The sequence below is a fragment of the Jaculus jaculus genome, chromosome 1 (genome assembly GCF_020740685.1).
Source record: "Jaculus jaculus isolate mJacJac1 chromosome 1, mJacJac1.mat.Y.cur, whole genome shotgun sequence".
Taxonomy (NCBI): domain Eukaryota; kingdom Metazoa; phylum Chordata; class Mammalia; order Rodentia; family Dipodidae; genus Jaculus; species Jaculus jaculus.
The window spans coordinates 20,053,753-20,197,931 of NC_059102.1; the positions used below are offsets into that span (position 1 = coordinate 20,053,753).

At 43.6% G+C, this 144,179-nt stretch overlaps 2 protein-coding genes and 1 pseudogene across 4 annotated transcripts; 2 read left to right on the forward strand and 1 right to left on the reverse strand.

Annotated features, from left to right (window-relative positions):
* Window positions 1-2,259: 2,259 nt before the first annotated feature.
* On the forward strand, window positions 2,260-48,059 carry Ccdc186 (coiled-coil domain containing 186). Of its 3 annotated transcripts, none has more exons than XM_045138810.1 (17): window positions 2,260-2,457; window positions 14,555-15,438; window positions 15,619-16,207; window positions 22,977-23,103; window positions 25,834-25,962; window positions 27,688-27,900; window positions 28,815-28,934; window positions 33,800-33,904; window positions 34,310-34,408; window positions 35,173-35,259; window positions 36,031-36,173; window positions 39,997-40,252; window positions 41,569-41,758; window positions 42,522-42,602; window positions 43,556-43,766; window positions 46,036-46,255; window positions 47,558-48,059. In XM_045138810.1, the coding sequence occupies exons 2-17, from the start codon at window positions 14,616-14,618 to the stop codon at window positions 47,660-47,662; spliced, it is 3,498 nt and encodes a 1,165-aa protein (XP_044994745.1). In that variant the 5' UTR covers window positions 2,260-2,457; window positions 14,555-14,615; the 3' UTR covers window positions 47,663-48,059. The 3 variants fall into 3 exon arrangements, with proteins under 3 accessions (XP_044994745.1, XP_044994742.1, XP_044994736.1); XM_045138807.1 differs by having other exon boundaries at window positions 14,555-14,658; window positions 14,719-16,207; XM_045138801.1 differs by having other exon boundaries at window positions 14,555-16,207.
* A 30,585-nt stretch (window positions 48,060-78,644) lies between these two features.
* Window positions 78,645-78,978, forward strand: LOC105944070 (annotated as a pseudogene).
* Window positions 78,979-132,400: 53,422 nt separating this feature from the next.
* Window positions 132,401-133,831, reverse strand: Adrb1 (adrenoceptor beta 1). The gene has a single exon (XM_004659316.2). The coding sequence runs from the start codon at window positions 133,829-133,831 to the stop codon at window positions 132,401-132,403; it is 1,431 nt and encodes a 476-aa protein (XP_004659373.2).
* Window positions 133,832-144,179: the final 10,348 nt, after the last annotated feature.

Here is a 144,179-nt window from a genome sequence, read left to right on the forward strand (position 1 = left end):
CTACAGCTTTGGGATTAGATTTAAATCCTAGGAAAGGCCTCCATCCCAAGAGGGGGCCAAGTTTTCTGTGGAAAAATGGTTCTAGGGAACTAGACAAGAGATAAGAAGTCAGATCATCTTTTTTTTAAAAAATTTTATTTATTTATTTATTTGAGAGCGACAGACACAGAGAGAAAGACAGATAGAGGGCTTCCAGCCTCTACAAACGAACTCCAGACGCGTGTGCCCCCTTGTGCATCTGGCTAACGTGGGACCTGGGGAACCGAGCCTCGAACCGGGGTCCTTAGGCTTCACAGGCAAGTGCTTAACCGCTAAGCCATCTCTCCAGCCCCAAGAAGTCAGATCATCTTTGTGCAGACTTTCCTGTCTTTACTTTTAGGGGCCGAGTCACCCTAACTGCCTACTCCCCTCTCACTCTTGCCAGAACTGGGCTCATAGTCCTGCTGTGGTGTAGTGATGTCCACCCTCTGCTCATGCCATGTTGTCCTCTGCCATCATGAAACTTCCTCTTTAGACTGTAAGCCAAAATAAACCTTTCCCTCATCACCTGCTCCTGGTCCAGTGCTTTGTGCCAGCAAGAATTTTTAATAATTGATGTTGGATTTGATCATCTTGCTGAGGCAGTGGTCACTAGATTTCTATAGTTTCCCCATGTTTCATACTCAATACGATGAAAGACAGCCATTAGGCCAAGCCCACATGTGAATAGAATATGTCCTAGATTAACAAATTTCTTATCCCAAACTTGGAATCAGACCTTGTTACTTTTCAGCCCAGTTAACTTTTAGTGGAAATATGTAGAGATACAGTCTGGAGAGTAGGAGTGTTTTGCAGTGGGCACTCATCTACCCAAGTATTGAACCTAAGGCCTTGCCCATTTTGAGTAAATGCTTTACCACTGAACTATATCCCCAGCTCCACACTTAATGAAAACAACAACAAAAACACCACAGTCTCACTGTGATATTTTCAAGTTAAAATATATTCTATTTAAATTATTTGATTTATATTTGTATTTCTTTTTTAGTTAAAAACCTGATTCCCACAGGCATATTTAATATACTTTATATTAATCACATGTGAGGAGATAAATTTCAGAAATAATTTCTGATAAGTACTGAAACACAGTGTCTTTGATTTTTTTTTTCTTTACCCCTTGGTCATTTTGTGTAATAATATGCCTCACTACGAAGGTTTGTTAAAGTCAAGTCCACTTTCTCTTTTTTTTTTGACAGGGTCCTATAGAGTCCAGCGTGGATCTTCCTTTCTCAGGTGAGCACCACCACATCCAGCTCAGATGTTTTTTAACTGTCATATTTAAATTGCAAAGTACCCCAAGACAAGGGAGGTACCATTTCCTGCTCAAAGTGCTAGAGGGGTCGAGGTATATACAGCACTGTATCTCCCCACCCCAACATACAAGCAATTATGCAAAAAACAGAATAGAGGTTAAGTCTCATTTCACAAACTTGCGTAGAAGAGTCGTCTGAGTGAACTATTTGTAGAGTTTTGTCTACATGCTCTTAAACATGGTTTCACGGGACAGTGATTTGCAAAAACCTCCACAGAGGGATATTGCAATCATTCCTTCTTTGCACCGGGCTGGGCAAATGTAGCCCCACCCTTCTTGCAGCGGCGCTGCCCTGGAGAGGCTAACTCCTCGCCCACGAGACGCACCCACATTTTATTATTCAACAATGGCACCCAGGCCTCAGAAGATTCGAACTCTGAACGCCGCCCGCCCAGAGAGGTCTCTTCCAGGATGATGGTCGCTGGGGCACCTTGGACGCTCCTGCCCACCCCGCCCACGCGCGACAGGTACAAAGTCTGCCCATCGGGGCCGGGAAGCCACTATTCCGCATCGTCTTTTATTGCTTGATGTCAGTGACTCACACGATGATCGGACAAAGGGTGGATAATGCTCTCCTTCCTAAAGAAACCACCCGCTTGGGTCAAACCACCGGGGGGGTAGGGGGAGAGAGAGCGGTCGGACAGCACCGAGCGCTGAAAAGCCGGCTTGCCATCCAATCCTCCCAGGCTAGTCTTCCGCAGGGCGGGCGGCCGAGTCGGCGGAGGATACTGGGCGGGGCCAGCAGGAGCCTCGCGGCCGGAGGCGGCGCGGTGCGGGCCCCGCCCACCGCAGGCAGGTTACTGCGGCCCTCTAGGTGCGTCGCGTCACGCCGTTCGCGCAGCGGTGATTGGTCCCCACGAGAAGCCACGCCCCCTCAGCTGTAGCCGGGCCGGCTTCGGCGCGGCGGCCATCTTTGTTGATGTGTCAGCTCCGCGGGGCTTTAGGGGAAGCAGGGCGGAGAGCGAGCGATCGGCCGGCCCTGGTCTCCAGCGTTGACTCTCCCGCGCGCTCCGAGTCTGCGGGGATCCCGCCATGGAGAAGCTGGTCCTCTGAGCCGCAGCTCTAGCGGCCTCGTTGGGTTGCGACCTGGGGCTGGGAGAAGTATGGTGAGTGACCCCGGGGCGTCCGGGGAAGTGCTGGGCCGGGGAGAGCCTCCTCCTCGTCGCCTGCTTTCCGAAAGGAGGGCGGTGAAGGTAGGCGCCGGGGACGCGGTTCCCGGCCCCGCTGCCCGCCGGCCTTAGGAGCCCCGACACCCGGGAAGGAGGCGCCGGGCCGGGCCGGCGTGGCCCTGGGGCTGTGCCCGGGCCGCCGCGGGGAGCTCCCCGCCCCTGCAGATCGGCTCGGCTGCGCTTGGTAGTGACTTTGAACCTCCTCCTCTCCCAACGCTGTCGCTGACTGTGATGTGAGGTCGCTGCGAAGTGACTCTCCGAGGTTAGAGACAGCAGAGGCTTTATTCTTTGTTTTTATGACAAAGACATCAAGGCTTTATTATTATTATTATTAACCTAAGTTCCAACTTGTAAAATGGTGCTTCCCACACACGTTCCTAAGGAGCAGTCCCGGGGCAGCAGCATTGATCATCTCTTAAGAATTTTACAACTTTGGCCGAGAGTCACGTCTTGATGGGTTTGTTTGTTGGTTGCCTTAGAGGAAAAAGACGTGGATTTGCAGCCAGACCCCCCCTGGTCACAACCCCACTGCTCTCACCTGGTAGCTAGTTTTGTTAAGCTCCCTTAGTAGATTGTCTCCCGTTCCTTTTCATCTTTCTGAAGATTTAGGCGGAGTGTTTCTCCAAGGAAAATAGGTAGGTTCAGAGGGGATGCCGATGCCAGTGGTCAAACGTGTGTGGCCTTCCCAACCATTAACTACACCTTTATGTTTGCAGAGCATTGATCATGTGGCAAAGATGAAGGTTCTAGAGGCATTGATAGGGAAAGAGTACAATTCTGGTGCAGCTTTCTCGGGTCTTTCCTTATCCATGATTGATTACCCCAAACAGCAGTGATAATTGGCCTGCTGCTTTTCTGTTTCTTTTTGCTCGTTTCATGTTAAAATTCTTTGAAGAACCTGGGTAGTTCACAAACCTGGCAGTATTTAAGAGTTAGCACTCCTTACACTACAGTAGACAAGTAAGTATAATTTTGGAAAAATCCCGAAGAAGGTGCATGGGTTATGTTTATCTTTTTGTTAAGGTCTAGTCTTATTCAGGATAACTGCACATAAAGTTGATGGGTGGGTGTGTGGTCGTTCATGCACACACATGTATTGCCTATGTGGGCACTTGTGCGTGTGCATAGGGAGGCAAGAAGTCTACTAAGATGTCTTCCACAATCACTTTCTACCTTATTATTATTTTTTAAACAAAGTCTCTCACTGTACCTGATGTTCACCAGTTGGGCTCGATAACCTAGCCATCAAGATAGCAATCTTGCCACACCTTCCCAGCACTGGTGTTACAGGAACTGGCTGCCTTTGACAGCCTTGCTGGAAATCGTACTCAGGTCCTCATGCTTGTGTGACAAACACTTACTGACCAAGCCTCTCCTCAGTCTCAACTTGAAGCCTTTTTAACCAGTAGAGACTCCATGGAATGTCACTGATACTTCATGTATGTTTTCCTTAGCTGGAAGGAATACCTGTGGTGTAGGAACAGTGACCACTTTTAATTCATGTAGCATTTAATTAAATCTTAATTTAATGTTAATTTTAATTAATACCCATCCATTAATGTGATGCATTACAGCATAACTGATGATTTGATTTATATTTGATTTAAAAATCCTGTTTGTAGCTACATGTTGAGATTGTAAACAGTGCACACTGCTCACCTCTTTAGGGAAGAGATGATGGATTGAAGGATGTCTAATATAAACTCCCTGGTTCACCAAAGTCACCTGGCAGTTTCAAGTTAAAGAATCTTTCACTTGTTTTGTGGTGTTTTCTGTTTAGTAAAATTTAGGTGTTTTTTTTTTAAATCTTTACCTTTAAATAACTAAAGCCAATTCTTAAATTTCTCATAAACATGTCACTTGCCTTACACTATTTGTGTTAAATTTATTATCATTTTAGGAGCAGCAGTGAGATGGATCATTTAACCTACATATGATCCTCCAATTGTAGACATGTTTCAAACTTTGAAGTTCTCAACTGAGATTTTAAATTTTGCTTGGGTAAAGCAGTAAATAAAAGGAAGATATTGGGGTAAAGGAGCAATAAATATTAAGGGAAAATGAACCTCCCATGTTGACTGTTAGGAGTGTATTTCTCAATGTTTTAGTGTTACTAAATGCGTGAGCTAGCTTATAGTTTGCTGTATAATTATGTAGTAAGTGCTAATGAATTATTTATTTCTGTGAGCAATATAATAATAAGTTATAAAACACTGGCCAAAAATTGCTTTAAAATTTAAGCATTAATTTAACCAAAACTCTTTTCATTGGAAGGGAGTTGTCAAAATGTTTTAGTATTTTTAGTTTTCAGATTTGGAAGAAAAAAAAAACTTTTAATATATCCTTGGACTCATTGAAGTGAGAATGGTGAGATCTATGCAAATAGCTTCAAATTAAGATTTCTACATTAATTTCTGCCTTGAGATTTTATAAAGATAATTAGATGTAAGTAAAATTGCATGGACTCCAGATACTAAAGTGATAATAATGCGATAGATGGCATGGCCTTGTAGATGGTGGGCACTTCCCCTGGGCAGTTTCACCCCAGCGCTTCAGAAACTGGTAGACCGTAGTTTGTTTTTTCTGTTACCTTGGGTCCATTCTGTTTGAGGGAGGGTTTTGCCCTGAGCCTTTTCAAAACTTGTGTACATAGGTGGGGCCAGAGAGGCTTCGGACTTGGAGAGCTGTGACACAGGGAGAAGGCACATGACTGTATAGGATCTTGCTTAGAATTTTGTGTGCAGAGTTAAACCAACCCCCACGGGGGTAAGTGACCCTGGTCTTCTCTAACACTTCACAGAGGATTAAAGGAAAGGCAGCTGTTTATTTTAGTTTTCACTTTCAGGAAACTCAATATGTTAAAATTTACTCAAAAGCTTAATTAGGTTGTGATTACTGTACTTTAAAAATCACTTCTCCCTTTTCGCAGAACTTATCTAGAGATCTTGGAAATAGCTACCACGGCTTTATAGCTTTATCTTTTTCAAAGTAGAATTTGATCTGCATAAATTCACCTTTGTGGAACTTAAGTGTCAGATATTTTTATCATGGGAAGCGAGGTATTCTCACACAGGTTCTTTTGTTCCATTACTGTATTATTTAGAAGCTTTTCCTAGGATAGCTTATCTTTTAACATTTGAATTTGTATTTGAAAAGCATGTATGTGGGGGTTATGAGCAGATCCTGGACTGTGGGCTACTTTATAGTTTTTTTCTGACTTTAGATTTATTAAAGACAGGGTAGGGGGGAAGATTGGGTGCGCCAGGACCTCAAGCCATGCTAGGCGAACTCCAGACGCATGCATCACCTTGTGCATCTGGCTGACATGGGACTTGGAGAATTGGACCTGGATCCTTAGGCTTCGCAGGCAAGCACCTTAACCACTAAGTCATCTGTCTCCCCAGCATTTTTTTTTTTCTGACTTCAATTGCCATATCAGAATCTTACTAGAACTGAACTGATCACAAAGATATTTTATTTTTTTCATTTGTGCTACTTTAGAACTGTATTTGGGGAAGATGTTTAAAAATTAAGCCCTTCATATATGATGGACTTTTCTGCAATGAATAGTAAACCATTAGATTGAAGACTGAAGAACAGCAGTGGCCTAGCAGGCTCAATTTGCGCGTGCACATGTGTGTGTGTGTATGTGTGTGTAATTTTTTTTTTTTTTTTTCAGGTAGGGTCTCTGTAGCCCAGGCTGACTTGGAATTCACTATGTAGTCTCAGGGTGACCTCAAACTCTCATCCATCCTCCTACCTCTGCCTTCCTAGTGATGCCTCCTGAGTATACCACCATACCAGGTTCAGTTTGCATATCTTAATGGATATTCCTTACAAAATATATAGTACATATTTGGGACTGGGATGAAGTGGAACATAATTAAAAATTTATAGTTTGTTTTTAAAAGTAATTTACAATGAGCTAAGTTTTCGGCTGGATTTAAAACACATTTTTTTGTATAGCTCTGGGAGACTTAAGATTCTGAAATGATACAATGAATACTTGGATCTGTAATGCTTTGGCATTGGCCGCAAAACAAGAGGCTAAGGGTTCAGTATAGTCTTTCTGTATTGGTCCACAGCAGGAGGGATGATTTACTCATCACTTTGTTTACCTACCATAATACCTTCATGTAACGCATGCTCAGTGTGTATTTGTTGAAGTACATTGGAAATGATTTCTGAGTTGATACCTTTGTAGAAAGCTAGTCTCATTGATAACCTGTTAGCAGATCTCTAGCAATTGGATTCATTTGTATTTGCTATTTATTGAGTAAGCCTAAGAGATTTTGTTTTTTGTTTTGTTTATAGTACCAATCAGTGGAAAAATAGGAAATGGAACCAAAGGCTGTTAAAAGGTATTTCTATTTGTATAGGTTTCAAACAGGAAAGATTTTGTAGAAATATGAGTTCCTTCATTAAGAAAAATAAAACAGAGGTGGGGATAATGTTTTAAGGCAAATTAAAAAAAAAATGTTTCTTGACCAGTTACCTACAGCTGATGAGCTCCAGTAAGAGCGAAACCAGTTCTCACCTTTGGAAAGAAGTTTGAAGTGGGAATTGGTCCTGTAGTACTGTGTCAGAAACAGGGAAAGCTGTAAACAATAATGGCTTAAGAGGAATTTTTTTTAATTCATTTTTATTTATTTATTTGAGAGCAGCAGACGGGGGGGTGGGGGAGCACGTCAGGGCCTCCAGCCACTGCAAACGAACTCCAGACGTGTGCACCCCCTTGTGCATCTGGCTAACATGGGTCCTGGGGAATGGAGCCTTGAACCGGGGTCCTTAGGCTTCACAGGCAAGTGCTTAACCGCTAAGCCATCTCTCCAGCTCTTAAGAGGAATTTTTTTTTTAATTTTATTTATTTATTTGAGAGCGACAGACACAGAGAGAAAGACAGATAGAGGGAGAGAGAGAGAATGGGCGCGCCACGGCTTCCAGCCTCTGCAAACGAACTCCAGACGCGTGCGCCCCCTTGTGCATCTGGCTAACGTGGGACGTGGGGAACTGAGCATCAAACCGGGGTCCTTAGGCTTCACAGGCAAGCGCTTAACCGCTAAGCCATCTCTCCAGCCCAAGAGGAATTTTTTGATTGCAGTGTTTGAAATACAGTATTTACCCTATTGAGTGTTATTAAATTGTCAAAATATCTTGTTTTTACTTCAAAATAGCAACTTGTGTTTAATCTATAATTGTAATTACATGCATCTGTGAATATGAATTCGCTTTGTAAAGGCCCTTAATCCTGTAAGCAAATGTCTCACTTTACAATCCTCCTGCATTCGTTTACTACAAGAGTATTCTATCCTCAGTAACGATGGCAGCTTTCCTTCCAAAAGAAAAAAAAAAAAAAACACTTGGACATCATCCAAATTGATCTCCTGCAGGCCTGAGGGAGAACTCAGCTGACTCCTTTCCCCTTAGTTAGCTGTGGATATAATGGCACTTGTCATGTGGTTTGCTTGTTTTGTCTGTTGCCATTCTTGTGCAGTTTACTCTTCAGTAATGTCCTTGTTTCACACACGGCATAGATCTTCTTAAGCCCTCTTCTCTGGGGCCTCCAAGGCAGTTTTTTGGGACATCCCTCTGAGTGGTTAGCAGATGCCAATTTGCATGGTGACTTTTTCAGAGGTCATGGACATAATGAGAGAAGGTATTAGAAAATACTCATTAAAAAATTATTTATTTATTGGACACAGAGAGAGCGAGAGAGAAGGAAAGAGACAGATGGAGGGAATGGGCGCACCAGGACCTCCAGCCGCTGCAAATGAACTCCAGATGCATGTACCACCTTGTTCATCTGGCTTACATGGGAACTGGAGAATGGAGCCTGAGTCCTCTGGCTTCTCGGGCAAGTGCCTTAGCTGCTAAGCCATCTCTCCAGCCCTAGAAAATACTCATTCTTTGAGGTTAAATTTAGTTGTCTTCAATTTATAGAGTATAAAAATAGACTGCAAGCTGTAAGCACTTACAAAAATAGGGTCTATTTATTTACCTAGATGAATATCCTACAGGATGTAAGATAAACTTTTGTTTTTGTGCACTATCTTACACTCTAGAAGCCTACCCATGACAGGCTGCTTGGCCCCAGATGAAGAAGAAACCGTTAAGAAATACCGAGCAGCATTTGCAAAAATGAGTGTAAATGTCCTATAGAATGTATCTGTTAGGTTTATCTATTATGATTGTACTGTTGTTTGAAATTTTAGGGGTTTGATTCAGAGTGAGGCTCCTCCTTAGAAAAACAATTCCTGCCTGATCAAAAGTATGGTAAGGAAGGCTATCTGCTTGATGACTATAAACACAGTATGTTTTGGTTTCCAAGAGAGGTTATTTTTATACTTGTGATAAGAGAAAACGTGTCGATGTGGCATTAAAATCAGTCTTTAGTCTGTAGATACACTGAAGAAGGTAAGAGCATTGTAGATGGAGACCAAACCATGGAGATGTTAGTGTGCAGAGTGAGTGAAGATCAAGTGTACTGTTGGGAATATTAAAGTACAGTCATAATGTGCTAGGATTTGAGGACTGGTTGGAAGATAAGTAAAGTAGTATAACTGGTTACTAAGGAATCTCAATTCTGGGTAGAAACATGAAAAAGTTTTATGTTTTTGTGGGTCTCCAATTAATCGTACTGCTTAGAACAGCTAGCCAGCCAATTTCCCTCTGCAGTGCAGTCTCTTTAATCTGCCACTTTTTGTTATTCCAGAAATTAAGACGGGTCCCAGCCCAAAAAACAAACAACAGCAACAAAAATGAAAGCACAACATTTTCTCCTTAAACAGTTCCTAGCTGCTTGGCTTAAAGAGAAATAACGATTCCAGATAGGCTCTCTCTCCTCTAGCCCTTTGGCAGTTAGGGACGAGTACACCCCCCTCCCCTCCAGGGGAGACTGAACTTTCATTGCCTGAACCTGGCGGGGAGAGATGGTCTGGTCCTGCCTTCACTGCTTCAGGCTGCATTTGCTTGTGGCCTCTGAGGATATATGTTCAACTTTTGTTAGAGAATTTTAGCTTCTTGCATCCCCCCTATTTTTGCATAGAATAGTTTCTGTTCCTCTTGGCAGAGCCAGTACACACACACACACACACACATCAACGCTTTCTCTAGATTTGCTCGTGGGCTCACCCACAAGGCCTGCCCTTCTGTGACTGTCCTTGATCTTTCACGGGGGTTGCAGGAAGCAGAGCAAGACAGGAGGAATGGGACGGAATTGAGAAACAAGTGGCTGAGCTACAGGTGTGAGTCTCAGAAGCGTGGGTTGGGTTGCAAGATAGACAGTGATAAAAAATACAGGGGAGCAGAAATTGTTTGAGAGTATGAGAGCACCAAAGAAAGGAGTCATCTGATTAAGTACAGTGATACCATTGACTGGGAAGGTACTCAGTTACAGGAACTACAGTTAGGATTTTGGATTTGTTTAAGGTTTCAAAAATAACTCCATTGGGTATACCTTTATTCAGAATTTAATACAGATGCAGACATAGTGTGAAGAATTATGGTGCAGGATTTTTGGATCCAGGGAGGAATTAAATTTCATGAAGAAGTGGTAGATCTGAGGCCTATGGATCCCAACTTTTGATCTTTATTAATTAGCAATGAATTAATTAATTAGCAATGAATTGAAAAAACAGACTCTGAAAAGAGTAAGTTATGAATTATGAAATTTATTTTCGAGAGAATTAGGATCCAGGGAGAAGGCTAGCTGAAAGACTCAAGCCAGAAGGGAATTTCCCCCCTTGCCCATCTGGAAAGGGAGAGGGGAGATGGGGAGGATCTTCTTCACAGAGCGTGTGCACACACACGAGAGCCCCAGATCCCAGATCCCCTTCACTTTCACACTCACATAGGAGTGAGAAAGGACTAAAATAAAGGAAGGACTTAGGGCTTAAAGAGAGATCACACAATACTACAGAAACAAAATAACTGTAGAAAGCGCGCACAAAAATGCCCAAATCAGAAATGTCTCCTCCTCCCCACCCTGGCTGGGAAAGGACAGGCAGAGACTTAGACATTTGTGTTCATGTGGAGCCACAGGACAAAGGGGCCAAGATGGAAAAAGAAGAAAGTTATCCATGTGGTTAGGCTCCTTTTATGTGGATCAAACATCTAATCCGGATGAGCCTTTTCAACAGACTCAGGTGTGTAAGGGAGAGACCTTATTGGTTGATGGACCCAAGAGGCTGACTCAAGAGGGGCCAGCCCATCCAGCTGTGCTAAGCTGAGGAAGTAGCAGGAAGTTGCTGCTGGCGACTGTTGCTGGAAGCCATCTTGGATGAGACTGGATGATGCAGGTTCTAGTCTTGCCAGGGCAGGCAAGGTGGCATCCATGTTCTCTTTGGGCCTCTGTCTCTGGCTGACTGTTTGTAAAAAGCTTCCTTGCTCTTGTTCCTCCTTCAATTTGGCATTTGGAACTCAGGTACAGGCCTCAGTAATCATGTAGACTTCAATTATGAGTTGTTGCCACAAGCTAAGTGGGCAAATTGTAGAATAGGAAAAGGTTTGAAGACCAAACTCTGGGGACTGTAAAGCTCAATAAAAGAATGTAAACCAGTATTTACTTAGTGTTAGTATTGACAAGTCATGGCACACAGTTAAGGACCCTGAAGTTGTTGATCAAATTTCTTTTCACTTGCTAGGGAGTCATAATGTCTTTATAGTCCTCTTCTGAAATAGATTCTTTATCTGTTGCCTGTTACATGGTGGTATGCTTTGGGTTCCATTTCTGTTGCTATAACATTAACTAGTAATGATGTTTAAAACCACTTCATTTTAAATTATTTCTAAATTGGCAAGTTCAACAGCAACATGTTTAATAAAAGTCCTATCTTAAAATGAGTTACATTGAGTATGTTAACATGTCTCCAGTGTCATTATGAAATTCATTTATTTTGTCCAAGATTTTGGAATGTAACATAGTTACTGAGGTTTTTCACTTGTTTACTGCATTTATTTGTATTTTCTAAAGCTAAATCAAGCCTTAAATACCACTAAGTACTTTGGCTTCGTTATAAATACATGGCATGGTGTGTTAATTTCTCTGCGGCTGTTTGGGTTAGATGTTACCCAGATAAGTAGCTGAGAATCCAAGACTAGAGGAATTGATGCACCGAAGGACAATCTGAAGTAGCAGGCAAGGTATCCACAGACAAGCTGGCTTCCCTTTCCTTCCATATAACTAACTATCCCCTCAAGTTTCTATATTCCAAGCAAAGTTCCTCAAATACAGTTTTATCTTAAAATTTCTGTACTTTGTTCAGCAACTATTTGAGAATTTACTATGTGCTAGAAACTCTACAGTGTAATCAAATATACAAGTTATGTAATTTTATTATAATTTGTCACCTTAACAAAATTCACTTCTTCTTACTATTCTGAGGAGTTACCTGGCTAGGCTCCTCTATCCCAGTGTCTCCCCTCCTCCCACCATTGTCTCCATCACAGCTTGATGTCTGTGTGCATGTGTCTCCTATGCAGAAGTTAATCTTTTATTTTCCATCAGTGTACTGCTCATCTGGCATTACTTCTTTGTAGTTGCTATCAAAGCTGTAAGCTAAAGGCCAGGCGTGCTGGCACATGCCTTTAGTCCCAGCACTTGGGAGGCAGAGGTAGGAGGATTGTCACAAATTCGAGGCTACCCTGAGACTACATAGTAGATTCCAGATCAGTCTGGGCTAGAGTGAAACTCTACCTCGAAAAAGCAAACAAACAAACAAAAAACCCCTCCAATCTGGCTTTGATAATGTCTCTACTCTGTACATGCAGTGTCAAACTAATCAAAAAAAATTGACAATTATTTTCATAAAAATAGAAGACTTTATTTATTTTTATCAGTGTTGGGTATTTTTGAAGTTCAGTATTTTTCCATAAAGTGAACATAAAAGTAGTACCTTTGTCAGTAATATCAAAGTGTATTCTATTATTGTCAAATAAAATCTTCATGTATTTATCTAGGCAAGAAATGTAGGCTCTGCTTGATTCACACTGATGAGACTGAGAATTGCTATGGAACTTCCCGGACCCTGCCTAGGTGAAAAACTGCTTCCTGTTAGAAATCTGTAAGCTTTGGGCTGGAGAGATGGCTTAATGGTTAAGCGCTTGCCTGTGAAGCCTAAGGACCCCGGTTCGAGGCTCAGTTCCCCAGGTTCCACGTTAGCCAGATGCACAAGGGGGCGCACGCGTCTGGAGTTCATTTGCAGAGGCTGGAAGCCCTGGCGTGCCCATTCTCTCTCCCTCTATCTGTCTTTCTCTCTGTGTCTGTCACTCTCAAATAAATAAATAAAAAAAATGAACCCAAAAAAAAATTAAAAAAAAAAAGGAAATCTGTAAGCTTTGAGTTCAGAGCCAGGTCTCTGGGCTGCGTCCTGTTAGCTCCCTCCTCTGTATTTGTATCTCAGGTGAGCGCGTTATTACCTAGTCAGCGGTCATCCTAGCGTTTGCAGCCCTGCATGCCTTCTCCGGGCCTAATACTCTCCCAGTAGGCCTTTCCCCGCAACAGAAGGAATTGCTAGACTTTAAAAATTAATTGTGCGGTTACATATATGACTGCTTGTCTTATGTCTTGTGGGGATTATGGGGAATGCCAGACTGCAATAGAAATTAGTGAAGTTGGATAACTGAATAGATCAGGAAAGACAGTGAGATTTTGCAATGGCCCTATTGATTGTAGCCAACTTGGGGTAGCTGTCTTCATTCTTGTCAAGGGAAGGCCTTTCTTTTTTTTTAATTTATTTTTATTGACAACTTCTATGATTGTAAACAATATCCCATGGTAATGCCCTCCCTCCCCCCACTTTCCATTTGAAACTCCATTCTCCATTCATATCCCCTCTCCCTCTCAATCAGTCTCTCTTCTATTTTGCTGTCATGATCTTTTCCTCCTATTATGATGGTCTTGTGTAGGTAGTGTCAGGCACTGTGAGGTCATGGATATTCAGGCCATTGTGTGTCTGGAGGAGCCCATTGTAAGGAGTCCTGCCCTTCCTTTGGCTCTTACATTCCACAGTGGACCCTGAGCCTTGGAAGGTGTGATAGAGATATTTCAGTGCTGAGCACTCCTCTGTCACTTCTTTTCAGCACCGTGGTACCTTCTGAGTCATCCCAAGGTCACTGCCATCTGAAAAGAGAAGCTTCTCTAACCAAAAGTGAGAGTAGCATTAATATATGGGTATGAGCATTAAGAGAAGTGCTTACTGGGCCGTTTGGTGAGCACAGTATGTACATTTAGCCAGACAGCAGCAGATGTTACACCTCTAGGGCTCATGACAATCCCTGTCTTAAGTTTTCAGTATCAGGGATGTATGCCCTCACATGCCATGGGCCTCCAGTCAAATTAGAGGGCAGTTGGTTTTCCCTATAACAGATGTGCCGCTTTTGGACCTGTTGGCTCATTTGGCCTGGCTGGCCAAATATAACGCTTGCAGTGTCTACTGTTGACTATCTTCACTGGTGTTTTCTCTCTCTCCCATTGAACTGCATATAGTGTGGCTTTTTTCAGCTTTCTGTCAGTTGGTCTACATGGAGGAGGTTTTCAGTTCAGCTCCAGCAGGATTTCTTAGTGTCCTTGCAGCCCAATATGTGGAGTCTTCAGCAGCAGGGTCTTACCACCTATTCCTGGTGGGAAACTAAGGGCCTCAGCAATGGCCTGTAATGTTTTGGGGGCATTAGGGTCCTCTCTGGCCAACAACTCACTGGCACTGAAAATTTTCTAGTAACAATCTATGGCTCCTGTGTGTTCCATTGTCCAAAAACATAGGTTTCCATATGACTTATTTATATCCTCTTAGATTTTGATTAGCCCTCCCCCACATCTTTCCTTTACTCAGTCTCTCCCCTGACCTCATTTAGGCCTTTTCACCCCCATTATTCTGTTCCACTTACATATATACAATACCAGCCCCTGTTGGGGGAAGGCCTTTATTAAAGGAATGATTAGTTATGAAATGTAAGTCTTAGTTATTGTGTGTCAGTGTGTACAAAGATCTATAGAGTCTTGGATTAATTTTTTTTCTTCTGATATTTGATTTGTTAGATGTAAAACGAAGATCAAGAGCAGACTGGAAGAAACACAGAGTGAAGTGGTGCCAGTCAGCATGTCAGAGAGAGAGCCCAGAGCCCTGACGTGCTCCGGTGCAGGTCCTGGGCAAACACCTGAACTGAAGGCAGAGCCCAGAGTCCCCGCGTGCTCTGGTGCAGGTCCTGGGCAAACATCTGAACTGAAGGCAGAGCCCAGAGTCCCCGCGTGCTCTGGTGCAGGTCCTGAGCAAACACCTGAACTGAAGGCAGAGCCCAGAGTCCCTGCATGCTCTGGTGCAGGTTCTGGGCAAACACCTGAACTGAAGGCAGAGCCCAGAGTCCCCGCGTGCTCTGGTGTAGGTCCTGAGCAAACACCTGAACTGAAGGCAGAGCCCAGAGTCCCCGCGTGCTCTGGTGCAGGTCCTGAGCAAACACCTGAATTAAAGACAGAGCCCAGAGTCCCCGCGTGCTCTGGTGCAGGTTCTGGGCAAACACCTGAACTGAAGGCAGAGCCCAGAGTCCCCGCGTGCTCTGGTGCAGGTTCTGAGCAGACATCTGAACTGAAGGCAGAGCCCAGAGTCCCCGCGTGCTCTGGTGCAGGTCCTGAGCAAACACCTGAATTAAAGACAGAGCCCAGAGTCCCCGCGTGCTCTGGTGCAGGTTCTGGGCAAACACCTGAACTGAAGGCAGAGCCCAGAGTCCCCGCGTGCTCTGGTGCAGGTCCTGAGCAGACATCTGAACTGAAGGCAGAGCCCAGAGTCCCCACGTGCTCTGGTGCAGGTCCTGGGCAAACACCTGAACTGAAGGCAGAGCCCAGAGTCCCCGCGTGCTCTGGTGCAGGTTCTGGGCAAACACCTGAACTGAAGGCAGAGCCCAGAGTCCCCGCGTGCTCTGGTGCAGGTTCTGAGCAGACATCTGAACTGAAGGCAGAGCCCAGAGTCCCCACGTGCTCTGGTGCAGGTCCTGGGCAAACACCTGAACTGAAGGCAGAGCCCAGAGTCCCCGCGTGCTCTGGTGCAGGTTCTGGGCAAACACCTGAACTGAAGGCAGAGCCCATAGTCCCCGCGTGCTCTGGTGCAGGTCCTGAGCAAACATCTGAACTAAAGGAAGACTTATGCAACTCATTTCTTGGTGACAAAGGCAGCAGAGTAGAAACCGAATCTAAATTATTGTCATTAAACTGTGACAAAATCTTGTTTGCACCTAATGAGCACAGTAGCCCAAGTGAGGTACAGGAAGACCGTCTTCCAGACCATGGAGGAGGAGGGGGTTCTTGTGCTGAGACAGACATATGCCCAGGAAATGGTGGACAAATTGCTAACTCTCCTAGTGGAGATTTTGCAAAGCAAGTATCAAAGACAAATGAAACAGAACAGTCAGTCACACAGATACTAGCAGAATTAAGGTCATCTACTTTTACGGAAGCTGCTAATCAAAAGACTTACTCAGCAAGTCCCTATGATACAGAGTGCACCAAGAAACTTATTTCAAAAATAAAGAATGTTTCAGCATCAGAGGATTTGTTGGGAGAGATAGAATCTGAGCTCTTATCTGCGGAGTTTGCAGAACACCGAGTGCCAAATGGAATGAATAAAGGAGAACACGCATTAGTTTTGTTTGAAAAGTGTGTGCAAGATAAGTATTTGCAGCAGGAACATACTATAAAAAAGTAAGTCTTTCACTCCTTAAGGAAATGTTCTTCTGTGTAGAGATAAGAGATTGAAATTTAAAAATATTTCATCTTTATTTATTCATTTGAGAGAGAGAGAGAGAAAAAGCAGCAGAGATAGAGAGGCAAATAGAGAATGGATGCACCAGGGCCTCCAGCTGCTGCAAGTGAACTCCAGACGCATGTGCCACCTTGTGCATCTGGCTTGCATGTGTCCTGGAGAATCAAACTTGGGTCCTTTGGCTTTGCAGGCAAATGCCTTAACTGATAAGCCATCTCTCCAACCCAGTGATTGAAATTTTTAAGGAAAATATATTGCCTCCTTTTCATTTCATAGTTTTACCTAATTGATCGAAAAAAAAGGACATTTACTGAATGGCTAAACATGTTTCATGTTTCTGGTTACTTAAGATTATATCTAAATCTAACAGAAGAACATTGGAAATAGTATATGTTTATTGAAGAATTAGCACTTAATTTCTTTTCTAAAAATAATGGTTCTATTTTGAGCTGTAGCAGACCCTTAACATTTTATTCACCTTTATTACTGCATATTAGTTATACAAAATAATGAGTTTCATGGTATATTCTTAATATATGCATATCACATACTTTGATCATATTTCACCATCCCTGTTTTATCTCTCTCTCCTGCTAGCTGTCTTCCTCATACCTAATAGTCTTCCTTCTGCGTTCATTTTTTTTTGTAATTAAGATTCCATATATGAGAACACATGATAATTGTCTATAAATCTGGCTTATTTTGCTTAAAATAATGATCTCCAGTTCCACTTATTTTCTTGTAATTGTCATAGATTTGTTTGTTGTGGATAAACAAAGCTGCATTCTATACTTTACTACATTTTCTTTATCCATTCATCTGTTGATGGACACCTAGGATGATTGTATCACTTCATCACTTCACTGTTGTGAAAAATGCTGGGAAAATCATAGTTGTGCATGTATCTTTGGTAATACTGACTTAGATTCCTTCCATTGTGTACTAAGGAGTGGTCTATCACAATGGTAGCTGTTAGATTTTGTTTTATTATTATGTAGAAACATTGTCTGGATGCATCATGTGTTGGTACCACCATTCCCCTCCTCCTTGCCCCCATTCCACTTAGGGCCCTTCTCAGTGGGACCATGTGGTTGTACCATAGGAGCTGTGAGAGCCACAGTCAGTCACGGGGGCGGGGGGACAATGTCTCTGGATATTCTGTCCTATCCTGTGGCTCTTACAGTTTTGCAGCCCCTCTTTCACAAATTCCCTGAGCTATGGTGGGTGTGTTACAAGTCTACTTGAGTGTTATGCTCTCAGCAACTTCTGGATTTCTGCCTTGGTATGTTTTGAGTATCTTCAGTGTCTGTCTCCATCACCCTGGTGCAGGTTGTCAGGCTTGCCATGGAAGCAGCACCCTTGCTCATCTTGCCAGTTCCTCTGTGGTTTGACCTGGGCCCTAACTGATGTGCAAGGGGTGGTTCATTTCCTACCAGGGAATCAGATATCTTTTCTTGTCTTATTGATAGATTTTGGTTGTCCTTAGGGTTCTTGCTGCCTTCTGCACAAGTAAAACAGATTCTCCAACAGAGAGTGAGATCAGCATAGGTTAAAGGGGATTAACAATGTTAATTTAGAAAGATTTTGATGGGTATATAGCCTCTCTTTTGGCCACATACTAGTGGAAACTTCTTATTGGAGATCATAATCTTGGTCTCTATAAGATGCTAACTCAGTTCTCCATTCCAGCTATGAGTTCCATTCTACTGAGTGGATCTCTTAGCTAGTCAGAAAGCCATAGGTTACCCTTCTAGGCTAGGTGCCACCATTGCATAGGTGTGTACATCTTGTCAGGCTGGTGGCTTTTGTATAGCAGTGTCCCCTGCTTTCTTATGGCATTGGCCATTTTCCCCCAGCAGCTTACGTTGCACATTCCAGCTCTATACAGGCTAACCATCTGGGAACTGGCTTCCTGCCAGACTCCAGCTCCAGCTCTCGATGTTCTGTATCAGCAGCATGTGATGGCTTCAGCAATAGGGTCTTACCTGCTTGCCTTAGTTGGGTAATCAAGTGCTTTGACGGAGTCTGTCTTGTTTTGGAGACCTTATAGATCTCTCTGGTCAACAGTTCAGTGTGGCTTGCAATAGATTTCTGGTACTGGGAGTTGCAAACCAGAGGAAAATGTTCTATGGTTACGCTTCATCCTGCCCTCTCCAAAGCCCTTCTTACCTGATAATCTCCCCCCCAATACTCCTACTGCTATGAATTTTCCCATGAGGGCTGCCTTAATTGTGCCCCATAAGTTTTGGAACGTTGTGTTTTCATTATCATTCATTTCTAAAAATTTTACAATTTCCTTTTTTATTTCTTCCACTACCCACTCATTATTTAATATCATATTGTTCTGTCTACAGAAGCTGGTATAATTTCTGTTGTTTCTCTTCTGAATTTCTAGCTTTAACACATTGTGGTCCAATATGATGTAGGAAGTTATGCCAATATTCCTGAATTTATGGAGTCATGCTTTATGCCCTAGTGTATGATCTATTTTAGAGAAGGTTCTATGGCTGCTGAGAAGAATATGTGTTCTGTAGAAATGGGGTAGAATGTTCTGTAGATGTCTATTAGGTCTAGTTGAACTATGGTGTTGCCAGGCTCTATTATTTCCTGTTGATTTTCTGCTTAAGTGATCTGTCTATTGGTGATAGTGCAGTATTGAAGTCCCCTACTATGATGGTACTGAGATTTATTTCTGATTTGTTGTTGAGTAGGTTTTGTTTTATAAAATGTGGTGCACTTGTGTTTGGTGTGTATAAATTTATGATTGTGATGTTCTCTTGTTGGATTGTTCCATTGATGAATAAAAAGTGGCCTTCTTTGTCCTTTTTGATTATTTTTGGTTTGAAGTTTATTTTGTCAGATATTAGTAACACCTGCTTGTTTCTTATTTCCCTTTGATTGGAAAATTATTTTTCATCCTTTCACCCTGAAGTGATGTCTATCCTTAGTGGTGAGGTGGGTTTCTTGAAGACAGCAGATATATAGGATGCATTTTTCTAATCCACCCTGTTAACTTGTATCTTTTGATGGTGAGTTAAGATCATTAATATGTAAGGTTATAACTGTGAGGTTTGATTTAATCACTGCCATGTTGGTGGCTTTATGGAGTTTGTGCTTTCTTGGACTTTGTACATTTTTGTGCCTACTGTAGTTGTTTTTTTTTTTTTTTGAATCAAGCCCAACAGACTTACCCCCCCCCCTTTTTATGTGAGAAAGTGAGAGTGAGAGCGATAGCAAGAGAGAGAGAATTGGCATGCCAGGGCCTCCAGATACTACAATAAAACTCCAGATGCATATGCCACCTTGGTGACCTTACACACTTGCATCAACTTTTGGATCTGTCTTACATAGGATCTGGAAAGTCAGACATGGGTCCTTAGGCTTCACAGACAAGCACCTTAACCAATAAGTCATCTCTCCAGTTCCCTGCTCTAGTTTTGGTTGTTGTGTTCTTTCTCTTGAGGCCCTTGAAGGCTGGTTGTTCAACTTTTGTGTGTAGAGTATTGCCTGGAGTGTTTTCTGTATGTTTGACTGCATTCATGTAATCACAGCTTTTATCATGGAAAGTTTTCCTTTCACCATCTATTATAAGGGACACTTTTGCTGGGTACAATAGTTTAGGTTGGAAACTATAGTTTTTTAGACTTTGAAGTACTCCATTCTAAGCCCTTCTGGCTTTCAGGGTTTCCATTGAAAAGTCTGTGGTAATTCTGATGGAATTGCCTTTGTATGTAATGAGTTGTTTCTGTCTTACTGCTTTTAGCACTCACTTTTTGTTTTTGTTGTTTAGAGTTTTAATTGTGATGTGACTTGGTGTGTTTCTTCTTTGGTCTTGACTGTTTGGTGTTCTCTGGGCTTCTTGTATCTGGATCGGCCTCTCTTTTGAGAGGGTGGGAAAGTTTTCATCCATAATTTTGTTGAATGTGTTTACCATGCCCTTGGCCAGAATTTCTTCCTCTTCTGGTATACTCATGATACAGATGTTTGGTTGTTTTAGGGTATCCACCATTCCTTCATATTCTGTTCACATGATCTTTTTGAACTTATCATGGTTTTTGGACTCCTAATCAATTTCTTATGTCTTATCTTCCAGGTCTGAGGTCCTGTCCTCCACATGATTAACTCTGCTAATGAAGGTTTCTAGAGAGGCTTTACAAGCTATTTGAGTTTCGTTTACTCTTGGGTTTTTCTATATTGTACCCATCCCTTTGATGTGTTCCAGTTTCAAGTTGTAGTTTTGTCTTCTTGATGCTTATTGGAATTAATTATTGCATTTAATCATGTCATCATTAAGTTTAATCAACTGGTGATTGAGATCCTGTATTTGTTGAGTCACCTTCAATTCATCTATCTGTCTTTTGATGTCTGGTTTTCCTCAGTTAAGTTAAGCCTAGAGGCTAACATTGTGTGCCATAAGAGATGATTCCATTGCATTTCATTTATGTGATTGTGGCTTTGTTGGCTTGCTTCCAGTACAGCAATTCACTTGGTCAGTTTATTGCACTTATATTTTAGGATTCTATTGAATTAGAACTTTTTATAAAGACAACTCAAATTTTCATTTTTGTTACAACATAAAGTATTTGGCAAATACTAGGTAAATTTTGTAATACATAAGAGAGGAAAATAAAATACAATAGGCTTCACTAAAGTCAGACTGATTTCTTTTTCAAGGTAGGGCCTCACTGTAATTCAGGCTGACTTGGCACTCACTCTGAAGTCCAAGGCTAGCCTTGAACTCATGGAGATCCTTCTATGTAACTATTCTTTCAAACCTTTGTCTTGAGATTCTCAGATGTCTCTTCCTACTTGATATTGTTGTTGAGTCTTAACAGCATTGTACATCTCTTGTAAATCATAAGATGTTGCACATTTAATAATAAACATATATGTTATTAGAAGTATTATCTCAGTTCCTTCACAAGTACATGGTATGTATTATCATTATCGATATTTGAGTATCAAAAAAATATAGCCTCAGAAACTTATTCAGGGTCACATTCAGGTTATTGAGGGTTACAATACATGGTCAAGCACCACGTCTTGTTAGTTTGCCTGCAGAGGTTAGAAAAATGGGATTAGTGAAAATCAGCTAGTTATAAACCATCCAGTTTGTCTAAAAATAATAGGAACACAGTAAAGAAAAAGTTATTCTTTTCCTGTGTTCCATCCTAGCGGAGCAGTGGCAGCATGGTCGGGGGTGAACATAATTCCAGTCAGAAGCTTGGAGCTGGAAGGTTCCATTAGCACTTTTAAGCTCTGTTATTATGTTGGGCAAGTCAAACTCTTTAAATCAGATTGCTTATCCCTGTGAGAGATTACCTACTTGATGGGACATTTGTGGCCATTAAGGCATTATGTAAATGTCAGATATGATTTTAAAGCTAGGTTGATCTTTTGCTTAACCATAGCATTTTTAATTACAAACAAAACACTGTAAAACAACTAAATGTCTCTTCAGTTAACTTTTGTCTTCACTTAATTTTTCAATGAAAATTAATTTCCTTTGAAAATTTCATAAATGCATCTTTCCCCAAATGTCTTAATTAACATGTCCCTTCCATTATTATCCCAGCGTAATTGATACAATTAACAGAATTGTATAGATTGAAGGTGCATATACTATGTGACAATTTGATAGACATTATGAAGTTATTACTATAATCATATTAGTTATTTTCCATCTATGTGTAAAATGTTGTTGCTTTCCCCTCTTTATCTGTCTCTTGTGTGTGTCCTCTCCCTCTCCCTGCATTGGGCTATAGATCAAGCCCATAGCTTTATGCATGCTTGGTTTGTGTTCTACCCCTGAGTCTCACCCCACAAATGGTAATAACTATCATCAACGTGGTGTATGTTACATCGCCAGAACTTATTCATCCTTAATTAAAAATTTGTACTCTTTGAGGGCTGGAGAGATGGCTTAGCGGTTAAACGCTTGCCTGTGAAGCCTAAGGACCCCGGTTCGAGGCTCGGTTCCCCAGGTCCCACGTTAGCCAGATGCACAAGGGGGCGCACGCGTCTGGAGTTCGTTTGCAGAGGCTGGAAGCCCTGGCGCGCCCATTCTCTCTCTCTCCCTCTATCTGTCTTTCTCTGTGTCTGTCGCTCTCAAATAAATAAATAAATAATTGAAAAAAAATTTGTACTCTTTGAGCAACACATCCCTTTTCCTTTACCCATGGGTCCCTGGTAACCACCACTTCACTATTTCTGTTCCCCTATTATCCAGCACATCAACATTATTGTCCAGTGTCCCACCCAGAATTTAAGAACAATTATCTGTGTGAAGGATGTAAACTTGTCATGTAATAGTAGTGTAGGGCTGTGGGTGTGACTTAATGGTAAAACCCTTGCCCAATAGGGCTTGACTGAGCAGAGGATATTTTGCAAGCTACTTGATATAAAAGAATCAACAACACAAATATATAGACTTGATAGCAAGCTGAGCTTCTTGTCGTTTTTCCCACCTGCCTTGTCTACAGATAGGAGTAGAATCATTCTCACTGCAACAGGATATTCACTTAAGATGAGGCATGTTCTGTTCTCAGAATTACCTCAGTAGGTGGTTTTTGTCTGCATGTGGACATGGTATTTATCATAAACGATTAGTTGGGAATGGTAACTTATGTTATCTACATCTAATCTGTAAGTAGATTATATTTCACATCTTATTTTAGTAGTTTACTTCTATTACCCTTTTATATTTAGGTTAATTAAAGAAACTAAGAAGCATCAGGAGCTCATCTTAGACATTTGTTCAGAAAAAGACAATTTAAGAGAAGAGCTGAAGAAAAGAACAGAAACAGAGAAGCAGCATATGAGCACAATTCAACAGGTGAAACACAACTCTCCAAAGACCATACTTAGTGAATAATACATTCCTGAAGAAATACGTATAAGACGTTGTGTAAGTTAATCATTGGGCTGGATGTGATGGCTTACGCCCTTAATCCCAGTACTTGGTCAGCTGAGGTAGGAGGATTGCTATGAGTTTGAGGCCAGCCTGGAGCTACAGAGTGAGTTCATGTCAGCCTGGGCTACAGTGAGATCCTGTCTCAAAAATGACAAAAAAAAAAAATGTTCTACAAGTTAATCGTCATAAATGCAGAAATTTGCTTGATATTTAAAGTGTTCTTTTATGAAGTATGAAATGGGAATCATAGCCTGACATATTTTTTCTTTATTTATTTATTTGAGAGTGACAGACAGAGAGAGAAAGAGGCAGATAGATAGAGAAAATGGGCACACCAGGGCCTCCAGCCACTGCAAACGAACTCCCTTGTGCATCTGGCTTACATGGGTCCTGGGGAATCGAGCCTTGAACTGGGGTCCTTAGGCTTCACAGGCAAATGCTTAACCACTAAGCTATTTCTCCATCCCAGCCTGACATATTTTATGTAAATTCAGTATTTATGATATATGTGGCTGTTATAAAGGGTGAAACATTCTTCTGTGTTCAAAATAAAAGGGATCTGATTTGATAGTCTCACAGACTCTGTTTACCCATTAAGGTAAGATGTAATAAATACCTCATAGTCTATATCTGGCATTGGGGTATTTTCACACTCATAGTGTACTATGGTTCCATACTTGGTCTTTTTTTTTTGGCGGGGGGGGTGGTGGTGGTTCAAGGTAGGGTCTTACTCTAGCTCAGGCTGACCTGGAATTCACTATATAGTCTCAGGGTGGCCTTGAACTCACGGCGATCCTCCTACCTCTGCCTCCCGAATGTTGGCATTAAAGGCCTGCGCTACCACACCCAGCTCATGCCCGATATTTTTGTAAACTGCTGTGAAGGTTGGCTCTCCTACTTTCAGCTGGTTAACTGGCTTCCTCAGTGTATCCTTCTCTTCTGTTTTTTTTTTTTTTTTTTTAAAGAATTCCTCTGTTTCATAGATCAGACAGGGAAATATTTAGGCTTTATAACAAAGTGCTCTTTATTTTTCTGAGCTGCTTTTTCTTCTGTGGACGGGATTTGGTGTGAAGTATCCTTCCCTTAGATGCTCAGTCACTTAGTGACAAGAGTGTTTCCTGAAGAATGTATCATTAGTGATTTCCTCCTTGTGTGAACATTGCAGGGTGGGCTTTAGCTAAGAGCACTCTGACAGTACTGGGTGACACAGTCCTAGAGTGTACACGCAGTCCACCATTGACACCCTAGCTATTACAATCTGGAGTGTACACGCAGTCCACCATTGACGACCATACAAGCATGCACCACCATGCCAGTGCCACCAATGCTTGTATTTCCAGCTCTGGTGAGGCAAAGAAAGGGGCTCCCCCGGGGCTTGCTGGCTAGCCAGTCTAGCCTAATTAGTGAGCTACAGGCCAGTGAGAGATGCTGTCTCAAAAAAAAGGTGAGTGATTCTCCTGAAGAACAACACCTGAAGTTGTCTTCGGCTTTTATGTATAACACGTATGCATATGCGCATGTACGCACACATACACTCAAAAATATAAAACAAAAAATGGCTACTAGAAAATGTAAGGTACACACATGGTTTATGCTTCTATTTGACAATGTTACCCTAGAGAATTTTATTATAAGGGAAAATAGTACATGTGCTATAAGCTAAGGTTAATGTCTTTGTTTTTAATAGTTTTTTAAAGTTAGACTTCACATATTATAAAGTCACGCTTTGCAGCCCAGCCTGGTCTGTAACACATGATCCTCCAGCCTCAGCCTCTCCGAGTGCTAGGATTAAGGTAGGAACACCATGCAGTGTTATGTGTGTTAGAGCTTCCTGATAGATTAATCTCTCAGCACTGTGAAATGGCCTGTGTCTCTCATAACTTTTTTTTACCATCCACGAATCTATTTGTATCCTTATCTCATAATATAACTCAGGCTGGCCTGGAACTTGCTAGATAACCCAGTTTGACCTCAAACCCATAATCCTCCTGTCTCCACCTCCCAGCTCCTGGCTATTTGTGTCCTTGAACCTAAAGTATCTCCTATAAATAGCACATGGTTGGGTTCTATTCTTTATTTTAATCTGTTAGTCACTGATTTTGATATTATTTAATCTGGTTTCCTTATGTTATTGTTGACAGGTTTATATATGGTTACTGTTTTCTAAGTCTTATTCCTTTTTGGATCTAATATTCTTTCTCTGCTTTTCTTTTTTTGCACTAAACAAATATTTTCTAGTGAAATATTTAAGATAAATATATTTGTTGTTGTTGTTTTGTTTTGTATTGTTTTTCAAGGCAGGGTCTCATTCTAGCTCAAGCTGACCTGGAATTCACCATGTAGTCTCAGGGTGGCTTCAAACTCACTGTGATCCTACCTCTGCCTCCCAAGTGCTAGGATTGATTAAAGGCATGCACCACCATACCCAGCTTTTCACTTTATGTTTTGAGGGTTCTTTCTTTCTTTCTTTCTTTCTTTCTTTCTTTCTTTCTTTCTTTCTTTTTTTTTTTGTAGATGCTGTAGAGGTTACCATATGTGTATCTTAATGTTTGATTTCTGTGATTAAAGTATATTCATTACATTTGTATTGTGGCTTGGTGGTCTGTTAGGTAGAACTATAAATATATAACTTGGCAGTAATTTTCTTTACAGTTAGAAGCCAGAATAGAGGAACTTAATAAAGAAGTGAAAGCTTCCAGAGAGAAGCTAGCAGCTCAAGACCTTGCAGCTAAAAACACGATTCAGCAGTTACACAAAGAGATGGCCCAGCGGATGGAGCAGGTATTTCTCACTTCATTAGCAACTTAATATGCTGGATTTTTTTTCTTATTTTATTAAAGTATCTCTGTTGGTCTATCCTGATATCTGCACTATATTAGGAATAGATGATCTGGGCTGGAGAAATGGCTCCGTGGCTGAGGTACTTCTTGCCAAGCCTGACAGCCCAAGGTTTCGTTTATCTAGGACCTACGTAAAGCCAGATGTCCAAGGTGGCACATGCATTTGGAGTTCACTTATAGTGGCAGGAGGCCCTGGTGTGCCCATACTCACTCTTTGCCTATTTGTCTCTCTCTCAAATCAATAAAAACATTTTTTAACAACAATAGATAATTTTATTTATATAAAAGCTGTTGAAATAACCTTAAAGCAGTACATAAATGCAAACTAATTATAAGAAACTATTATTAAGGAAGTATATACAATAAGGAATGGACGTTGTCTTCCAGCTATACTTCTTCCCCTGCTTCTAGTCCCTTGGTGTGTCATCCCTTGTCCCACAGCTAATTATTGACATCATGTAATGCACCTGCCACATGGGCCTATGTGTCCCTATTCTTTGTCCAAATGATTTATAACAATCTAGTTGCAGAGTGCAGCCTATAGGCCAGCTAGGGTTGAGCCTGGTCCTTTCCCAGCCAACACTCAGGCCCGTCATCCAAACAGTGTTCCTCTTTTGTCACTATAACAAAACTATTTTAGGCTAGGTCCCTAAAGGAAAGTTTATTAATCTTATAGTTCATGAGGTCCAAGAACAGGGCAGCCTGGACAAAATGTCCTCTCTGGTGACTCTAGAGGGCCTCAGTTTGCCTTTCTTTCTGAGTTTCTGCCTAGACTTCCTACTGATGAAACAACTGGAAGGGTGAGGATGACAGAATGTGTTCATATGGCCCATGGCCCTCTTCCTGGGAGACAGAAAGTGGAGGAGCAAAGGGAAAATAGCCACCAGCTGTGGTGGTTTGATTCAGGTGTCCCCCATAAACCTAGGTGTTCTGAATGCTAGGTTCCCAGCCGATGGCAAATGGAAATTAAAGCCTCCTGGAGGCAGTGTACTGTCAGGAGTGGGCTTATGGATTTTATAGCCAGTTTCCCCTTGCCAGTGTTTGGCACACTGTCCTGTTGCTATTGTCCACCTGATGTTGGTCAGGGGCTGATGTTCATCCTCTGTTCATGCCATCATTTTCCCCTGTCATCATGGAGCTTCCCCCTTGAGTCTATAAGCCACAAGCTGCTCTTGGTTGGTTGATTTCTACCAGCAATGTGAACCTGACTGCAATACCACAGCAGCCAACATAAAGGAATAGAAAGGTGTAAAGAAAAAATACAAGTGCAGTATTGCTTTTCTATAGTTTTGTAATATTCATATTATCCCAATTTTATGCCATAAGTTCTAAGATTGCTATACACCCCTCTCCCAAAAACTACATTAGTAATTTTATAGGAAAATATTACTCATTTTAATGTATTTTTTAAAATATTTTTATTTATTTGGGAGAGAAAGAGGCAAATAGAAAGAGAATGGCTGTGCCAGGGCCTCTGACCACTGCAAACAAACTCCAGACACATGTGTCACGTTGTGCATCTGGCTTACGTGGGTACTGGAGAATTGAACCTGGGTCCTTGGGCTTTGCAGGCTTGCGCCTTAATTACTAAGCCATCTCTCCTGCCCCATTTTAATATGCTTTTATTGGAAAAAGACTTATTAATGCTGGTGATATTTTTTCGAAGGCCAATAAGAAATGTGAAGAGGCACGCCAGGAAAAAGAAGCGATGGTAATGAAGTATGTAAGAGGTGAGAAGGAATCTTTAGACCTTCGAAAGGAAAAAGAGATACTTGAGAGGAAACTTAGAGATGCAAATAAGGAATTTGAGAAAAGCACTAACAAAATTAAGCAGCTTTCTCAGGAGAAAGGACGATTGCAGCAACTGTATGAAACAAAGGTATAACTTGTGCCATTGTGCCTTATTTAAAGTTCATTCTCTTTTCTTTCCCCTAATCAAATGATAACATGATTTAAGCACTCAAAATGAAAGTTCTTTTTTATTACTTTGATTCTTAAAAGCATGACTGTTTGAGGTATCTTATTACCTGCTGGCAGAAAGGTTTGCTGGTAAAAAAAAAAAAAAAAAATGAAGTATTGGCACATTTGTTAATGGGTAACAATATCTTGTTAAATCATTTTAAAACTTTCTTTTAAGATCTCCATATTGGAAAAAAATAATTTGTACTTCAAGGAAAGGCTGCATTTTGGTAAAGTGTGCATGTAGTATCAATTATAACTAGTTTTAGAGTTGATAATACAATTTGCCAGAAACTTAATGCTTCATTTATTTACAGTGCTAGGGGTTGAATTCAGGACCTCACAAATGCTAGGCAAGTTCTGTATTACTGAACTCTGTCCGGCCTGATCAGAATCTCAATGCAATGCATAGACAAGAATTTATATTTTTCTTACAGGAAAGCATTCTCAGATGCTATTTTAAAGACACAAGAGAGTTGTAGCAATTCAGAACTCCACTGCTAACTTAGTTCAGAAACCCCCTGTGTCCTTAGAGGCACCAGCAAACCACTTGTTCATGTTTACCTCACTGCCACTGCTGCCACTTTGGAGAATCAGAAATGTGTGTGTGTGTCCTTACCTCACATCACGTGGCTGTACCATGTGACTCTCATCCTCAGGTCTATCAATTTGATTAGGGCTTTTATTGTCCTCTCCATTTCTACCTTACACGAGTTTTGTGGCCATAGTGTACCAGTCCTTGAATGATAGTGTCATTGTATTGATTACTTTGAGGGGATAAAAGACAAACAGGTGCTTATGTAAAAAAAATATGACTTACTGATATTCTTTTAGGAAGGTGAAACTACTAGACTCACCAGAGAAATAGACAAATTAAAGGAGGATATCAGCTCTCACATAATTAAAGTCAAGTGGGCACAGAACAAACTAAAGGCTGAGATGGACTCACACAAGGTGAGCACGGTGACGCGGTGGGGTGAGGACGCGAGCGGGAGGCACTTACAGGAGCAGTTCAGCAAAAGGCATGTCGCTGCTCCTAGCGACGCCCGCGTGCTGAGTGACTCTGCAAAATAAATGTTCTTGCATGGTTAGCATGTTAAGTTTGTCCATTCATAGTTTGCAACACCTGAATTTGCCATGTTCCTTAAGTGCTTTTTCTGGTGTACAAAAGTTTAGGGGAGGAGAAATGTATTGGTCATATAAATTATTAAAAATGGACTGAAATATATAAAGTATAAATTATCAATGATACTTAGATTCTTATTAAGATAAGCAGATGCTTATTTAAATATGAATATAGTACAAATAGGTTCTCTTGACTTTATTTTTTTTATTAATTAGTTTTGTATTCAGCAAATACAGGCAGTTTGGTACCATTATTAGGCTCATCCGTGACCTACCCCCTCCCCATTAGCCCCTCCTTGTTGAGGTATATGGGTTGTGCATTGTGGAGTGAGCCCACAGTTATGGGTAAGATGAATGTCTCTGCATATCATGACCCAACATGTGGCTCTGACATTCTTTCCGCCCCCTCTTCTGCAAAATTTCCCTGAGCCATGTTGGGTTCAGTTTTGGTCTGCTTCTGTGATGAGGTGTTGGGGGCCTCTGGGGCTCTGGCTCTCTGATTTGGTAGGAGTTGATTTTTCTCTGTGTTGGTCTCCTACCCCCTTGTGCTGGTATCTGGTTCATCAGGAAAACAGCATCCTTGCTTGTTTTGCCAATTTTTCTTAGTTTCAGCCGGGGCCCTTTAGAGGTATGATGGGGTGGCTCTCTTCTTAGGATCTACATCTATCTTTCTTTCCCCAGGATTTGCAGCTGCTAGGCAGTCACCATCTTGGCCGGAAGGCTCTCTTGACTTTTTATAAATGTAACTCCATTGATACTGTGCTATCAAATATTTTTTAATGTTCTTTTTTTGTGGGATTAAAGGATTATACCCAGGTACTCAATGCATGCTAAGCAAACAACCCTACTACTAAGCTCCCTTAAATATAACTTTAATAAAAAATTAATGTAAAGTAATTATAAAGTCTGTTAACTAATGCCATAATTTCATACAGAGCTGATAGTAGAGGAAATGGAAATCTGCAGTTGGTGAAATGGAGAAAGAAAGATATGAAGTATGGCTTAAGCAGAAAGTTAAGGAAATATGTCAAGTTCCAAGTGCTTAAAATAGGCTTATTGCCTCAAATGATAATCCTGAACTACCTCATTAAGCAATTCCAAATCAATAGAACTGTTAATAGAACTGTTGGCCATTTGTATATAAGCATGATAGCAACATAGGTAGAATAGCAAATGTTGACAGTGGCCAAAGGTAGGCTAGGGGACTAGTCTCTTGTTATCAAGTCTGAAGCTAACTGCTCAGGAGCCATGGGTGTGTGAGAAAACTGCCCCCACAGATAGAGAACCACAGAAAAGGGCAGGCCAGTAGTCCCCAGAGCCCAGCAGGGCAGAACCATTCAAAATTTTCCTGTTAGTCTGGATTATACAAGAATCAAATTCCAAATCTTTAAGGACAGTCATTTCTAACTAGCAGAGTTGTTTTATGATCTTGACATAATATTTGGCCTAATACCTAATGGCCATGGCACTTTGCTTATCTGCATCTATAGTCTGAAGGAAAGGGATCCAGAAACCTGGTAGAACACTTGCATTAAGAGTGGCAGATGCAGACCTGTGAGTCCTTGTGTTTAAAGATTGGTGGTAAGAAACTTCATGGCAACTTTGACGGATGAAACCAGGCACCTAAGTGAGTTAAAGACGCATTCTGAGGCAGATGTGTGTCAGGTTACTTGGTGTGGACTAGTGAACCAGGCTGCAGGGTAAGGAAAGGAACTGAAAGCAAGCCCAGCAGTCTCCCTGAATTGAGGAGCAAGAGTCCCAGCATGGGGAAGAGTAGGGCCAGAGAATAATAAGCTCACTCAGGCTTCCCACCAGCCAAAGAAAGACCTCTTAATATGGGGAGCGGGACATCAACTGTCCTCAGCAGCATATTGCTTTAGTGCGGAAACCAGTCAGCCTTAGACTAAAGACTGTTAAGGACCATGTTACACACCTTTACAAAGCAAGCTTATTTCAAGTAAGGTAAATATTTTTAAAATTCCAAAAACTATTCAAGTGAATAGCGAAACTTCACACAAAATTCACTGCATTTGACATCTAATGAAAAATTATCACCACACAAGAAGCAGGAAGATATATTCCACAGAAAGAAGAAAGGCATCCATAGGAACAGATCAGAAATGAATAGCAGACAAGGCTGGTAAAATGGAGATTGTAAATGCACTCACGTTAACAGAGATAAACAAAAATTGAGTCCAGTAAGGGACGTGGGAGAAATACAAAAAGGTCATATTGAAACCATGTCTGAGATGAACACTGCATTGCTTAGAAGTAATGGAAGATTAAATACTGCAGAAGACAGCATCAGTTTGAAAACAGCAGTGGAAAGCGATGCGAGTGCTTCCCAGCTTTGTACCTTGTACCCAGCATGCCGGATCCATAGATTCAACTGCCTACTTTAGAGCTGACATCCTGAGTAACTTACAGGCATCTTAAACTTATATGCCTAAAGTGAACTAATAATGTGTCCCTTTCCTCCTTTGGTTCCCTAACTAGTAAATGACCGCCCACTCTTTAGTGGTTTGGGCCCTAAACCTTAGATTTATCTTTGATTCTCTCAGTCATCAATCCAGCCTTTAAACTCCCATCTTTTTCCATCACCTTAATGAAATGGCCCCCGACTACTATGTCTAAGCTCTCAACACCTCCTCCCTAACTTCCTCATGTCCTTTATTTTTACTCCTTATCACTTGTCCCAGTATAGTAAACATGCCTTTTACTGATGTATTTTATTTATTGTTAACTCCACCATTAGACTATAAGCTTCATGAAGGTAGAAACTGTTTCTTTGCACAGCTGTTTCCCTTCAGCGTAGCATAGCATCTGTAAGTGTATTTAACAGTGAGGGAACAGCTGGGCATGGTGGTGCACACCTTTAATCCCAGCACTCGGGTGGCAGGGGTAGGAGGATCCCTGAGTTGGAGGCCAGCCTGAGACTACAGAGTGAGTTCCAGGTCAGCCCAGGCTAGAATGAGACCTACCTCAAACAAAAAGCCAACAACAGTGAGTAAACAGATAAAATACAGTCTATTCCTTAACCCTAAATACATTCAATGTGATTCTTATTTTTCATTTATTCAATTTTTTAAAAAATTTTTTTTAAAAATCTACTTGGCATATAAGAATCTCTCAACTACTGAGTTTAAAAAAATTGTTCATTTATTTAGTGACGTATGTGTGTGTGTGTGTATGTGTGCGCATGCATGCAGGGTCTCTTGCCACTGCACATGAACTCTGGATGTATGAGCCACTTTGTATTTTGCTTTATGTGGGTGTTGGGAATTGAACTCTGGCCAGCATGCTTTGCAAGCAAGTGCCTTTAACCACTGAGCCATTTCTCCAGCCCAAATTTAAACGTTTTAAGAGATAAAAGGAAAACTCTTCTAAGTAGTGGAGCAAAGGAGAGGAAGTATTTGGTGTTTGGGAAAACCAACCCAATGAGAGCGAAGGGTTTGTAGCGGGTATTCCTTCATTAATTCAACAAGTGTATTTGCTACTTGTTGCTGTGGCAGAATACCTGACAAAATGCACCTCAATGAAGGGCAGGATTATTTTGGATCACCGGTTTCATCGTAGGGAAGGAATACGATGGGAATGTGAGGGGGCTGGCAGTCAGAGAGAAATGAACGCTAATGCTCAGCTCACTTTCTTCTGTTTATTCATTCTGAGACCCTGGCTCGTGGGACGGCATCACTGTCATTCACAGTGGATCTTCCTCCTCATTCATGTAAACCATCTGAACACACCCTCACAGACACACTCAGAAATGTGCTTCACAGGTGATTCCAAGTCCTTTCAAGTTAGCAGTGAAGATGGATCAGCCAGGTTTTCAGACATGTGACAAGTTAGAAGCTAGTTGTCCAGAAAGTAGGTACTCCACTGTGGAAACATGGAAGCCCCAGTAATGTCTGTTGTTAGACTCTGGGGGTTGCATGTAGCTGCATCTGTGTCTTCTGAAAAGAAAGGACTAGAAATCAACCTATCAACTCTCACTTGAAATTCATGCCCCTGTATTAATGCTCCAAAGGCGAGTTAAAGGGAAAGGGAGCATCTTTGGGGCGAGAGAGAAGAATACCGCCTTTCAGCGGAGACAGGAAGGCTGCTTAGCTCAGGACTGTCAGGTAAAGAACAAGAGTGAGAAAACGATTATTGGATTATTGTGAGGGTGATCCCTGAAAATCCTTCAGAATTACCATTTTAGGAGAGTGGTTAGAAACAAACCAAATTCTAGCATCTGTCAGTCAGAAGGCAGATTCAGCTGGGTGTGGTGGCGCACGCATTTAAGCCTTTAATCCCAGCACTCAGGAGACAGAGGTAGGAGGATCATGGTGAGTTTGAGGCCATCCTGAGGCTACTTAGTGAATTCCAGATCAGCCTGGGCTAAAGCAAGACCATACCTTGGAACCCCCTTTCCCCTCCCTCGCTCCCCGCCAAAGAAAAGAGCAGATTCAGATAGATAACCAGCCATAAACCAACAAATTATGTCATGTGGGCGTGCAAAAGAATTAACACTTATTTACTGTGTAGCAGTTGACTATGCAGAGCCCTTTAAGTCTGTAGGAACACGCAGTGTTACTGCTAGACTAGTGGCTGACCCCTTCTGTAGTATCAGAACAACACTGCCTGCTGTGTCATCAGTTCTCCCATTCTTCCTATCTGTGTCTTATTTTGTCTCTGTTATGTTGTCAATGCAGGAAACCAAAGATAAACTCAAAGAAACAGCAACAAAGTTAACCCAAGCAAAGGAAGAAGCAGACCAGATAAGACAGAACTGTCAGGACATGATCAAAACCTACCAGGTTCGCTTCCTTTGCCTTTCCATGTGCTCATGACCCAGTGCTAAGTCTCCGTACTCTTTCCATTTGCTGACTTTGAAATGTAGAACAATCTGGTTAAGCAAAAGCCAACTGTTTCCTGTGTTAAAGTACCGGAACTCAAATGTATCTTAATAGAGAACTTTCCAGACCAAATAAAGTTGCTAGACGATATCAGAAGAATGAAGCCTGAAGAGCACTGCATGGGTCTTCTGTATTAAATAATATCCCTTCAGTGTACTCTGTTTCTGCAAAATTCACGTTGGATGTTTTCTTCAATTTTAGATACATAAGCTATTTCTTTCACAATTAGTAATTTCAAAGCTTTGTTCAGTTTTCAGAGTATAAAACTTCAACATCTTGTATTACTTTCCATTTTCTTTCCATCAGGAATCAGAAGAAATTAAGTCAAATGAGCTTGATGCAAAGCTTAGAGTCACTAAAGGAGAACTTGAAAAACAAATGCAAGAAAAATCTGACCAGCTAGAAGTGAGTGGTTCTGTCTTTGGTATTGCATAGTAAATACACACTAGCCTAGATGGTGTGATGAATGCAGGAAGAGAAAGAGGACTTGTTGCCATCTGTGTTTAAGGTCCTTTGGGAGAGGGAGTAGGCACCAAATCTTAGATTATGCTTAGTGCATTGTGATGTGTGTGTGTTTGTGTGTGTGTGTGTGTGTGTTGTGCATGAATGCATGTATGTTTGTATGTGGTGGGCACACGTGTGTGAAGGCCAGAGGTCAACATCAGGTATCTTCCTCTCTCACTATCCACATTATTTTTTTGTGTTTTTATTTTTATTTATTACAGACAAGGAGAAAAAGAGCAAGAAAGAAAGGGGGCAGAGAGAATGGCTGTGCCAGGGCCTCTAGCCACTGCAGACAAACTCCAGACACATGCACTGCCTTGTGCATGTGGCTTAGGTGGGACCTGGAGAATCACACCTGGGTCCTTAGGCTGCACAGGCACTCCACTGTTAAGTCATCTCTCCAGCCCTGTCTCCAGTATTTTTTGAGACAGCCTTTCACTGAAATTGTAGGTTACCAATTCAGCTAGCCAGCAAGATAAACTAGCCAGCAGGCCTGGGCATCCCCCCGTCTCCACGTCCCCAGTGCTGGGATTACAGGCGCATGCCACCGCACCTAGCAATTTTACCTGCATGCCGGGAATCCAGACTCAGAATCTCATGCTTGTGCAGTGAGCACGTTACCAACGGGGCATCTCCCCACCCCCACTTATGTTTGTTTTAAACAGATGCATCATGCCAAAATAAAGGAACTGGAAGATCTGAAGAGGACGTTTAAGGAAGGGATGGATGAGCTGCGGACACTGAGAACAAAGGTGATCAAATCTTACCAATCTATGGAAAGAGTAAATATCGTTAATGTAGAATTTACTCTTGATTTTTAAAGTGGTGGGGAAAGGATATTTAGAAAATTTTCAGATTAAAAGTAGACTATCACAGTAGAATAACAGCATTCCTTAGTAACAAAGCTGACTTGTTGAAATGAATGTTGCCACGTTAGTATCTTTGAAGTGCTTCTGAACATTCCTATTTCTTTGTACACTTAATTTATCCTTGGGCTTTTGAACTAAAAACATCTTTTCACCAAATCAATTGGAAGGCTCCGAGGCCCTTAAAACTGTGTCAGAAAGCAATAAGGCATTCTCTACATTATTCCTGATGTATTTAATACTTTACATGCATTTTGTATTCTAAATCTTAGAAAATCCTTCCCCATGTTTATAGTCTGTCAGTGTAATTTCCCTTTTAATATTGATATATATTATCTATATGTCATTTACTTGGAAATAGAGTTTTAAGTAACCACCTTGAAGTTGAGATCACCTAAAAATATGAAAGTGCTTTTTGTATATGCCATTTCTTCATGTCAGTTTTCTTAAGGCGGGTAGGGAAGATGGAGTTCAGTAAAAGCAAAGTGGTGATATGCTGCCACTGTGAGACTGACGTCCAGGATTTAACACAGTGTTTTCCTCACACTGATGCTGCCCTAGGGTTCATCTTGGCTTACTTGCAGGAATGCCATCTGTAATAGCTTCAAAGGAGCAATCAAAAACCTGTAGCTTAACCTGGTTATGATCATCTCATAGGCAAAATGTCTAGAAGATGAGCGATTAAGAACAGAAGACGAATTATCAAAGTACAAGGAAATCATTAATCGTCAAAAAGCCGAAATTCAGAATCTGTTGGATGAAGTGAAGAGCGCAGCCCGGCTGCAGGAGCAGCTTCAGAGGTGGGAGCCAGGCAGCTTGGTGCGCCGCAGGCTTTTCTTTTTAAACTTCATTTATTTATTATTTGAGACAGCGAGAGAGGGAAAGAGGCAGACAGAGAGAGAGAGAATGGGCGCGCCAGGGCCTTCAGCCACTGCAAACGAACTCCAGACACGTGCACCCCCTTGTGCATCTGGCTTACTTGGGTCCTGGGGAATCGAACCAAGGTTCTTATTAGGCTTTGCAGGCAAGCGCCTTAACCGCTAAGCCATCTATCCAGCCCCACACCGCAGGCTTTTCTATTCTGCCGCTGGGGCTGCAGTTACTGCACGACACCAGAACACTTGGAATTTGATTTGCAAATTTTAAAATTTCTTTCTTCATTGAAAGGTTTTAGATTATCTTTGAGCTCTTATCATTACTTCTAAAAAATCAAAGTTTCTATTCCCTAAACATTGAAGGTATCAATTTTTAAGACAGGATGAAGTTCTTTAGTTCCTTTACTGATTCTTTAGCTTTCAAATGATAACTTGGATTCTGGGTAACTTTCTTCTGCAAGGTAAATGTGGGTCCGGATCTAGTTCTCCATATTCCGCATATGTAATTTGAGGTCCAGAGCTGGCATTCATATGACTTCCCATGAAACCATTTAACTGAACTTCATGACGTTTGTGGCATGACCAGGATTCAGGTTGAATTCAGGCAGTGTCTGTCTGTGCATCACACATACGTAAGCAGCCAAGTGCTGCTAAAGAACTCGGGGTCAGCATCGAGACTGGGGTTGTTGGAGATTCCCGTCTGCCCACCTCAGCTTGGTGTGTGGGGATACCTGCAGTTCTGGCACGTGTCCCGCCAGAGCCTTCTACCCATTGTCGCGCCACTTTTCCCTCCCGTGCAGTTTACCATTATTTATTCCTGGCAAGGGATTAATTACAGGAAAGAAAATGGGAGTTGTTCGTGACTATGCTTTCCACTCCTTGCGCTCCATCTTTTTTTTTTTTTGAGGTAGGGTCTCACTCTAGCCCAGGCTGACCTGGAATTCACTATGCAGTCTCAGGCTGGCCTCAAACTCACAGTGATCCTCCTACCTCTGCCTCCCGAGTGCTGGGATTAAAGGCGTGCGCCACCACGCCTGGCTTTGCTCCCCATCTTTGAACTGTCTTATCTCACCGCCCTTTCCTTTGCTTCTGTTCTCATGGGAGGAGTGTCCCTCTCCTGCCAATTTGCTGATGTCTGCCCCTGCTGTGCATCATGTGCTCTTTTACCTTCTCGAGGTCTCTCTTGATGCCTCCTTCCTTATTCTCTTTTACATTTAAATATGAATACACAGTGCATTCAACTGTTTGACTAGGATCAAATGTAAACATGAGTGTATTTTTTTAAAAATACCAAAATTTATGACCTTCCTCCATCAGCTTTTCTTTCTTTCCAGAATTTTGCATACTCATTCTCTACTTACTCACTTCCTGTATTCTGCTTATCTCCACATCACTGTAACTTTTACCTCAGCATTTTATTAAAAATGAATGACAACTTTGGTAAGATAGATGCAGCTTAGATATAGCCTTTTGTGAACTTCTGGTGTCTTCTATACCACTGGAGTCATCTTTCTTGGTGTGGCTGTTTTCCTTTGGTTTCATTTACATGATATTTTCCTGGGTTCTCCTACTTTCTTGTCACTACTTTTTTGATGTCCTTATGGGTCTTCCTTTTCTGTCAGAAATCCTTCTGTTGCAGTTTTTAAATTTTTTTTGTTCATTTTTATTTTATTTATTTATTTGAAAGTGACAGACAGAGAAAGAGGCAGAGAGACTGAGAGAGAGAGAGAGAGAATGGGCGCGCCAGGGCCTCCAGCCATTGCAAATGAACTCCAGATATGTGCGCCCCCTTATGCATCTGGCTAATGTGGGTCCTGGGGAATCAAGCCTCGAACCGGGGTCCTTAGGCTTCACAGGCAAGTGCTTAACCACTAAGCCATCTCTCCAGCCCTGTTGCAGTTTTATTACACCATTGAGTGATTTCAGTCATTCTTCTACTGTATTGAAGGGCCTTTGACTCATTATCTTCAGTCTTCTGCATAGCTTTATGTACCTAAGTATGAAAAACACCTCAAGTGTTGATATGTCCAAAGCTGATTCCTTTCTCATGCTCTCAAGTACAGTTCTCGCACGTGCCTGGGATGGATGCTGAGCTTGGATCCATATGGCTGTCCAGCCCAAGAATCTGCAGGCCATCTTTGACTCTTCCTTCCCTCCCTTCATACACCCAACCAGTCTCTTTAAGCCCATTTACCTTTAAAAAATTTTTAAATTTATTTTAGAGAAAGAGAGGGAGAGAGAGAGTTGACATGCCAGGGCCTCAGCCACTGCAGTATGTTAATGGGCTTATGCAACCTTGCGCACCTTTGTTCATCTGGCTTATGTGGGATCTGGAGAGTCCACCATGGGTCCTTAGGCTTTGCAGACAAGTGCCTTAACTGCTAAGCTATCTTTTCCAGCTCTACATTTTTTTTTGCGGGGGGGGGGCAAGCCTAATAGACTGTCCTCCTCTTTTAATGAGAAAGGGAGGGGGGCAGGAATTGGCATGCCAGGGCCTCTAGCCATTGTAATCACACTCTGGATACACATGCCACCTAGTGCACGTAGGTGACCTTGCGTGCACCACCTTGTGTCCCTGGCTTACATGGGCTCTGGAACGTGGGTTCTCAGGCTTTGCAGGCAAGCACGCTTTAACCACTAAGCCATCTCTCCAGCCCAGTTCATTTACTTTTTATCTCTCCACTGCTATTACCATAGTTAGTATAAGCCACTGTCCGTTCTCATCTGGAAAGCTACTATAGCTAATAAACTTTTTGTTCTTGTATATTTCAAGCCATTTCTTACATTCTCATTAACATTGAGTTGTTTTGTTTTGTTGGGGGGAAGGATTTTTCTGTTTGTTGAAATACTGGTCATTGAACTTAGGGCCTTGTGTTTGCTAGGCAAGCAATCTACCACTCTACCATAGCTGGCAAACTATATCCACCGCTTATGTCTGGTTTCCTGTTGATTCAGATTGCAAAGCTCTGATGTCTTAGCATGGCTTTTACCATGAATGACCTAGCCCTTGCTTTTGCATGTCCTTCCTTCCTATGCTCTTACCTTGCAGATAAAATCAGTTAACTAGTGTTTACATACTGTGCCAAGCTTTATGTGCTGGGTGCTAGGAATAAGACACAGTCCTTATCCTCATCAGCAGTGGACAACAGGAAGTCTCCTCTCATTCCTTCCCAAGCCCTGTCACAGTCTCCTTTTCTACTTAGAACCTGTTTTGTTCTACACAAGCCCCAGCCTTTCCTTAGGCCAGGGATTGACAAACTATGGCCCATAAGCCAAACTGAGTCCGTTGCCTCTTTCTGCAAGTGAAGAGTGCTTGGGAACACAGCCACATCGATTCGTTGGTGCTTTGACTGTGGTTGCTTTCACACTGCAGTGGCAAAGTGGAACTGTTGTAAAAAAAAAATCCATATGGCCCAGAAACCTAGCTTCTGCGGGAGAAGCTGTGACAGTGTGCTCATTTGAGCATCACTCATACAAGTTTGGGCAACCTGTTCTGGGTTTTCATCACCAAAGATGTTTATCACACTTGTATTCCTTGATTACAAGCTCTGTGAAAGCAGGGGCCCTGTTAACCTTGCTCATTAGGTTCCTAGCTCTTACTTCCTGTGACTTAGTAGGCATTCATAAGTATTTGGATGAATTAAATAAAATAACCTTTATAAATCATTTCATTGAGTGAAAATTCCCAAACCATTAATTTAATGTTTAATAGTTTAATTTTTCTTAACTATAAACTTTGTTTTTTTAGAGGTAAACAAGAAATTGAAACTTTGAAGGAAGAAGTGGAAAGTCTTAATACCTTGATTAATGATCTACAGAAGGACATTGAAGGCAGTAGGAAAAGAGAATCTGAGCTCCTACTGTTTACAGAAAAGCTCTCTAGTAAGAATGCTCAGCTGCAGTCTGAATCCAATTCTTTGCAGTCACAGTTTGATAAACTGTCCTGTAGTGAAAGTCAGTTACAAAGCCAATGTGAGCACATGAAACAGACAAATGTTAATTTGGTAAGTATCAATGTGCTTTTACTTGTCAGAGCAACATTGCAAGGAACCCAGATTAAATACCCCTTACAGCAAAGAAGTGTGCTGGTAGTTCATTTAAGCTCTTTCACTGACATTGTGCTATTTTAAATGCTGTAAAAATGTGTTTTCCCTTTTTTAATCAATGTAGTTTATAGTAAAATTTCTCCCTAAATGCTAAAGAACATAATGCTTTTGAAATTAAGAAAACGATTATTCCTGTAATCCCCAATTTATTTATTTATTTATTTTTGGTTTTTCGAGGCAGGGTCTCACTCTTCTAGCCTAGGCTGACCTGGAATTCACTATGTAGCCTCAGGGTGGTCTCGAACTCACAGCAATCCTACCTCTGCCTCCCAAGTTTTGGGATTAAAAGTGTGCGCCACCACACCCATTTTATAATCCCCAGTGTATATTACCATTTTTAAAAAGATAATGCTTTATATTTCTGGATGTTTTCACACTTAAAAATGGTTTAATATTTCTAAGAAATTAGTGTCTTCAAGTTGCTCATAAAAATAAAATGAGTCGGATGGCTCAGTGGTTAAAGGCAGTTGTTTACAAAGCCTCCTGGCCCAGGTTCGATTCTCTAGCAGTCACATAAAGCCAGATGTAAGGACGCAAAGTGATACAAGTGTCTTGTGATCCCAGTATGCCTAGACAATGGGAGGTAGAGTCAGGAAAATGCAGAGCTCATTGGCCATCTAGTCTGGTGTTAGCAGTGGCAGGAGATCCTGTCTCAAAGAGGGTGGAGCAGACACCATGAGGTTGTCCTCTGATCTGCACATATTGCTCTGTGTTTCATACTTGCCCCCTCACAAATTAATTTTTTAATTCAAAAATAATTTAAATCTTTAAAATTCCAAAGTTCAGAGATCTGTATTTCATTTATATGTAAAGTGGCATACCCAATACTATATCCTTGTGCCTTGCTATGTGAAAATTTAGAGGTGATCAGTCATGAATCTCTTCTCCCATGGATTATATCTTTAAGGTTTAAATTTTTTTATTTTTATTTTTATTTGTTTGAGAGTGACAGACAGAGAAAGAGGCAGAGAGAGAGAATGGGCACTCCAGGGCCTCCAGCCACTGCGAATGAACTCCAGATGCGTGTGCCACCTTGTGCATCTGGCTTATGTGGGTCCTGGGGAATCAAGCCTCGAATCGGGGTCCATAGGCTTCACAGCAAGCACTTAACCACTAAGCCACCTCTCCAGCCCTTTTTAAGGTTTTAAACCGCAAGCAATACTAGAAACATACAAAAATCAGTGCTTTTTCATTTTACCTTATTTGACTTTCAGGAAAGTAGATTGCTAAAAGAAGAAGAACTAAGGAAAGAGGAAGTCCGGGCTCTGCAAGCTGAACTGACTTGTACACGGGCAGAAATTAAAGCTTTGAGTACCCAGGTTGAGGAACTGAAAGATGAATTAGTGACCCAGAGGCGTAAGCATGCCTCTAATACCAAGGATCTTACCAAACAACTCCAACAAGGTATAGATTCTTCCATGTGCAACCTGGAATATATTTCTTTTAGTCATCCTTTTTACAGAAAACACATCGTGGCATGTGCACAGCCATACACACATACATGTACATACTCATGTAAAATTTTTTAAAAAGGTGAGAGCCATTGAGGAAGACCCCAACCCATGTCAACCTCTGGCCGCTGCATGCACACATAGTGCACCTCTACATACACAAACATGCTTACACACATACATACACAAACATGCTTACACACTTAACAAATGCAACATAAGTACAAATTCATACCAGGTTTTGGGAATCTGTGCCATGTGTTTGGGATACAACAAGTAAGATGTATTCCAGCTTAATACTTTCTATTATCACTCACTACTTTGGGTTCTAAAATAAGTATTGTGAGAGGAGACTTAGCATTTACTTAATATGAATATATTTTAGATATATATCAAAAGAATTTAGTTTGTTTTTATACATGTAATTGAAAGGAAATTTATGGTACTGAGAAATATAAGATTTGAAGACTGAAAGTTCACTGGGATGATGTGATGCAGGTATCATTTGTCAAAATGTTGTTCCTGTGCATTTTGTAATTTACCTATACATTTGCCATTGGTATTTTTACATGAATAACACAGCATTCTCTCTGACATTGTATTGAACTTTCTGTGGCCCATACTATTTTTACTTAAGAGACTTTAGCAACTAAAATTGGACAGTGGGGCAAATGGTCATTTGGACTGTCAGAAGTAACCCTTTCCTTTTCCCATAGCGCGAAGAAAATTAGATCAGGTTGAGAATGGAGGCTGTGACAAAGAAGTTAGCAGCATGGGGAGTCGCTCTAGCTCATCAGGTAAAATATAATGATTTTAGCTGTTATCTAGTAGTGGGTTAAAAAATAGCATTTTTGCTTTTGAAAATATTGCTATGCTTTGCTTCATTTTGAAGTTTATAAAATAGAAGCGATATGTAATGATATTGTGAAAAATGTTTCTGATTCTTCCTCAACATTTCAGATTTGTCTTGGGCTTATTCATGTGTGTGTGTGTTTGTGTGTATGTGCATGCATGTGTTTGTCTTGCCTCTTTTTTCCCCTCCCCTGTTGCTTTTTCATTTTATGCAACAACTTTCTCTAAGTTCTAAAATTTAGACTAATATCCATCTGTAGAGAGACTTGGTATGTGGACTCTCTCTTGTTTTTTAACACCTAAGAAATATTAAAATAACTACTGTTACAAAGTATTAGATTTGTATATGCAGTTTCCTTTGTTATCTGGAAAGGATTGGTTCCAGGACCCCTCTTAGGATCCCAGGTGCTTTAGATCTCTGGTAAAATGGTGTAGTATTTGTACATAACCAGTGTTCATCCTCCTGTAGTCTGAAGTCATCGCTAGACCATGTATGATTCCTAATGCAGCGCCAATCCTATGGAGATACTGTTATACATTGTTTGGTTTAGGGCAGAAAAGTGTGCATGTTCAGTATAGATAATTTTTAAAAATATTCCCAGTCTGAGGTTGTTTGAGCCTGTGGATGGGTGACTCACACAGATGGAGGGCAAAACCATGTGTCTGTAAACACACACTCACACACTCTTTATCTTGAGATTTTGTTTCTCTGTTTCCACTTCTTCACCCTGTTCCTGAGTGATAGTCATTGGGTTTGGTAGAAGTAAGAATTTGCATCACAGGTGACCTGTGATATGTTCTTTGCCCAGTTCATTTAGAGTGAATATTTTGAGTAAATGACTTGTGATGGGGATGACTAAACTCCACTGTGCATCTGAACGAATGTCTGTGTCTGCAGGGTCCCTTAATGCTCGCAGCAGTGCTGAAGATCGATCTCCTGAAAATACCGGATCATCAGTAGCTGTGGACAGCTTTCCAGAAGTGGACAAGGCCATGCTGATCGAGAGGATAGTTAGGTTGCAAAAAGCACATGCCAGGAAAAATGAAAAGATTGAATTTATGGAAGACCACATCAAACAATTGGTAGAAGAAATAAGAAAAAAAACAAAGTATGTGTTACTGTGGTAGCAGAACCAATGCCAAGAGCCCATCATTGACAAAACAAGTTTTAATTACATTCAATAATTGTTTATGTGTATATATAATTTGTTTTTCAAGGTAGGGTTTCACTCTAGCCCAGGCTGACCTGGAATTCCCTATGTAGTCTCAGGGTGGCCTCGAACTCAATCCTACCTCTGCCTCCCAAATGCTGGGACCAAGGGTGTGTGCCACCACAACCAGTTTTATTTATGTTTGTAGTGAGGTTTCATCATGTTGCCCAGGCTGGCCTTGAACTCTAGGGCTTCAGTGATCTGGTGACTTGGTGTCTCCAGTAGCTGTGACTGTAACCAGGCACCACCACGCCTAACTTGATCTTACACTTATGTAGCCCTTCGCCTTTTTTTGGGGGGGGGGGTTGTTTTTATTTATTTATTTGAGAGCAACAAACAGAGAAAGAGAGAGAGAATGGGCGTGCCAGGGCTTCCAGCCTCTGCAAACGAACTCCAGACGCGTGCGCCCCCTTGTGCATCTGGCTAATGTGGGTCCTGGTGAATCGAGCCTTGAACCAGGGTCCTTAGGCTTCACATGCAAGCACTTAACTTCTAAGCCATCTCTCCAGCCCGCCCTTCACCTTTTATGATCACCTGTTGTGTAGGTTTGGGGAATATAAATATTAAAGAAAAGTAGGTCTTTAAGGTGTTAAAGAGTTGGCTAGTGTTAGATATTTTGTTATTGTTTGCATACTAAAATAACTTTGGATTTTCGAAAGATAATACTTAGCTTTTGAGCCATGAAGTAGGTAGGGATACCTTGAGACACAGTTTCCCCCCTCCCCACTCCATAGGGATTAACTGGGGTCTTCATCCCCGCAGTGGATACCATGACACCATGGGGGAGGGCTCTCCAGGTTGGTGTGGGCGTGAGCAAGGGGATGGACAAGTTTAACCTATTATATTGTATATAAAATAAAATGTAAAAAATGACTATGACTCTGAGCTAGATGGAGCTTTGGGTTTTTTCCCTGTTGGGCAGACCTTCATGGCGTAGTTGATTGGCACCTCCTGGTATGAATCACTGCCTAAGGCTTACCATTGTCTCACTCATTCCTTCTTCCACCCAGGGAGAGTGAGTTCTTTGTTTAAGTGAGTTACTAAATCCACCAGCATTGGCACTTGTCCTGTAAGGGACAGGCTCAGCTGAAGAATCAAGCCCAGCTACCTAATTTGTACTTACTGTACCAAATTCTTCTCACAAACGCCATATCCATGTATATGAAAGTTGCTGTTTTTATATGTAGGTCTTTTTTCACATGTGCAGTTGGAAGCTAGAGGGCAACCTCAAGTGTTTCTTGGGAACACTGTTCACCCTTTTCCTTTTTGAGATGGTCTCTCAGTGGCCTTAAGCTAGGCTAGACTGGCTGGCGTGTGAGCACAGGGATCTTCCCTCCCAGTGCTGGGATGATGACCAATGTCTGATATGCTTACATGGCTCTAGGGATTGAATTCAGGTCCTTAGCTCTCCCCCGTGCCTTTGGAGGCCTTTCTGTTTTTCTTTTCCTTTTTATTGACAGCTTCCATACTTAAAGACAATAAACCATGATAATTCCCTCCTCTCCTTCACTTTCCCCTTTACAAATCCGCACTCCATCATATCTCCTCCTTCTTTCCATTAGTCTCTCTTTTATTTTCATGTCGTCATCTTTTCCTCCTGTTATGAGGGTCTTGTGAAGATAGTGCTAGGTGCTGTGAGTTCATGAATATCAAGGCCAATTTCTGTCCAGTCAATTGTGCTGTAAGCAGTTCTACCCTTCCTTCAGCCCTTACATACTTTCTGCCACTTCTGCAATGGCAGGCCCTTAGCTTTTAAAGCAAGCACTTTACTGACTGAGCTGTCTCTTTAGCCCATGAATGGTTACTTTGAAATACTTACAGACCTACAGAAAAGTTAACCTATGACTTTTCAAAGAAAAAATATATGGAGGCTTTAAGTTTAATCATAATATAAAAATGTTGTCAAATCAACAAAGTAATATTTACAGTTAAGTAAAGGAAAACTAGAAAAGCTGTGTTTATATATCTTTAAGTCCCATCATAGAACAAATACAGAACAGGTAAAAAATCTAATAGGATAGACAATTCTTTTCTAGCATAGGTTATGAGCCCTGTGGGTATTATTAGGCTAATGATTCTTGTGCTAGGTTTTGGTGACTTTCACAGACTCCAATGCTTTTATTCTGCAAGTACACAATTGTGGTATGTTTCGTTTTGTTTTTCACAGAATCATTCAGAGTTACATTTTACGAGAAGAAGCAGGCACCCTTTCCTCAGAAGCCTCTGACTTTAACAAGGTCCACTTGAGCAGACGTGGTGGTATCATGGCATCTTTATACACATCCCACCCTGCTGACAGTGGGCTAACACTGGAACTCTCTTTAGAAATCAACAGAAAATTACAGGCTGTTTTGGAGGATACATTACTAAAAAACATTACTTTGAAGGTATTTGTGTTTCTTATCTACTCACCAATCAGTAAAATGGCAAAATGGTGTCTGGATCTTAGTCTCATGTAGCTCTTAGGCTGTTTCCATAATGGGGCATACCATGTCATGCAGATCTGAAAGGTTAGTGTTTTGTTTCGTTTTGTTTTATTTTCCTATTTGGAAAAGTACAAATCATTTCTTTATTTATTTGAGAGGGGCATATAGAGAGAATAGGCACTCTAGAACCCTCTAGCCACTGCAAATGAACGCCAGACACTTGTGCCACCTTGTGCATCTGGCTTACGTTGGTACTGGGGAATTGAACCTGGTTCCTTTGGCTTTGCGGGCAAGCACTTTAATTGCTAAGCAATCTCTCCAGTTGAAGATGTACAAGTTTTTAAACTAAGTCAGTTTAATTACTGAAAAATAAGATGTATTATTTACTTCATAGTGGATGACCTATAATTTAATTAGTTATAATTTCTGAAATAAAACTTTTTAATGTTACAGTATTCTAATGTACTTTGTGGCTTAATTTTTTTTGCAGCTGTTATCTGACCCAGCTATTCTGTCTTTGCTGTGTATGGGCCTTAATAGTTAGCAATGGTTTTGAAAAAGTTTTTAGATCTAAGTGATCATTTTGTGCACTGAAACTTGCTGCATTTGTAGTGGAGAGATGAAGTATAACGGAAATGTTCAGCCCTGCCCCACTGGAACGTCTGTGTGTCTCATTTATCTCACTTAGCATTTAAGGCTTGTGGTGGTTTGCATGTGTATATATCACCCATAGATTCAGGGGTTTTATTAAGCTTGTAACTTGGATCTCCAGGGGCTTTGCTGGAGGTGTCACTGGGGGAGGATCCTGGGGCCCAACCCAAAAGTGTGTTTGGGGGCGGATCTGATTCTGCCCCAGAGGTGAGGGAGTGTCTGAACTCTCACTGGTTCGTGCGCTGGCGCTGGCGTTTGCCTGCTTCAGTGTTTCTCTCTGCTTGGGCCCATGGAAGCAAGTGGCTCTTCCTCCCTTGATGGAACTTCCCTGGATTTGTAAGCTAAAATAAATCCTGTTCCTCTCATAAGCCATGTCTGGTTGGATGTTTACCCCAGCAAAGTGGCGCTGACTATGAAAGGGCTGATTGTCATCCAGTTTCAGAATGTAGGCAAAAATAGTTCCAACTAAATCTTCTTCTTATACTTAATACCACAGTTACTCCCTTCCGGTTTTTTAAGGAAAGTTTCAAAATTTAGGCTAAAATAGTTTGAACTAAAACTTTTTATTGTACTTAATACTTCTGTTTTCTCCTCCCACCTCCATTGTTAAAGGAAAATCTACAAACACTTGGAACAGAAATAGAACGACTTACTAAACACCAGCATGAACTGGAGCAGAGGACAAGGAGAACCGAGCACAAAGCGCTTGCTCAGTAAATGGACGGGAGGCACAGAGCGGCACGTGCCACTGACCAGTGTCATTGGGAAATGTTCCCTGCTTTGTGTGTCAGTCAGTCAACAATTTGTTTTGCTTCACTGCATAAAAATGTGTGGGTGCATTGCTTTTGTGAGTGGGTGCATTGCTGAGTATGCAGTAGAAATGTAAGTGTGATGACCTGTTCTATATATTTCAGTCAGTTCCGTTGCCTGAGACTGAATCTAAACATCTTAACTTCTTATAGTAGGACAAGGCTTTAAAATAAAACCACCCTTTGCCACACTTCTTCCCTTTAAATATATATAATGGCAAAAATGATTCAGTCTTTTAAAATTATGCATGAAAAGAAAGGTGTTGATCATTCAGCAATTCACTATTTCTGCCCCCCCCCAAAATCTTATTATTATTATTTTTTTTTTTTTCCTGTTTTGGCTTGGGATAACTGGAAGGTTGAAACAGGAGGATCCCTTGAGCTTACAAGTTCAAAGCCAGTATGGGCAACCTCACAAGACCCTATCTCAAAACTAAAAAACAACAACAAAAAAACCTATGTTTTAATACTTCAAAATAGCATTTAGTTGTGTTTTAAGGATGCATTTGAGTATTTAAATCTTCCAGTTTAAATTTTAATGAAAACTAAACTTATAAGGAAAACCAGCTCTTGGTAACTGGCAGCAATCAGGCATTGTATATTTCTGTCAGTTCTCTTTACCTGTCTTAGGGGCATTTTTTTCATACTTGAATTTGAGTTAATAGTTGAATTTTCAAAAATCTTTAGTTCCTTGAAATATGGTTTTTAAACAGCATTTTACTTATAAATTTCCTGTGGGCTTCAGTTATTTTTAAAATATGAAATGAATCCAATCATTAGAAGAGAAAAAAATGGATACTTTAAAACTGACATGCTTTGAGTTTACTGCCATTGTCTGAAGGTTAATGTCATGACTCATGGTGTCCTTGAAGAGCCACTTTACCCAGAGCACTGGTACATGCAGTAGCACTGTGAGTCATTTATTTTGATCACCATTGATACAACTAATGGTTACAATCGTACTGTACCCCCAATGTGGTATTTCTGTGATTTATTTAAAACACAAAGTATATCTCTATGACCAAAGGAACTTGAGAGCCAAATTGTTGTATCTTGCTGGATTTTTACACTATTTATTTCAAAATACACTTAAATATTGCTGGGTCATAATGTCAATATTTCTGCCACTGATTTTTGTTTTCCTCAGCTCTTATACCTGCTCAGCTGCTCTTTTTTCTTAAATCTATGCTGTGTTCAGCTCACTTTAAGTCATATGCAGCAAGCCTTATTTTTGTTTTGGGTTTTAGCATTTTTCCTCTTTAAAGGAAGCGAGTTTTAGGGTGATGTGATACCCTTAAAAATTTAATGAACTGCAGCTGGGTCTGGGTGGGCGCACACTGATAATCTTTGCACTTTGGAGGTGAAGGCAGGAAGATGAGGAGTGAAAAGCTAGCCTGGGCTACGTGAAGCCTAGTCTTAAACGTACAAAAAGGAATTGTATGGGTTCTAAATGTTTGGATCATGGTGGCAATGTCCTTTTAATGTGTTTTAGCATTTAAAAAAAAATCAACATTGTTTTAAAAGATACTTTACTGAATATTTGGTAATTTAGCATAGTCTCAGCTTTTCCTAAATAACTAAGTTATGTTATCACTCCAAAAACTTTTTAACTTAAATGTGAAAATACATATTCAAAGATGTTTTATTTTTAAGTAGTTGTAAAAATTATTAGTTTTACCTTAATGTGTCTTGTTCTTTGTATTAATAATTTACCAGAATAAAAACCTAAGAGAATAGTGCAATAAATCTCCATTAATTTTTCATGTATTCCTAGATATATTTGTAATACTCAAGTCAGTCTCCAGTAAGCAACACAATTTATCTTTCCTGTGGCCTGAATTCATAAGGTAGAATAGCTGGAGTTTTTTTCTCCAAGACACAAAATGTATAATGGAGGTCAGATACTGGTCAGTCATAGTGTGCTGTGGCTCTGTGTTTGTAAAAGGAATGTGCATTTGTTACAGACAAAAATGGAGCATGTTAATAGATTATTTGTGCCACCAGAGACTTGGAGAAGCTTAATAATAAAACAATTTAAAAAGTTAATAAAAAGCCATACTTCATCTATATTACTACCTTCTCCTATGAATTGAGGCAACTAGGTTTTGAAGGAAATGCTGGATTTTCTCTGTCCTCCAGGGTCCACTGCATCCTTTGAACCTGATCAGAACCGAGTAAAGCAGTTTACAGATGCTGTAGATCACAGATCGTGCTCTCTGCTGGAGGGTGGAGAGTTTGAGGATCTTCTGCCTATTACAGTTTAATGAGTGGAGAAAGAATCAGGTATCTGGAAAGGGTAAATCAGAGACCCGAGAGAAATTTTGTTTTATGTCATCATTAGTTGTAAACATCAAAGGTTGGTTTAGTTATTTAACAATGATTTGGTGTCTTTGAGCAGGAAATTTTGTGTGGTTATTTGCTACCTAGGTTTTAATTGGAAATAATCCTGGCTGTGGATCCCTTTTTTCCACACAATTTCAAACTTTTAGTCTATTACCATTTCAAGAGCTAGGCATGGTGTCACATGCTTTTTAATCCCAGCACTTGAGAGGCAGAGGTAGGAGGATTTTTGTGAATTTGAGGCTAGCCTGGGACTACAGAGTGAGTTCTAGGTCATCCTGGGTTAGAGTGAGACATTGCATCCAAAAAACCAACCAAACAAACAAAAAAAAAAAACCCCACTGTTTCAAGGATTGAAGTTATGCTGAATTTAGACAAAAAAAAAAAAAGTTTGAACTTTGGTGGTGTTTTTCTTGTTGTTATTTGTTTTATTTTGTTTTGTTTTGTTCTCTGAGAGAAAGAGAGAGAGAGAGGATGGGCATGTCAGGGCCTTTCAGCCACTATGAATGAACTGCAGACGTGTGCACCCCCTTGTACGCATGTGCGACATTGCATGCTTGTGTCACTTTTTCCTCTGGCTATACTAGGACCTGGAGATTTGAACAAGCATTCTTAAGCTTTGTAGGCAAGTGCCTTAACCCCTAAGCCATCTCTCCAACCCTTGTTTGTTTTTTTGGTTTTGATTTCTAAATACTCATTTAATTTGGGCTAACCATGTTATCTGTTTATTGACAGCCACCTTGCTGGGTACCCTACAGGTATTGTGATCATGGTGAACACACCAGAGAGCCATTTCCCATCCTGTCAGGACTTGTAATATAATGAAAATAGCCGGGCAGGTCTTTGGGCCTGAACAGCTCATGCCAGCCCCTTATTACTGGTTTGAGAAGAGGATTCATCACCTTGGGCAAGGAGGTGGTCTAGAAATCAGAACCTAGCATGAAGCTCTGACGCCAAGTCCTTGCCAGGGTGCTCAGAGCAAATTGCTGTGGTCATGCCACTTGTACACATTTCCTAATTTGTCCCAGCTAAATACTTAGTTATTCCTGAAGACAAGGGGACAGAGCCAGGAACCACAAAGCGATATTAGATTCTTACCATGTAGTGACTGACTGATGCTTACTTTGTGCTCCTAAAGGTGCGTCCATCATGTCAGGTGTCCACATTTTGTTTGGAAGTATATGGTTTTCTAAAGATTTTTTTTACATGCAAAATTAAGCCAAGATTTACTAGAAGAAAAAAAATTACAGAGCATTAGTTTGTAAGTGGGATATATGCTGCCCTAGTGATGTTACTTTTATAAACCATATCATTCATACCTTGGAAATGTCAACTCTGTTAATCCGTTTTGCTCTCACTTTTTTTCCCTTTTGTAGACAATTTTTTTTCATCACTGTTAATTTTTAACACCAGTTGGTGGCACTAGAAACCTAAAATTGTCAGGGTGAAAAACAGATTGAAAAAGGAAAATAAATGAAAACTGAAATTGCATATGAAAGCGTACTTCTAAGAATTGTTTTTAAATGCACATGGCTATATCCATTTGACTGTGATGATGGCACCTGTGTGTCTTCTGTAGTACATATGTGTTCATTGTATAGATATTCTTTCATTTGATTACACTCTTCATTCTGTAAATATGCTTCTGTAAAAAATGACGCTTCCCAGGAGGACTTTGTATATATTGTACTTATTAAACAGGAAACAGCTGTTTCCCAAGTTGTGTCTTACTGGCCTCTGTAATTATTTGTTACATGTCTGTGGGTAAATAGTCTGACTCTCCAGTCTGTCAACAGTGCGGATTAGAATAGCTTGGATTTATTTTTAAACTGAGTAGCCTGTTTCTGTCTTTGATGTTTATCTTGATCTTACCAATATGATTAACCAAAGTGCTGCATTGTATTGTAAACTTTTGTTTAAACTGGTTAGCAAAATGTGGCACTGGATGGAAGACCCCAGGTTGATGGGTACCTGGAAAGCTGACTATAGAGATACCAACAGACCCAGTTATTCCCTTACTGGGCATCTATACCCTTACTGGGTACCTAAAACCTTCAAATCACAGGCCAGAGAGATTTGTTCTTCCTGAACTTGATAACCCAGTGATATAATTTTAAAATTTTCCACAAAATTGTGGTCTGCTCCTGCCCATATTGTTCAGCTTCATTTTAATAATATAACTGTGTGCTAAGATGACATTAATTGAATAAAGTTAATGTGTGATGGGCCTTTCACACCACAAGGTGGTTAAGTTGCATTTATCTAATTATTCTGGAAGATTTTAGTTAGGCTACAGTGTTTTTGGAAAACAGCCCCTGAAATTGAGATGCATGGAATACAGGTAACAGCAACCGTGGGGGAAGCTTTCTGACATCCTTATCCATGATCTTTGAGGAGCCAGTGGATATGTTTATGAGAGAGAAGAATCTATATGGAAAGAGGGGGCCAGTCGGGAAGACATACTGACTGGTTCCTCATTTAGGTTGATCTAGCAGGAGGAGAGCTAGCTGACCTGGAGGTGTGCTTAGGAAAGAAGGCTTTTTAGAGGCTCTAGGATCAGCTGAGGTCTACACTCACCGCCTGCTTCCCCCTGTTTACATGAGGCAGCCACGTCAGGAAGATCAGAAAGGGAGCAATTCAAATTCCAGCTCACATGGTATAATGGTTTGAATCCAGAGTATCCCCCACACCCCCACAAAGACTCAGGTGCTGAGGGCTTGGTGGGCCTAGGCATCAAGAGGTGTATTGGGCCAGGCGTGGAGGCGCCCGCCTTTAATCCCAGCACTCAGGAGGCGGAGGTAGGAGGGTCACCATGAATTCGAGGCCACCCTGAGACTATATAGTGAATTCCAGGTCAGCCTGGGCTAGAGTGAGACCCTACTTCGAAAAACAAAAATCAAACAAACAAATAAAAAAGGTGTATTGCTTAACCTTGCTGCTGACAGGAAATTAGTTTGGGGAAGGGTTTATTGCAGCTTGCACTTCCGGGTTGGCAGGGAAAGTATGGCTGCTGGCGGGAGCCTGAGACGGGGCTGGTCGTATGCAGCCCACAGGAAGCAGAGGGACAAGTGCTGGTTCTCGGCCAGCTCTCTCCCTGTGATACAGTCCAGAAATCCTGCCCGTTGAATGGTGCTGCCCACAGCTGAGGTGGGTCTTCCTACCTCAACCTCATCAAGAATAGCCCTCACGGGCTGGAGAGATGGCTTAGCGGTTAAGCGCCTGCCTGTGAAGCCTAAGGATCGCGGTTCGAGGCTCGGTTCCCCAGGTCCCACGTTAGCCAGATGCACAAGGGGGCGCACGCGTCTGGAGTTCGTTTGCAGAGGCTGGAAGCCCTGGCGCGCCCATTCTCTCTCTCTCCCTCTATCTGCCTTTCTGTCTGTGTCTGTCGCTCTTAAATAAAAAAATTAAAAAAAATTAAAAAAAAAAAAAAGAATAGCCCTCGCAGGCTACATAACCCTTCACAGGTGATTCAGTGTAAACCATTACAAGAGGTGACTGAATTGTGAGGCCTTTGACCTCATTAGTGGATTAGCCCACTGATGAACTCATGAGATGGCATTATGGGGTGCGGCAGAATGAGGTAGAGCATGGTTGGAGGAAGTAGGTCATGGGTAAAGTGGAAGTCCTGCCTTGGAAAGGCACCTTGGCTCTTAGCCCTTTCTTCTCTCTCTGCTTACTGGAAGCTCTTTCCCCCTTCATGTCCTGCCACCATGATGTTGGGCCACACTACTTCAACCAGGGCAATGGAGAGAGCACACTGGTGGAAGTCCTCCGTCCTAGACATGGTAAGTGTATGCCACACGAAGTCTAGCCCGTGGCCTGGAGGCTGAGAGCATGGTTTCACAGGGGACGTTCCATGGTGGTCCCTCGTGTTTCTTTGAATCTTTTTATAATTCTGTCAAGCTAGAAATGTACTAGTTTAACACTTATATATATGGATATATTTATTTTATTTTATTTATTTGCGAGAAAGACAGAATGGGTACACCGGGGCCTTCAGCTGCTGCAAACAAACTCCAAACACGTTCTCCCCCTTTGTGTGCGTGTGTGATGTTGCATGCTCAGATCACTACGTCTGGCTTACGTGGGACCTGGACATTTGAACATGAGTTTTTGGGCTTCACAGGCAAGCGCCTTAACTGCTAAGCTAGCTCTCCAGCCCTATGAATCTTTTTTTTTTTTTTAAAGAATAAACTATAGTAAGATGTTCCCAAATCATAGCAATTTTTATGTGTATGGTGTGTGGGGTAAGAGGGACAGGTCTTTATGGTGTAGTTAGTTGAAAGACTGCTCTAATTTTAAAATAGCGTATTCACATATCATCTAGCATTGACTTTTTGTGGTACTGGGGATCGAACCTAGGGCTTATTGCATGCTAGGCAAGTGTCTGGTACCGAGTTTCATATCCCCTGCCCTCTTTTTGTTTTTCATTTTGAGACAGGGTCTCATTAAATTGCCCAGGCTTGGGCTGGAGAGATGGCTTAGCGGTTAAGCGCTTGCCTGTGAAGCCTAAGAACCCCGGTTCGAGGCTCGGTTCCCCAGGTCCCACGTTAGCCAGATGCACAAGGGGGCGCACGCATCTGGAGTTCATTTGCAGAGGCTGGAAGCCCTGGCGTGCCCATTCTCTCTCTCTCCCTCTATCTGTCTTTCTCTCGGTGTCTGTCGCTCTCAAATAAATAAATTTAAAAAAATAAATAAATAAATAAATAAAATAAATTGCCCAGGCTGGCCTTGAAGTAACTCAGTAGCCCAGGCAAGCCTTAAAAATCACAAGCCTGCTTCAGCCTCTCCGGGCCACCAGGCCTGGCTTCAGTTAGGTGACCCTATCAAAATGTTTGGGTTTTCCCTTAAAGCCATTCCATCTTAGGAAATCATTAGAATATACTGAGACTTTTTGTTTTTTCAAATTAGCCTCAGCTTTTCAGATTCATAGCAGATAAGAGTCATGGCACAGAGGGATCGTAGCCTCTGGATATAAGCAGCAGAAATGGTACAACTTTGCAGGGTGGGGAGGCAGCAAGGGATGGAGCGGGCAGTAAGGACCCAGCTCATGTACAGGGAGATCCAAAGAGCTTCGGCTCTTGGTCCCAGAGTCAGCTGTCTCATAGTGAAGTTACACAGCACTGGGGGTGATTCTGGGTGCTTGTTCTCAGCACAAGGAAAGTAGCTCTATGTACAGGGACATGGTTTGTCCTTAGAGGTGCCATTATGTGTTTTATAAGTTTACTCAATGCCGTGTTTACTTAGAAAGCCAAGTGGCACTTAGGAGCTATTCTGGTCAAAAATTAAGTGCAGCAGACTGTATTGCTTTTGTATTTTAAGAACGTTTTATTTTCCTTTTGTGGTGATAAGGAACAATTAAATTAAAGTCAAGCATGACAAGAAGGACAGGAAACTCCTAATTAACTACTTTGAGTGGGGCCCAGACCACCGCTATGAGAAAAGAGGAACATTCGAAATCATTTTCCCAGGACAATGCTAGAGATCTGTGGAGGTGGGACTTGAACTCAGTCCAGGAGTGCCCTTAGTAATCCTCTGCTGTCTCCCCCAAGGGAAAAGGTCTACTGGTTCAGTAAGAGGGTAAAAGTCCTGTTTAGATTTCTTTGCCTTCATGTGCTTGAACAAGATCTGTCCATCAGTTTAAAGAAGCGCGCCCCTTGAGCGTGTGCGATTTGCCAGCGCTTAGCTGGGAACCTGGGGCTTCTCTTCATTCTCCTTCTGATGTCTAAGTGCAGTCAGAGAAATGCAATAAAACTCAGTGGTTGCGTCCCCTGTAAAACTCAGTAAAGGTCTGGAGAGGAGGAGAGATGACATGAGTTGATAGATCACTGTGTAATTTTCTTGACAGCCTGGACAATGAACACGTGTTCCTTCAGCCTTGAAATTTGCCATGGGTGCAGCGGTCTTCATCTCTGTTCAGTGCCCCAGCAGAGACTCCCTAACTATCTACCCTCCTCCATCTGAGGCTGCCAGGGAGCAGAGAGCCGTGAAAGGCTCTGGTCTAGACTTGGAAGATGAGCTCCTCCACAACAAAAGGGTGAAACCCTGCCTGGGGGAGTAGTTCTCTGAGCTAAACAGGATAGTGAGTGGCAGAGAACTTTGAAAACTGCAGAGCTCTGCAACATGGACGGGTTATTAAGCTAAATCTTCAGAAAGTCCAATTTGTTTTTAAGAAATTGTTTAAGTCTGGCGTGGTGGTGCACGCCTTTAATCCCAGCACTCAGGAGACAGAGGTAGGAGGATTGCCATGAGTTCGAGGCCACCCTGTGACACCATACTAAATTCCAGGTCAGCCTGGACCAGAGTAAGACACTACTTTGAAAAAAAAAAAAAAAAGAAAGAAGAAGAAAAAAAAAATTTATTTAAGGGACTGGGGAGATGGCTCAGCAGTTAAAAGCACTTACTTGCAAAGCCTTGTAGCCCAATTTGAGTCCCCAGTACCCAGATAAAGCCAGGTGCACAAAATGACACGTGTCTGGAGTTCGTTTGAAGTGCCAAGAAGCCTTGAAACTCCCATGCCTTCTCCCTCTCACCTAAATAATAAATATTAATAATGATTTAAGGGCCGGGAGTGGTGGTGCATGCCTTTAATCCCAGCACTCGGGAGGCAGAAGTAGGAGGATCACCATGAGTTCGAGGCCGCCCTGAGACTCCATAGTGAATTCCAGGTCAGCCTGGGCTAGACTGAGACCCTACCTCGAAAAACCACACACAAAAAAAGATTTAATAATCTAAATTGTTGCTTTAATAGCATGACCTTTATAACAACAACAACAACAAAAATCCTGTGACAGGTACATCCATGTGAGTTTGTAACAACAAAATTGTGGGTGCAGGTGTGCCAGGCTCTACAGTGATTTCCCCGAGGAGTTGTGGCCTTTCCTATTTTACTTTTATATTCTTCTATTTTAAAGACCACTTTAGGGGCTGGAGAGGTGGCTTAGCGGTTAAGGCGCATGCCTGTGAAGCCTAAGAACCCAGGTTCAATTCTCCAGGTCCCACATAAGCCAGATGCACACCATCTGGAGTTTGTTTGCAGTGACTAGAGGTCCTGGTGCACCCATTCTCACTCTCTTTCTCTCTCTCCCTCTCTCTGTCTCTAATAAATAAATAACTAAAAGTACAGCCTTAAAAAAATTAAAAAATAAATAAAGTGAGTACTTTATTTTATTTTGTTTTTCTTACTGTAGCCCAGGCTGACTTGGAACTCACTGTGTATTCCCAGGCTAGTCTTGAGCTCACAGTGATCTTCCTACCTCTGCCTCCCGAGTGTTGGGATCAAAGGCGTGTGGCTACCACAGCCGGCTCAATGAATATTTTTGTTACAATCAACTGTTAAAAACTTAGTGTAATGATTCCATCCCCTTCCCAGCACTGTCCAAGCACATGGTAAAAGAAAGGACAGGACCCTGGGGAGACAGCTCCGTGGAAGGAGAGGCCCAGTACTGCGATAATGTCTGACTCCTACACGGGTACCATAGTGTACTCACGTCCACTTCCACACCCACATCCACACACACATTATACACATCAGACACAGCATACACACATATCACACACACATCATACATCACACAAATCATACACACACATCTTGCACACACATCATACACACGTCATACACACATACGTCATACATACAGCACACACATATCACACTCACATACACACGCATCACACACAAGATTAAGTGATTGTCTTCTCATTCTACTATTTCACAGATTCACATAACATCATTTGTGTGCAAAGCCTCTGTGTGCAAAGCACTAGGGTGTTAATACGTGCAAAAAAGTGGCACGGTGGTAGACTCTCAGAGCACTGATGAGGGCGCATGGGGACCAGTAGTGGCTGGAAGAGAGCTTCTGGGAAGTAGAAGGACTTCTATAGATAGGAAGGAACTAAACACATAGAGGGAAGGTCTAGATAGAAGACATCTCCACCCCCCCTCTAAAATTAAAAAAAGATTAAAGTATAGCCATTTCAATGACTATATTACAACAGGGCTCATAGAATATGCTCAAAGATTCCTGTGGGAACACAATTTCAGTGGTATTGATTATTGCCTTGAAAAGAGATTTTTTTTTAAGACCAGAAAGTGTGCGGCTGGAGAAATACCTCAAAGGTACAGGGTGTCGTCTGCGCAGCATGAATGCTTGAGGGGACCCGAGTTTGATTTCCCAGCACCCAGGTGTACAGCTGGGCATGGCCATGATGTCTGTAACCCCAGCCCTGTGCGGAGCACGGGTCAGCAGTCACTGGGGCTCATGAAAACGGCGAGATAAGTGAGAGAGTGTGTCTCAAGGAAGCACAGCGATGAACAACACAGGGGTGGGGGTGACTCAATGTTCTCTTGCAGCCTCCACATATGCGTGCATGGGGTGCTGCATCTGTACATACATGTGCATGTGCCACACACATGCTTGCTCTACTACATATTTACACATGCAAAAAAAAAAAAAAGGGTGAAAACTGGGCATGATGGTGCACACCTTTAATCCCAGCACTTGGGAGGCAGAGGCAGGAGGATCATTGTGAGTCTGAGGCCACCCTGAGACTACATAGTGAATTTCAAGTCAGCCTGGGCTAGAGTGAGACCCTACCTTGAAAAAAACAAAACAAAACAACAACATCAACAACAACAAAAAAAGGTGTGGCAATACTAGCTAATGATGCCCCGCCCCTGGTGATAGACTAGGAGAAGTTTCCCAGTTTCCTGTTGCTTTTGATGACATATCAGGACAGCAACAGTGTCTCCTCTTGACCCTGGCCATAGTAAAAGACAGCCAGGCGTAAGAGTGAGAATGGCGGGTGCCTGTGATAAATCAGGAACTTTTTTGATGAGCTATGCTCATTTAATTAGTGTGTGTAAAACAGACAAAAACCCATGTCGGGCATGAGCAAGCCAGGCCAGGTTCAGCAGCGTGCATGCCATCATCCAGCCTAGTATGCCGCCTGGTGACTAACCAGAGTCAGAATTTGAACCCAGACCATCTGACTCAAGCTCTTGCCCTCAAAGTATGACCCAAATTTCCAGTCACCAGTGTCCTCTGCCCTAACACAGCACCGAGTCCTAGACGGTGGCCAGCCACCAATTCCTGCACAAGTGAATGAGTGTTTCTTTACTCAGTGGCCACCTAAGCACTGTTTGTTGTGACAGTTACAAGACCAAATTATACAGTGCCAGAGAAAAAATTAATGCAGACATTGAGACAACGTTACAATAGATCTCTTTTTGGTCACATTGTGCCTGGGTGGTTCGATTAATTTGTATGGACCAAGGTACAATTTACTCTGCAAGTCATTGCAAAAGAATTTGGGGGCTGGAGAGATGGCTTAGCGGTTAAGCGCTCGCCTGTGAAGCCTAAGGACCCCGGTTCGAGGCTCGGTTCCCCAGGTGCCACGTTAGCCAGATGCACAAGGGGGCGCACGCATCTGGAGTTCGTTTGCAGAGGCTGGAAGCCCTGGCGCGCCCATTCTCTCTCTCTCCCCCTCTATCTAGCTTTCTCTCTGTCTCTGTCGCTCTCAAATAAATAAATAAAATATTAAAAAAAAAAAGAATTTGGGGAGCCTGAATTACTGTGACATGCCACAAATAGCCTGCATTTCTTGCTGGAGCATCAGGAGAGCTATCTGCTCCTTGTTAGTTTTTTTTAGCAAGCTGCATATGGTAGCAGGTACCAGCTTCCGCAATTGTAAAGGCTGCCCTGCTGGTGGGTGCTCTCTGATACTTGGCCCCATCAGAGCTGTCAGCAAGCAGAGCTTAGATGCTGCATATTAAAACAGCACTCTCTCAAATTAGGTTTGTAAATATATCTTATGAATGCACATTTATATTTTTAGGAAATTTCTTTCCTGTACTGGAAAGCTCCCTTGGCAGAAATTTGGCTATCAACCCAATGATGTATAAAAGATGTCTGTAGTTAATTGTTTTGGTGGATTGACTTGCCAAGAGCCAATGTAAAGAAAGGTCCTCTGAGCTTCAGTGTTCATTGGGTGGGAAAGGATTAGAGTTTTTCCATTTAAAATTCCATTACCTCTTGTAAAAGAAATGGTCCACATGGATCCAAAATTTCAAGGCCAAATATGTTGCTGACTTATTGATTTTTCATTTCAAAAAATATATTTATGAGAGAGACAGAGGAGGGAGAGAATTGGGCATGCCAGGGCCTCCAGCTACTGCAAACAAAATCCAGACACATGCACTACCTTCTGGGTACTGGGGAATTGAGCCTGGGTCCTTAGGCTTTGCAGGCAGGTGGCTTATCTGCTAAGGCAGCACTCCAGCCTGACATTTCTTATTCTAATCCAACCAGTTGGCTTGGATCAAATGTCTGAGAGATGCACAGAAGGCTAAAAAAAAAAAAGGATGAAGGATTATGGGTATAACCAATTATTGCCTAATTTTTTCAATAGAAGGGGAGATTGGAAAACATCTTTAAGCAGCCTTAAATGACATAAGGATTTGAGAACATGTTCCCTTCATGTTATTAATTTCAACCATTCTCTCATGACCCTGTCTCTGGCAGAGTACATTTTCTTTAAATGAAAATTAATGTAAAAAAGGAGCACCTTGGGACCAGAAAAACATAAACTAAGTTAGTAACATTCATCTTTGAAAGTTCAAGTCACTTTAAAAAATGAAATCTCCAAAATTGATTTTATTGGTGTCAAATCATTAAGTGACTATTCTATGCACATTTGAAATTTGTGAATTATCATGGTGTCACATTATGCTTCAGATTTTAAGTTTCATTGTCTTGTTTCTATTTTGAGGAAGTGTATCAACACAATAGTTTTCAGGTACTTACTAGGGTTGGACTGTGTGTGTGTGTGTGTGTGTGTGTGTGTTGTGTAGTATATGTGTGGTGCATGCATGTGGACGTGAAGATGTGCCCTGTGCACAGACAGGCAGAGGCCAATCCAAAGGACAATGTCAGGTAACCTCTCCTAGTACTTGTTCCCCATGTTTTTTTTTTTTTTTTTTAAGATGTAGTCTTCCATTGAACTAAGAGCTGTGGCTTTTTGGTCAGAGATTTTCTGACAGGTGTGTGGCCATGGCCGGCTGTTTACATGGGCACTGGGGAATCAAACTCAGGTGGTCTTGGGACTTCTCAGACCTCATGCTTGCAAGACAGACACACTTACCTACAGAGCCAGCTTCACAGCCTTCCTTCCTTCCAGATTCTGGGACATCTTAATCAACATTTGCTGGTTTGATGTAGCCTTGGTTTTGATCCTAAGACTTTCTTGGCACAACATTCAATGCAAAAATGGCAACCATCTCCTGGAATGCAGAATATTTTTTGTTTGCATGTTTTATGGTGGGAGACCCACCATGTATTTGAAACCTCAAGTGTTTTGGACTTTTTTTTTTATAGTATTGGGAAGTAAACTAGGATTTAATGCATGCTAGGCCAGAGATCTGCTACAAGCTATAGGTGCGGCCCAAGCTAGGACTATTAAGCAATATGATCACCTGAAAAATTGGGTAAGTTCATCCAAATTTCCAGTGGCAAGGATACTCTATGAACCTGAATGAGGCCATGGCCAAGTGGACTATATATTCTAGAACCGAGTCCTGGCTTCAGCATTTGATAGAGCTGCTTGATGTTTCAGGGCCTCATATGCAAATGAGCATGCTTATAGATACCTTCCTCAGAGTATCTCGGAGACAATGAGCAGAAAGCACGGAAGTACCCGGACACACCCACACGCGGGAGTATAATAAATGACAGCTATTGGCATGGCGGAGTTCAGGGCACCAGCCAGGAACGTGGTTCTCTAAGGCTTAAGAACTTTCACAGGGTCAAAGGCATGAGGCAAGACTGTTGTCATGCAAAGGGCATGATGTCATCACAGTCTTGGCTTTCTCCTTACAAGAGAATTCCAAAAGCAGGACAAATAGAAAAGACATACGTTGTTGAATTACTGTGGACCTCTGTCTCCAGGAATGAAGAAATGAAGATGTGTAGAGGTTTTTTGTTGTTGTTTTGGGCTTTTTGAGGTAGGGTCTTGCTCAAGCCCAGGCTGACCTGGAATTCTCTGTGTCGTTTCAGACTGGCAATCATCTTACCTGTGAGTCCCAAGTGATGGGACTAAAGGTGTGTGTCACCACACCTGGCAGTGCAGTTTTTGTGCTGTGAATCAAACTCATAGAAAGAACAAGTTGTCACCTGCCACAAATGATCAGGCAAAAATATCCAAGGTGAAACACTTTCCTTTGATCACCCAATGCACTGGCACCGACACACCGCTCCTGCATGGCATTCTCTCTGACAGGCTGCACGGTGGATTTTAAACTCCGTGAGCAACAATAAATATAACTACCAACCTTGAAGACTCATCCACTTGCACGTAAAAGCTCCCAGAAACTTCTACAGGAGGTAAGTGTCATTCTGTGCCACTAGATGGCACAGGAATGTTATTCAACCAGCCAGTCAGCATAGCAGAGCCCCGGAACATCTTGCTTGACTTCCGAGAGATCTTTCCTATATAGTCCTGTAGCCCAGGTCTTCTAGCATCAGGTGACAGACACACAGACCCCAGGAGTTCTGACCCCAGCTGTGGGCATTCACACAATTTGGCATATTGTCAACTTCACCATCATCCAAACGACTAACCCAGAAAATATCGAGAGCTTCCCAACCGTGGAGAAGTTGATTTCCAAGTCTCCCAGGAGTGTGCATTTGGAAGAAAGGGCAGCATTCTTCGGACACTTTGCCGGACATGACATGCTATGACATCATCTTCCTGCCTCACATCAGCCAGACTACCCGTTCCAAGGAGGGCGAGCCCGTCCTCTCCTGTCTCAGTTTTCAGATTCTTCACCTCAGAACTCATTCTTGTAAGATACTAAGTATAGTTGTTGGCCCCGGGATGTGGTTTGAGTTGAATTGGAATGATTTTATTAAAAGGTCTTGTTTTGCATGGTTTAAAAGACCAGGCTCTGAGGCTAGCTCCTCTGCCCTCTCCCGCTCCTCCCCCCTCCCAGCTCCAAGCCCTAAAGCAGCTGTTTTCTTTCTAGGGAGAGTTCAGGATGGGACTGATGGAGCAGTCTTGTAAACAGAAAGTGTTACCCTGGGGAAAAAAAAAGAGCTGTTTTGAGGTCATATTAACACCACATAAAGCAGAAACTCAGCAGGCTTGGATTTGTGACTCAGACTTGCATTTGTAGGCTGGAGGAGTGGCTTAGCGGGTAAAGTGTTGGCCTCGCATCCACGAAGCCCTGGGTTCCAGTCCCAGCCATGCATTCAGCCAGGTGGGGTGGCATAGGCCTGTAACCCAGAAATTCAAGGTCATTCCCCCATACATAGCCAGTTGAAGGTCAGCCTGGGATAAATGAGACCTTGTCTCCAAAGTTCATTTATTATGATCAGTACAATTCGCTAAATGTGACAAAACTCTTTCACACCATCCCCTCATCATTTATAACAATCCAAATAATCACTGGGCTTCTAGAGAAAGCAGACCGCCTGTGCCCTGCGAAAGATCCGTGAACAGACAGGAATCATTTGAAGGGACACCACATCAAAGCGACAGGGCACTGGGCTCCTCCCAGGTGGTAACCAGAAGGAGTGGGATCCTTTCTTCTCACCTGTGGATTAGTGGCCCGCCCAACAGGTGCTGTTCGAGGTCTTTCTCCCTGGCACAGGTGGGATCTGGGCGTCCCCTGGGCGGTTGTGTTTCCATCTACCCAGCCCCTCTGCAAGGGACGGTCACCGGGAGGCCCTATTGAGGCCCCCATCCAGCAGCGGGCTTCCCAGACTTTGTTGGGCTCTGGGAGCAAAGTGGGAGAGGAACCCCAACTGTCCCCTAGTCAAGGGCTTCCATATTAAGCCAAGGCGATCATTTCCTTCTGTAAAAGAATACCCTGCCTCCCAGCAAGCCGGGGAGTCGGGGAGCGTGGTCTCCTCTTGGTCCCCCCGAAAGGGTTACTGGAACCTGAGCCACTGGGGAACCCAAGCTCAAGGGCGGGGCTTCTCCTGCCTTTGTTCCCGAGCCCCCCCCCCCCAACTCCCGGGCAGGACTCGGTGGCCAGCGAGCTTGGGAGCCGGTCCCCTTCCGCGGCTTCCAGCGTCTTCTTGCAGTGGGCGGCGGCGCCCCCGACCTTGATTCCCCGGGGCGTGGCCCACTGCCCCGCCCTCCCTTCGCCTCCCGGAGCCCGCACTTCACCTGACTTTGACTCCTTGCACCCGGGCTGCCTCAGTGCGTGGGCGCCCCTGCCCTCCTTGAGTCCCCTGGGGTACCACGCAGCCCTCTGGGACGCTGAGCCAGGTGTCCTCCCTGTCCAGATGACGTGAAGCCCTTCTCAAGAGTTCTTTTCTCTAGGCAGGAATTCCTCTCTCCCCTTCTTGATGCGGTTTGTTTTTTTTTTTTTTTTGGGGGGGGGGCTTTAAAATCTTGTGGGATCTTTCTTAATACGCTATTTCCAACCGTGCAGAATATTTGCTTTGGTAGCTGGGGACATATCTGGAGCTTTGGTAGTACCTCGGTGGCATGGGGGATAAGGGCGTAGAACTTAGCGGGAGAGTACTATGTGAGCATGCCCAAAGGCCGTGGGTTCAATCCCTACCAGCGGCCACCACCATCACCACCATCACCGCCGTCATACTGGAGTGTGTGCAGAAACCTAGAGACTTGCTTTTAAATAAATACTAAACGTGACTCTTCTGTTCTGTGGTGTTGGGAACAAGAGCTGAGTTGTCCTTTGGGCTCTGTTCAGAAGATGGCTAGTCACCCAACCCTCTGCCTCATTTTATGATGCTTCTTGAAGATCCACAGCGCTAAGTCTATTTTGCTTCAAAGGTCAGTCAAAGAGAGAAGGGGAGCTGCAAAAATAAATAAATAAATAAAATCAAAACACACACACACATACGTTTTGCAGCCGGTCATAACTAAGATTCCCACACCTTCTAAGTCACCATGCCATGGCCCCAGGCTGGATGCCAACTTCACCACTTGGCATGGAGATCATGCATTTGATATTCGCCTTTATTAGCATGGCTGGGACTGTTGCCAAGTGTGCGTGCGTGGATAAGGATCTAATGATCATCCCCGAAAGCTACAAAGACGGTCATAATGAAGTGGCACATACTTGTAATGAATCCAGCCCATTCTCTAAGCTAATGAGCAGGAACGTGAATTCTCACAACACTTAGCTTTGGGTCCTAGAGCGAGACAGGCTGCAAAATCATTACCCAAAGTAGTTCTTAGGCAGAGCTTGGCTCCAGAACTCAAAATGTGACCACTCCGGTGGCTGCACATATGGACTATGTCGCTGTCACTTTCAGCAGTTACTATTTTAGCTGGATAGCGCAACGTCTGCTTACTGGGAAAGTCACCCGTGCCCTCCTGCCCCCACTGCTCTGCCGGCGGGGACAAGAGGAGTGATGGCCCCAGAAGCCAGCAGGGCTCCTCAGCCCCTCGTTCTAGAGCCGCCTCTCATGACAGCGAAAGTCTCATTTCCCCGGATTTGAGAACTTGCCCTAGAGGTCACATGCACGCTGGACCCCATGAGCCTCAGGACCCAAATCAGGGAGGAAAGGGGAAATGGATTCTGAATGCAAAACCCTGCTCACACTCCATTTTCAGTTCCGTGTTCAAATGCAAAGTGACAGGGCTCTGCTCCAACCACAGACTGAAGTCACCGGGAAGGGGAAGCAGGGAACAGACTGGCAACAGAGCCAGGAGCCAGCCTCTGGCTGGGTAGGGAGAAGGGCCTCTTCAGGTACCCAATAACAAGGGTAGGCACTGGGCTGCTTAAGCTGGAGTCAGCTCTACCTGACGATGTCTCCTCTCCCCTCAGGACTGTTCTTCTTCTCTTCCTATTGCTCAAATGGGACACGATGGATACTGGGCAAAGACAGATAAAGAGGCGTGCCTTAGCTTTCCCGAGGAGGGACTAGGGAATGGGGACAAGGAGCGCTGAGTTGCTTTCCGGTGTTGCCTGGGAACATGTTGCTCTAAATACTGATTGAATCGGTTGCCTGAAATCAAAGGAACCCTGCAATTCACGGTTGTGTGCATTACTCCTTGGACAATTAGACAGTGTGGAGGTCGGTCAGTCAGAGACCCACCGGGCATCATGAGCGATGCTGCCCTTTTCTCGTGTTATTCGATGGAGGATTTTCAGAGGGCAGCATGTGGACTAAGGCTGACTGCCGTTCTCACTAGCCATGAGACCTCAGGTCAAGCTATGAAAAGTGGGAGCCAGTAGTACTCATTTGCAAAGGCCACTGTAACAGAGTATCACAGACCAGGTGACTTAAATGACAGAAATTAGTTTTCATCCAGTGCTGGAGACCCGAAGCTCAAGAGCAAGGCGTGGGTGGAATTAGTTTCTCGTAAGCTTCCCGCCCCGCCCCCGCCCCGTCTTTGCAGGTTGCCACCTTTTTGGCTGTGTGGTCAGGTGATCTTACCCAGGTGTTGTCCCTGTACCCTAATCCCCTCTCCTTATAAAGGCACAGTCAGATTGGATTAAAACTCACTCCAGTGACTCCCCCTTTTTAAAAAGAATTATTTTATTTATTTATCTGAGAGAGGGGGAGAAAGAGCCAGAGAGATAGAGAGAATGGGTGTGCCAGGACCTCTAGCCACTGCATATGAACTCCAGATGCATGCCCCACCTTGTGCATCGGGTTTATGTAGGTTTTGGGGAATTGAACCAGGGCTCTTTGGCTTTGCAGACATGCGCCTTAACCACTAAGCCATCTCTCCAGCCCAAATGACTCCATTTTAATGTCATTCTTTCAAGGTCCAATGCCATACATAGTCACATTCTGAGGCTCATATTTTGGGGATTAGGGCTTCCACATATGAAGTTTGGAAGGATGTAATTCAGTCCATACAGAGCCTCAATTTCCTCACTGGAAAAACTGCAATGAAACTTTCTTTTCTTGTTTTGAGACTCAATTGAGATAAAGTAAGAAAAGGGACTTTGGAGGACTACAAGAGCAGTATACAAAGTCAAGCTGTATTGCAGTTGGGTTCACCTTACTGGCAGAAATCACCCTGCCAAGAACAGCTTTTGGGGGGGAAAAAAAAGATTTATTTTGGCTTAGACTCAAGGGGAAGCTTCATGATAGCAGGGGAAAATGATGGCATGAGCAGAGGGTAGGCATCACCCCCTGGCCAACACCAGGTGGACAACAGCAACAGGAGAGTGTGCCAAACATTGGCAAGGGGAAACTGGCTATAACACCCATCAGCCTGCCCCCAACAAAACACTCCCTCCAGGAGGTGTTAATTCCTAAATCTCCATCAGCTGGGAACCTGGCATTCAGGACACCTAAGTTCATGGGAGTCACCTGAATCAAACCACCACAAGTTGACATCCTGTGTAGGTAGAATGCATAGCTTAGGACAGTGTGTCTTATCAGCTTGTGTAAAAGTTGCATTCTATATACACAAAGTTCTACTGAAAAGATAAATTTGCCAGGCGTGGTGGCACATGCCTTTAATCCCAGCACTCAGGAGGCAGAGGTAGGAGGATCGCTGTTGAGTTCAAGGCCACCCTGAGAGTACATAGTGAATTCCAGGTCAGCCTGGGCTAGAGTGGGACCCTACTTAGCAAACAAACAAACAAACAAACAAACAAAAAAAAAGATAACTTTGCATAGATTCTACAAAATGTCATATCTTCTTAGGACTTTGATTCTGAAATACTATTGCAAATAATTTGCTTATGTTATTTATCCATCAACTGCATACGTATTCTGTGTTAGGAACTGCATTTGCCATTATTTATAAATAATGTAAATGGCGAGGAAGCTGCTGGAACTCCATGGGGAACTGAGCAAGGAGAGAACTTCCGGTTTTCTCCATTCAGTGGAGAGAGCCTCACTGAGCCACTGGCTGCCTCTGGACGCTTCCTTCAACAGGCACCCAGGCTACTCGGGTTCTGGACACCTAGAGGACAGCTTGGGGCTGGGACTGAGCCTTAGGGGGTAAACTGGGACAAAAATCAAGTTCTGCCACTCTTAGATGCTGGGTATCTGATACAACAAGATCACCCTGGGTTTTATGAAAAACATGAGCAGTGATACATGTACACACGTACACAGAGACTGTAAGCATTTGCGCTTGTCCTTGAGTACAGACGGCAGCATTAGCAGTTTTTAATATATATATATATATATATATATATATATATATATATATATATATATATATATACATGGGGTGTTTTTTTCAGTGCTGGAGATTGAACTCAGTGCCTTGTGCATGATGGGTAAGTGCTGTGCCACTAGCCTGGATATTTCTTTCTTTCTTTCTTTTTTTTTTTTTACAAAAAATTATTTATTTGAGAGATAAAGGCAGATACACAGAGAGAGATAATGGACATGCCAGGCCCTCCAGGCACTGCAAACAAACTTCAGACACATGTGCCACCTTGTACATCTGGTTTATGTGGGTACTGGGAAATCAAACCTGGGTCCTTAGGCTTTGCAGGCAGGTACCTAATGACTAATTTATTTCTCCAGCCCTAGCCCAGATATTTTTTAACAAGTATTGAGGAGAGTTCTTAGCTCACAGAGGACAAAATATAGCTGCCCTTGGGGCCCATGGAAATTAGTTCTAGATGCCCCACAGATATCAGAATTCATGGCTCTTGCTTGAGTCCTGTTGCAGTTAGCAACTTGTGGGAGGAAAGGGCTTATTTTGGCTTATAGACTACAGGGGAAGCTCCATGATGGCAAGGGAAAATGTGGCGTGAGCAGAGGGTGGACATCACCTCCTGGCCAACATAAAGTGGACAACAGCAGCAGGACAGTGTGCCAAACATGCAACAGGAAACTGGCTGTAACACCCATAAGCCGGCCCCCAACAATGCGCTGCCTCCAGGAGGCTCCAATTCCCAAATTGCCACCAGCTGGGAACTTAGCATTCAGAGCACGTAAGTTTATGGGAGACACCTGAGTCAAACCATCACAAGTCTCTGATAAAAAAAAAAACCCTGCATATATTTGTGTATAAATTACTTTGGATTAAGCCTAGGACCTCATGTATGCCAGGCAAGCACTCTATTACTGAGCCATAAGCTCCACCCCACCCATGTACTTTTAATTATCTTTAGCTTACTTCTAATAGATAGTACAAGCTGGGTGTGGTGGCAAACACCTTTAATCCCAGCACTCCGGAGGCAGAGGAAAGAGGATTATTTGTGGTAGTTTGATTTCATGGCCCCCAATATATTCAGTGTTTTATTAGTTTGTAGTTTGCATCTGCAGCCACCTGGCTGGAGGCTGTGTTACTGGACTATGTTAAGGTGTGGTGGTGGGTTTGAGATTTCAATCTAAAGATATGCAAAGTGTGCCTAGTTGGAGTTTCTGAAGAGTGCTGGGCTGTGTGGCTTTTGGCTTTTGGCTTGTGCTTCTCTCTCTCTCTCTCTCTCTCTCTCTCTCTCTCTCTCTCTGTTTGGTCCTGTGAAAACAGGCCGGCTTCTTCTGCCATTATGGAACTTCCCCTGGATCTGTAAGCTTCAATAAATATCCCTTCCTCCATGACTTTGCCTGGTCTGGAAGTTCATCTCAGCAAACCTGAAGCTGTCTGCTGCAGTTACCATGAGTTTGAGGCCACCCTGAGACTACATAATGAATTTTAGGTCAGCCTGAGCTAGAGTAAGACCCTACCTCAAAAAACAAACAAACAAACAAACAAAAAGGCAGTACAATGGAATGACTGTGTAAATAGTTATAATGCATTGTGTAATGAATTGTGACAACAAAAAATTCTGTACATGGTCAATTTCATGAAAGTACTTTTGTTTATTTTTTTCCAGATAGGGTCTCCTTCTAACCTGAAACTCACAGTGGTCCTCCTACCTCTGTCTCCTAAGTGCTGGGATTAAAGATGTGGACCACCATGCCTAGCTTCTTTAAAGTATTTCTGAACCTAGATTGGCTATATCTGCAAATGAAGAAGTTGATGTTATGAAAGCTGACTGTAATTCTGTCATGCATCTTTGACCTCTCTCTTTCAACTTTCAGACTTGAATGAGGAGCATAACTCTCAGGCTCCCTCTTGTCCCAGCAATAGGAATCCTTTCTCTCTTAGATTCTGCTTCTGTCACGCACTCCAGGAAAAATGAGGACTAGAGTTCTGTGTTCCTTGGACATCCAAGAGCAAAGAGGGACACCTGGATCGCTTTGTGGTAAAGGTTTTGAATAGGAAGTCTCACTAGATAAGAGAAGACCCAAGAAGAAATAGGAAGTCTACAGCCACAAAATGAATAATATTGTGAATCTAGGCAGAAATTAGCCTACTGTACTAAATCAAGAAGAGGGAAAAGGAATGGACAGACTTGACTCAGTGAACTCACACAATCACAGAAAGACAAATGCCTCATGGTTTCACTCATCTGTGGTTCCTAATCTGGATCAGCTCAAGTTGCTGATGTATGTGATAGGCAACTCAAGGCCCAGACAATAAGAATGGAAGGGTTTGGGGAGAGGGGAAAGGAAAGATGGGGGGAAAAAAGCACAAAATTAAGTCCCAAATCAACTGGTACCATAGAAACCTTTATCCTCGAAGACAGACTAAAAGACTGAACCCTCAACAGCAGTATGGGAATAGCATCTGAAAAGAAGGGCCCTGGAAAGGGTGAGATGAAGCCTAACCTTATTTTTCTTCTCTTGGCCTGTAACTCACAGTACCAGAAACAGGTTACTACCCACAATGAGCTGTTGATCAGAGAGACCTATGAGACCAAAACAAGATAGGCTTCTGTCAAAGCACTTGATTACCTGCCTAAGGTAAAAGGCAAGATCCTATTGCTGAAAACACCATATGCTGCTGACAGAAAATGGAGAGACCTGGCTGGAATCCAGAAGAGAGCTAGATCCCACACAGCCTGTGTAGTGTTAGAAAGCTGTACATGGGCTACTGGGGGAAAGTGGCCAACAACGGTCTGAGCAACGAGGGGTCTAAGCTACTTCAAAGCAATTACCCCGACACGATGTACACACCAGTGCAATAGTGGCACACAGCCTTGGTGGGTAAACAGTAGCTTTCTGATTGGCTTATCCACTCAGTGGAAAGGAAGCCATATCTAGAATTGGGAATCAGGTCAGAAGCCTATGGAGACAAAGATTATAGTCGCCAGTGTCAAGCTCCCACTAGGCTTAGGCTAAAAAAGGGACTACATCCATCAAATCCTCCCTAAATTAATGATGCTTATCCCATTTAACCTATACTGACTTCACTCTCACTTGGAGAATCTGCTTTTCTTTTTCAGAAGGCAGTGAGACCAGCAGAGATAAACTACCCCTGCATTTCAGCCAAGTCCCTGCTGAATCCACAGAGGAATTGGGGGAGATGAGCAAGAGCACTGCTTCCACGCTGAACCTGATAATCAGCACCAGGGGGAAGGAGACAGATGCTGAGGACACTCAACACCTACCAAAGCAGAGATCCAGGGGCTAAGAGCTCATCACTGAAGTAGACTTAAAACTCACCCACCACGGCTCAGGGGATTTTGCAGAAGAGGGGGCGGAAAGATTGTAACAGCCACAGGTTGGAACATCATGCCCAGAGGCGTTGCCTTCCCCCAACAACTGACTATTGCTCCCACATAAATAACCCACAACCCCATGGGGGATACCTGCACCCCCAGTGAGGAGGGTCCCCAGAGGAATGCCGGCAGAGACGAGAGGGAAAGGATGTTACCAACACGTGATGTAGTCATACTAAGTATGTCCATAATTTTAAAAAGAAAAGAAGAGGGAATAAGAGCAGCAGAAAAGTACAGCTGTCTACATGAAGAAGATAAGAAAAAAATTAAAGCAGTTCAGAAGACCGGAAAGAGGAGTCTCTCAGCCACTTCACGTTTCAGCTTGAACCACCAGGCTGCTTTGCAGACTGCAAGCTCTTTGTCTTTGGACCTCAGCACTTCAGTATTGCTTTACTTCCAAATCAGGACTGGAAATGGGAATTATGAAGCCAAAAATATCAAACAGCCTTAGATCCTTGGTTAAAAACATCAGCGAACAACGCACGATGGAGCTCACCTCCCCCATTCCTGACATCGCATTATAAGAGGAAAACCACAAGCCCAAGCCCAGCAAAAGCTGTTATAATTAACTCACAAACCCTGGTGTGTGCTTCCTAGTGGTTTTTAGGTCTCTGAAGTTCATACGTAATGTTGGGTGGGGTTATTTAACATGCCATGCATGAGGATGAAACACATGGTTTTGCTCTTTGGCTAAGCACCAGCCTGATTCTATTACATTCATCTAATCTAGGGTTTCCAGACTCCGGGGTGTCCTTTCCAGAAGACATTTATTTGCACGCGTTTGAGGCAAAGGAGTAATCGTGAGTTGGTTGGACTCTGGTTTTCTAGTGCTAAAGGTTGAACCCAGGGCTTTGTGCTTGGTAGGCAATCACTACCTGAGCTACATCTCCAGCTTAATTGGAGTTCTTTTTTATTGTTTTTATTTCACTTTAAAAATAGTTTTATTTTTATTTATTTAGTTGCAAGAAAGAGGCAGGAGGAGAGAGAGAGAGAGCATGCCAGGGTTTCCAGATGCATGTGCCCCCTTGTGCATCTGGCTTACATGGGGTTTGGGGAATTGAACTGAGGTCCTTTGGCTTTACAGACAAGTGCATTAACTGTTAAGCCAACTGTCGGGTCCTTCTTTTTTATTTTTAACTTATTTTTAAACTTTTTTTTTGAGGTAAACTATTGCTCTAGCCCAGGCTAACCTGGAATTCACTATGTAGTCTCAGGGTGGCTTTAAACTCATGGCGACTCTCCTATCTCTGGGATTAATGTTGCACACCTGGCTTGAAAGGTTTTTTTTTAAAATATTTTTTAATGTTTATTTATTTATCTTACAGAGGGTGTGTGTGAGAGAAAGAGGCAGAGAGAGAGAAAGAGAGAGAGAGAGAGAGAGAGAGAGAGAGAGAGAGAGAGAGAGAGAGAATGGGCATGCCAGGGCCTCCAGACACTGCAAAGGAACTCGAGGAGCATGTGCCACCTTTTGCATCTGGCTTACATGGGTACTGGGGAATTGAACCTGGGTCCTTAGGCTTCACAGGCAAGTGCCTTAACTACTAAGCCATTTCTCCAGTCCTTATTTGGGGCTCGTAATGGCAAATCACGGAGACCAAATCTGACCCTGTGAAGCAGAAAAGGACTGTATGAAAGTGTACTGTGTTGAGTGACTTTCAGAATAACAGGAGCGTTGGAGGGTGGAGCTTGGAGGCTGTGTGGTCAGAAAGAATCCCTTGGGTCAATTCTAGGGATGGCCTGGCAGATGCTCATCATGCTTGCTGTAAGGCCACCTGTCCCCAATGGATAAACTGCTGGATTCTCTATAAACTGGCTATGATGGCCACTATCTTACCTGTGTGATTTCAAATTCTAACTCACCCCTCCCCCCATGTTTCTGGGACTTAGACCTGTTTGTCACATTTCTCCTCCAAAGATCTGTATGTGTGCACATACACACATACACAGCTACTTCTGCCTAGGCTGAAGTTGATGTTGCTCTGTTTGGAGAGGTACCCTGCGCTTCCTTCTGATGGTCAGTGAGGCTTAGAGAAGTGCTCTGGACTCTGCAGACGACAGGTCCTCCAGGCTAGTGATCCTTGTCCTCACATGTGCTGTCCACCTGGAAGGAACTTGTGGTGGTTTGATTCGGGGGTCCCCCATAAACTTAGGTGCTCTGAATGCTAGGTTCCCAGCTGATGGAGATTTGGGAGTTAACGCCTCCTGGAGGGAGTGTATTGTTGGGGGCAGGCTTATGGGTGTGGTAGCCAGTCTTCCCTTGCCAGTGTTTGACACACCCTCCTGTTGCTGTTGTTCACCTGATGTTGGCCAGGGGGTGATGTCCTCCCTCTGCTCATGCCAGTGTTTTCCCCTGCCATCATGGAGCTTCCCCTCAAGCCTGTGAGCCAAAATAAACCTCTCTTTCCCCCAAAGCTGCTTTTGGTTGGGTGATTTTGACCAGCAATGTGAACCTGACTGCAACAGCCCTCTTGGTTCTTTACTCAAGATTGTGAGAGCAAGCTCACACAGGCCTCCAAAGAAGGGACAAGTATTAAGCCTCAAGGGAGAGTGTCGCCTGGACTCATACCAAGAAAGAAAATCCTTACAGATATATTGCAAGGGTCATTTGCAGCAGGGCCTATCAGCCTTAATTTTATGCCCAATGGTCACCTTAGGGATGCTCAGGAGGTAAAGGACTGCATCCCTCCCTATTGGTTGACCCCATGGGCACACCTGACCATTTATGGTGAGGACTCTTTCATCCTTTTGTTCTTACCCACCTTCCTCTTCTGGGTGGAAGGCAGGGCAAGGCTGGTGCCAATTCTCCCGTTACCATGTAACATGTCATTCTCCATGCACTCATGGTACAATACCACATATCGGATGTTTCATGTGGTGGAGGACTAGCTTGAAAATTAACTATGTGCTTTTTTCCCCAGCTATCAGCTCATTAGGAAAGAACAAGAGGTATTTTATTTTATTATATTTTTGTGCTTCTTCCAAGTGAGGATCCAGGGTCTGTGTCCTAGGTGTCTGGACTTCTCTGAAGATGCCTTTGTTTTCAACAGTCTGGGTTCTCTAGGAAATAGGACCCAGCCTGGAAGGAAGATTGAGGAATGCTTCTCAGGTTAAAGGAAGGCAATGGCGCCCTGAAACCGGTGGCTTGATAGAAACTGGGGTTCCATTGGCATGGTGACGACCTGCTCCAGTCTGAGGGAGCTGCATTGTTAAAGTCGTATCGTGGAGGAAGCCAGAGAAGGACGACACAAAGTCGCAGTTAGATCTGGAGACCCAGCCTGGCATTCAAGGACTGGCCAGCCCAGCTTCACCTACTGGTCAGCAATGGGCCCGGGATAGCCTGGGTGCGTGAAACCAGTGAAACTCACTTCGGATGGAAGCAGTGCGCCGCATGGAGGAGGAAAGTCACATGTACCAGCACGAGGTGACGGGAGGCAGAACCACAGATCATCAGCCCCAGGCAGAGAGGATTCTTCCTTCCTCCCTCCCTCCCCCTCTCTGTCTCTCTTTCTTTCTGTTTTTTTTTTTTTTGTTGTTGTTGTTGTTGTTTTCTTTGTGGTAGAGTCCTACTCTAGCCCACGCTTACCTGGAATTCACTATGTAGTCTCAGGGTGACCGCCAGCTCACGGCAAGATCCTCCTACCTGCGAAACCTGGCCTGTGAAACCTGAGGACCTTGGTTTGATTCCCCAGGACCCGTGTAAGCCAGATGCACAAGGTGGCACATGTGTCTGGAATTCCTTTGCAGTGGCTAGAGGCCCTGGTGCACCCATTCTCCGCCCCCCCCCCGTGCCTCTTTCTATCTCTTAAATAAATTAATAAAAATAATTTTTAAAAAGTAAATAAAAATTTAAAAGCACAAAGAAAACCTAACTGGCATGATGTTTTGTCTTGTTAGAATAAACCCAGGAGGCACACCTCTAGGCTAGCCTGTGAGTGTGTTTCTAGTGAAGATTAGGTGATGGGGAAGTCTTACCCTCAGAGACTCACTTTCTTTTTTTTTTAATAAACATTATTATTATTATTACTTTTTGTTTATTATATATTTGAGAGTGACAGACAGAGAGAAAAAGAGGCAGAGGGAGAGAAAGAGAAAAAGAAAGAGAGAGAGAGAATGGGCACTCCAGGGCCTCCAGCCACTGCAAACGAACTCCAGATACATGCATCACCTTGTGCATCTGGCTTACGTGGGTCCTGGGGAATCAAGCCCTGAATTGGGGTCCTTAAGCTTCACAGGCAAGTGCTTAACCACTAAGCCATCTCTCCAGCCCCCCAAAGACTCACTTTCTAATGGGTGGGTCGGATATAAAGAGGTCTATGGGAAAAGCAGCGTCACTCCTGCCTTTATTTCTTCGTCCTGAATGAATACATTTATCCTTGTTGCCACCATCCTCCGCTGACATCAGACTCCAGCTTGTCAGCTTCTTCAGCCTTCCAATGTGGTCTGAAGACCAGCAGCTCTCCAGGGATCTTCTACGCCTTTGGCGTCAGGTGGGGACTATTGAGTCACCAAGTTGTATGGACCAAGCAGCTACTAGGCTATTTACATCTCCAGCAAACAGCCATTTTGGACTAGCTAGCCTCTACTGCGTACGCCATCTGATAAATCCCCCTTTACCCTATCTATGCATTCCACTGGTCCTGTTCTTCTAGAGAACCCTGCCTAATTCACTTTGGGATGATGTTATGCTTATAGAATGATGTTATGTTATGGTTGTAAATGTCATATAGATCCTGTTGACCCCCTTGCCTAAACTGTACAGACACCATCTCTGGTACACTATGTGGTGACATTGCATTATTGTTCTATTTGGATGTCACCTGAATGCTCTCTAGGTACCATGCTGCGTTGAGCTGTCATGTCTCCTATGGACTCTGGCCGTTTCTCAGCCTTCTTAGGTTTTTACTGTGGCCATAGTCTTGACGAGTCCAGCCAGCGATGGTGCAGAATGTCTTCTGCCCTGTGTTTTCTCGCAGTTAGAGTGGGACCACAGGGCTTCAGGAAGAGGAGCACAGAGCGTGGTGGCCTCTTATCAGGAGATGACAGGATATCCTATGATGTCGCCTGTGTGTCAGCCCTCCTCCATTGGCTAAGGGGTGCTTGTCACATTTCCCCCAAAGGTAGGAGATTATTGTTCCTGTTCCCTTTCCTATTCTTTATAAAGCTCCCAACCCTTGCCTCTGAGTGTTAGGGAACAATCATGTCTGTTATATTTGTACCTGAACAAGGGTTTTCTCAAAGCCCTCTGCTGAGAGCAAAAGTAGTCACTCTAATGATAGGCGTTTCAGGATCTGTGACAGTTGGAGGTGGGCGTGCGGGCTTGTGTGGCAGGCATAAGCAGTGCCCTCCATCCCACTGCTCAGGTGGTGCCCTGCTACTCCTAAATATAGGGCGAGACCATGGAGTATTCTGTTTATAAAACCCTGGTTCAGATTTGAAAACTCAACACTCCTACGCACATATGAGGAACCGACCTACCGTGTGTTTTCTAACGCAGGGTGTGAGCGCAGATCCAGAGGGGGCTGATGGGGATTTACCAAGGACACATGGAACATCGCCAGTCAGGGACATAAACCAGAGAAATGCGACGAGAAGGTCTTTCAATTTCAAGAGCAAGATCTTTCTCAAACCTTTGAAACTGAAAGACACATAAGGTAAGATAAAAAAAAACAAAAACAATCATCTCTGGGCTGGAGAGATGGCTTAGCAGTTAAGGTGCTTGCCTACAAAGCTAAAGGACGCAGGTTTGATTCCCCAGGACCCACGTAAGCCAGATGCACCTGGAGTTCGTTTGCAGTGGCTGGAGGCCTTAGTGTGCCCATTCTCTCTCCACCTCTCTCTATGCCTCTTTCTCTCTCTCAAACAAATAAATAAATAATAAAATGTTTTTGAAAAAACAATCATCTCACACCCCACCCAGAGTAATAATCCCCACATGGAGAAAGCACTACCTCCCTGTCCTGTGGCTGCCAGTTACTTATGATGGCTCAAAAATTATGGATTTTTGGGCTTAATGCTTTAGACAGAAAGTACTTTTGTGGTTGGAGCTAGAAGACTCGATGTATCATTCAGAATCTGTGAAATGAGAGTCAAAGTAGTTATTGGAACATGACAGAAGTTGTTTATCAGGGGATTTAAGCAACAGATTTAGAGTAATAAAGCGCGGTGATGTTTAGTCATACACTGCTGTTGGAATAAAAATCAGTTTTGCTTTGGGACCTTGACAGAAATCATCTCAGCACATCCCTCAATGTGAGTTGTGTGAAGAAGGTTGGAGAGGGCCAGAGATCTGGGGATGTCCTTTGGAGAGACTTCGAGGGTTTCAGGAAACCCAGCTCAGCCTTCTGAAGCCAAGGCTGGGTAAAGGCACAGTGAAGCCTGGCTCCCATATTCATCTTCACCTGGCCCATTGCAACCTTCTCTCCTCTAACACCTCTGGTGGACATCAGGTTGCCTGGCTGAGGATAAGAGGAAGGCGCTGTCCCTGCTCCTGAGAGACCCACCATTGTAAAAGCAGCCAAGCCAGGGCATGAGGAGCGAGGCATAAACTGTGAACAAGTGGGACTTAAACCCAATGGCTGAGGTTATTAAGGTGGGTTAGGGAGGGTGTCCCAGGCAAAGAAAAACCAAGGACAGGGCTCCTGGCAGGCTTGGGAAACTGCAGGTAAAAAACCCAATAAATCTCCATCAAAACAAGGGGATTTTTCTTCTCTTAAAAATAAAAAAAGAGGGGCTGGAGAGATGGCTTAGCGGTTAGGCGCTTGCCTGTGAAGCCTAAGGACTCCGGTTGGAGGCTCGGTTCCCCAGGTCCCACGTTAGCCAGATGCACAAGGGGGCGCACGCATCTGGAGTTCGTTTGCAGAGGCTGGAAGCCCTGGCGCGCCCATTCTCTCTCTCTCCCTCTATCTGTCTTTCTCTCTGTGTCTGTTGCTCTCAAATAAATAAATAAAAAATTAAAAAAAATAAAAAATAAAAAAAAGATGTCTCTACCAACTGGGGTCCCATGGTGGTGTGCTGGGAACAGGACTTCACAAAGGCAAATATGTCTGGAAGGCTCTGGTGCCAAGGCCATTTTTGCCAGCTATCAGTGAGGTCTCCAGAACCAAAGGGAGCACTTGGCATTTCTTAAAATTGAAGGTGTTTGTGTCCCAGATGAAACTGAATTCTACTTGGGCAAGAAATATGCTCATGTGTACAAAGCAAAACACAACACAGTGACTCCTGGTGGCAAACCTAATAAGACGAGAGCAATCTGGGGACAGGTAACTCAGACCCATGGGAACAGTGGCAGGGTTTGAACCAAATTCTGAAGCAACCTTCCTGTCAAGGTCATTGTACACAAAACACATGCGATGCTGTACCCTTCAAGGATTTAAGAAAAGTAAATAACAGTGTATTTGTGCTCTTGTAAAAAAATAAAAATCAAAAAGGTGGCATAATGATTTTAAACTTCATTCGGGGAAAACAAAAATGCACCTGGCAGCCAAGCTAAAGGAAAGGTTGGAAAAGGGTTCATGGGGAGAGGCAGGAGCTTTGAATAACAGAGGACATTAGAGAGCAACTTGAAAGACCATGTATGGGCAAAAGCATTAGTCAGTGGGAAGCTAGAACAGAACAGTTGACCTACAAGATACTTAAGAACTTAGAATAGGAACCGATGGGGAAAGACATGATTTATTCAAAAAACAATGGAGGAAATGGTTACTGGGAAAAGATCAAAATTATAGCCATATCTGAAATATTAAGCAATGTTACAGATGTATTAGCATAAAAATAAAACACACAGAGATTTTTAGAAACGTTTTAGAAGACAATCTCAAAACTATTTTGTAGATGCCACATCAATTGAATAAATTATGAGTTAAAATGTAATTTATGTACCTAAGCAATATTAAACAATAAAAAGGCAGATGACATGCAGGCAGCAACATTTTGATGGTATGACAAAGTGTCATTGCCTGATTTTACATAAAAATCTTATGAAATAGTAAGAAAAAGGGAAACATAAGTGTAGACAAGGACCACGAACAAAAGTTCAGACACTCAGACGCCCAATAAGCACTGACACAAATGTTCAACTTCATGAAGCAAGAGCGCACACTTAGCATGAAGAAAGCATATTTTACCCACAAAGGGCACAGGATTTTAAAAGCAAAGGACTCCGGCGTAAATGTAGCATGGTACCTAAAAATATGTCCGTCACCTTGACTTCAAAGTCCGCTCTTCTCTAATGGGTAGACTTTTTAAAGTTTTTAACAGCCTGATTCTTCCAAAGCTGCATTCTAATTATGACCAAAGGCTACAAAATCCTAGTGGCTGTCTTCTTTTATTTATTTATTTTTTTATTTAAAATATTTTATTTTTATTTATTTATTTGACAGAGCGAGAGGGATAAAGAGAGAGAGAGAGAGAGAGAATGGGCGCGCCAGGGCCTCCAGCCACTGCAAACGAACTCCAGACGTGTGTGCCCCCTTGTGCATCTGGCTAACATGGGTCCTGAGGAATCGAACCGGGATCCTTTGGCTTTGCAGGCAAATGCCTTAACCACGAAGCCATCCCTCCAGCCCTGTCTTCTTCTTTTATATTGTTTTGCAATATTGGCGGGGGTGGGGAGGGGGAAACACTTTGAGGTCAGATCATTGAGTTTCTAGCACCGTGACAAGAGGCAAGTTACCTTATCTCTCTGAGCCTCCATTTCTGAATCTTCAAAATGGGACATTGTTGTGGAATTGGATTTCTTACACTAGTAGGGCCTTGAATAATTATTACCCAATGGAAATTGAAGTCATGGACTTGGCGTCCTCATCATTCTACCCTCAAAGGCGCTGGCTGATTTTTGACCCTGCAAACCAGGACGGATTTAAGAATCCATACAAATTAGACTCTGGCAGAAGAGAGAAGACAGTGATGTGAGCTCAGGGCTTGTTGAAGTAAGATGGGGGTGTTATGCAGACCTCATTCATCTCACTTCTCCTGGGGGAGAAGAGCAGTGGCAGGTCCAACATGACCCTGGACCCTTGGATTTGTGGGAGTTCAGTACTAATCAGCCTGGGCCAAAACCCAACACACAACAGCACAGGAAGCCATTGATCTCAGCAATTTCAGGACTCATCTCTCTCTCATGTGGGGAGTGGGTGTGTGCATGCCCATGCATATGTGTGTGCACGTGTGTGTGCATGTCTGGGGAGGCCAGAGGTTGACAATGTGTGTCTTGCTCAGTTGCTCCTCAGTTTCTTATTATTTGTATTATTTATTTATTTTTTATTTATTTGCAGAGAGCGAGTGAGTGAAAAAGAGAATGGGCCTCCTGCTGCTGCAAATAAACTCCAGACTCATGTGCCCCTTTGTATGTCTGGCTTCATATGAGTACTGAGGAATTGACCCTGAGCCAACGGGCTTTGCAAACAAGCATCTTTAACTTCTGAGCCATCTCCCCAGCCCACCATTATTCTTTGAGACAGGGTCTCTCACTGGACTTAGAACTCACTAATTTGACTAAACTGGCTAGTAAGTAAAACCCTAGGGATCCTCCTTTTTCTGCCTTTCCTGTGCTGGGATTACAGTCACACTGCCACTCCTGGCATTTATGTGGGTGCTGGGGGTTCAGACTTACGCATGCACAGCAGGCGCGTCACTGTCTAACCTCCGGCCCGTGCCTGTCTCCTGCTTGAGGTGCCCCATATGAATAGCGGGTGGGCTCTGTCTCATGGGGGGGACACAATGCTGCTTCTCAGCAAGACCTCTAGACTTCTAACTCCCTCTCAGAGACCCACAAGAAACTGGGAACAGTCTGCCTACAGCTGGACACTAGGGAAGACAGACTGTCCTGTGCCAGGAATACGAAGAATTTCTATCATGCATGGCATGGACCTGGCTGGATTAGAGGAGAGGATGAACAGATTCAGGGCTGACTGGATGCAGATGTTGGGCAAACTCTGCCCCTGGAGACCATAGCCTGGGAAACTTCAAAGGCATGCTCACTGGATCTGAGAATCCCTGGGCTTATGTTCTCACAGACCCTTCCGTCTCCCAGCCCCCGTGTTCTTCAGGCTGCCTCTGCTTGACCCCATATCAGGCTGGACAGAAACACAAGCCCTTTGCCACTCTCCTTCCAGGCACATCATGGATTCAGTAAGCTCAGTGGTTTTGCCCCTCTGGGGATATGTCTCCATAGACATTTTCAGTCATCACAGCTAGAATCCCATACTATTGGCATATAGTGGGTAGAAACCATGAGGGCTACAGAGCACAGGACAGCCCCTCATAACAGTTCCCTGTTCCAAAATATCAGTAGTGGTGACATGCAGACTGCCTGCTCTAAAAGCACATAGGTTCCTGCCACCTCTGAGACCCCCTTTCTCCTTTCCCCCTTTGTTTCTCTCTTCTACGTCTCAAGAACAAATAAAGCCCTCTCCCTGTGTCACAGCCTGCAGTTAAGCTGTCACCTTCAGTCATAATAATATGGTTTTGGGGACTTATCCATTCTATCATGTAGCATGTCAAATTATTTCTTCTAATACATTGTATTCCCTAGAAAGAGTCATGACAAATAGAAAAGTCCTCTCAATTTTATTATATACACACAAAGGAAGCACGTATCTTAAAAATAGAAGAGGTAAGGGAGGAGGGTACTTAATAGGTTGATATTGTATATATATAAGTACAATGATTGTGATGGGGAGGTAATATGATGGAGAATGGAATTTCAAAGGGGAAAGTGTCGGGGGGGAGGGAGGGTATTACCATGGGATATGTTTTTATAATCATGGAAAATGCTAATAAAAATAAATAAAAAAATAGAAGAGGTTTATATCCTATGTTGGTGTATTTTTTGATGTTACCACAACATACCTGCCACTGGGTAATATGTAAAGAAGAGAGAGGTCCATTTCCTACCCCTTTGGGGGTGTACAATCATGGCACTAGCAACTGGGTTCTGGTGAGGGTCTTCTGGCATGGTGAGATCAAACGTGAGAAGCAGGGATTGTATGGAGAGATGGAAAGCCACAGAGATTTACATCAGCCTGCTCTTGGGGACACCAACTGAGGCATTGAGAGACGTACACTGGCCTCTGCTGAAGGTGATATCTGCAATGAACTAATCTTTAGTAGGTCCCATCTCTTACAGGTTCTGCCATCTATCGTTGAGAATCATCGCGCTGTTGACCAACTTCCAGCCCGCAGACCTTTGTGCCACATACTCCTACCCTACCGGACAATAGACCCCGGCCTATGACCACCGTGTATGCGTCATCAGGGCTAGAGAAGGAAGTGCCGGCGGAGTAGCAGGGGTGGGCGAGGGAGGGGGCACACACTTAGAGTCCTCTAACCCAGTCGTGTGTGGGCAACTATTATCTCCAGCTCTGGTGATCTAGTGGAGAGTTGTGCTCATGGTACCAGGTACCAGGGCCAGCTGTTCAGAGGGCATTTACGTCCGAGTGTGTGTGCTGGCATGCTCTGCTCAAGGGTCCAGAGTGTTGTTGCCTCTTCCTCCTTTTTCTTCCCTCCAACCCCACCGCTGTGCTCCCTGGGGAAGCGTGTGTGTGTGTGTGGGGGGGGGGGGAGGCAGGGGGCTTGACCTAGGGGGACAAAGCTAGAACGAATCCTTTTGCTTATTCTATTTAAGCAGGTGGCCCAGCATGCAGAAAGATGATTCTGCAGCTCCCAGCTATGCAAGGAAAGCACTGCTCTGAATCTCCTGTCCTCAGGATCAGACACAAAAGACCCCTCGGTTCCAAGAGAAGATGTTCACAGGATACACAGGTACTGCTAGATGGGAGGAGTGAGCGTAAGAACGCTTTTGTGGTGCAGGATGACATCTACACTTAGATGATATACTAGCAGTCTTCAAAAGAAAAAAAAGTCAAGAAAACGGAGGTCCAGTGCTCTTGTTCCCAAAGTGATAACTATAGCAGGCAACATGTATGTTAACCACCTAGTTGTAATTATTCTTCAGAGAATACACACTTTCATTCTAGTTTCTTTAATTATTATTATTATTATTATTATTATTATTTTGGTTTTTTGAGGTAGGGTCTCACTCTAGCCCAGGCTGACCTAGAATTTACTATGGAGTCTCAGAGTGGCTTTGAACTCATGGTGATCCTCCAACCTCTGCCTCCCGAGTGCTGGGATTAAAGGCGTGTGCTGCCATGCCTGGCTTACTTAATTTTTTATTTCATTTCATTTATTGACTTATTTGAAAGAGAGAGAGAGAGAGGGAGAGAGAGAAAAAGGGAGAGAGAGAGAGAGAGAGAGAGAGAGAGAGAGAGAGAGAGAGAGAATGAGCACATCTGGGCTTCTAGCCATTGCAAATGAACTCCACATGCATGCGTCACCTTGTGCATCTGGCTTACATGGGTACTGGGGAATCGAACCTGGGTCCTTAGACCTCATAGACAAGTGCCTTAAATGCTAAGCCATCTCTCCAGCCCCAATACACCCTTTAAAATATCATGCTGTATACATAATAAATACATATAATCTGCCAATTAAAAATTAATTTGAGGGCTGGAGAGATGGCTTAGCGGTTAAGTGCTTGCCTGTGAAGCCTAAGGACCCCGGTTCGAAGCTCGGTTCCCCAGGTCCCACATTAGCCAGATGCACAAGGGGGCACACGTGTCTGGAGTTCGTTTGCAGAGGCTGGAAGCCCTGGCACACCCATTCTCTCTCTCTCCCTCTATCTGTCTTTCTCTCTGTGTCTGTCGCTCTCAAATAAATAAATAAATTAATTAATTAAAAAAATTAATTTGAAGCCAGGCATAGTGGTGCATACCTTTAATTCCAGCACTTTAGGAGGCAGAGGCAGGAGGGATTGCCATGAGTTTGAGGCCAGCCTGGGACTAAAGAGTAAGTTCCAGGTAAGCCTGGGGTAGGGTGAGATCCTACCTAGAAAACAAAACAAAACAAAACAAAAACTAATTTGAGAAAAGAAATAAGTACAAATATAGAAGAGGGGTCTACCTGAAGAAAGGACCAAACAGTTCCCCATGAAAGAGAGCCAGGACAAAGAAATTCTAAGTGATGTTCTCAATGAGATCCAGGAGGTGCTGGCAGCTGGGAGGCAATGCAAATAATCCTGACCAGGATGCAATATGAAGGGGGAGCAGCGATGGCCCGACTGCACACTTCAGGGGAGGGGTGGGGGGCTCTGGGTACCACAGAAGCATAAATCAGAAGGGGATGGGAAGAGATTGAGAAATTTTCCCAGAACCAGAGGAGAGATAAAAAGAGATCACAGGATGAGTTTAATAATAAGAAATATGAGTTCAAAAAGAGGTTGGGGAATAGAAGAAAAGAAGACTGGAGAAGAGCTGCTCAGAAATGCTGGAGGGCTTGTTAATGTTGATTTTTTTTTTTTCCTTTTGAGGGGTTGGCTGAGGGGTTTCCTAGAAAGGGCGCATTCAGACATTACAGGGAAGTCAGTACGCCATGTCCTGAGAACAAGCGGAAATAAATGCCTTATTAAAACCAGACTGAGCAGAGGCCTGTGGCCGGGCTGGTCCTCTGTGGGCACAGCATTTGTCAGACAATGCTTGGAGAAGGACTGGTTGGGCTTGCCTACGGTGGGCACAGCTTACCCAGTAATTCTGGGAGGAGGACTGGGTACTTGCCCCTCTATCTCCTCCAGTAGGCATCAAGGGTTCTCTAAGCTGGGCCTTCAGGAAGACAATAACCAAAGCTGCTAAGGATCACTGAAACTGATGAAAACTGCAGTGCACCACGCTAAGAATTGCTTGTATTATGCAGATGCCCAATTCGTGAACCTCCGTAACCTGCTCCTTCCAGTCTAAGACGCGAACTTCCTGAGCACAGGGCTGAGGAAAACCCTCTGATAAGTGGAGTTGAGAAAGTGGCATTGGTTTGCCCAAGGTCTGGGCTCCTCTCCTGCCTGTGTGCAGACATGATCTACTCTACTCCGGGGCCTCTTCTGGCTGGAGGTGAGGGGTCTCATCCCTCTTTCCAGATTCGGCCAATGTCTTTGTTCCCAGATCTGCCTTAAGGACAATCCCCATGATTGTAGCAGCATGTGCCTGTTCTGCATGTCAGCTGAGCATGTGTTACACTCTCTTGCACACCTGCCGTTTGTCTGCTTGCCGTAGATGTGCCTAGGAGTGGGTACAGACTATGCCAATGGCACAGGTCAATACTGCTTTATTTGATAGGAAAATGAATTCGTAATTCGAATGTGAGAAGAAATCTATTGCCAGGTGGGAGACAATGGGGCTCTGTGACACTCCCCACAAAGCATCTTGAACCCTCTGCTGGCTGCTGCAGCTCTAGGATCACCCACTGTGCCACTTCATGTGTGTGCCCACATGAGCACCATCCTGGTTACCGGTCCCTTCCCCAGAGAGCCAGCTCCAGTGGGAAGCAGGCAGCCCTGCTCAAGAGTTCTCAAGCTAAGAAATCCTGTCCCTACAGCCATCTGGGAGGGATTAAGCTGGAGACTGTGGAATATTACAGAGGCTGGACAGCCCACTCCACCCCCGTCGCTTTTGCAGAGCCAAAGAAATCCAGTAGCTTTGAAGTCCTGAGTGGCACATGAGAAGGGCTCGGGGTCTCAGATAACGTTGGGATATCTTCCGAAGGAAAACCAACATGAGGAGATGATAAGATGGGGTTCCAGAACTTTTATTTTTAGCTGTTTATTCTATGCAGTATTTATATCTTTTATCAGGTACATATTTTTTTTTACTATATTTTAAGCGAGTTATGAAAATAAACAAATGAAGATTGCTGGCCAGGAACAAAGTGGTCCTAGGCTCAGACATCTTTTACATCTAGAGGATGCTGAGTCAACAAAGCTCACTGGGAATAGAATACCAGCCAGGAAGTGGGCGTGATGGCTTGGAGATGACAGAGAGAGAATGTGGGAGCGAGGAACCATCCTGGCCTGGAGACTTGAGATGCTGGAGCAAGCCTGGTTCTGTGATTTTGATTTGAGTGTACATGGCCTGTCTCCTTAGGAAGCTATGAGTTTGAGATTATCACACTCATTCTCTCTGGGGAGTTCAACCTCAGTACCCTTGGTACATGCCCTCATGGTGCCTCTGGGTCTAGCATGAGACTTCATTTGGCCAATGGAATGCCAGCAAGCATGATATATATATGTAAACACACACATATATATGTAAACTTATATATGTACATATATATGTGTGTATATATATATATATATATATATATATATATATATATATATATATATATGTATATATGTAAACTTGCTAGCCGTGGTGGCACATGCCTTTAATTCCAGCACTCGGGAGGCAGAGGTAGGAGGATCACTGTGAGTTCAAGGCCACCCTGAGACTACATAGTGAATTCCAGGTCAGCCTGGACCAGAGTGAGACCCTACCTTGAAAAACAAAAATACAAAAATACAAAAAAAAAAAAACCAACCCCAAACAAACAAACAAACAAAAAACTTGAACAGAGCTATGAATTGGGCCTGATCTTTCCAGAATATTACTTCCCCATGAAGAATTACCCAATCCAGTTGATAGCTGCAGCCTTGTGATGCTGTCTTAGCCCAGAGGGACTGCCCGAGAGATGAGCTCAGGCACACAAGAGATGGCAAGCGTGAACAGAGGAAACCCTCCCCCAGCCCATCCCAACCTCCTGACTCAGAGAATCTCAAGAATGGCCGTAAAGTGGAACAGCATTCAACAACAGCTAACCGATACCCATGCCAAATTTGCATCTAGCACTTAGCCCTGAGTATAATATGGATCAATTAATGAATATTTCTATAGCTTCTCTCTTTGCATGCATGTTATTATGTGGGTGTGTGTCTGGTTGTATCTGCATGCTTGCGTGCGTATATGTGTTTGTAGGTCAGAGGTCCACATCATGTCTTTTTCTTAATCATTCTCCACCTTATTTATTGATTCAGGATCTTTCCCTGAACCCAGGGTTTACAGTTTGGCTAGTCTAGCTAGCAGGCTTGCCCTCAGGATCCTCCTATGCCCACTTTCCTGAGAGCTGGGATTACAGACACATATCCCCATGCCCAGCATTAATGAGGGTGCTGGGTTTTGGACTCAGGTCTTCATGCTAGGTCAAAAAGTGTTTTGCTGATATGCCATCTCCCCAGCCCTCTTTAAAACTTCTTAGGAGTCATAGAAACAAGAATGAAAACCTACTATGGATTAACTAGAACCGGACCTCACTCAGTGGTTTGGGGTTAGGCATTTGAGTTCTCTGCAAGTCTAGCTTACCTTGGAGAGTTTGTCTAATACAATTAACCAGGTTTAGGTGCAAATAGATGCTATGGTTGGATTCCATATTTGCTTTTCATTGCATAGTGAAGTCAGAAAGGTGTTTTGACATTGTGAGGTGGAAATTTAAGCTGTTTTCCATGCGCATCCCTCTCTCCAGGGCCCTCTAGAGAAGCCTGGGGTGAAATACCACAGGTTCATATTCCAGTAGTCCTTTGACTCTGGACTGCATTTCCTCCCTGGAACCATTCCTACCAAGTAGCACAACCTATTAGGCAGCGTTGGTGTGAGACCATCACGAAGCACACCCAAGATGCCACCCATGAACCCGCACATATTTTCTTCTCTTCCCAAGGCGTTTCATTAACATATGGAACTGTATTGGAATTTCTTGGTAATTTCAAGGTATTGTCTTTGGGGACACTCAAAAGAGTGCCCTGCCTTTTGGTCCTGGGTTTACAGGTCACAGTCAATTGTGTAAATATTTTGTTAATGATTCTTATGATGATAAATATAATTAAAAAGCAAAACACACAGTCTGTGCTAACTAAGGCCCCTTTTCTCAGAATCATTTGATTTGTTTAATGAGTCACATTGCTCTTATCTCTTCTCCATGGAGAGGCCGTCCTGGCTGCATTTCAGTTGCCAGGTTTCTCAAGAAAAAAAGAAAATGCTGCCCTCTTTACACAGGAGAAGTGCCATGTATGCCCAGAGCTGCCTTAACCTCTGAGGAAGGTTAGCCTTCTCCCTCTTCTCGAAGCCTCGCCCACAACGGAAGGATCCCCAATTGTCCGAGGTTGTCTCCTTTGTGGGCGCTGTTTCTAAAAATCCTTCATCAACTACTACTCCATCAAGGTCAAAGCCCTGGAGACAGATTTCCACTGAGTGACTTCCCAGATGGTGTGCCTTTTCCTTTGGGGCTCCCCAAGGCTGCCATCTGGGTGTATGCCTTAGGATAGCTTGAGGCTTTTGGAACACGTGAGATTTTGTCATGAATGGATATCAAAGGCATGACCTTACAGAATCACCATGAAAATTCCCCTGCTGATCCCTATTTATTACACACAGTTACTATCATCAGAATCAATCAATCACAAACCAATTATGGCTACTTATTATGAATGGTCCAGTAATCTAGCAAAAAAAAAAAAAAATCACAAAAAGTCTCTGGTCAATCACATGAATATTCCATGTACCAAACAAAATTAAGTTGGGTCAGGAAAGATGAGGGTGGGCTGGAGAGACACCTCAGTTACTGAAGCGCTTGCCTGGTCAGCATGAGAGCTTGAGTTTGCTTCCTAGAAACCACATTAAAAGCTGGGAATGAGGGTGTGCTTGTTATTTGAGGTCTGCGGAGACAGAGACAGGAGGATCCCTGGGGCGGCCTAACACAAAAAGAATACAAAAAGATCAAAGGAGCCCAGATGTATTTCAAAGGAAAGATAACCAAGAGGAATAGACTAAACCGAGTAATTGTTGAACACAGTAGCCATTCAGTTGGGGCAGCGGTCACTGCAAACAAACAACAACAACAACAAAAATCTTTGAATTCCTTTTCATGGCCTTTGCAGTGCCCAGAATGTGACAATGGCTGTTATAGAGCTGGGTGAACCATCTGATGCAGAAGCCATTGGGTCGTCGCTGGGGCAGAAGGACTGGCAAACAAGGTGGCAGGGAGGAAAGCTGACAGAACACGTGACATTGGCATCAGAAGTGTCAGGAAAAGTCATGATTTCTGCCCTGAATGTCTCAGACGTTTCTGGCCTTTGATTTCTGGTGTCTATATCTCTGTTCATTTCGCTCCAGTGACGGAGAACATCCTGCCAGTCACCTCTGTGTGTTCAAAACCCTCCCTCTCTCCACGAGGCCTTGGATCCTCTCTTCCCCAGACCTGAGCTGCTTGTCCTCCGCACATGGATGGTGGAGAGGCGGGGTGAGGCATGCGCAGGGAGGAAGGGCTGGGAAGGGTCTGCTCAGCACTGAGATGGAACATGGAGACTGACTGGGCTGCAGGATTTGGGGACCAAGTTGATAATTTATCAAAGGAACTCAGGCAGGAAAACCAGAAATAAGCTAAGCTTGGACTTGAAATTCTAGGTCTTATTTCTATGATTGACTATGAATAATTTTCTATGAATAAGCCATCTTTTATGGACCTTTGCATCTAAAAGGACTGGATGGCCTGGCTGAAATTCCTTTTGTCGTACAAGGGACTCTCTCTGAGCTATATTGCTGGCTGTCTCGAGCAGAAGAGGGCTATGTGAGGTGTATTTTAGAGCAGTGACCTTCATATGCAGGGTAACTGTAAGTCAGAAGAGAGTGAGGTGGACAGGCAGGCAGACAGGGAGACAATTCCAGTAAACATGTCTGAAAATGATGTCATTCATCTTCAATATTGTTTGCTTAGTATTTCATGTCAAAGTGTCAGGAAGCGAGGCATGAAGTTTGGTACCACTACATGACAACTTTGTTTCAAGGTCAAGTTCATTTTCTGTCCTCCTAATTAAAAAACAAAAAAACACAAGACAGTGCTAATAGCTATGCTAAAAAGACTCCATTGGGGACTTAAGCATGGTGAATATTTCTTTTTCAAGCTTTTTGTGAAAACAGTTAAGTAATGCTCACTCAGAGGGTTTTTATTTATTTTTATTTTTATTTTTTTTGAGGTAGAGTCTTGCTCTAGATCCAGCTGACCTGGAATTCACTATGTAGTCTTAGGCTGACCCTGAGCTCACAATGATCCTCCTATCTCAGCCTCTTGAGTGCTGGGATTAAAGTCATCTGCAGCCACGTCCTGCAAAATATTCAATAACACTCACAAAAGTATTGAGACATACAGAGGAGCTTCTGCGTACCTCTTTCTTTCTCATGAAAACTGGCTGCCTGCAAAGTTAGAATTCCTGTTTCTTTCAGCTGCCACTTGGGCTGGTGAGGAAATCTCATCCCAAGTTGAAGGAGACTTCTGACCACGACGATTCACTGTTTCTTAAAATAAAAAGCTTTCTGTGGTGAGACGGGTGCCCCGGGTTTGCTTGTGGGTGGCGGTGACTCTTTTCTAGGTCACTGGTTTGCAGTTGTCCACACACTGAGTGGGAAAGAAAGCCATGCCTGTTCACCTTATGGTGGTTGGTGCTGCCAAGGGCTATAGGCGAGGAGGGAGGGGGCTGAAGCGGAGCCTCTGATTGCTGCAAACTGGATACTTGAGTGAGCTTGAAATGCTAATTAGAGAACCTTTAGGTGGTAGGTGTCGTGGCTAGAATTTCTTCTGAGTGTGATGCTCTATGACAGGTAACACCCAGTGACTAATAAGGGAGGCGTGAGAACCTCAGCCTAACCATTCCAGCTCCCAGAGATGCCAGCCGAGTCCACAGATGAGCACATTCAGGTGTCATGGAGGAAGGAGGTCAGCAGAGCCAATGCATCCAGAACGGGTCTCAGTCACCCCAGAGCCCCGCATTGCATTTGCTTTCCGTTGGTCTGTCTGTCTTCTCTCATCCAGTGTCTGATTAGAAAACAGCTCTGTGGACCTGTGAGGCAATGTCACATATGGATGAAGTTTCAAGACAGGGGGTCATGTAGTTTTAGTTTCTTCACTTGCATCAGCCTCAGGCTATGCTGGTGAACTGACTATGAACTGTGGATTCAGGACTCCTTGGTCACTTCAGCCACAGGGCAATCTCTTCGTCCTCATTGTCACAGCTTGGTCTGTGATCAGAGCTGGTCTGCAGGCTATCTTAACACCATTATTAGTCAACAAGGAGATAACCAGCAACATCGAGAGAAAGTATTTGGAAACTTGCACATCTTGGCAATGCCATGACATACAGGCACATTTGCATTTGTTTTACCAAGGCATTCATAGCCGGTGGACTAGAAAGTTTAGAAAAGGGCCTTTTGCCACTGAGAGTTTAAGGGGCACGGGGCTGGTACCATCAGTTTCTCCGCAGAACATTTAGTGAGGCAGTACTGCATGCGAGCGTCAGCTCTGGGGTCTAACTTCACAAGGAGCACGCAGCCCTGGCTGCAAACCACCAGCTCACTGAGAATTCATTGATTATAGGGTGATGTTTTTTCCCCAATGCTTACCTGTGCCAAGAGGGACTCCAGGAGAACAGATGCCATACCCTGACCCTCTCCTGTGTCAACACAGGCTCCAGCACAGTGCTGACGAGAGCAGCCACACAGCGATCCATGTTGAATGGCATTTTCTTTTGTGAGAAAAATGAGAGCTCTTCAGTGCAGTAGTTGGCTTAGCAAGTAGATAATCACTTGCCTTTTCTACCTCCTGACTTTCTGTGTGTTTGTTTTCATTTTAATTTGCTCTTTTCTTTGGTGGGTGTAGGTGTGGGTGTATGGCGTATACATGTGCATGTATGATGGGCACATATGTGAGGCCAGATAATGATGTCTGGTATCCTACTCCATCAGTCCTTTGCCTGACTTCCTTGAGATGAAGTCTCTCACTGAACCTAGAACCTACTTTTTCTAATTAGACTGGCACACTAAGGAGCCCTAGAGATTCTCTTATCTCTACCCTCTCCGCTGATGGGGCTGCAAGAATGCATGACCATGCTTGGGTGTGGGAACTGGGTATTGAACTCAGGTCTTAATTCTTACATAGCTGGATTGGTTTGAGTGTAAAATGTCCCCTTAGATTCATGGGTCTGAATACTTAATGCCCAGTTGGTGGTGCCATTCAGGAAGGTTGTGGAGCCTTTAAGAAGTAGGCCCTTGCTGGAGGAGGTATATCACGGGGGGCTAGCCAGTCCAGACCTATTAGCCAGTCTCAGTGCTCTCTGCTTCCTCCCTACTGTTGTGAAGAAGAGATGCGTGCTGGCTTCTGCTGGGCTTCTCCTATCATGATGAAATGAAACTTCCTCTCAAAACTGTAAGTGAAAATAAACCCTTTCTTTCCATAAACTGCTTCTGGTCAAGTATTTTGTCCCAGTAATGAGACAGTAACTGCTACAATAGCAACCACACTTCCCCACTGAGCCATCTTCTTAGCCACCTCCCTACATTTTCCACATCTACCTGATGGTAAACATCAGGGTCACATAGACTGGAAATGGCTCCACTACTACCCTTCAGCAAAAACCGACATGGAAAAATTGGAAGACTTGATAAGCAATCTTCAAAGGAGCACACATTTTTTCCTAGACAAATCATATAGCTTTATTTTTCTGTTAATTACTCCTTAAATTTTATTGTACTTTTTTGTTTTTAAAATATTTTTATTTATTTCTTTGCAAGGAGAGAAATATGGAGACAGAGAGCAAGAGGCAGACACAGGGAGAGTTGAGTATGAATGCACCAGAGCCTCCTGCCAGTATAAAGGAACTATAGGTGCATGAGCCACTTTGGGTGTCTGGGTTTACATAGGTACTGGGGAATTAAACATAACCTGTCAGGCTTTGTAATCAAGTGCCTTTAACTGCTGAGCCATCTCTCCAACCCTTAAATTTTATTTTTGGAGTTTGGAGGCAAGAGTTCTTAAAATAAATATATGCCTTCCATGCTAACAAATGGCTCACGAATGATTTTATTGTTATTGAATAGCTGATTGGCACTCAAAGGTCCTCAGAGCAAATAGAGCCCATGAGAGCCAAAAGTGGCCATGGCCATCAATTGCGCCTCTCTTTGTATCTTATTTCACATTTGAGGCCTGAAATGCAGAAGAAGAGACAGAGAGAGGGAGGGAAGGAGAAAGAGAGAGAGAGCGGCTTCTTGAGCAATAAATTGTAACCATTTCCAAGGGTTCGTGATGCAAGAATAATTTGCTTTGTGCTCAAGTTTGATAACATAAAGTCTTGGGCACCAAGGACTATCAAGAGACTGACCATGCTTATTCATGGAAGCAGAGGGTCAAATGCCCACTCTGACAACAGTATGAGTTTAAACTTAAGTAAAGCATTATCTTAGCACACCAGAATTTAAAGGCATGTGTAGTGGAAGCTGGAGAATTATTTCCTAGGTTCATTTTTAAAAAATATTTTATTTCTTTTCATTTATTTATTTATTTATGGGAGAGAGAGAGAGAGAAGCAGAGAGAAAGAAGCAGACAGAGAGGGAATGGGCACACCAGGGCTTCTGGCCACTGCAAATGAACTCCAGATGCATGCACCACCTTGTGCATCTGAGTGTGGGTACTGGGGAATTGAACCTGGGTCCTTTGGCTTCACAGGCAAGTGCCTTAACTGCTAAGCCATCTCTCCAGCCCCTAGGTTAATTTTTATTCAGCCTGACTGTAATATAACACATGGAGCTTCCATAATCTTCATGGTTGTAATGTGTTAAATTTTCCTTGTCAAAGGAAATTTCAGGAAAAAAAGACAGCTCTCTTGACATTATTGAAATATTAATTCTGTTGTTGGAACTTTTCTGTGCACTGTGACAGCAATATACTTACCCCTTAGATGCTAATTGGACACACCCAACTAGAGCACCCCAATGCCTTAAGAATGTCCCCTAGGGAGCACCAAGCCCTGCTGCAGTGGAATGGCGATACATAGAGGTAACAGAGCTGAAAATGTTCCAGTTTGATGAAAATGTGCTCAGCATTATGCAAGATACAACGTGAACTAAAGCAACAAGGGAATGTGATCCCACACCTACTAAAATAGCTAAACAGCTTTTAAGTGACGGTGCCAAGTGCTGGCTAGCATATACAGAGAAACTAGAAATCTTATATACTGCTGGTGGAAATGCAAAGTAATATAATCACCCTGGAAAATAGCTTGAAAAGTGACTTTAAAAAATATAAAACTAATATAATTCTCATTTGAGCCACAGTCATGTAGTTTGGAGTGGGATTTGCTCCTTAAGTATATACATAAATGAAATGGAAATGTAGTTCACACACAAAACTGAATGTGGCAGCTCTGTTGGTAACTGCCGGAAAAAGAAAAAAAGAAAGGTAGAACCCACCAGATGTCCTTCCACTTGTGTATGGAAACACTACTCAGCAACAAAAAGTAACCACCTATGATACAAACAACAACATGGATAAATATCAAGTGCATTATTTAAAATAGAAAACAGTGAGACTCAGCAACTACGGGATATACAATTCTGTGGGTATAGGAAAGGCATAATTGTAGGGGCTGAAAAGTGACCCAAGGCTGTTAGGACTGGAGAGAAGGGCCAAGGTCTGCCTCCAAAGACCACAGTAGAACTTTTGGGGTACTAAAACATCAATATTTCTATTGTAGACATGGTTCTATGACTGTACACATTTGTCAAAACTCACAAGATGGTATGCTACAAAGGATGTTTCTCACATGTGACACATATATAATATTGTATGTATTCATTTAAAAATATTGCTGTGTCAAGGCCACCCTGAGATTACATAGTGAATTCCAGGTCAGCCTGGGCTACAATGAAGCTCTACCTTGGGGAAAAAAAAAAAAAAATATATATATATATATATATATATATATATGTGTGTGTGTGTGTGTGTGTGTGTATGGAGAGAGAGAAAGAGAGGGAAAGAAAGAGAGAATGACTAAGATAGATATAATGAATATGAGTAACACCTTTAGAAACATTTTTGTCTCATAAAACCATAGACTTGCTGGTAAATCACAGTGCCAGAACTGGGTTACCCCCCACAGTGATCTTTTGGTCAGGGAGATCCATGAAGCCACCAAAACAATGCAGGTCATTGACAAAACATTTGCTTAACCACCAGATCTAGATGATAAGACCTTATTGCTGAAAATCTCATAGTCTCTGGCCACAGACAGATCTGGTATGGAGAGATCATGCTGGAACTGAAATGGAAGTCAGTTCCCTGCTGGCTACCTCTCATAATGCTGGAAAGTGCTATGCAAGCTGCTGGAGGGTAATGGTCACAAATAATGTAACAAGCAGTGGGATCCTACAAGCTACAAAATCAACCAGCCAGGCAAGATTTACACGCCTGTGCAATAGACACACATAGCCTATGAGGGTAATCACTGCTCTCTGATTGGACATGAGGGAGACCTACTCAGTGGGAGGAAATTCATACCAGGTATTGAGAATCAAATCAGAAGCATATGGACCCTAGCAGGAAGCTTCCACTGTTCTTTGTCTAAAATGAGAGGTCTGCACATCAAAAAGTCTTCTAGGTCTGGAAAGATGGCTTAGTGGTTAAGGAGCTTGACTGCAAAGCCTAGCGACCCATGTTTGACTCTCCAGATCCCACATAAGCCAGACACACAAAGGCAAGGCAAGTGCAAGGTCGCAATACCCACTAGATGGCACAAATGCCTGTAGTTCGATTTCAGTGGCTGAGGCCCTGGTGTGCCAATTTTCTCTGTCTCTAAAAAAAAAAGTCTTCTAAATGTCTATGCTTATCCCCTTTGATCCATGCTGCTCTCACTCCTGGTTAGAGAATTTGCTCTTCACAGATGGCAGCATTTACTGGGGAAAGAGTCCACTGCCTAGAAGTCGAGCCACCTCCATCACACCTGCCAGAATCATGGCAGAGGAGGTGGTGGGTTACACCTGAGGGCTGCTCTCACTGCTGCCCTGAGAAGCTCTTCTAGGGAGAAGGCAGTAGACCCCGAGGAGAACCAAAACTCATTAAAGTGGAAAACCAGAGGCTGCTGAGAGGGAACACTGTGGAAGAAGGGTTAGAAAGATTGTAAAGGCCCAGCGTGAGAAGAAGTATCTTGAGGCATTGTCCCAGTGCAGAGACTGGTTGGTGCATTCTGATCCCCCAGCGCATACTGAAAATCCCAACGAGGAGGGCCCTCAGGGGAACGGGTGAGAGGGAGAGGGAACGTAAGAGTATAACCTGATGGGAATATGACCATATGTTCATATAGTAAATTTCACAATTAATGAAAATAAAACAGAGGCTCGAGAGATGACTTAATAGTTAAGGCACTTGCCTACAAAGCCTATGGATCCAGGTTGATTCCCCAAATCCCACATAAGCCAGATGCACATGGTGGTGCTTGCATCTGGAGTTTGTTTCCAGTGGCTAGATGCCCTGGTATGCCCATTTTATCTCTCTCTCTCTCAATCTCATAATAAATAAATAAATAAATAAATAAATAAATAAATAAATAAATAAATAAATGAATGAATAAACAAACAAATAAATAAATAAAGCCATGTTATAAGTGGGGAGAGAAATTTCACAAAAACTCCATGTGAAAAGAAAAATAAAACCTTGAAAATCGAATTTAAATCTTTCAAGAGAGATGTAAAAATATACATTGGAAAAAAGAGTAAAGCTTTATAAAAAAAACTATGATTGTCAGTGTTGAGCAAACTAAAACAATACAAAATCTGTTTTTTCTAATTTTTTTTTTATATTTTTTTGTTCATTTTTAATTTATTTATTTGAGAGCAACAGACACAGAGAGAAAGACAGAGGGAGAGAGAGAGAATGGGCGCACCAGGGCTTCCAGCCTCTGCAAACAAACTCCAGACGTGTGTGCCCCCTTGTGCATCTGGCTAACGTGGGACCTGGGGAACCGAGCCTCGAACCGGGGTCCTTAGGCTTCACAGGCAAGCGCTTAACTGCTAAGCCATCTCTCCAGCCCTGTTTTTTCTAATTTTTAAAAAATTATTTGAGAGGGGGGGGAAAGAGGCAGTTGGGGGGGGAGAGAGAGGGAAAGAGAGAGAGGGAATGGGCATGCCAAAGCCTCTAGCCACTGTAAAAGAACTCCAGATATGTGTGCCACCTTGTGCAACTGGCTTACGTGGGTTCTGGGGAATTGAACCTGGGTCCTTTGGCTTCGCAGGCGAATGCCTTAACTGCTAAGCCATCTCTGTCCCCACCCCCAAAACACTGTTTTCAAATGTAATTCAGAGCAAAGACAAAGGTAAATTTTGTTTCCTTGGTAAAACCCCCAGACATTGCTAATTAATATCCCCACATATATACCAAGCGGCCTAGACATGATACAGCATCCATGGAGACACACAGCTTACAGGCAAAACACACCTTCTGCATCAGGGCTCATTAGCTGGCGTCAGACACACCAGGTCCTATTTCCTTCTTGTCTTTGCTTACACAATGTTGCATGAAGGTGCCTTCTTCCCTCTCTTCATCTCAATTATTACATTTCCTCAAATGAGAATTTTGTCTGCCAGGCTATAGTCCGGCCCCCCCTCACCTCCTTTCCTAGATTCCTGCAGTATTTACTGCCCACATTATTCTCCATAAAGCTATTTTTTAGATTATCTGTAAATATGTACATGTCTTGGGGTCACATGTTGTCAGAGATGCCTTCGGGGCATGGATTGTACTTTAACTTCTGTCTATGGTAGGGGTTCACCACATTTCGTGATGATCGTAGCAATGGAATCAAACATTGGATGGTGTGGTCCTAGTTTAAGGATATACAGTGCCTACACTGAATTTTTTAAAGGCCAGATTAAAGCTGGGCATGGTGGTACACGCCTTTAATCCCAGCACTCGGGAGGCAGAGGTAGGAGGATTGCCGTGAGTTCAAGGCCACCTGAGACTCCATAGTGAATTCCAGGTCAGCCTGGGCTAGAGTGAGACCCGAACTCGAAAAACCAAAAAATAAAAATAAATAAATAAATAAAAGGCCAGATTAGAACATTGGAAGATTACCCAGCATTCCCCTCAATCACCTCAGCGTGAGAAAGTTATGCAAATGAGAAATCAAGAATTTTAATTGGTAGGCTTGTTCGTCTGGAGATAAGAAAGCAGCTATGGGCTTCACTAACCCATGTTTGGGACTGGGATTACAGTTCCCAGGAGGGAATATTTTAGCTTCTATCTTCACTGAGCTGCCAAGAATAATGATTTGAGGTGTAAAACTGAATCCTCCTAGAGAAAGCTGTCTTCAAGGTCAAGAGGACCATCTGGAGTTGAAATGAGAGCTACATTGCCAAGCAGGACGAGGAGGCACAGCTCCTTGGGCGGGAGGCATCTTGTCCCCCTTGCTTGAAATTCTTCCCCTTATTCTTACTGTTCTCTGTTTAATATTTAAAAGAAATCATTAGTAAAATGAAACTGAAAGGGAATACACAAAACATAATTGCATTGAGCCCAGTGGCCCAGGTTTGTAATCCAGGTACTTGAGAAGCTGAGGGTGAGAAGCTTGAGAGTTCAAGGTCTCTCTGGACTATACAGTGAGTTCAAGGCTAGTCAAGGCAACTTAATGAGACTCTGTGTCTAATTAAAAAAAAAAAAAGAAATGAAAAAGAACTGTGTGTAGCCTACCAGTAGAGTGCTTGCGTAGAATGTGGAGGCCCTGGGTTTAATCTCTAGTACAGTTTTAAAAAGAGAAATAGGTTTGGAGAGATGGCTTAGTGGTTAAGCGCTTGCCTGTGAAGCCTAAGGACCCCGGTTCGAGGCTCGATTCTCCAGGACCCACGTTAGCCAGATGCACAAAGGGACGCACGCGTCTGGAGTTCATTTGTAGTGGCTGGAGGCCCTGGCACGCCCATTCTCTCTCTCTCTATCTGCCTCTTTATCTATCTGTCACTTTTGAGTAAATAAATAAATAATTTTTAAAAAAGAGAGAAATAGTAAGGTGGCGCATGCCTTTAATCCCAGCGGTTGGGAGGCAGAGGTAGGAGGATCACCATGAATTCGAGGCCACCCTGAGACTACATAGTGAATTCTAGGTCAGCCTGGGCCAAAGTGAGACCTTACATTGAAATAAAAATAATGATAAGAAGAAATAAAATAAAAAGAGAAATATAATAAATGAGAATTCATCAAGGGTCAATAGACTGTTCTGTTAAATTGAAAGCCTCAACTATACCAGGAAATGAGCTAAGCTAGTAAGGAAAAACTTCAAACTGGATTCTTCTTGGGAGAAACGTATGTCGAACCAAATAGTGTCTTGCCAGGCCTGGCAGACGACTTGGTTACAGGGGCTCTGAGCTTCCCTGGTTTTGGTTTTGTCTACAAGTGGGTAGCAGGAGATGCCCAGAGAAACTGTCTCTCGGGGCCCTACCCTCTACCTTAAAATGAAGCCAGAGCAAAACTTGAATTGTTGGCGGCCAGCCTCCTGGCCCTAAGCAAGGGCAGATCGACCCCTCTAGAAGCCTCTCAGCTCTGCCAAGGTCTCCGTATTTCCAAACATCTGTGGTGTCTTTTCTGGCTTCCACTGAAATAGCCATGGCTTTTGTCAGAAATTCAAGGGGTACAAAATGAAATGAGCCCAACAGCCATCAGAGAAATGCAAATTAAAGTCATTTTGACATTTCTTCTCACCTCAGTCAGAATGACTATCAAGAAACCTAATGATAAGGGCTGGTGAGGTTGAGGGGAGAAGGAACTCCTGTTAACTGTTGGTGAGGGCATCAACTTTTCAGCCACTATGAAAATCAGTACGGGACTTCCTCAAAAAGCTAAAAATAGAACCAACATGGGGTCAAGCCACACCACTCCTCCATATCCTGCCACAGAGATTCTTAGACATCCATGTTCATTGTAGCACTATCCACAATAGCAAGGAAATGGAATCAACCCAGATGTCCATCAACTGGTGACCGAATAAGGAAAATGTGGTACGTTTAGACAGAGAAGTTTCACTCAGCTGGAAAGAAAATTGAAGTCATGAAAATTTCAGGAAAATGAATGGAACTGGATGACATTATACTGAGATAAACCAAGAAACACAAAAATTCCATGTTCTGTCTTGCATGTGGATCCTAGCTTTTAATGCTTGTGTGTATGTATATGAAAAGATGTGAGAGCGAGTATAGATTAAGATTCTATACAGGATACAATGAGAGGCAAACATGGGGTGAGGAGAACTGGGGAGAGGGAAAAGGGAAAGTTGTACTATGAAAGCAGAAAAGAGGCTGTGTTGGGGGTGGGAAGGAAGCAAAGAGGAAGAGGGGCATGGGAGAAAGAGGAGGGAAGGGAAAATTGTTTGAAAGCATCGTAATGAAGCCAAATACTGTATGCTAATACTTTTTTTTTTTTTTTTTTTAATGATGCTGACAGAGACTAGCAATGCTCCGTAGGAAGCCAGGGCTCGTGACACATCATTTCCCTGTGGTCTAATTCTGAAGAGGTCAAAGTTACCAAAACTTAGGGAGTTCGTCATTTGTCCTGAGTGGCTGACATGCTCTGATGATGTTATCTTTGAAGCCAGATGGGAAAGTCCCTCTTTGGAGTTCTAGCTCCCCCAAAATTTGAAGACGAGAAAGTGACGTGAAATTCAAGCCTGCAGATCCATGCTTTCCACGTGACTGGTGATCAACAGGGAGTAAGGCTGGAAGAACTGTGGCTTCAAAGTCCATGTTTTGGAAATTATGTAAATATGTGTATTTATATAGTGGATTATGAAAACCTTTTCAAAACAAACTGGAGTATGTACATCACAGACCTTGAGGCTCCAAAAAATGTTTTTTGCTCTACTGGGTCAACCCCTGTTGGTCAGCATGAGGGCTCTTAAAAATATCACCTTGCAATGAAGTAATAAAATAATGAGAGGAAACCACAATTAAAAAAAAAAAAAACCAAGGTCAGTGAGCTCTCCCTCCAGACACTATTCTACATGAGCTAAGGGGAGGGCAAGGAAAATGTCTCAGTGTAGGGATATTACAAATGTTAACAAGAACAAACAGAAAATTGCATCAAGTTCCAACCCAAGCAAGCTAAAATTCCATCAAAAGGGAAAGCAGAGTATATACCCTTTTCTTCTTGAATGAACTTTGTGGGATGGTTTAATTTTAGGAGTGGAAAAACACATTTTTTTTCTCTTACCTTTAAAGCACTTTCATTTGAAAAGCAAAGCCTCTTAAAACTGAAGATACATCATTGCAGTTTTTAAAAATGTACCTTTGGATTTGATAAATCGGGGATTGCTGTGATGCTCTGTCGGGTGTGTTGAACACAGGTAGTGGTATCCTCTTACCCATGACACTCGGCACCTCGTCTCTCTGTATCTAATTGGAGCATTTGCCTCACAGTCATTGTCTTCTTTATTATCAAGTGTTTCTCAAAACTATTGGCCATGGGGACTCTAAGATCTCAAAAGACATTGCCAAAAAATTATCTCATTGTTGGGGCTCAACAGATAAAGGTGCTTGTTTGCCAAGCCTGCTGAACCAGGTTAAATTCCGCAGACACCCAGGTAGGGTCTGACAGGTATTCATTTGCAGTGGCAAGAGACCTTGGAGTGCCCATGCATTCACACACGAATGCACACATGCAAATGATTTTATATATATAAAATATTTAAAATATTTTATTTATTTGAAAGAGAGATGGGCAGAAAGGCATATGAGAGAAAGATAATGGGAGCACCAGGGCCTCTAGCCACTGCAAACGAACTCCAGACGCATGTGCCACTTTGTACATCTGGCTTACGTGGGTACTGGGGAATTGAACCTGGGTCCTTAGTCTTCATAGGCAAATGCCTTTGTCACTAAGTCACCTCACCATCCCTGAATATATCTTTTAATTTCAGTTTTAGATTCATACCTATAACACATAAGTTTATAGTAATGCATACGATATAATGATCTCAGTTTAATTTAACAGTATCCAGACAATTGTCTATGATGTAGCATGGTGTAGGTATAGTACTGTGGCGAATGGTATCTAGTCATAGCCTTAGTTTATGACTAAGGTTAGCTCTGGAGAAGAAGAGCTGAGAACAGCCTTGGATAGGAACAAGGGCTTTCACTGTTATCACTATCATTTTATAGCAAGTAAATATTTATATATTAAATAAAACATCAGATCTATTGAAAAGATATAAAGTTTATATGACCAACTATTAGCATTAATCCATTCTAGTAGAGAGTGGGTAAATAGCTAGGCTTATGATAATAAACCGACATAAATAGGTTACTTCTCTATTTATCTTGCTATTAGTCAAATCCTAAATATCAAGGAAAAGGAAAACCTCACTGAGCTCAATGGAATCAGACAACAAATGTGCCAACCACGAGTGAAGTCCCTGTTCCCTGAGGGAGGCAAACATAGATTTCAGCAAGAAAAAGTAAAATCTGAGGGCTGGGCATATAGATCAGTGGCACAGTGCTCATCTAGGAGGCGAGAGGCCCCAGATTTGATCCCTAGCGCTATATACATGCCCAACACACACACTCTCTCTCTCTCACTGCCCTATATGCAAGACTTGGAAAGACAAGCTTCAGGGAGGTAAATTACAGTGGGCTTCTAGCATTGATTCAGCATAACCTGCTAATGCTAACCAGGTCTTCACATCTCTCCGTCCATTACTTTTGTCTGGACTGCCATGCTCACTGGGCAGATGGGATTTTTTTTTTTTTTTTTCTGGCCAGACTCCACACAGAGGGTTACTGGATACCCGAAGACAACCTCTCCCTGTTCTCCTTGCTCTACTCTGCTGGAATTCTCTTCTGAGTTTCCACCTGTCTGTTGGGCAGGCTTCTCCCAGTCCCTCGGCCCCTGCACTGGCATTTCGAGCCTTGTCGACCTGCTCTGCCTGGCCAGCTTGTGGCTTGTTGTCTTCCAGCCTTATGATCTGCAGCTTCTCATCCAGTTTCACGGGTGACCAGCAGAGCAACTTTAAAAAATATTTTATTTTTATTTATTTATTTGAGACACACACACACACACACACACACACAAACACACACACACACACACACACACACACACACACACACACACACACACACACAGAGAGAGAGAGAGAGAGAGAGAGAGAAAGAGAGAGAGAGAGAGAGAGAATGGGTGTGCCAGCTCCATCTGCTGCAAAAAAACTCCAGACACATGTGCCACCTTGTGCATCTGGCTTATGTGGGTCCTGGGGAATCAAACCTGAGTCCTTTGGCTTTGCAGGCAAGTGCCTTAACTGCTGAGCCATCTCCCCAACCCCAGAGCAACTTTTTACTTCTGATATACTTAGAGAAGACTTAAAGTGAAACTGTAAACACACTGGGCTTTCCAGAAGTATAGACTTCCTTAGAGATAAAGGAAGTAAAAAATACACGGAGGAATAGATGCTTATAGCTTTTGGGTGACCAAAGCTAAGTTTCAGCATCTAGTTCTCCGTATTAACAATCTATTCTAGTCATTTGGATATAGTCCTTCCCTCTTCTTCCTAAGTTTTTTCTTGGGTTTGTGAGACTATTCTACTAGTGGTGTGGCAGGAAGAACATTTGCTTGGAACATACTTGGCTTGGTCTCAAGCATTGTTCCCTTATCATGTCTGGGTTTCAGTGTCCTTAGATGGAGATAGGATGAACATTTCTGGCAGTTTTTTCCCTTAAATACAGCATTTCTTTTTTGCAGTGCTGGGGATCTAGCAATGAACCACACCCTTAGCTCAAAATATAAGAAAACAAAACAAAACAAAAACTTCCGGGGCTGGAGAGATGGCTTCAAGTGGTCAAGGCAGTTGCCTGTGAAGCCTAATGACCCAGGATTGATTCCCCACTACTCACATAAATCCAGATGGAGTTTGTTTGCAGAGCCTAGAGGCCCTGACATGCCCATTATTCTTCCTCTGTCTCTCTCTCTCCCTCTGCTTGCAAAGAAATCAATAAAATATTTATTAAAAAATCCCCTCTGTTTCTTATCACTTAGAATCTAACCACCTTACCCATAAAGGAATAGCACCAATAAGATGCTGCTGTGGTGGTTCGATTCAGGTGTCCTCCATAAACTTTGGTGTTCTGAATGCTAGGTTCCCAGCTGATGGCAATTTGGGAATTAACACCTCCAGGAGGCACTGTATTGTTGGGGGTAGGCATATGGGTGTTATAGCCAGTTTCCTCTTGCCAGTGTTTGGCATACTTTCCTGTTGCTGTTGTCCATCTGATGTTGGCCAGGAGGTGATGTCCACCTTCTGCTCATGCCATTGTTTTCCCCTGCCATCATGGAGCTTCCCCTTGAGTCTGTAAGCCAAAATACCCCTCCCCCCAAAAAAGCTGCTCTTGCTTGGTTGTTTTCTGCCAGCAATGTGAACCTGACTGCAACAGATGCTCAGATTAGACTGCCCTGATGGAATGGAGGGTGTGCTGAGAATTTGGGGACTTTATCATGTCACTCTAGAAAGCAGAGTTCTTCAGAAATAAGCAATCAGGGGGCTGGAGAGATGGCTCAGTGGGTAAAGTACTTGCCTTGCAAACATGGGGGCCTCAGTTCTGGGTTCAGATCTCCAGAATCCATGTAGAAGATAGACATGGCAGTATAGACCCAGAATCCCAGGGCTGGGAAGGCAGGGACAGGAGGATCTCCACGGCTTGCTGGCTAGCTAGTGTAGCTAAATTGGTCAATTCTAGGTTCAATGGAGAGTGACTGAGGAATTTACCTTGACATTGACTTCTGGCTTCTACTCATACCTGCACACACGTGGACCCATATGTGTGCACAAGTACATACCACACATATTTACACATGCAAACAAAAGAAAGAAAAAAGAAATGAAAAATGTCAGTATAAGATTGGTTTTTGGACAACATGACCCTTTAGGCCCTTTTAACTCTGAGATTCCATTAATCTATGAATATAAATTGTTTTCTAGAAAGAAATTAATGTGTCAAGTTAAATTTGGATTCATTTATTTGGAGACACTAGACTTGACAGAAAAGTTCTATTAGTTTGCTGACTTTAAAAAATAAAAACATCACTACCAAAAACCAAACCAAACCAAACCAAAAACCGGGTCTTGAAGCAAGGACAGGAGTTGGACAGCTCCATGGAAAAAGTTCTGTGTAGCTCTGTGAGCCGAAGAAGGCATTTAGAAGGCCCCTGTGTCGTCCTCTCCCACTGGCCTTGCCCGTGGAATCAGGCCCCCCAATAGAGGGTTCCAGAGCCAAACCCTGAAAACAGTGTCATCTTAGGAAGTAGGAAAATAACTGTTATTTGCAACAAAACTATTTGCTGCTGATTAATTTACTAATTCCAAAGATAACAAAGGAAAAGAAAAGTGTTGAGTTTGAAGGAAAAACAGTACCTTACTTAATACTGTATCCAAAATATATTTACACACAAAGAGTTCATTGGGCTGGAGAGATGACTCTGTGGTTAAGGCACTTGCTGTGTGACTCTGAGTACCCAAATTCAGACCCCCAGACCTCGCCTCAAAGCTGGAAGCTATGCAAGGCATCTGTGGTCCCAACGCACCTATGATGAGAAGGGAGGCAGAGACAAGAGACCTTCCCTGACACTCATGAAAGAAATGGTGAACCACCATGAGAGACCTTGCTTCAAACGAGATGGAAAGCCAGGATTGGCCCAAAAGTTGTCTTCTGACTCTCACATTCATGCTACGGAACTGACGTGTGCAGACAGACAGACAGTACACATTCACACACACTAAATAAATATGTTTTTTAAAACTCATCAATTGACTCAGATCCTGCACATGTGGACACTTGATCGCACATCATATAACATTTTCTGTGCTGTTTGGAGAGCAATCAGACTGGAAGTGTTTGGCAATGGCTTTGCATCTTAGCATTCAGCACAGGCGAATGGATAGGCTTCGACAAGCGCTTAACAATTAGCACATCAGAGATTCTGTATAGTCAGTTCTCAGTGATTGTCAATTAGTGGGATGCTGTCCCCTCCCCTGCCGGGTTGATGATGTGGAATCCACTGTCCCAGGCTCTGCTATTTAAAGGTCTTCTGCTCCATTGAACATAATAGTCTGCCCATGTCCTGGGAGTCTGTGGATGTGGGAGTTTGAATTTCCCTAAGTCAAAGGAAGTCGTTGAAAAATATGGGGGTGTGAATATAAATGAGAAGAGCCTATGAGATCATGTGGAAGAAGACGAAGATACAAACAAGCAAGTCAAAAGAAGTCAGGGGCCTGGAAAGGACACTGGGTGAAAACAGAAGCTATTGATGTTAAATGTGGTTTTAACCGACCTCTCAAGATACATGCGTGGATTTCCCATCTTTTACATTCTCAGTGCCTGCAATAATGCTGCACATCATAGAAGAGGGTTTGGAATGGGAGGAAGGGAGTCGTGGAACAAACCACAACTTCCGGCCCCCAGTGGGAGATGAACTGGAAGGGTTTCTCTCTTGAGCAAAACTCAAGCTACCACAACCCACCTGACCAGGTGTGGCTTGAGTCACCAACCCTGGGGGCGAGGAGGGACAAGGTGCTCCTTCCCAGGACATGGTGCAGTGGCCGAGAGAGCAGTTGCAAGCACCTCAGAAGAGAGAGGAGGAGGCTGGGCTCTGGAGGAAGTGCTTGGTTTCCTAAAGCTCCGTGTGGCCCATTCTCACCTCCACCTTCTTGGGCAAGTTAACCTCAGTTTCCTCATCAGCCAGATGTGGTAACACAGTACTTATATCTCAGTGTTCTCCCAGTTCAATGCACATGAGTAGTTGGCGTGGTGCTAAGTAAAGAAGAATAAGGAGAAGTCAGCTAATGTTTCAAAGCATTCGCCATTTGTGCTATGATTTATTCTTAAGATATCACCCCAGAGCGGGGAAGAGGGCTCCGCCGTAAAGGGTATTTGCTTGTAAGTCTTCTGACAGAGTTAAATTCTCAGGCGTCCATTCAAAGCCAGACATAAAGAGGCACATGTCTCTGTAATCTCAAGGGGCCCAGAGCAAAGGGAGGCAGAGCCAGGAGATTCTGAAAGCTTCTGGGCCAGGGTATGCAGTGGAAAGACAAAAACAAACAAACAGAGCTGGGTGTGGTGGCACATGCCTTTAATCCCAGCACTTGGGAGGCAGAGGTAGGAGGATAACTTTGAGTTCAAGGCCACCCTGAGACTACATAGTGAATTCCAGGTCAGCCTGAACTAGAGCAAAACCTGTTCAAAAAACCATATCAAACCAAAACAAAAATACACAAACAAGCACAAAACAAGGAAAGCCTATCTCAAGCAAGGTGGAAAGAAACAACAAACACCTCGAAGCTGTCCTCAGACCTTCACACATACACTGTGACAAAAAAGATATTATTGGGCTGGAGAGATGGCTTAGTGGTTCAGATGCTTGCTGCAAAGCAAAAGGACCCAGATTTGATTCTCCAGGTCCCATATAAGCCAGATGCACATGGTAGCACATACATCTGGAGTTTGTCTGCAGTGGCTAGAGGCCCTGGCACAACCATTCTCTCTCCCTCTCTCTGTCTCTAATAAATAAATGAAACAAAACTTTAAAAATATTCTATTTTGTTTTAAAAAAAGATATTATCCTATTACTTCAATTATAATTCTCAGGTCACAGGGGGAAAATGAGCATTGCTCTAGCTTATGGACAGGAACGGGGTGTCCATGGGGATGGGGTGTCCTGAAGGTCGATAGAGCTGCTTCTGTGAAGGAAGACAACTTTCTGTCTCCTCATGATTGACACTGACTATGGCCCTAGTGGAGCTGAGGGTCCGTAATGTATTCAGAAGTATTGAACACCTCCCTCTGTTGCGGCCTCTCCCATGTTTCCGGCTTTCTGCTGTCTAAGGAGATGACATGTGTAGGATTCCTATATTTAACAAATGTTTGAAACCCGACAGATGACAGCTTTGAGGTTATAATTGTTCATTAAAAATAAGGTTCTCAACAGGTAGCTGTTAAACAGAGAAGGGGGTTGGCACTGATTTGTCATGGAAGGTCACCTGATAAGCCATGATGATTGTGACCCGGCTGGAAAACGTAATGAAGAGGAACAGAAAATGCTAGATCCATGCAGCACCTTCGATCCAGGCGATCCAGGGCTGTCCGTTACACAACAGGCAGACTTGACCGTGGCAGTGCCAAGAATCTGCCTCAATCTGCCCGCACCCTGTTCTCACACTGCGTGACCTTCTTGGAAGTGGGTGAACTTGCTATTTCTGGCGGCAGTTCCGGTTCTCAGGCTCTTGAGTCTACCAGTTGCACTTCTGAAGTCAGAAGTGCGTTGTCTGCCTGATATCGGGTCTTGCAGGCCAAACGCATTCTTTCAGCGATGGAGGGCAAAGTCCAGCAGGAATTGGGCTCACGAGGACAGCACACTTGATTCTAAAGGCGGGTGGAAACTTTCCTAAGCTATTCCTGACTCACCTGACTTGATGGGACATCTTTCCCTTGGATGAGGAAGGAGATGTATACACTCACACGCATGCATGCGCACATAAATATAATGACATGAAACTACATTTTCATCCATTAATATACAATGTTTGAATTGGATACAAAGAAAAGATATTTATCTTTTAAAGATATCTACATAAGTGACACTGTCATTTTGGAAAACGATAGAAACAATTATCCCCTCCCCATCACTATTTCCTGTCTTGATTTTTTGGTGTTTTTGCTAGGCATTGGGAAGCTTTCAGTATGTGTGTATGTATATGTTGTGTGTGCATTAACATGTGTTTATTTATGTTTGTATGCAGGTGGACACGCTTGTATGTTTGTGTGTGTGTATGCAAGTAGGCATGCTTGTGCATTTGTGAGCATGGTCATGTGTGTGTGTGTGGGGGGGGGGGGTCAGAGGTTGGTGTTCGATGTCTTCCCCCAGGTGCTTCTCTTCCTTGTTTTTTAAAAATTTTTTGCTTATTTTTACTTATTTGAGAGCAACAGACAGAGAGAGAGAGAGAGAGACAGAGAGAGAAGGAGAGAGAGAATGGGCATGCCAGGGCCTCCAGCCACTGCAAACGAACTCCAGACGCATGCGCCCCCTTGGGCATCTGGCTAATGTGGGTCCTGGGGAATCGAGCCTTGAACCTGGATCCTTAGGCTTCACAGGCAAGCTTCTTAACCGCTAAGCCATCTCTCTAGCCCTCCTTTTTTTTTAATGAGACAGCATCCTTCACTGAATTTAGAACTCACCAGTTTGGCCAAACAAGCTAGCCAGCAAGTTCCAAGAATCCTCCTGTCTTTGCCTCCCCAGTGCTGGGATTCCAGGTGTGCACCAATATTGCCTGGCATTTTATGAGTGTGTGGGGATCCGAAGGCAGGTCCACATGTTTGCATAGCAAGCTCTTTACTTGCTGGCCCATCTCTCCAGCTTTCACTTTTGGCTCCTCCTTAGAGATGGGCCAACAAATTCTCATCTGTCTCTAGTCTTACCCTAACCTACAAGTTTGTTTCCCTAGCAATTTGATGGACTTCTCTCCTGGCTTGTCCACCACAGAACCTGGAGTCTTGAGCCAAACATTTGACTCTTCAATAGAGATTTCCTCCCCACAAATCCTGCTCCAGGGCCTGTGTCCCTTTGCTGAATTTATGACCTTCCCTCTTAGCTCTTGCCTCTTTCTCCATTTCTTTTCCCACAAGTCCATCTTGCCTCTTCCTGTGGAGTGCGTGGGACAACTCTGGAAGTTGACTTGGTTTTTCTTTACCTTACAGCTCTGGGGGAATCTGTTATCCACAGAACAAAATCTAGGATTCTTGATAAGATGAATTAACTCCTTCCCATCCCAGCTTTTGCCTCTTAATCAGGAATCTTTTCTCATTACAAAGTAGCCAGGAAGCTTTAAAATCAAGGCATGCAAATTTTCTCCCTGACTTCAAAGTAAATTCTGCTCTTTCTAGCTTCCTTGCCTTTGAAAGCTGCTTTCCTCTGCTGGGAATGCCCTTTTCATCTTGGCAAAACCCAACTCAACATCCAGGTTCCCACTCATTGGTACCCACTGGGGGAGGCTGTCCCTGATCACCCCAGCCACTCTTAGCTCCTGCTCTCTCTTTGGGGTTGCACAGAAATCCTGCATAATTGAATTAGCGACTTACACTGTCACTTCCTCCCTACAGCTTCCTGAGGTGAGAATTGGTAACTCTGTGTGTCGCTATTGAATGGTGTACCTGACTTCTTTCCTGATAGGAAAATGTCAACTAATCAATTTACTTGATTTTTGTGTAAACCAAACTTCAGGGTATTTGGGGAAAAGTCCCAGTAAGTGATGTACTTGTCATGCAAGCAGAAGGACCTGAGGTGGGATCTCATGCAAGGCGTGGTGGCACACGCCTATAAGCCTAGCTCTGGGGCCAGGGAGACAGGAAAATCCTTGGAGCTAGCTAGTCTAGCCAAAATCAGTGAGTTCCACATCCAGGCTCAGTGAGAGACCCTGTTCAAAAAGCAAGATGGAGAATGGCTGCGAATGATCCTCGATCTCAACCTCTGTCCTCCACACACATGTACTGAACACAAATACTTCCCCACACATGTGCACATGAGCACATACAGTCCCCTACACAATGAAAACATAAGTAAAAGAGGGTGATCGGGATTGCCATCGGGAAAGTTTGGAACTTTCAAAAACATAAATAGTGACAGTTAGGGTAACTACAGTGTCAGAAGGGGGATAAAACCCCGGCAGTGAACTGGCTCAACCAGTATCCTTTCCGCATTCAACACTGAAGTCACCAGATATAACACCACCCACTCCCAGAGGCCCTGGCAAGAGAAGACAGTGACACCCATGTGGGTCCTTACACCCCAGCTCAGGAGCCATTTCTGATGGTTCCATCTGAAATGTGTAAAAACAGGAATTATTCATAACACTCTCATTCCACAGACATGCGCCGCCACATGGATGTGGATAATCGTGCAGGTTAGAAACTGCTGAGTATGGACAACTGAATACAGAAATTTAAACAAAAGCTGTTGTACTTGACCTCTGGACAGCAAGCTGTCTGAAAGGGTGTGGCTGTGCATTTCACCAGTGCAGCACCCCAGGGCATTAAAAGTCATAGGAGAGAAGGGGCCAGTGGCCAAGTAAGAGAATGTAGGCTTGAACACGTGCAGACCATCGAACCAAACCCTGGGCTGTCTGTTTAATCAATGTGAAGAATTTGGTCCTGAAATCAGTGCATGGGTCACTGGTGACCAGCCTGTCCCATGGGATCCCACATTCGTCCTTCTGAGGTCAGACTCAGGACTCCACAGGAAATGCTAAGCCTTCGGCATCCTGGGAGCGCTCCCTTCCCCATCCTGGAGGTAAAGGACAAATGAAAACCCATGAGCTCAGTAATGAAACTTCAGAGTAGAGATTAGACCTGAACACATCGAGTGTGGTTGAGTTAATTTGCCGATTCTAGAAGGGACCTGTACTCCAACAGTGGGTGGTGGAAAGACAGAAGTGGCTAGCCTACAAGGCAGAAACTTTGGCCGTTGATCTGGTTGGGCTCCACTATCTAAGAGCACATTTTTAGCAGGAATCACCATCCCTGGGACTGGGAGGAAATGAAGGCTTAATTGGATGCCTGGGCTATACTCTTGACATACAGCCACTGCCTTCTCTGGGAAACCAGAGGCCCAACACCAAACATGGTTGAACCCGGGAAGTGAATAGAGAGCTGTATTTACCAGCCTTTGTTTTAGGAGCCCATCCCTTTGGAGAATGACGACTGTAAACCAACAAATGAATGGTAGCTTGCTTGCTTCAGGACATTCCTGCCAAGTGATTTATCCCAGACAACAAGCAAACAGCTTGCTGGGTAAACAACAGTTTCCTTGTTAAGACTTGCTTCGGGACCCTTGCTGTGCTCTCCCCACCAATCCTGTAGTATTGTGTTACAAACACTGCCCAGTTTCATCAGTGCCACCTTGAAAGACCTGCCTGGAATCATCTGTGCCCACACCCTAGAGTCCTATAAATAGCCATTTCCACTTCTTCTTTCTGAGCCACTGCAAACTTTCTCATGCTGGCGTTCCCTCTTACAGTAATCAGGCTTTGCACTATCAAGTGGTCTGGTGATGTTTTGAGGAGATCAGCACGAGGTGTTTTCAGTCCTGTTTTATTGATGTAGAAACAGGCTTGAGACTCTTACATACCCAACAGACCTGGCAAGATCCAGATGTCTGTTCTCCAAGACCGCCCTACCCTAAAGAAGTCTTCACTGCCATGACTATAAATAGAGGGAACTGTACTGGCTCACGAAGGATTAAGATTCTGCCTTGTTTCTTTATACTCTGCTGAAAACAAGTTTAGAGCCAGGTGTGGTGGTGCACACCTATATTCCCAGCACCTGGGAGGTAGAGGCAGGAAGAAAAGAGATCTAGGGGGGGCTGGAGGGTTGGCTTAGCGATCAAGGCATTTGGTTGCAAAGCCAAAGGATCCCGGTTCGATTACCCAGGACCCACGTTAGCCAAATGCACAAGGGGGTGCATGCATCTGAAGTTCGTTTGCTGTGGCTGGAGGCCCTGGCATGCCCATTCTCTCTCTCCTTCTCTGTCAAATAAATTAGTTAATTAAAATAAAAAAAGAAAGAAAAGAGTTCTAGGCTAGCCTCATCCACATAGTGAATCTGAGGCTATTCTGGACTACAAAAGACTCTGTCTCAAGAAAGCCAAAACAAAACATAAATGTTAAATTTAACTATTGCTTAAGCCATAGCAATTCGTTTCCTTTTCCCTTCTGTGAAAGTGTTTTTATTTTACATGAACTTATCGAAATAAATTGCAAATAGGGTAGAAAAAGACCCTGTCATATTTTTTCTTATTGTGCCATTTTAACCTCACTGAAGCGCAGTTTGGGGACGGCACATTCACAGCAGGTGCAACCATCGTGGTTACCTAGTTCCACTGCAGTCTCATCACCCCAAAGTAAACTCCATGCCCATTAAGCTCTTACTCGCCACGTCTGCTCCTCCCAGCTCTTGGCAACCACTAGCCTGCATTCTGTCTCTGTGAATTTGGCTATTTCTGGGTACATTCACGCACTGCATCATGTTGTGTTGGCCAATGACAGGTCGCATATATGGCAGTGGTCCCTGAGATTATATTACCCAGTAATATCATATCCCTCTTTGTGTTTATTGTAATCTATTATGACCATACAAATATGAAATTGCAACAGGCCACACTTAGAATGCAGTCCCATCACCAAGAAATGCACAGTTGGATTTTGTGTACATGGAATATACTATGTGATCTTTGGGAGTCTGACTTCTCTGGCTTAGCAAGCTCAGATTTGGGGGTCTGGAATATTTGTGATATATTTTTGACACTGAGGAGCAAGAAAAGCAGCCAGCCAAGTACAGGAATTACATCATGACTGAGAGAGTTTCTCCTACTGGCAGGGAGAAGTGGTACTCAAAGGTAACAATAGGAAGGGAAACCTTTCACAGCCCTTGGCCACTTGACCTAAGGAGACGCTGTCTGTCACTGTCCCCTGGCCCTAGGCTGAGGCAGACAGAGCCTGGCTGCAGAGTCTGACAAGGTGGGTGAGGAGGCAGTTACCCCCAGCTTTTTTGTCAGCCTACCTGACCTTCTCCTTGCTGGGCTCATATGTATGTGAAAACAACATGGCCAACTGTTGGAGGGAGCCACATGACAGGGGAGGCTCAGGAGGAGTACAGCTTGCTATTTCCAGAGTTTTCTTTCACTTCTCCACACTGGATGAAAGGAGGCTGCCCAGAAGCTTCCTTGTCCATGTCTGGAGGCACTGTGCTCCTAATTTCTCCAGCAAACAGAAATGTGTCCTTTCAATGTGATTGGAGAGCTCTTGTCCTCCTGTGGACCTTCTCAGATGCTGCTCTTGGTGAACCTGTTTCAGATACTCCCTTCCGCTGAAGGGGGAGCTCTTCATGAGTAGTTCAGATGGATGTGTACGCTGCAACACACCCAGAATCCTCTCCCACCAGACTCCTCAAAACGTCAGAGTGAAGAAATTGTGTGCCTAATCCTATCAAACCTAAGTCACAATTTGATGCCAAGAATGAATATAAATCTTTTTTTTTTCCCCAGTGACAGCTCAACACTTAGAAAGTGTACTTCATCATTTCCTTTCCCAGTTAATGTCAAATTGTAATGTGATGCTTTGATAAAGTCACTAGTAGGAAATTGCATGGCTTTTCTCTAGAGGATTTCTTTTTCTTGATTTTTCCACCCTCTGCATTTTGCATGATATAAGATGTAAAACTACAAAAAGAGAAAGTAAAAAAGTCATTACTTTTTCTCTCTTCAACCTTTAAGCTAAAGACAAAGGGTCACAGTGAGTTCAGAAATATTTATCTTATAAATATTGCATAAAACATCATAAGTTGAGATAAATGTCATAGAAGCCACTGAGGCATATGACCACAGTGAATTTACGAGGTAGCTTAAAATAAAGAGACTCTCTGCAGTACTAAGTTTGCTATGGAATTTTAAAACATTTGCTTTATTTTTCAAACATAGCAAATATCTGAGGCAGGAGTATTTTTCAAGGATACCCCTTGAAAATAACTATTTGACATATAGATCACATATAAATAGATGTGTGTGTGTATATATATATGTATATTTGTAATCTTGAAAGGGTTGGTAACATAAAGATAAGATTCTTTATGGAATTTCAAAGGGGAAAGTGTGGGGGTGGGGAGGGAGGGTATTACCATGGGATATTTTTTATAATCATGGAAAATGTTAATAAAAATTGTGAAAAAATGAAATTAAAAAAAGAAAAAAAAGATTCTTTGCTTTAAAAGGTGATTAGATACTATAATGATTTTTAAAAACATTTGAGAGCTATGGTTTAGCATGTTTTTTTTTTTTTATTTACTTATTTATGAGAGAGGGAGAGGAGAGAATGGGCATGCCTGGGCCTCTAGCCACTGCAGACAAACTTCAGGTTCATGTGCATCTGGCTTACATGGGTTCTGGGGAATTCAACCTGCATCCTTAGTCTTCACAGGCAAGTGCCTTAATTGCTAAGTCATTTCTCCAGCCCTATAATGATTTTTATTTTTATTTTTTGGTTTTTCAAGGTAGGGTCTCACTCTAGCTCAGGATGACCTGGAATTCATTACGTAGTCTCAGGGCGGCCTCAAACTCATGGTGATCCTCCTACCTCTACCTCCCAAGTGCTGGGATTAAAGGCGTGCGCCACCACGCCCAGCTCCTATAATGATTTGTAAAAGGTACCTTCCATTCTGAGATCCTATGATATTGACCTTGTTATATTAGTCAAAGATATTTTCTTAGATGATAGGTTGTATCTGGAAAATAGAAGGTTGGCTATATAGTATACTGACTTTTGTTGTTACCCAATAAAGTTGCTTACCCATTGCAATCATGCCTCTGGCTGTTAATGTCTGCTATATAGTGAAACCTTTTTTTACTTCAAAATCTTCTCCCATCTCTGTTTGGCCTAGGGATATAGCTCAGTGGTAGAATATGTACCTAGCATGCACGAGACCCAGGTTAAATGCTTAGCACCACAAAAGTCCTCTGTTTAAATTACTCTGAGTAGCCATCCTTTAAAATATGTATTGAATAATATCTCTAGTTGTAACATTGCCTTCCTACTGCTGGGACAAGACACATGACTTAAGGAAAGAAAGAGTGCATTTCTACTGATAGTTTCAAGAGGAAGTCTCCTCATGGCAGTGGCAGCATGACAAGTATGGACATCCAGGGTGTCACATCTTGTCATAGCAGCTGGGAGGAAGCAGCGAGGGTGAGCTAGCTAGCTCTGGCAAGAGGGAATGGATTATAAAATCCCAAGTGACACCCAGTGACATACCTCCTTCCAGTAAGTCTCACCTCCCAAGTGCCAAAACAACTTTCCACCCTCTGGGGACCAGGTATCTAAAACACATGAGCCTATGGGCGACATTTCATTCTCCTACCACGCTAGTAAATTAATTGATGTCATGTATTTGCTGGGGCTAAATATGTTTTACTGTCATCTCCCATGAGTAGATGGCATTCTACAGGAGAGCATTTCATCACTCAGGTCTACAGTGTTATAGTCCAAGTTTCCCAAATTCAGAGAGCTCTGAAGATAGAGTTTTTCCATAACTCATCTGGCAGTTAATGTGACCTTATTTGAACTCATTTGGCAGCAAAATCTGACTTGAACTAGCATGAGGCTATTTATAGTCATTATTTATCTACCCGGTATGAATAATCATACATTTCACAGCAAAGACACACATGTTTGATGATAGGATCCTGACCTGGGCACTGACTAGGGTGTTAGGCAGTATCTTATATTACCATATTGTTTTCATAAAATTAAAAAAAATACTCAGCATTCTATAACATATGTGGCCCCATAAGCTTTGAATAAGAGTCTGTGGTTCTTATTCTGTGTATTTTGTCTAAAGATATATTCATATAAGTACATATGGGGGTATTTATACACAACCAGACATAAATGTGTATGATGCTAGCTTTGATAGTTTCAGCATATGAGTTTTGTATGGTCACTCTTAAAAGGGAATAAAATGTTTACTCATCTTTTCAGATGAGAAATAACTGACAACTACTTCTGACTCTTGATGGCTGACTGTGTGGAAAGCACTTGTTTAATTGTCTGGCACAGTGCTTCAAACGTGCGGGTGAAGACCCCTCAGCCAGAACAGCTGCTTCCAGGAGGACAAACACAACAGGGCTGTGTGTATATACGGACTCTCAAAAGGCCAGGCTCAGACAGGTAGAAACTTAGAATGATGGTTCCCAGGGGCTGGAGGTGGACAGGGCTCAGACGGGTCAAAGGGTCTAGATGTTCAGTTAGACAAGGAGGAATGGATGCTGGTGACTTACTGTATAGCACAGTCACTATAGTTAATGGTGATTTACTATACATATCAAAACTGCTAAGAAAATTTATTTATTTATTTATGTGTTCATACATATGTGAGAGGGGAGAGGACAGGAAACAACTTTGAAGTGTCTGTGCTCCACCCTCTTTGAGACAGGGTCTCTTTTATTTTATTTGTTTTTTTAAATTTTTACTTATTTTTATTTACAAGCAGAGAAAAATAGAGATAAGTGAGAGAGAATGGATGTGACAGGGCCTCCAGACACTGCAAACAAATTTCAGATACATGCACCACTTTGTGCATCTAGCTTTATGTGGGTACTGGGGAATCGAACCCGAGTCAGTAGGCTTTGCAGGCAAGTACTTTAAGTGCTGAGGCATCTCTCCAGCCCAGAGACAGTGTCACTTCTTATTGGAAATGAACTTCCAGACGGTAAGGGGATGTCAGAACGCCAGTAGAGCTTTGGGATTCTTTTGGCTCCTCCTCCCGTTTTCCTACAGAGGAGCCTTGAGAGAACTCATGCATATCCTGCTTTTCACCTGGCTTTACCTGGATGCTGGGGAATTGAAGCCTGGCTGGCAGACGTTCGCAAGCAAGAAACCTTAACCACTGAGCCATTTCCCCAGCACAAAAAATCTAGATTTCAAATGAAAGTATAAGGGGTTGAAGAGATGACTTAGCGGTTAAGCTTAAGGACTCAGGTTCAATTTCCCAGTACCCACATTAGCCAGATGCTTGAGGTGGTGCATATCATTTGCAGTGACTAGAGGCCCTGGCATGTCCATTCTCTCTCTCTCAAATAAATAAATGAAAAGGTAAGTATGTGAGTATGTTAATTAGCCTGAGTCAATCATTGCACAATGTAACATGTATATGCTATTTGTCATGTAAACAATAAAAATATGACTGCACAGGCTAGGGTGGCTCAGTCCGAGAAGTGCTTGGTGTACAAGTTTGAAGACGAATTAGGAATGTAAGTATCCATGTAAAATCCAAGCATGCCTGTAATCCTAGGACTGAGAAGGAGGAGACTGAAGGATTTCTATCACGTGATAGATAGTCTAGCCAACTCAGTGAGTTCTAGCTTCAGTATGAAACCTTGACTCAAAAAATAAAGTGGGAGCTGGGTGTGGTATTGTTTGCCTTTAGTTCCAGCACTCAGGAGGCTGAAATAGGAGAATCAATGTGAATTCAAGGCCAGCCTGGGGTTACAGAGCAAGTTCCTGATCAGCCTAGGCTAGCAGTATGAAATCCTGTCTCAAAACAAACAAACAAAAAAATTAAGATGGAGCCGGGAGTGATGGCGTATGCCTTTAATCCCAGCAGAGGTAGGAGGATCACAGTGTGTTCAAGGCCACCCTGAGACTACATAGTTAATTCCAGGTCAGCCTGGACCAGAGTGAGACCCTACCTTGAAAAAAAGAGAGAAAGAAAGAAAGAAAAATTAAGATGGGGGATTATTGAGGAAGACACCTAATGTTGACCTCTGGCCTTTGTACATATATGTGCACAACATACATGTACAAACACATGTGCCAATACACATATGAACATACATACACACATGCATGCACACCACACCCACAAAATAAATATCTATCAAATTAAATAACAACAGTAAACAGTGTCTGCCTGATTTTGTAGACAATTTATAAGGGCATCACATAAATAGTAAAATAAATAAAATTAATTAAGAAGAAACTATAAACTGATCTGCAATATAGTAAAATGACAATATATTATTATATTGATGGAAACAATCTATAAGTGTAATCATAGTTTATGTCCCATTTCAAACTTTGCTCTACAAGGCTACAATTACAATCTAAAATGGGTGTGTTGAGCCCAATTCCTCACAGCCATCACAAATCACAAGATGGTCTCTTGTGCTCTCCTGGATAAACATGGCTCTCCTCTTAGACATCTGGCCTCTTAGGGTTCCAGCCTAGGGTGGCCTTGTAAGACTGCTGTTTTCAGAGGCACAGCCAGCCGAGCTGTTGTGTGTACAGTGTGGATCAGGAACATGTGGTCACTTCAAATTCATCCTACATGCAAATCAGAGGAAAAAAAAAGAATTTGAATGGTGGCTAGACATACATTTAATATGTTTCAGGAAAAGGACCATATCACTGAATAAAATTGAAATGATGCCATTTTTGTTAGTAAGAAGAACGGGGTCCAATACCTGGTTCCCATAGTGTAGAAACTGAGCCCGCAGTGGATTTATGGGAAGTGTGTTTTCTTCTCAGAGTGGCACAGGAGACTGTAAAGTATCCTCCTTGCTCCTGAGCTCCCATTAACTCAGAAATAATGGATGAGAGCAGAGCTATGAGGCGCTCAAAAAGGGACAGAGAGGTCAACAAGAATTGACCATGACCCACAGAAGCATCTTACCTTCTATGAAGGAAGAATGTGTCTGCTGGGAAATAGGGTGGAGTGAAGAGGGCACATGGATATTGGTGGAAGGAAAAAGAAGAGAGACACAGAGGCAAATGCTGGCATCTAGAGGAGAAAGGACTATCAGCCTCAAAGCCACGGGATCACTAACATTTCAGGCCCCACTCGGAAAGCATGCACTGAAAATCATTGCAACCAGCTCTTTGCTCTGACCCCATGTTAGCTCAGGACCATCCCATTAAAACTGATTCCCTGGGTGTGGAGAGAAAAGTCACTGTGACAGGTACACTATGAATTATTGAAGTGACTTTCTGATTTTATATACCAACCTCAAGAACTGATACACAGAAATGCCTTCATACCAACTAGGTCTGAGTGCTTATGCAGAGACTTTGTAAATGTCACAAGGCCCTGTCCTCACTAGAACCTCCTCGGGCAGCCCGTGCTCCATCTTCTGAAGCACTGAGCTGAGTGTCTCCTAAACAACATGGAGGCATCAGTATGCAGAAAAAAGAAAGACTAATAAACATGTAAAGTCTTAATGTTATGTCAGAAGGGATTTTGAGGACTGGAGAGATAGGTGGCTTCGCAGCTAAGGTGCTTGCCTGCGAAGCCTGAGGACCCCATTCAACTCTCCAGGTCCCGCATAAGCACAGGGTGGTGTACAAATCTGGAGTTCGATGACAGTGGCTGGAGGCCCTGGCGGGCCAACTCTCTCTCGTTCTCTTGATCTCGTTCTTTCACTTTAAAAAAAGGTCAGTCTGTTGGGCTTTCCTCAAAAAAAAAAGAGAAATTTTGACGAATATAATTTCCTTTGAAACAGCTGAGGATTCCACATGAGATTCATATTCCCTCTCTCCCTCCCTCCCTCTCTCTCTCTCTCTCTCTCTCTCTCTCTGGAAGATAATGATTAGGCATTTACTTGAAGTGGGAAAGACCTGAAGACAAATTCAAACTTTGAGAGGGGTATGGTATCTGGTTATTATGAGTACATCTTTGATAGACATATTGTAATTTCTTTTTTAAAAATACTTTTTTAAATTTTTATTTATTTATTTATTTGAGAGCAACAGACAGAGAGAGAAGAGGCAGAGAGAGAGGGTGGGAGGGGGAGAATGGATGCGCCAGGGCCTCCAGCCACTGCAAACGAACTCCAGATGCACACGCCACCTTGTGCATCTGGCTAATGTGGGTCATGGGGAGTCAAGCCTCGAACCTGGGTCCTCAGGCTTCACAGGCAAGCACTTAACCACTAAGCCATCTCTCCAGCCCATATTATAATTTCCTGCATTAAAGACATGCAGAAATAAAATTTGAAAGAGATCAGTTGATTAACAAAGGGAAATCTGATTTTCTTAACAGTGTTTATTGCTGAGGTCCAGGAAGAACAACTGGCCTTGGGCAATGGTTCTCCCCTGCAGTGTCCAGGGAGAGCATAGATCCAGATCTCCACTAGAAAGGGAACCCCAGGGGCTGGGCGGATGGCTCAGCAAATAAAGCACTTACCCCACAATCATGAGGGCCAGAGTTCAATCACCCAGCATCTACATAAAACGGGGTGTGTATGGTGGACTGCCTACATAATCCCAGTATTAAGGAGATGCAAACACAGGGCCGGTCCCCAGGACAAGCTAGGTAGCTAGCCTAGACAAATCAAATCAATAAGCCCCAAGACCAAGTGAGAGACCTTTCCTTAGTAAAATAAGATGGGGAGCAGTCAAAGCAGACACCTGACCTTTAACCTCTGGTCTCCACATGCACACCTGTCCACACGCACAAGCACACTTGCATGCATGCGCACACACCCATACACACGGTAAGATAAAAAATGGCAGAGAATCTCACTTAAGATGCAATAAATGACTAATCAAGCACTGTGCACACTACTAGCTGACTCCGAGCATGTAGCTCTCGTGTAACGAATTTGGTGAGGTACTGTGGTGGGTTTGAGTGTGCATGTCCCCATAGCCTCAAGCATTTTTAAAATTTTTTAAAAATATTCATTCATTTGAGAGAGAGATATATACAGAAACAGGAAGAGAGAGAGAGAGAGAGAGAAAGAAAGAAAGAAAGAGAGAGAGAGAGAGAGAGAGAGAGAGAGAGAGAGAGAGAATGGGCACACCAGGGCCTCTAGCCACTGCAAATGCACTCCAGATGTGTGCGCCCCTTGTGCATCTGGCTTAAGAGGGTCCTTGGGAGTTGGACCTAGGCCCTTTGGCTTTGCAGGCAAGTGCCTTAGCTGCTAAGCCATCTCTCCAGCCCACCTCAAGCATTTTTAAGAGTCAGCATAAGCTGGAGGAAGTCTGTCACTGCGGGCCAGATCTAACGTGTGTTCAGAGTCAGCTCGTGCTTGCTGGTGCGGGCTCCTGTCTGTGCTGTGGATGTGTGATGAAGTGAGCCAGCTTCTTCCACCATAATGAAGCTTCCGCCTGGACTCTGTAAGCCTTAAATAAACCCTTTCCTCCCATAAGCTGCTTCTGGTTGAGTGTTTGTCCCAGCAACAAGGAGTTAACTGCAATAGATACCTATGTTTCAAAGGAGGTATAGTTTCATGCAGTGTATATTATGTTCATACTCACTGATTTTATGTTGCATAGGCACAAAATTCCAAGTGTCATTTCTAGAAAATAAAAAAAAATCAGTTCCTAAAAATATTTAGGTGGCATTCTGATTGGCTCCTGTGACAACAGCAGAGACTGCCCCATGTATGGTGCAATTTGAGGCCTCATACCTCTTGAGAAACATTTTTATGTCCGGTAGTGAAAAATCTGGATTTATGAAGGCAATAGAGATAATTTTACAACATTGTGTCATGTGCACAGCTCTAGTTAGATACTGGAACATAAATGTCTCCCACAGACCTGTGTTAAAGCCTCAGGTCCCCAGATCAAGCTATCAGAAGGTGGTAGGAGCTTGCAGAGGTGGGACCTAGTAGGACTTCTTCGGGTCTTTGGGGGTGTGTCCTCAAAGGGGAATGTGGGAGCATGTTTCTTCCTGTTCCTCATTTGCTCTCTGCCAATGGGGTCAGAGGCTCTGATTCATCATCAGCTCCAGTCCACAATGTATTGCCTTGGCCCAGGCTCACAGCAAAGCCGACCAGTCATGTCCAAAACCCTCTAAAACTGTGAGCCAAAACAACCCATTTCTCTTTATAAATTGACTATATCTTGGGTCTTATTATTTATAGTGGGAGAAAGATGACTAATATAGGCCTGTCCCTGCTCTGTACCTGGATGACTGCAGAAGCCAGAGAAATTGTCCTCTCACTCGCGTATGATTCGGTCACTAAGTATTCATAGTACATGTGCCTGGTAATAGCACTGAGGGAATCAATGATAAGAGGCAAGGATTTCATCCCAAAGGAACTTCTAGTCCAGTGGAGAGCAGACAGCTTGGTCTGAAGAAGACACTAAGTTTGCAGTCAGCCCCCTAGACTTGACCCTTGTTTACCTACAGTCTTAAATAAACTCTGAGCTCATGTGCCTTACCTCCATAGGATGTGACATTCAGGCCTGACCCTCAGCCAATACACTCAGAGTCTTGCTTGGTAAGGGTAGGTTTCTCTGGATTGGCTCCTAAAATTGATATATAAAACCAAAAAGCCAATTTGATAGTGAGCTCATGAAAATTATATGAGATTATGTGACTATTGGTTTTTCTAATTTGTACAATGTGATTACTGAGTTATTTTGAAGATTAAAGGGATGCTACAGCCATCTGCCATGCTTTCTAATGATAGGCTAATCTTTCTAAAATACCAGCTTAATTCTGAAATTCTTGCTCATGAATCTTTACACTTTCAGGAAGGCTACAGTCCAACACTTTTGCATAAGCCTGATCATTCTCAAAAGTCAGTTCTATTTGTATCTTCAGTTACTCCATTAACAGGAACTATCTGCAACTAAGTATTTGGGGGTCAAAATATTCATCACGAGTACCTACACCTCTTTGCTTTTGCCATTTTCTTCCACTTGTAACTTCCCGTGAAATGGCCATCTGTGCTGTTGTGGTATATTACATATCTAAAAGGAGCATGGTCATTAGGCTTCAGGATTCCGTCAGGGGCTCATCCACCCCCTCTGCTGCCATTGAGCCCTTGAAATGTGGCTAGTGCCAGTGGAGATGGGCTGTAAGCATAGGACACACACAAGATGTCCAAGATTTATTATATGTGCACATGCTTCTATAAGTAACTGATATGTATGCCATTGTTAGGCGGAAAAAAAAAACCACCCAGCCAGAGGCAGCTTATGGAAGGAAAGGGTTTATCTCCAGCCCACAGTTTGTAGAGGATGTGTCAAGGCAGGGAGAGGGTAGCAGGAGCAGCTTTCATCTGTCCCATCTCAGCAGGAAGAAAGCAGAGCGAGCCAATGCTAACGATGGGGGCTGGCGTGATGATAAAATCCCAGGGCTCATCCCCAGTAAGGTAACTTCTTCCAGCAAAGTTTCACCTCCCAAAGGCACACACGTTTGTGTGTGTGTGTGTGTGTGTGTGTAATGCAGTGTCTCATTAGTGATGCTTTACCTCAATTACATGTTGACACACTAATTTCATCTGCTTATTTTTTTTAACCCTTTGTAATAAGACACTACTAGAGAATCTGCAATTGAACATACAGCATGCACTGTGCTTCTGCTGGCTAGTGCTGGCTTAGTCTTTATCCTGGCCCATATGTTTGGAACACAACTACATCTGCCCATGATGACATTTCCCAGGAGAATGTCTAATCTCCCTGGAGTGTGACAGCCTTGGGAACGGGCTCAGAATGTTAGACTGCGTATATCACATACGGCAAACTCGCTGAGTACGTGGTATCCTCAATTAAGAAAAATGAACATAGGAGTCATAGCAAACTAACCATGGGAATCTCCCCAAGTGTTTTCTGAGCACATCTGTTGTTAAGAAAAAAAAAAAAAGCTTGTCCTCTGGGTATGTTAATAACAGCTTTGAAGATTGCTCTGCCCATGTGTCCTTTGGGGAGAAGGTGGGATTGGTTGCCAGTTTGAGAAAGATTTATAGTGTGTGTGTGTGTGTGTGTGTGTGTGTGTGTGTGTGTGTGTTCTTTGCTTGCAGGTTGCTTTGGGCAGGACTGTAAAGATTTATCAGTTTTCATGTCACATTTTGTAAACCCCCCCGCCCCCCGCAATGATCAGACTTTGTTGTGGCTCTGGTGAAATTAACAACAAAATATTTACCCACAAAATTCCAGGAAGGAGGACATGCTGATGTTACCCATCGGGTGCCGATGTTACCATTTTGTTACCATGTTGTGTTTGTTTTCGTCTCTAGTGAAGAGGAATCTCTGTTACTAGAGATGATTCCTAATTAACAACAGAAGAATGAAAGCGTGTGAAGTTGTTGATAAAAGCAAATGGAATTGGTGTGTAGAGAGCTTCAGAGGAGCATCTGTTATCCCAGGGTGCCTAAGGCAAGACAGGAGGTAGAGCCAGAAGAACCCATCCCTGAGACACATAAGCTCACAGGCCTTAGCCTGAGAGACGGCAGAAGGTCAGTGAAGAGAATACCAGAAGGAAGGTGTTCTCTGACCTCCACACGCATGCCACAGTGAATAATGACCCCTACACTTACGCAAGCATACAACCACATATACAGAGAGAGAGGGGGAGAGGATGCATAGGCAGATAGGTAAATGGATAAATAATAATAAATAAAGATATTATAATAAATAAATAAATAAGATTTGTAAACAGAATAGTGACTGGGCCATGAGTTTCCAGAAGCCACTTCTATGAACCACAGGCCAAACTTCATCATGGGTTTACTGTAACGAAAACACCCGTCGATAGGGCTGGCTACTAAATCTCAGATCAGCCGGGCATGGTGGTGCACGCCTTTAAGGCAGAGGTAGGAGGATAGCCGTGAGTTCAAGGCCACCCTGAGACTCCATAGTGAATTCCAGGTCAGCCTGGGCTAGAGTGAGACCCTATCTCGAAAAACAAAACAAAACAAAACAAAACAAAAAAACTAAATCTCAGATCAGGTCTTTAAATCTCAAATGAATCTCAACACTCTCTGGGGTCTGCAGGGAGGTAGGTTTAACTTTGCACGGATGAAGTATCCTCAACTAGACATATCAAGGTCCTTCACAAGCCAGAATCTAGAGTTTTACCAGGTGACTCAGTTTTACCACAGTACGCTTATTTAAGAGATGAGAGAAGAGCCGGGCGTGGTGGCGCACGCCTTTAATCCCAGCACTTGGGAGGCAGAGGTAGGAGGATCGCTGTGAGTTCAAGGCCACCCTGAGACTCCATAGTGAATTCCAGATCAGCCTGGGCTAGAGTGAGACCCTACCTCGAAAAACCAAAAAAAAAAAAAAAAAAAAAAAAGAGATGAGAGAGCATTATCTCAGGATTGATCACAGAATCAGTTAAGCACAGTGAGTGTTTTTAAAAAGAGCATCTTCTGAAACATTAAAACCTCCCTGTGTGCAGAAAATCTCACTGAACCATCTATTAATGTTGACTCTTTGAAAAGCCTTTTTTTTTTTTTTTTTTAACAAGGACCTTAAGACTTCAGGTAAGTTCCTGAGTGAACACATATTTTAAGTCAATAAAGTTCCTGTAGATTTGGCACTTTTTATTAAATTGGGAACAAAGAAACCTGATACCGTGCAAGTCACAAAAGGTAAGCAAAAACACAAGCTCCCCCACCCTTGGCTCTCAGCACTTCTCCTCTCTAAATTGCTATTCCAAGAAAAAGAACAGCCTAAGTATTACCATTAGCTTTTACAACTCAAAGCAAAATTGTAGAGTTGAGTAACTTTCCAAATTGACTTACTTTTCTCAATGTGGTTGTGGGTTAAGAATCATTAAACAACCCTTTTGCTTGGCACACTGCAAACAGGTTTCTAATTCGATGCTTGGGAAGTAGATTACTTTTATTCAGTTGTGGTTTCTGTGGAATTTTAAGTGCAATTTAAAAAAGGGAGGACTATCTGTTTGAATGCATGGGGTAATATATATATGTATATGTATATGCTATTCTTAGTTGTTCTTTTTTGCTTTAAAAAAAAATAAGGATTTTGTGGGAGGAGCTGCTAGGAAAAGAGAAAAGCAGGTCAAAAGGAAGTATTGGAAATGATAAACTTTGCAAACTCAGAGAGAACTTCTGAGTCTCAAAGGGATTTACCAGCAAAGCTCGCTGAGCAGGCTTTAGGAGGAGGGAGCCTGTTTCACAAAGAAACCCGCTGACTTTCCCAAGGTCACTGGGCATAGCGAGCCACATTCGAGAAGGAGTCAGAAAGGCCTAAGTGGGCCATCTGGTCCAATAAGTTCTCTGCTCTTTGAGAGGTAGCCACAATTTCCACCCCTCAGTCATCCTGATAACTAGTAAAATGACCTCAATTCACAGTGAGTTGCAGGTAGAGCTGGCGTTATCACCCATAGCAACCAGGACACCACCGGACTGACAAGGTCATATGGGTAAAAAATGGCAGTGCCTGAGAAACACAAGCTGTAAAGGCAGCTCCTTTCCAAAATATGGAACACATCATAAGGCACTTTCATGGGAGAAGCAAAGACAATAACTTCATTTTTTTTTTCTGTTAGGAGTTGTCACATACCATGAATGATAAAGAAATTCTCAGAAGGACATCCAAACTTGACATTTAAAGTATACCAGGGGTAAGTTTTGTGTCATAAACACAAAGAAACTGTGATCTCGCTACTATCAATTAACAGCTATGAGCAAGGAGGTGTGTTGGAAAAGAGACAGAAAAGGGAATTTATGGAGAGATCCCCCAAATCAAAAGCTTTAAGAAACTTTGTGAGAAATAAATGTTGCTATGAAGAGACATACTCTAGATATTTCCAGCTTCTTCAAGAAGAAATGAATTACTCAAGAAAGGCCTGATAGGTATGGGTGATACCAAGACCGTAACTGGCTTTAGAAACAGATAGGCATGGGATCTTTGTCCAACATCTGAGGAGAGGTAAGGTTTAAAGGCAGTTTCTTCCAATGCTTTCTTGAATATTGCTAATGTGACTGCAAAGATCACGTTCTTCTGACCAGCCCAGTGTGAGCTTCTCAGAGCTGCTGGGGTTTTTGCAGCCTGTCACCAGAGAAATTGGATTTGGAAGCCTCTTATCTACTCCACGAGCAAATCTGATTGACTCAGAAACCATCTGCCCCCCCCCCCCGCAAAAAGACACAAAAGACTACTGAGGTAATAAATTCATCCACTAAGTATCTATTTATAACACCTCACTGATTATGTTAGAGAGGGCTCTCTGGTAGGTTCTCTAAATGAAAGCATGGCTAAGCGGGGTGTTTTGGGCAAGGGTTCTCACCTGGAAAAGTGTCTCAGTGGGGCTTACTTTAAAAATCACTGTCATATAGCAGTGCTATTTGGTTCCCGGTGAATTAAAAATTATGAGATTCAGAAGCAATATTCTAGATGGAAATTTAAATAACATGGAGAGGGTGTGTGAAGGGGAAGAAAGAGAAATTAATTTAATTCCATTTGCTGATGTGACTCCGGCACAGCTATTTTTAGGTATAATCCAAACACTGCATATCTTCTCCATTTTGATTAGTAGAAAATTGGCAGAGAGTCAAAAGAATTAGTATTTCTCAGCACATTATGCCAGAAACGTACAAATAAAACTACATTATCTATGCCAATGCATTTTATTCGAATTACTGCTAAGGTGTTTTTTTTTTTCTTTCGAAAGAACACACGGGTCCAGCTTCATCGAAGGTATTTAAAACCAGCTGTTCATAATTAGCAGCCTAAGTTATAGAAACATTCTAGAGACCCTTCCTCAGAAGCTGTTGTTATGTACTTAAGCGTTAGTATTACTCAGCGAGTCCTCCGTGCAGAGCTTCTGCCTGGCAATTTTACATATTGTCAGAGGAAGCCAGCACATTCAACAAAATGTGAAATTAAAATAAGTTAGGAAAAATGTGCTTCACAAGGAAAGGTTTCACAATAACCACTTAGAAGTTATTAATAATTCCAGTTCCAAAGAAAGACACACCAGAAAAATAAACTGTTGGCAAAGTTCTATATCACCAAGTTCATAAAGGGCCCGTCTGACACACTTATCCAAGTTATGTTTGTTTGTTTTTTTTTACATCAGAGGGAGGATTTATATAGCCTAAATTTTTGGACTGCTACATGCAGGAGACCCTTTACCATGCTCAGCCTGATTTCTAATACAGCAAGTCAACGAGCCCTGATTGCATTTTAATTCATTACTCTGAGTCGAAGTTTCTGGCTTTTGGTACTTGGCTACACACAGATCCCCAGGAAGGGGGAAGGGCCCCTTTCTGCCCGCTGCTCACCGTCCTGCCATTTCTGCAATGCACTGCCACAGCACAGCACACATGACTGGCAGCTTTCTCCTCTCTGCCATCCTTGTAAAGATTGGCAGGCCATCTTCCACCTTTCCCATTACAAGTCAACCGTTGCCATCCTCAAAAGCAAACAAAGTAGTTTCTAGGCATAGGCAGAATCATGCACACGCAGGGGGTCTGTTTGTGGATTCTTATGATGCCCAGTTGGAGAACACAGGGGATTCCACAGAACTCTTTTCCTGTTTTCTACCAACACACATAAAATGGTCCCAGTATTGTAGCAATTTCATCTACTAAAGAGACTAATCACGTCAACTAAACAGTTGCATTATACAATTTGTTATTACACTAGAAAGAACATTCATGGTTTTATGCCCTGAAGGCTTGCAGAGCCTGTGCACATGTTTTGGTGGGCAGTACTGCTTTCATAGGAATAAGCAAGTCACCAGGAAAATGAAGCACTTCGGTGTTCTTCAGATGACACTAAAGATATTAAGTTTGACCTTAAAAGCTGTGAGAGGCATGGGGCTGAGGAGATGGCTTAGTGCTTAAGGCATTTGCCTGCAAAGCCTAAGGACCCAGGTTTGCTTCTCTAATACCCACATAAGCCGGAAGCACAAGATGGCACATGCGTCTGGACTTCATTTGCAGTGGTTGGAGGCCCTGGTACACCCACCCTCTCTCCCCTTGTCTATATTCGTCTTTCTCTCTCTCAAATAAATATATATTTTTTAAGTTGTAAGAGGCAAAACCCCTAATAAAATGCATCTTACATATTCATGGGAAGGGCAGGAGAGAGACAAGAAATGAACTTCAGTTCCTAGGGACATCAGTGATAGTAAGCGTTAAGTATTATCTTGCCATCTGGGGGTTCCTATCCCCTACCCCCCTCTGCCTGCTTTCTCTCTTCCCCCTCTCCCCCCCCCCCCCCCCCGCTTTCCTTTCTGTCTCTCTCCTTTCCTTTCTCTGGAGAAAAAGGGTAAACTTCAGAGCAGTTTTTGTTGAAATGGGTACTGCTCATTTAGCCTTCCTTTTGTGGACTTTAAAACGCCAACGTCATTAACCTTTCTCAGAAGCCTGTCCCCTGGGCCTTAGCGTATTCCACTGTGAGAGAGGATGGTGAGTGTAGACTTTCCTTACAGGAGAACTGCCCGTTGGTGTGGAAGCACAGAGCAAGCCACAGCCTTGTGCTTTTCATTTCGGTCGCATTACTGTATGGCCATGAAATGAAAAGCTTGTTTAAACATATTACATAAACAGATTTTAGGGAATGTACAATTAATCTCAGGATGGAATTTCACTATACTCCTCTCGGGAGCTAATTTTATGGAAAAAAATACCCTATTTATTGGGTGTTGTAATTCTGTTAGGAAGTTCAATGATTTCTCATTTGCCTTTACCTGCCCACATAGAACTTCTGCCAAAAACCCAACAACTTACTGGCACAAGACAAAGCATATTTACTTCAGAAGCCCTTTAACATTTGTGCTTCACCGTGAAAGTATTTTTTTTTCCATTCTAAATAGCCGCTGGACAAATCTACACACATGGATTATCTGTAGACTGACTTCCAATGGGGAAACAAAAATTACCCATGGCAGCCATTTACCTCATGCCAAGTGGGCAACTGACTGCTTGGCGAGCTCGTCTTCATTTCACTTTCTGCGCAAAGTTACAACTGTTACCTACCTCTCTCTCTGTCTTCCCTCCCTCTCGCTCTCTGTCTCTCTCTCTCTCTCTAGAAGACACACATCCCATATGTCACTTCTTAAGTCAAATGCAGCAGATGGGATCTTGAAGGCGCCTACAAGTAGTCTGGAATACCTTGAATCTGGCTGTGAAAATTTAGGGCAAATCTGTAGCTCTCGGTAGGTGAACGCCTTATTTGGTCTAGAGGCATTTTGCTATGTGATTGAGTCATTGAAAAGCTATTAAAAGAGCCATTTCAGAACTCCAGTCTATATTCTGAACCAAACAAACTGTCCTTTTCATGATCATCGCTGACCCTGACGGACACACAGTATGTATGCTGAACTGTGCTTCACGGGGATTTATTGCACACGGACCAATTCCTCACACAGTAGTTAGATGCACCAAAGTAGAAATACTTAGTCAAACACACAAGAGGAAATAGAATTTACACACAAGTGCTAAATTTCACCAGCAGATTCACGTGGGCAATTGGACATAAAAAAACAATAATAATAATAATAATAAAAATACGTAGATAGTTATATTTATAATATGGATAACAGTTACAGTACCATGATAAGAATATAAAAAGTATTCCCCAATCATTAGCTCAATAACATAATAGACAACAGATGTTGAGTTGGAATTTTATTTGAGTCTTTAAGATCTGCCCACCGCCCCAACCCATTAAAAATATCTCTTTTTGTGCAAGTAACATGTTCCGTGGACTTTACAATTCGTAACACTGTGCAAAAATGGCATTTTGAACCATTCCTTTTTTGTTGTTTGTCTTGTTTTTACCCACATGTGCAGTAATCTGAACTGTTTGCTTAAAAAAAAAATTTTTTTTTTCCTGACCTATCTTCAGTTGACAGAGTCACATGTCACAGAGAGACTCAGCGCCTGGTCCTTCCAACTAATATTGATACATAAATAAGCTGTTTAATATAAACAAGTCTTTCTGTCTTGCTGTGCAATTTGCACAGTGTGAGGTAGAAAACCCTCAGCCAGACCACCGAGTCGCGCAGGGGGCAGGGTTTGCCCTACGGAAAGCAAGGTGACACCAGCTCCAAGAATAGCTTAACATTCTTGAAACGAGATTTTTTTTTCTGTTTCTTTTTGCATCTGGTTCTTTCCCATTGCTTTAATAACAGCAGACATCATTATGCCCGAATTGATATGCAATTCTTTGGAAAGCTAAAGGAAACACATTCTGACCAATGTCACCCTCCCAACCCCACCCCGGGGCTGAGGGGTCCCCTTCCTGGCCCACGGACCAGAGAGAAGGCAAAATGACAGGCTTCCCATCCCTTCCACTCCCCACCCGGTTTCCACTCGGGTCCGTGCCAAAGGTGTCCAAACCCACCTGGGAGGAAAAAGCACACCTTAAGCTGCAATCACACGCACCCACAAGAGACCACGAGCCCCACACAGAGACGAACCCGAGAAAAGCCAGAAAGCCACTCTCCCAGCTGCTCTGCAAACTTTCCTTGCTGTGTGCAACGGTCCGCCGGGGGCTTTTCTGTCTTGTCTGGGATGATTCCGACACCCTGGTGGGCTTCGAGTTCACCTGCTTTGGGTCTTGAGTAAACACAGCTCTCCTCCTTCCCGCTGGGCGACCTTTCAGGGGGCGCCTCGGTGGGCTCGCCTCTTCTTTGGGGAGGGGGCGGGGTGGGCGCGCGCGGGGCCCGAGTCCAGGCTAGGGGCTCCGGGGCGCCCGGCTGCTAGGCTGCCCGAGGACATCCGCGCGCCCCCTCGCCCCGGAGCCGCCTCCGCTCTCCGCCTCCTCCCCTCCGCCCCGCAGCACCCGGTCCAAACCTACACCTTGGATTCCGAGGTGAAGCCCGGGCGGCCCGGCTCGTCCAGGCTCGAATCGCTGTCCACGATCGCCGCCGCCCCGCCGCCGTTGCAACCTGCCCAGGGCTCCAGGAGGCGCACGGGCGGCGTGGCCCCGACGTCCTCGTCGTCATCGTCCGACGGAGCCCCGGGGGACGGCGGCGGTCCGGCTCCGGCCAGGCAGCCCGAGGCTCGCGGTCTGTCCCCGCGGTGGACCGAGTGTCCCCGGCGGCGGGCCGCCCGGCGCGCGCAGCACAGCAGGCGCTGGAAGGCCTTGCGGAAGTCCGGGCTGCGGCAGTAGATGATGGGGTTGAACGCCGAGTTGGCATAACCGAGCCAGTTGAAGAAGACGAAGAGGCGGTCGGGCACCAGGTCGCGGTGGAAGGCCTTCACCACGTTGGCCAGGAAGAAGGGCAGCCAGCAGAGCGTGAACACACCCATGATGATGCCCAGCGTCTTGAGCGCCTTCTGCTCGCGCAGGGCCACGAGGCGCGAGGGCCGCCGCTTGCTGGAGCGCCCGTTGGCCAGCGAGTCGGCGGCGGCGGCGGTGACCACTGGACGCGGGGACCCCGGCGACGGAGAGGCCACCGGCGAGGGCGGGCGCACAGGGCCACCCAGGAAGCGGCGCTCGCAGCTGTCGATCTTCTTCACCTGCTTCTGAGCTTCGCGGAACACCCGCAGGTACACGAAGGCCATGATGCACAAGGGGACGTAGAAGGAGACCACGGACGAGGCGATGGCGTAGGCCCGGTTCGTGACGAAATCGCAGCACTTGGGGTCGTTGTAGCAGCGACGTGCCTCTTCGCTCTCGGCCCGCCACCAGTGCATGAGGATGGGCAGGAAGGACACCAGGGCCGAGATGGCCCACACGGTGCACACGAGGGCCCGCGCCCGCGCGCGCGTCAGCAGGCTCTGGTAGCGGAAGGGCGACGTGATGGCCAGGTAGCGGTCCAGGGCGATGACACACAGGGTCTCGATGCTGGCCGTCACACACAGCACGTCCACCGAGGTCCAGAGCTCGCAGAAGAACGAGCCATACTCCCAGCGGCCCCACACCACGATGGTGGCCCCGAACGGCACCACCAACAAGCCCATCACCAGGTCGGCGCTGGCCAGGGATATGATGAAGAGGTTGGTGAGCGTCTGCAGCCGGGGCGTCTTGGCGATGGCCACGATCACCAGCACGTTGCCCGCCACGATGAGCGACACGATGAGCGCCATCAGCAGGCCCATGCCCGCCGTCCACTGCTGCGACAGAGGCTCGGGGCCCTGGCTGGCCGGCGGCAGCAGGGAGGCGGGAGGCGACGCGGGCACCAGCAGGCGCGCCGCGGTGGCCGCGCCGTCGGGCAGCGGCGCCGCGGACGACAGGTTGCCGGGCTCGGAGGCGCCCAGGGCGAGCGCCCCCGCGCCCATGCCGAGCTGCGGAGGCCGGGGGCGGGGGGTGTGGCGGGGCTGGGCCGTGGTTGGGGAACAGCCCCGCAGCAGCTGGGGGCGAGGGGGCGCGCACGCGGGGAGGTCGCGGCCAGGTCAGGGCAACCGCGGCGCGGGGCCGGAGGCATGGGCTCCGGGCGCCTTCGCCACCGCAGCCGCGCGCGGTCGCTGTCGCTGTTGCCGCCGCCGCCGCCGCCGCTCCTCCTGCTGCTGGAGCCGCTGCCGCTGCTGCAAGAGCCGCCGGGACCTCAGCATGTTTCTGAGCGCGCGGGGCCCGTAGCTCAGGCACCCAACACCCACCCCACCCCGCTCCCACCAACACCTAACCCCCCTCAATCCCCCCCCACCAAGCCAACCCCCGGGGCCGCGCGTCAGGCTCCCGCAGCCAATCGCCGCAAAGGCACGCCCCCGACTCTGGCCTTCCCCCCCCCCCACACACACCTCCCCTCACTCTAACCACCCACCCCCGGCACCCGGCACCCTCCCCCCTCCCCACGAACCTCCTCCTACCGGGCAATTGAGCGGCACGGAAGAGTCCCCTGCACCCCGCAGAGCCAGCGCCTCCCTGGCACCCGCCGGCTGGGCTGCAGCGAGCGCGTCCCTTCCTGCGGATCTCCCCCGCGCGCACCGGCCTCCCACCCGCGTCCCCACCTCCTCCTGTCGCCCCCACTAGCCTCCGCATTCCGCGGGGCCTCCTGCACCCCTCTGGCCTCCCGCCCTGGGCTCCCTCCCTTCCGCGCCCCCCCCCCATACTGCTCCCGCGCCTCTCCAGCCTCACTAAGTGCCTTAGTCTTGCAGCTGGAAGTGTGTGTGGGGCGGGGGGGGGGTGCTGGGTGCTCTGAAGGCGACCGAATGAAAAAGCCTCGGACTTGCTGTCGGCTGGGGTTGGAGGAGTTCGGCTGCTAGACTGGTTTTCTGAACCTGCAGCCTACCTGGGTGTGCTGTAAAGCTCTTTCCTGGTCGGGGAGGTGGCGGGGGTGGGGTCTTGGCCCGGGAGAACGCTTGCAGATGGAGAGGAGGGTGTTGGTGGTTAAGGGAAACTTACCAGCGATCGGTGCATCCTCCGAGAGGCCCGCTGGGCACTGCCCCTTGCCAGGCAGGAGCTGTTATCGAGTGTAGTGACTGTGGCTGAGTAGACATGGGAGAGACAAACTTCCCAGGCTCGTCTCACAAATTAATGATTCAACTGCTTGTTGCCAGTGTAAGGTACGAGCTCAGGAAGGCAACTGTTCACGTCAGGGGCAGATGACACCCCCGACAAGGAACAAGGCTCTTAATGACATTTTTAGACATTTCGCCTCCAGAATTCGCACATGCATTTTGTATTTCATTATCCGTAAGGTTTTCCAAGCCGAGCTGGGTCAGTACAAACAAGAAGGCATCAGCACTTTTGCTTGACGTCACCGCGGAGACCTCACGTTTCTTGGTGTGGTGGTTGCTTTCTCCTTTGCCCAAGTTCCGAGATTTTCAAAACTCTGGGATTAGCTTGAGAGGGATGAGCGAAGAAAATATATAAATACTCAAGAGGATTAAATCCAAAAGCCTTTAAAGTTCTATCAGTGAGTTCTGTGTGTGTGTGTGTGTGTGTGTGTGTGTGTGTGTGTGTTTAAGTTGGCAAATGAATCAGTTTGAATCTAGAGTGGTTAGCCTAGCTGTGGATGAATTATGTGGGGATGGTCAGGCCGGCCCTCGCACGACTGGAAGCCCCCTTCCTTCTCTGTTTTAGTTCTGGGGACTACCTCAGTTCAGGGCCGAACAATACAAGTGTGTGATAAAAATTCTTAAGAAGCAACCCGCCTCTAATTGTCACGGAAGGCTGCCTGATCATGTTATATAATATTATGTAAGGCTCACCCATCTTGCTGGCTTTGGGAGTGAAAGAATAGCAGCTGGAAGGAAATCAACATGTGGGCCAAGTGCATATTCTCACCTTGCAGAAAGACTGGCTTCCACAGCTGTCCGGGTGCAGAGCAAAAAGCTAAGCTTATCCCCCATTTACGAAGTCAAGCAGGTTTCATCCTACTCCATTTTCCCAAATACGAATTTGCTTCAGGCCCAAACGTGACCATTAGAGTGTTATTACCCCTGGGGAGTGATTCTTTGCTTACTCACCCCTGCCCTGGACTTATCAAGTCTCAGTTCTGCCAACTTGGGGAGGTGGTAGAGGGGGAGCCAGGGGACAGAAGCCACCCAGAGGGAGGAAGGGGCCAGGTCCTGCCTTCTTCTCTCCTCTTCCTCCCTTAGCCTTCTCTGAGGTGAGGTGGAGGGACTCACAGTCTTAAAATAACCAAGGGACTGAAAGAGTTGAAACTGAGGCTTCCCAGAAAATGGGGCCCTGAGTGGAGGGGGTGCAGAGAATGTGGGAAAGAGGCTTTCTATCTGGCGCCATCTCTCTGTCAAGTGGTGTTACTGGGAGGAGTGTGCCAACCTCAAGTGTCCCTGCGGGCATTGCATTTCTGGGAGTGATAAGGCCAGACTGGGTTGTAGAAGTTCAGGGCAGGAGCTGGATGCCTTCTGGAATCATTGTATGCACACACCAAGCAGTGGCCCCGCGGGGCCAGAATTGTTGGATAGCTCTCCTGGAACAATCCCCCTCTCCCCCCTGCACTCACTTGGAGTTACCCCAAATTTCTGTGAAATAAATACCTGAAAATATCAATGTTCAAAAGTAGAAGGTGGGCTGGAGAGATGGCTTAGCAGTTAAGGTGCTTGCCTGCAAAGCCAAAGGACCCAAGTTTGATTCCCCAGTACCCATCTAAAGCCAAATGCACAAGGAGGCACATGTGTCAGGAAGTTCACTTGCAGTGGCTGGAGGCCCTGGCATGTCCCCTCTCATATCTATATCTATATCTATCTATATCTATATCTATATCTATATCTATCTAATCTATATGCCTCTTTCTCTCTCAAGTAAAGGAATAAAAGCAGAAGGTTTTTCTAACTGGAGCTCCAACATAAGGCTGCAAGCAGAAAGGGATCCCAGAAATTTTGGAGGACTTTTCTTAGTTGTATTGACAGATCTGGAATGGTCCAGCTTTCTGATAAAGTAAAATGTTATCAGTTCTCACAACTCCTCAAATTTCTACATTTCATGGAGACAATTTTTTTAACATGTTTAAGTTAACACTTTTTGTCTTTAGATAAGGTTGCAAGCTTAAGATGAACACGTTCAACATAACAACTGCCTTGATCTATTTTCTGTTGCTATGACAAAAATACCTGAAGCTTGGTAATGTAAGAAGAGGTTTATTTTGGCTCAGTTCTGAAGTCTGGAAGTTCAAGATCAGGCAGTTGCATGTGGTGAGGGTCTCACAATGTGCCAACACAGAACAGATGGTGTCCCATGGCCATAGCATTGAGAAAGCATGAGGAGTGGTCTTGCTTTGAAATAGCCCATTCTCCAGATAACTAACCCACTGTCATGGTTACCACATTAACCCCTTCATGAGAGCAGAGACCAGGTGCCCACAACCATCTATCTCTTAAAGCCTCCCACCACCTCTAAACACCATAATATTGACAATTAAATCTCAACATGAGCTTTGGTGGAGACAGATGTAGCATGGGCTTATAAAAGTGTTAGATGTTGCAAGTCCAAAGTGAGTAACACCTTCATTTCCTCATTCCTCACTTGCAGCTCAAAGTGGGTCCTCAGAAACTCACCGGGTTTCACAATACTTTAGAAAATAGCAGAAACTCCTAACAACAAGTGCTGGTTGGCACACCATGGTAGTTGGCTCCTTCTTCAGATTTCTTGTCTCTACCACTCTGTTTTTTTATCACAGTACTCTCCCTCACACCTAGATGGACATCTGTCTGATCTCCCTGCCTCTGATAAACTTCCCTTAACACTAAAGACTGGTAGTGTAATGTAGCTCAGAGGTAAAGCATGTGCCTTGCCATGCACAAGGTACCCAGGGTTTGAACCCCAGCAATGCAATAATCATAATAGTAATAATAATAAAAATAAAGTACATGATGGACTGCCCACTTCAATGCACCAGAGTCAAATCAATATCTCCAAAATGCTGCTGTGTTTTTGGTTCAGAATCTTAAATCCTCAACTTGATATTCAAAGTCCTCCTAGTCCATTTCCAAAATGATTGTTCCAACTCTATCTCACACTAGAGTCAGAGATATGATGTATAAAGCTCTGCATTATCCTTTGTTTTGGACCTACTCTCTTTCCTTAGCTGTATGGTGAGCCTTTGTTTCACTTGGTCTGTCCAATATGAGTGGCCACCTTCTCTGGGTCAGTGGATTCATCTTATAGATCTGGATGCAGCCTTGTGCCTCTTGCTATTCTCCTTGCCTGCTGCTTCTGGAAAGTTCTCTCCTCCCTCTGAAGTCCACTAGTTGCTCACTAGTTACATTTCAGGGGGATTTTGTGACAGATTGTCTTTTGACATCTCTTACATTGTTATCTTAATTACTTTGTATATGACTTTCTCTGTTCTTATAGGTCATAAACTCACTGACAGTCAGAAGTATTTTAATTGTAATTTTTACTTTTAAGTAGCTGAATTTATTTATTTCCAAGCAAAGAGAGATAGAGAGGAGAGAGAGAGAGAGGGAGAGAGACCGAGAGAATGGGCACACCAGAGCCTCCAGCCACTGCAAATGAACTTCAGATGCATGCATTATTTGTGCAGGGTCATTAGGCTTTGCAGGTAAGCACCTTAACTGCTGAGCCATCTCTCCAGCCCCTTTTATATTTTTATTTATTTATTTGAGAGAAAGAAAGACAGACAGAAAATACGGACACTCCAGAGTATCTTGCTGCTGCAAATAACTCCAGACACATGCACAGCTTTGTGCGTTTGGCTTTCGGTGAGGACTGGGGAATTGAACTCAGGCCATCAAGCTTTGCAAGCAAGTGTTTTTAGCCACTGAGCCATCTCTCCAGCCCTATACCTTTATTTTTATTATGTGTGTAGTATATGTGGTGCATGCACATGTGTTGTATGCACATGTGTGTGCAGATATACATGCCCCATGCACATATGGGAAGGACATGGGGTGTCCTCTATCACTCTTCTACCTTACTTCTTTTTTATAAAATTATTTATTTATTTATTTGAGAGCGACAGACACAGAGAGAAAGACAGAGGGAGAGAGAGAGAATGGGCGCACCAGGGCTTCCAGCCTCTGTAAACGAACTCCAGACGCGTGTGCCCCCTTGTGCATCTGGCTAACGTGGGACCTGGGGAACCGAGCCTCGAACCGGGGTCCTTAGGCTTCACAGGCAAGCGCTTAACCTCTAAGCCATCTCTCCAGCCCCTACCTTACTTCTTTGAGGCAGTCTCTCCAGTGAGCTTGCTGGGTTTTGGTGAGACTGGAAGACAAGCAAGCCTCAGTCACCTGCCTCAGCACTGGGGCATCAGGCGTGGAGGGCCATACCCAGGTTTTTACCTGAGTGCTGGGGATCAGACACAGGCCCTCAAGTTTGAGCAGGCAGCAAGCACTGTTACCTGCTGAGCCATGTCTCCAGCCCCAGAACTATCTTATACATTTTTATATCTTCCATGTTCATTAATAATTACTTGCCATTAATATTTAATTTAAATTCATTTTTAACTCTGATTCATAAATGTCATATTTAATTAAAATAGTTTTACATAAATTAGAAATGCTTGAGTGTTTCAGAAGTTAGAATCTTCACTCGTGTTTATAATTTGCATAAGAGTTCATATTCCCACAGCCCTTCCAATATTTTCATATAAGCATTTCAAAACACTTTTTTTTTGTTTGAGACGAAGTCTCACTGTAGTCCAGGATGTCCTGGAACTCACCAGGTATTGCAGGTTGGCCTCAGGCTCATTCTCCTGCCTCACTTGCTCAAGTGCTGGGTTATAAGCATTAGCCACCATGCCTACTTAAGCAAGTCAGAAGGCATTCCAAATACAAAGGTAGGTTCACAGGACCCATAACTTTATATTATACCTTTTCAGTAATACATTAAGTGGATGTAGGTAAGAGGTTTTCCAAAGGGGTCATTCAAGTCAGCCAACAACAGTATCACCCACTCTTAGTGAAAGACCATAGCCTTCAGTTTTGATGCCATATATCCAGTCATTTCTTCCCTGGGGAATTGCTGATGCCTTGAATCTCATTTAAAGTTGTATCTCACATTAACGGTCGACAGAGCTGCAATGAAGAGATATCTTACCCAACCATGACTGTAAGCCGTGAGCCTGACAAGAGCATTTCCATTTTTTTTTTAAACTGAAGGTGAACTGTCCAATTAGACAACTGCTGAGAGAGAGGCCAGTCAGAGCTCAGGAATTATATCAAATCTGTTAGCCAAATTTGTCCTGAGGTTGATAATAGCCTCAAGCTACTTGAAATCAAGCTATCATGAATCAAAGGACTTGCCAATCAGAGCTCAAGTGGCTGTCCCTAAGGAAAGATGCACAGTGTCGCATACACAGCAAAATACCTGCTGCATAGATCACTCAGTGCTAACCAACCAAAGAACAGCCCGAACCAGGCTGGTATGTAAGGTCATGGCCTGGTTTTGTAGCCACAGTTCATACAAGGACAGGCAACCCCAGACACTGTGCTCACAACAAGCACAGAGGAACGTGCACAGTGATCACAGCGACTGGCGGACTACTTGGAAAACTCTCCCTACCCCCTTCCTCTCTCTCTGCTGCCTCCTTTTCCTGGTGCATCTGACAAGTACGTTGAACAATGCCAGAGCCAATAATAATATTTTTTTTAAAAAAATTGGATGGATTGGAAAGTGTTCAGCTGGGGGAGGCGGATGATCCAGGTCTGTGTCCTGGCTTTGCCATTTGACCTTCAGTGATGAGTTCACCTTTAAAATGGACGCAGTGTTTTCTCTCTCCCAGAGTCATGTGTGAAACACATGAATCATACATGTGAAACTTCTTAAAATTCCAATGATATAGATTTATAAGGGATCAAATGCAGCCTTATCTGATTATTGTGGCATTTCAAACCATGAATGGTGCCAAGACTTGCCTGTAGAAGAGTTAAGCTTTTCTTAATCAGCTTGACCCCTTCCTTTTTCATAGTAGCTATTAGTATGACTCAGAGGCAGGACAGCATGAACTATTTTTATTTCTGTTATCATTGGTAAGTCATTTTTAAAGGCTTTTTTTTTTTTGGTGACCTTCCTTAATATGTACTTTTTCTTTTTCCTCTTTCTCTTTTCTTTTGTAGTTCTAGGATCAAACCCAGGTCCATGCATCACTAGGAATGCACTCTGTCACTGAGCTGCACCCCAGTCCACACCCCATCTTTTAAAAGAAATATCTCTGAACTAAACTCTACTTACATGATTCAGTAGTGAAATTATTAGCAACAGAGATGAGGTTTGTTCTCCAACCTAACTATTCATGCTAGCAACTTAAAGCTGAAAAGGAGGAAGGCAGTGTAATAGAAAACTTAAACCAACTTCCAAGATTTCTATTCATGTTCAGTTGTGCAATGAATAAAAACTTAGCCAAAAGATTAACTTCATGTGTTGGTGGCAATAGCAATATTATCACTGTGTGATAAGCATTTTGGCTAACAGTTGTCCTTTTATGTGCCCAAGTCCAGGGCTTGTGATGAGAGAAATCTGTGCTAATTACTGAAAGCCCAGGTTTTATTATAACGGTCCTAATGTGTTCTAGAAACAAATAATTGCTTAGTAGTTGATAGCAACAAGAATTCCCTAAGCTGTGTTTCCAAAAGGTAAGGATACTACCTTTTAAACATCTTACCTACCTTTGATCCTGGCTATGTCCTAAGCTCTTAATGAATTTGTGTGGACTATCGGAACCACTTAAAAGGTTGCGTCCAGGGGACTGTCTCCAATAAAAGGAGACACTGTGTTCTCTCTTCAGCCATGGATGGCGACACCAGGGCCTTCCAAATCAATGGACTTGCCAAGAGGAACCAGAGGAAGAGGCTGGTTTTCTGCTTCATCTTTGAGTGACAGAGCCAATTGGTCACATTTCTTTTCACTCCCTCCTTGGAGAACTCTGAACAGACGTCTTCTTTCACACTGTCTTCCTGCTTATTTGCGTTGTATAGATATTTTCGTAGTTGACCTACTCATCATCTATGCACTGCAAAAATGTTCACCCAGACCTCTCAGTAAGTAGAGGCGTGCCAAGTCCTTCGCTTCAGTGGGACAGAGTCTGGAGATGACGTTGTTTTTGATAATCACTGTGGTCAGGCTTCTTGCATTGAAAATACAGATCAAACCTTTGACATGACATTTATTTTCCATAATGTCTCAGCTCTGCCTCTCCTTGAATAAAAACTGTTGGAGACCTTTATCTGATGATAGCTTTGTATTTCCAGAGCATTATCCCTTAATTAAATGTTAAGGGGGAAGTGACCTTCTTTTCAGACTTCTGTTAAATATAAATCACTTCTCACCCTGGTGGGGAAATGTATCTTCCCCTCTTTCTACTCCCTTTTAGCATGGAGAGCTGACGCATAAGGAATAAGGAATAGGAAAGGGAGTTCTAGTCTACGGCCATACCACCCTGATCACACTTGATCTCTGATCTCAGAAGCTAAGCAGGGTCTGGCCTGGTTAGTGCCTGGATAGTCTTGCCTTTCTTACCACCTCAGTCTATCTTTGATTGCCAGAATTTGCCTCCTTAATAGATATTGGCCACTTATCCCCATTCATCAGCAAAAGTTAATGGCATGATATATTTTGGGACTTGGAGAAAGTCTTAAGCTAATTTTGTAAATGAGCAGTTATGAACAAGTGAAGATATTGTCTCGTGCAATGTTTATTTGTATTTTCAATTGTTTCTAAATAAAATACAGCTGGAACAGCTCCTGTTTTTCTGCACAAATGAAACTCTCACTGTTGTTGACATGTTAGTGTGAATTTCCAGAAGTGCTCCATGAATACTAACTCTGGAGACAAAAGTACACCAGAAAAAAAAGCTAAGCAATTAATTTTCTTAAAAAAAATGTGGCTTGAAAAAGACATCGCAGAAAACTCATACCAAGGATCAGAGCCTCAAAAGTTGTGACAATCTTAGGGATTTTAGTCAAAAGCTAAAATAGAGATGTTGGGGAGTTTGCAAGAGACATTCACAGGCCATTTCTACTTGTTTTGTCACTGCTGCATCCTAATAGGCATCCGTACATGCCAGGTAGTTAGGTCATGTTGCCTTGAGCTTTACGCCTCGCAGAAAGCCCTGCAAACACCCCAGTGTAATAGACTTGCTATCCCAGTTGATTTGGCCAGTTAGTACTGATGTAGTCCTGGTTTTGTCACTTCTCTCACTGCTGGAACAAAGCGCCTGGCAAAAGCAGCTTAAGGAAGGAAGGGCTTGTTCTGGCTCACAGTTTGAGGGCCCCTCTACCATGCAAGGAAGGTGTGACAGCAGGAGCAGAAGCAGGAGCAGCTGCTCACGTTGCATCTCTAGTCTGGAAGCAGAGAGTGATCAGTACCAATGCTCAACTTGCTTCCTCCTTTTTATTCAGTCCTCGACCCCAGCCCATGGGATGGTACTGCCCACAGTTAGGGTGGCTCTTCCCACCTCAATTAACCCAAGCTAGAAACTTCCTCACAAACATACAGAGAGATTTGCTTCCCTGGTGATACTAGATCTCATCAAGCTGAGAGTCTGAAGTGATTGATTGTAGTCAGATGTCATCATCTGCACCCCACAGCCAGTCTCCTCTCTCGCTTCCAACCAACCATTCTGCAGTGAGATTTAAAAAAAAATTTTTTTTGAATATTGCCTCTACCACTAATAAATACAAATTATATACACTTTTGGCGCTTTATCTTGAGAAGAATGATCTCAATTTAAATACATGCCCACACAGCCACACTCCTAGGTATTGTTTTCACCCTTGTTCATCTGGGAGACGGCTGAGAATAAAAGTTACTTATTAAGCAACTGAAAAACACACAATTAACCATGCTAAAGAAAATCAGTATTTTAGAACAATCAGTCTTGATAGGAGATTTTGAAAACATCCCGGGCCTACGCATTTTGTCTTAGATGTGTTTTGCTGCATAATTTCAAATGATGGCATTTTAGCAAGAGTACACTAATTTTAGTAATTAGTTTTGACATTTACCTCCCATGTATATACCTTAATGAGTAAGAACACGGGTTATAGATTCAGACTGTGTGGGTTAAAATCTAGGTTCTGCCAGTTTGTAGCTAGGTGACTCAGAACAAGTTTTTTGAATACCTTAGGCCTATGTTTTGTTATCTGCTAAGTGGGGACAGTAATATCTATCTCCACGCTTTTCTAGATGTGATAAAGTTAAGTATACTAGGCACTTGGCACAGTACTGAACTCATTATAGGTTGTGATGATTTCTACTAAT

Excerpts from the sequence above, each read along its gene's own strand:
- Ccdc186 (XM_045138801.1), top strand. The coding sequence starts at position 14,616 with ATGTCAGAGAGAGAGCCCAGAGCCCTGACGTGCTCCGGTGCAGGTCCT. Across the intron at positions 27,901-28,814 it reads AGCAACTGTATGAAACAAAG|GAAGGTGAAACTACTAGACT; the intron begins GTATAACTTGTG and ends ATATTCTTTTAG. Across the intron at positions 43,767-46,035 it reads GAAATAAGAAAAAAAACAAA|AATCATTCAGAGTTACATTT; the intron begins GTATGTGTTACT and ends TGTTTTTCACAG.
- Adrb1 (XM_004659316.2), bottom strand. The coding sequence starts at position 133,831 with ATGGGCGCGGGGGCGCTCGCCCTGGGCGCCTCCGAGCCCGGCAACCTG.